The following is a 137,910-nucleotide window of genomic DNA, read 5'->3' as shown; positions in this document are numbered from 1 at the left end:
AACTGCATTCTTAGCCTCTTAAGCATAAAGTCCATGGCAGGGGCCCAGCTGGGCCATGCTGGGTCTTCCTGGCATCCAGTAGGTGCCCTGGGAATGTTTGCTGAATGATTGAGCAAACGAATGACTGAGCAGATATCCAAGAGGCCCATGCCCTGCTGGCCAAGTGCTTGAGGCCATCATTGCTGGTCGGGCCTTTCTGGGTTATGGGACGGTTTCATGTCTGGATTGCCACACAGGTGTGCCAGCTGAACCTGCTAAGTGGCCTTGACCTTCCTTCTTCAAGGCACTGAACAGAGCTCAGTTTCTCCCATCAGCACATTGGCACGCGGGGACCTTGCTGTATGGAACAGGCGAGGTGAGGGTGGGGTGGGCAGAGCTGGACTGGCAGCCTCTGAGCCAGTCCTTCCCCTACCTCAGGGCCCCTCCCTTGAGCGGGAAGGGAAATAACAGGGAACATCAGGTGAGTCCCTATTACATGTGGACCCTCCCAGGAGTCTCTCTTCTCACTTGACCTTGCTGAGCCTCGGTTTCCCCAACTATAAAAAGGAAGATATGCCACCAACTCAAAGAGTTACTGTGAGGCTCATGCGAGTTCACAGGTGCAAATGTGCTTGGGAACCTGGGACGAGATCAAAGATTGGAAGGCGTTGCTGTATTTTGAAGGAAGGGTCTGGGCAGCTCTGCACTGCAAAGGATGAACTATGCAGGGCGCCACTTCTGGCACAGGTAGAAGAGACATTCTGGCAGGAGATGGGTGTGTGTGTGAGTGTGCGGGGTGGGGGCAGTGGTTAATCGTGAAATCCACTCATCCTTGAGCTGCCCTGGACACCTCATGACCCTAAGCTGTCCCACTCGGCACAGCCAAGACTCCTGCAGAGAAGCCCCCACCCCCAGCTCCTTCTCGCCCTCCGCTTGGTTCACTCTGTGAGGGGACTGCAGGGGGTGGGTATGCCTCACATTTGTATAGAAACCTCTCCACCCCAGCCGGAGATGTTTGGAGATCTTAGGAAGAGCCAGTCTCCTAACATGAGGCCTATGTGGCTTCCTCGCTTGGGGCCTCAGTTTTCCCATGCGTAATGGGTCTCTTCCACCTGTTTGCCCACATTGTAATGGGTAGGAAGGGAGCATGGTGCTGGTGCTCCCCTGGGCTGGTGCTGGGGTTCCCAGGTAGTAAGATACGACCCTACCCGTGAAGTGCTCCCAGGCAGCACCCCCCGAAATGCATAAGAAAGTAGCTTACATTACACAGAAGAGATTCTCTTGGATCACGGAGACCGTGCTAAAACCATGTACTTGACCTCTAGAGCCAGAGCAGGTGTATCCAAGGCAGCCCTGCCCGATAGGAGTATAGTGGATGCCACCTACGAAATCCAATTTTTTTCTGGTAGCTACATTAAAAAAGTAGAAAGGAATGAGTGGAATTAAATGTAGTAATATATTTGTTGAGCGACTGTTGCCTGGCACGTAATATTAATTTATTAATCAATTCATTGATTCAACACCTCTGCATTGAGCCCGCCCGTGGTGTGGTGCCAAGTGCCGGGAATGAGATGATGGGCCACACGGGTGCCGGCCTGGTCTCAGAGCTCGTCTAACGGGGAAGCGGATCATTAAACAGGCAATGACAGAACCCCCGTCCACATAAGGGAATATCTCGGAAACTGCAAGCACCAAAACTTGAAATAAAATTTACAATTTAAACTATATTTTTTTACAGTCCTCTTGAAGCAGAAAATGCCAAATGTAATTTAGCTTAGTGGCTCGTAGTCATCACTGGGAAAAAAGAATCATTGAATCTTGATGTGGAAAAGGACCTGGAGATGAGTCAGTTCCAGCCACTGCTTGGGGGACAATATGAGACAGAGGTGCCCTGAGGACTGTAGAAGTGGGTGGACCTATTCACCCTTGTTGACTAGAGGACTTTGGGCTTCTCTGCCTTAACAGTATTCCTGTCTCTCCCCTTGTGCTCAGGCCGCCAGCTACTTCCTCTCTACTGCACAGCTCCCTCCGCTGACAATTCCCAACTTCCTCCTAAGGTGCTGCTTCTAATCTATTGAGGACTAGAAAAAAATGAATGCTTATCAGAGTTGTATGTAAAGTAAGAGTCGGTGGGTTCTAAGTGAGAGACATCCCCGGGAGTAAAGAATGTGAGTTTAGTGTCAATGATCGTGGCTGTTCAGAGGTCTCGGGATAGTTGTTCTCAGGTTGGAGGGTAAGTGAGGTGTTGTTAAAAATACATAAGAGGCTCATTAATGGCCGGGCATGCACAGACTAATTGCTTCCTCCTGTTTACATATAATCAATCACTTCCACAGCTCGGAACCATGGCAAGCAGCAGAGTGGAGTGGGCACATGACTGCATGGGATGGGCCTCAGAGGTCCGGCTGCCCCCTCATCCTTCTTGCTCAAGTCTTTCCTGTCCTGAAAAAAACAAACAAACCATCTCTTCATCCCTCACTCTCCTTGCCTACTTCCCTCTCCCCTTCCCCTCCCCTCCCCAGCAAGCTTCTTGAAGGAATCCTCTATTCTTGTGGACTCCATCTCTCTCTCTCAACCTCTCCTCATCCATTATCACCTCCACCATCTCTCAAACACCACCTGCCCCAGACCCCACTCTATGATTCTCTGTCCCACGCCTGGTCCTCGTTCAACACCACCAGCCACTGAGCTAAGTCGGGAACCTGAACTTTGTCTCTGTTCCCCCTTCTCCATCAGCTGTGTATCTGGGACATCCCAAGTCCTTTGATTTTACCACCCAAAAGTATCTTGAATCCATTCACTCCTCACCGCAGCCACCAGTCCAGTCTGAGTCCCCACCACCTCTCACCGGGGCCTCCATGCACACTCTCTGGTCCCCTTCCGTCACACACCACACCTGTAGCCAGAAAGATCATTTAGTGCAAAAGATTGTGGTCAGCCCCTGCCCTGTGCCCTCCCTCCCCCGATATTCAGAGCCTTCTTCTGCTCTCTCTGGATAAAGATCCAAATCCTTGTCATGCCACGAGGCCCTGTCCAGGTGGTCGGGACCCAGTCATCACCTTCTCCATTTCTGCATTCTTGGCTCAGCTGGAAACCCCACCTGCACATGTGTGATTCCTAGACTCACACCTAGATCACACCTTCCTATGAAAGCAGGGACCGCATCTGCTCTTGCTGGGCACCAAATCCTCAACCTCGGCATGTGGGTGGCCCTCCATAAGCACTTCTGCCTTGGCCCTGGCTCCCTCTGAGGTCTGGCGCAGATGGAACCAAGGCTAGATTCTCTTTGCCACAACCTGCCTGTGCGACTCTAGGCAAGTCTCGTCACCTCTCTGAGACACTGCTCAGTGCGCTCAGTGCGGGGAAAGGCCTCCAGGGCTTTCAACATCTAGGATAATATGGCTAAATATCCACTCTTCTTCTTAATCTTAATAACAGCCCTTTGAAGTAAGTTCTATCATTATCCACGCTTTGTAAATGAAGAGAATCAGGTGGGGGCGGGGCGACGTGATTTGTCCAAGATGCCACAGCTACTGAAGTGACTAGCATGGGATTCAAACTCAGACCCGTGGTTCCAGAGCCCACAGGCCTGGTCACGGGGCAGCTGGGATCAGGGAGAGTGCTGAGCGCTCAGATGAGTGGAAGGTCTGGGGGTCTGGGTCGGTCAGCGGTGAGGGAGGAAGCAGGGGTCACGGAGGGCTGTGATTTGTGGGTTAGCGGTGAGTGAGCTGACCCTTCCGTGAGCCCCTCAGACTTCTGGGGGCAAGGAGGTGAAGGAGCTCAAGGTCAAGGAGAGGCTGCAGCTGAGCAACCACAGGGGATGGGGCAGGGAGGTTCCGCCAAGTCTAGGGTCTCCAGGGACTCACCCGGCCCCTGGCTGGATTATTGGGCCAGAGCTGGGGGCGGGGCCGGTTACAGCAGGGCCCTCCCTCTGGAGTGTCAGGGTGACTGGACTTCCAGCGGTTGGGGAAAAGTTGCTAGATTTTGGGGGAGGCAGCAAAGAGCAAAGGCTCTGGAGTCAGATCTGGTTCAAATCCCAGGCCTAACCCTTCCTGTGTGCTGGGTGACTTTAGGAGGTGACTTTATCTCCCTGAGCCTCAGATCCTGATCTATAAAATGGAGACACCTCCACTTGCTCTTTAGGATTGTGACCATTAAAAGGGTGCCTAATACATAGTAGGTCCTCGTGTGTCACAACCCTGTGTCCACCTCTCTCCGCCTAGCCCCGAAACCTTCCTCGGGGAGCAGGAGGGATCAGGCTGTGGCTCGTTATCACAAAGAGAAGCGTTAATATCCCAGATATTAAAAAATAACCTTATCGTCATTCTGCCTTGTCGGGAGGAGATGAGCCCACATCAGCATTCTGACAGATGGGGAGCAGCTCTCTGTGTTTGCAGGAGAGAGACAGACAGACAGAGAAAGAAGAAGGGAGGGCGGGATACACAGAGACACAGAGAGAGAGAGAGAGAGAGAGAGAGAGAGAGAGAGAGAGAGAGAGAGAGAGACTGTGTGTGTGTGTGTGTGTGTGCACGTGCATGTGTATAAGAGAGAGTGTGTCAGGGCGACAGTACTTGCTGGGGGGCTGGGGTTGCCTGGGTGTGAGGGTATGGGTGGGTATGTGGGTGGTGATGGCACCTTTCCAGAGCAGGGGAATACTTTTAGGAGTGTGACTTGGTAATACTCAATATTGGATGTATTGAAATGCTAAGCAGCTCTACAGATCTGTGTCTGATTTTCATTAAAACTGCGGAGGCAGAGGATGTGACGGGAGGGGCAGTGAGTGGCTCCTTCACTGCCTGGAAGGTCTGATTACAGGAGCCAGAGCCAGGGTCATGATCAGCACCACCACCCGAACCACTACTGCCACCGTCCCATCCACCACCACCCTTGCCATTACCACTGTCACCACAGCACGGAGGAAGCTCTGGCCCTACGTTAAGCCATCTTGTTCACTGAGCAGCCTCAGTCACTGCTGCTGCTGCTGAAGATCGAAAGCTGCCACCCTCGTGCTCCACTTGGGCGACCCCCAACGCCCCATCCTGGCTGCTTGGCACATTTTCTCCTCTGTCACATAGGCAAAGAAGAACCCCTGCCCCACCTCCATTCCATGCCGTCCACTCACGTTTTCTGAGGCCCAGCAGTGTTGAAGTGGGGGCAGGAGGCTGTGCTGGATTTGGGGTATGGGGGACACATCGACTGCCCTTCTGTTAGTCTGATGGTCTAGACAGACCTAGAATTGATCGTTTCACGGCAGTGCGGTGGGGACACCCACACACGGCTGAAGGGCCCGAAGGAAGGAGAGCTGAGCAGGGTGGTGATGGTGTGCCTGTGGGGAGGAGGAGGGGAGCAGTCACGGGCCCAGAAAGGGCAGGTGATTTTCCCAAGGTCACACAGCCACCAGCAAATCTGGGCCCAGAACCCAATTTCCTGGCTCCTCATCCAGTGAGGTGGCGCCTACATGAGACCATCTCACCAGGAAGTAGCCAGCACGTGGGGAGGGGGCCGGGCTGAGTTTGTTCCCATGGCATCCTCAGGGAGAGGTTGGGGGTGGGGATAGGGGATTGGTCTGTGTCCTGCTCCTCCACAGGGCAGGGAGAAATGAGCAGCTGGAAGGTGCCCACGATGGGCTGGATGCTTTGCAACCCTCCGCAAGGCTGCAGGGGTTTCATACCACTTACATTAGGCTCCCAAGAGACTCAGAGGGACAAGCTGTCCAAGGTCACCCAGCCACGAAGGAGCCAAACTGAGATGTGAACCCAAGGACTTCTGACTCTCAAACCGAGTGTGTCCCCCTTGGTCAGACAACTCCCTGAGGTGGGTTTCTTGGAAAGGAGATAGAGTGTAACTTGGAAGCTGGCGACCCATCGGTGGTTCAGGGTCACCTAGAAGGAGCTCCCAAGAGTCCAGTTTAATTCGGAATTGTCTCAAATGCAGATTCATTCCCCGGGATTCGTATGGAAGAAGGATTGAGAGCCCAGGGCTGCCAGGCTGGGCTGTTTGAATTCCGGCCAAGCTGTTCCAGGCTGGCCCAAGGTCATTTGTTCGGGGAAGAAAGGCAGCTGCTCAGCCCTGCGTGCCCCGCCCTCCCTGCTCTGAGCTGGGAGCTGGGGAGGCTGAAGGACAGTGTTCCCGGTGAAAGCAGATTACCCGGTAAGGGGGCTGGCTGGGGCGGGATGGCACTGTGGTGACAGGTCCATCAGGCTCTCGCCTCTGCCTCTTGGAGGGGACGTTTCCTGGGGCTGCTGGTGACAGGCCCAGGGCTGTGGAGGGAGTGCTGATGAGGTGGAGACAGGCTGGCCCCAGCCCGAGGTAGCGATGGGCAGGGGCTCAGCCTCTTTGCTGCCTTCTCGTGAGAAGCCTGAGGAATCGCCCAGTCACCAACTCTGTTCCAGCTCGAGACCATTTACTGAATCCGTCCTGTCTTTAATTCCATCGCCTCCCTCTCTCCTGGCCATAGCCTCCTGGTGGGGTGTGTGTGGGGGGGTGCTTTCTGCCTCCAATGCCCCACTTCCAGTCCTGCTGCCACCCACAGCCAGGGTAATTTTTCTAAAGCACGACAGCTGCCCTGCTTATCTCCTGCAGTGACCCACTGTCCCAGGAGGAAGCCCCGACGCCTTGGCCTGAGAAGCAAAGCCCTTTGTGGTCTGGTTTCTGCTCCTCTCTGTGGCTACGTCTTGTGCTCTTCTCTCCCTGCTCTGGGCCTTTGCATGTGCTATTCCTTTCTCCTGGCACGGGCCCCTCACCCTGCCCCTTCCCCATGGGCGGGGTGCTCACTTCTACTCCTGCAGGTCTCAGCTTGGACCTTCCCTGAACTAAAGCCCTGCAGTTTGTATTGAGGGCCCCCGGTGCCCCTGGCACTTACCCCTTGATCATCCTCTTCGTGTGATAGACTCTCAAGGTGTGGGGGCTGTGTGCTGAGTGTTGGGCCCACATTGCCTCATTCCATGCAGGTAATGACCAGTGTAGTTAATACTTGTTTGTCCATCTCACCCGGCAAACTGAGAATGCCTTACGATTGTAAAGAGTTTCACTTTGTAAAAAAGGAGTGATGTACTTAAAGGCACCAGCAGGTAAGTGGCTTGGTGTGAGCCAAGAATTCAAGGATCCTGACTACCTACGTCCCACCCCACATTCTATCCTTGATATCTCGGCTTCTGGGGGCTGTTCCAGGTTCCGGATGGATGTCAGCCCTGGTCATTCAGACTTCAGCTGGGGCCAGCCCTCCCAGCAGCCCTGGGCTTCTGGGCTGCTGACAGTTCCGAGCAGCTTCCCTCTCCGAGCACGCAGGGGCTGCCCACAGAGTGTGGCCGTGCATTCACCACCCTCCCCTTTGGCTCTCCTGGCCCCGTTTCTGCAGACCCAGGGCTGACTCCTGGAGTCCCTGACCTCCTCCAGTCATGAGCTCCTGCTTCCGGATCTCACCTCCTGCTTGTTCCCAGATCCCCATCCCCACACTTCAGATTAGCCTCTTGACCCCACTCTGCTTCCAGCTTGCTGGCTCCATGTGGTGGCTGCGGACCCTGGATCCCGCCCGAGGCCCTCTGCCCAAGCCCTCTGTCTGGGCTTGGGCTGCTTCTGTCAGCCTGTCCCCCGACCAGAGCTTTGAACCCCAACGTGGGAGCTCAGCGCTTTGGCCCCACCTCCTCTCCCCACCACCACTGAGGGGCTGGGGGGCTGGGGATGATGAAGTCGTCTCCAAAGAAGGAAGCTAAAGATGTAAACGAGCCCGTGAAATCTCCGATGACAGCCGTGACCACTGCGGCTCCAGCCATTAAACACGGAGCTTTAACGGCCCCCGAAATACACCTGGGGCGCTTGTCAGCAGCTCCTGCTCATCACACGTGCACATGCAGGCCGTGCACACGCCTGCAAATGCATGCACGCACACCCGGGCTCAGCGAGTAGTGCAGAAGGGTAGAATGGGGACCGTGGGAGATGGTTTTCAAAGTCCCTTTGACCTAAGGACAGGAGACTGGGGTCCAGGGTGGGGGCCCAGGCATCCTTCTGGTCTGTATCCTCTGTGGTCTCCCCATTTTTCAGATTGTACTTTATATTTGCAGAGCACTCACTCATCCCTTGCATCCTTCTGAAACAGCTTCAACGTGGGTCAGGTACTATTAAATATCTGCCCCCTCACACAGCCTCAAATATGCAGCTCAGTTCCTGGCACACAGCAGGCACCGGGAGATGGTGCTTCCAGAGTACACTCATTCACACCGAGGAAAATGCCTAAGAACCTCCTGCTTTGTTTGAAAGCCCTGGCTGTGGAGCCTGGGCTCTGAGTCCTGGCCTTGCCACTAACTCCTGTGTGACCTTGGCCTTCCATAGGGCCAAGGACTCCTCTGCTTTGGCGTCAGTTTCCTTATCTGAAAAGGCCCTGTCCGGCCCTGGTCACTGGAGCATCCCATTATGGTTGTCTGAACCTCTCTGGCTCCTGTTTGCCAGTCCCTTGGCCGGCACACTCCTCTTCCCTTTGCCCTATTTCTTTGCCCACTGAGTTCAACTTCAAATTACTCAAACTTCAGGTCTCCCAAAAGCCTTTTCTGCTTCTCCATGTTGTCAATGGGTGTGTCCTCGGGCCGCTCAGCCTCCTGAACTTCTGCCATCACAAAAAACTTAATCACGGTGACACAACCATGCTGGGTGTCTCTCTTCTGCAGGCCCCTGGAGCTTGAGGGGCTGTCACGGTGTCTTCCCCACGGCTGGGCCCGGCACATGGAGAGCACCGACATGGGCTGGCTGCATGAACGAATGCTCCGAGGCAGCTCCGTGTTGGCAGGTCCGGTACGTGTTCCTATGGCTCCCTCCACTGGTTCCTACCTCATGATTTTAGCACCCACCCTGCTCTGCAGGCGCCTGAGGGCCTGCCACATGCGGCCATTTCTGGGTCCACTGGGCTGCCTGTCTAGAAGAGTCCAGGGCCAGATGCTCTCCCGACGTGGGCTCTGCCCATTGTGCCACAGGCATGCTCGGCCGGGAATCACCCTTTTAAAGGGCCAGGCATGAGGCCAGCGTCACGAAGGCCGGCGATTCCCTCCTGGGCATCTTTTGCAAATACAGTGGGCCCGTCTCTCACATTCCCAGGGGCTTCAGAACTTGACCTTCCCATCTCAGTCTTGGTCATTTTTGCCCTTTCCAGGGGCCTTCTGTCATGGACAACAGGATACAGGGTGCCAAGGACTTTTATTTTAAAGTTCCTGAGCAGAAAACTGCCTATGCTTGTCTGGAGATAGCTTGCAACGAGACCAAACCCCAAAGGATTATGTGCAGTGGAAAAGGTCAGAGAGGATGGGTAATGTGGAAAAGCAGGCAGGCCAGGCTGGAGGGCTGGTGACTCCAGGCAGGTAGTGGCCATGGTGACGGGCCCAGTGGCAATGGTGACGGGCCCTCCTCTGGCAAGCCACCTCCATCAGAAGGGACTGACAGGAGGGCGGGCAGAGGGTTGCCAGGGGAAATTTAAGTGCAAGCAGATGGCAAAGGGCAGGCTCAGGACAACTTCCCGACCCTGGGTTTGGGGACACCGTGGAGTGCCGGGAGAGGAGAATGGGGGAGACGGTCAGTGGGGAGGAATCATGAAAAAGCTACTCCACTTCTCTGGCCCTAATTCCTTATCTGTAAGATGCAAGGATAATACTAGCAGCTTCCCGTGGGGCTGCTCTGAGGATGAAATGAATTGAGATGGATACAGCTCTTACAGCAAAGCCTGATGCGTATCAGCTGCACTGATGATGACTGACTATACGGGTTTTGCTGTTGTTATTGTGGTAATGATGGCGATTGTTTATTGAGCAGCGACAGTGTGCTGTGCTGACGCTACTCACGTAATGACTCATTTAATCCTCGCCACACCCTGTGGGTCAGCACCCTTATGCCGGCTGACAGAGGAGACCTAGAGGGGTAAGGTCAGTGCCCCTGGTCCCATGACTGGGGAGCAGCAGAGGGACAGCACCTCAAAGCAGAGTCTGTGGACAGCCCGCAGGCAGCCAGCCCTCTCCGCAGGGCCTCAGGCTCTCTGCCCACCCAGGGCTCCCTCCTCTGCTTCTTAGTCCACGGTTCTCCCCTGGTCCAAGGTTCAGTTATCCCCTGGGAGAGGTGGGGAGCCCGTGGGGGCAGCGACATTAGCCTGGTGAGGCTGGTGCTGACCCAGTGAGCATGCTCTGAGGGAGCCATTGGTGACCATCGGCGGCTGGACATGTGAGGGGGAGGGGAGGGTGGAGGGAGCCCCCACTTCCAGTCTCTGGGATGGTGGTCTATCCCAAACCCTCTGCCCCCCCCATCTCATTTCTAACAGGGACTCGTTTAAGAGCAATGACCAGCTTGCTAGGGAACTTCAAAGACGGTATTTGATGAGTTTTAGCAGCTTCAGCAAAACTCTAATTTGAATTTCAGGCGCTGGTGTGTGATTTCCTCAGTGACAGCTCCGAGGGATGCTTGGGCTCGGCTGTCATCCAGTGGGGCCTCTCGCTGGCTGCCGCAGCCGCCTGCCTTCCAGAGGACGGGAGGCTGAGCGAGGCTCCGCTAAAGCTCGGGGAGGAGAGGCATAAACCAGTGACAGGGAGAGTCGGGTGGGAGACGGAGGGGGCCCGGGAGCAGAGACAGAGGAACAGAGAGAGAGGAGGAGGAGGAGACTGAAGAGACGGAGGGAAAGAGAGCTGGAGGAGGAGGAGGGTGAGGTGAGGGGCCTCGGGAGAGAGACAGAGCCACAGAGAACAACAGGGACAGGAGGGGAAAGATAAGAAGACCCAGACGGCGAAAGGCAACACAGAAAGAGACAGAGACAGAGACTGACAGGCCAAAAATCAGACTGAGGGAGGGAGCAAGAGAGACCAGATGGAGGGACCACCAGGGGCCCAGGACAGAGGTGGAGACAGAGACTCAGGAAGACGGTGGGAGGCAGGAAAAGATGGGGCGGGGGTGGGAGGACAGAGAGACAGACCGAGAGAGATTGGGGAAGGGTGAGGAGCCCCCCAGAAAGATGGTCATTCACCCGACCCACAGTGTCGGGCCTGGTGGGTGTGGGGCCTTGGGGTCCCAGATGAGAACAAGACAGGCAAGTTCCAGCGGGTGTAGAGGGGGCCTGGGCTCGGGGCACAGGGTCGGATGGGAGAAGGGAGCTCTGTCTCCAGCCCCCACCCTGCTCCCGCAGCCCCCTCCCACCTTAGCTGGTATGGCTGTCTCAGAGGTGAGGCGGTGAAGTCCTGTGTCACCTGATCCCGGAGTCCTGCTCTGACCCGTCCACCGCTGCCCCGACCCGCAGCAATGACGGGGCAGTTCGCAAGCAGGAACTCTAATGCTCAACCCCAAGGCTGTGTGTGGGATGGGGGCTCATTTCCCATTGCGCCCTCCACAACACACGCACACGCACACACACGCGCACATGCACACACACACACACGCATGCACATGGCTGGCAAAGAGAGAGGAAAGAGAGAGAGCCAGAGTGAAAGAGGGACCTAGGAACAGGGAAAAGAAAGAGTCACTTCATTTCTCTGAGCTCAGTTTCCTCCTCCGTAAAAAATTAGCGGCAGAAATTCACACATCTCACAGGGCCCTTGGGAGGTTAAAAGAGATGATTCATGTAGAGAGTTTAGCCCAGCGTCTGGCACTCTTGAATCTGAGCTGAAAGGACACACACCCAATCAAATGGACCTGGATCTGAGATCTGTCCCCACCACCACACCACTGTGCCACCCTTCCTGGGAGAAGAGGAAGGCCGTGCCTTCTCTCCTCCATCTCCTCCTCCCTAGCTGGCAGGGAGGAAAACCTTACAAGGCTGTGTGTGCCTTCAAGGCCACGTGGGACTCTACCTGCCTTAGAGTGGACGCTTGGTGTCATGGGCCCTGTCACTGCCATCCAGATTGGCACTTAGCTAGGTGCTCTGGGGCCCGGGGTGGGAGCCACAGACCTCCTTGATGGGTGAGAATAAAAGGCCTGGGCAGGACAAGGTGAGAATTCTAGCCCAGCATTTGAAATGTAGATAGTCTGAATTGAGATGACTTAGTATAAGAAAATACAAAATGTCTTCTTAGTATTTTTATATTGATTACATGTTAAAAATAATTTAGATGTCTTGGATTAAATACAACATATTATTACATTATTCTCACTTGTTTCTTTAAATGTGGCTATTAGAAAATTCAGAGTTATACATGTGGCTCATATTATATTTCTATTGGACCTCACTACCTAGAACATCTGAGTTGGAAGAACCGTTAGACATCCAGGACTCTGAACCTCTGGTGTACATGTGAGGGGACTGAGGCTCAGAAGGGAAGGGACTTGCTCCAGGTCACGTAGTCAGGAAGGAGTCTCTGGGAAATTGGAACTTAGGTGTCAGAGGCAGAGTTGGGAAGACACGCACTGGTCTCTGGCATCGCCTGGGCCTCGAGTTCATTAGTACAGATGAGAAGGCATAATTTCCAAGCTTCTAACACCTGTGAGGTGGATTAGGCGCTTGAAAAAGCTCCTACCAGGGCTGTCGGCGGATCCTGACCTTGGGCTCAAAGCCCTCACCAGGAATGGGGCCACAGAATTAATGACACCCCAGCCACTGAAGTAAAGTGCTCATTTAAAAAGAAAAAAAAAAAAAGCGAAGCTGAACTGTGGACCATAATGAAGGCTGCAGTCTTCGCATGCTTAGCGAGGGGCAGAACAGAATTCTTCAAATATGACCCGCTCGGCACTTAAGGCCCTCAGGGGACCCAGCAGAGGGCTGTGAGAACAAAGCCAGCGTCTTCAGCTGAAGCTGACTGGGTGACCTCGGGCCAGTCCATAGCCTCTCCGGGTGCCAGCTTCCTCATTTGTGGCCCAGTTGTCTAAGAGCGAAGGCTTTGGAATCAGACAAAACTGGCCACCGGCTCGGCCACTTATCAGTGACCCTGAGCCAGTTACTTAACCTCTCTGGGGGCCCACTCCTTCATCTGAAAAATCTGCCTAACTCTTACTTGAAAGATTGTTGGGAGCATTAGTGGATGACAGATACGAAGTGCTTGGCCACTGCCAGGCACCCAGGGAGTATCTGTGCGTTCGGTAAATATTTACCAGCACCTACACTGTCCTAGGCACCGGGAATCCAACAGTGAACCAGACAGGCCGGGTCCCCGCCCTGCAGGAGAGGAGACAGCATGATGAGTAATTTATTTAGAGCGTGACGAGTGCTATTAAAAATATTTAAGGAGAGCGAAAGGATGGAGAGTGACCTGGAACTGTTCGAGGCAGTGTGGACGGAGAAGGCTCCCTGAGGTGACATCTGAGCTCTTAGTAATATTGGCAGAATCTGAGAATCCTGGTGTTGGGAAGGTCTGCGAAGGCCACCCACTGACCTCACAGGGCCCCAGCTTCCCGTCTCTCCACCGAGGGCCCTTCCAGCACGGCTGAGGCTCTGACGTGGGACCTCCAGGCTTCAGCCCCAGTTCCACCTCCTAGCAGCTGTGTGACCCCGGTTAGTTCCTTTACTATTTCAAGATTCCATTTCTTCACTGGTAGAATGGGGTTAATAACATAATGAGGCTGTGCTGGCCTCCCTGCGAGGGCCAGTAAGGCGGTCAGTCCCTCCACAGATGTCGCCTCTGTCCCCCTGGAGGTAGCTGAGCCCAAATTCAACCCCATCCTGGGCTGGCGAGGTGGACATACAGACGGCCGCCGTACCGGGGAGAGGATAAGGTACAACAGAAGCACGAAGGAGGACTTCCTGGAAAAGGTGACGGCTGAGGTGAAGTTCAAAATGTCTTTAAGTATAGGAGGCAGCCTAGGGGACAGCACAATCAGAGGCTCGGGGAGCAGGCAGCACTCTTCCTTCCTGGCCCAGAAGTAGGAGCAGGCGTGTGTGTGTGGGGGGGGGGAGGGCGGGGGCTACAGGCAGTTTGATAACCTGGAGAGTGAAGTATGAGGCAGCAGATTGTGAGTGACAAGGCTGGGGAGGCTGGCAGAGGTCAGATCTTGGAGGGCCCCGTCAGGCCGACTAAGCTTCCAGGACTTCAATGCAGGCGCTGTCAGGGGTTGGAGCCAGGGCAACGACGTGGTTGGATCCATGTCCTAGGCAGATCCCTCTGACAGTTGAAAGGTCTGTGAAGACAGCTCTGGAGCCCCATGGGCCTTCCCTTTTCAGCTTGGGGCCTCCAGAGCCTCCAGCTGCCCCTGAGCTCATCTCCTCAGCACGTGCTCTGCTTGTAAATGGCACCCACAAGAGTGAGAGAGCGTGGAGACTTTCTGGAGTGGGAGATATTTGGGCTGGGCCTTGGAGGACGGGGAGAAGCTGGTAGGAAAGGCTGGCAGGGGCATGGGTGCAGGCTATGTCCTCAGGGAGGAGGATGGCCTGGGCCAAGCCCTGGAGGTAGGTGAGTTTGGCCCCGAGTATGTATGCTTTGCCTGGGGTACAGAGGGCGCCATGCTGGAAACCATGCTGTCACTTCCTCCTGCCCCCTGGAAGCTTGGGTCTGAGCCCCCAGGAAGTATTTTGAAGCTTCGGATCAGAAAATAGGGGGCAGCCTATGGTATCCAGGGGATCCTATGTCCTCAGGCCTCCTGAGTGGTGGGTTTGAGGAAACCCCCCACCCCTCAAGCCTGAAGTTCTGGTCTCGATCGCCCAGGCAGCCGGGCCTATGCTGAAAGGCTTGGGGACAAGGAAGCATCAGGCCTCAGGCCTTGACTCTCCCCATTAGTGCTGAGGCCATGGCCTCAAACAAGGCCAAGGGTAGAGCTCCTACCTGGATCATGTCCGCCTACTGCTCTGTGGGCACCAGAGTCCAGACTACGACGCATAGTCTCCTCCTGCAACAGCTGGCCTTTCCAGAGTCCGGCCCAGGGAAGCTAACAATAAATCACCACTTAGTGAGTCCCTTCTCTGCGTGGCACGACATAAGGACTTTCATGGGTATTACTTTGTAACCCTAAGAGGCAGGTAACTACTATTATCCTCCCCATTTCGTAGATAAGGAACATAGGGCCTGGAGAGGCTGAGTGGTTTGCCCAGAGCCAGAGCACTGGGCCGCAGCAAGACTGACATCGGACCGTGTGACTCTACAGCCCTCTCAGCTCTTTGGCCACTCTGGGCTCTAGGTTATCTGTAGACCAGGGCTCACGAGGATGGCAGAGCCACTGTCCCCAAGCCCCACTCTCCTCCTGGGGTAGGCCTTCCCCACCAGCTCTCTTTCAGGTCTAGATGCTTTTGTCACCTGTTCCTGCTGGCCCCTCCCAGCTATGCCAGTGGCAGGCACGGTGTCCCTGGCCCCAACCTCCACTAAGGTGAGAGGGGAAGCCAGGCTGCACCGGAGGGAAAGGACCACAGAAGGCTCTCGTCGGCGCCACTCTCAGCACCTGTGCCAGCATCTTGGCCCAAAAAAGGACACGTTTCCCCTCCTACTTGAGGACAGGGAGTTCCTCCAACGTCTCTTTCCTGAGAGGGGGTGACGAGGTACTGTGCCTGTCAGGGCTGCACGAGCCTTCACTGCACACTCGTCAAGTGGCAGCCCCGTGCTGGGATCAGTCCTCACAACACTGGGGGAGGCGGGGGGTGGCACCATTACAGATGAGGAAACCGAGGCTCAGAGATGAGTCACACAATGTGAAAGTGGCTGAGTCAGGCCCGGAATCCTGATTTCTCTACCACCCACGCATTTAGAGGAATCATAGAATATTGGAGACGGGCCCTTAGAGGTTATCTGATCCACTTTCTGGGATGCAGCTGAATAGACTTGTCCAAGGTCACACAGCTCACGAGTGATCATGCATTTAGTTTTACCGTGACTTCCATTGTAAATGGAAGATTTGTAGCACACTGCCACAAATCTTGTTAGCTCCAAGATAAACATCACATTTAAGATTATGGTATGCTTTTTAAAACATGTTTAATTGACGCAAGTACCTTCTACTGCGATAGTTGTTAGAAAGCTTCAAACACACAAAGGTGAACCTGTCCCCTGAGAACCCTTGGCCCCTGCTACCCACTCTGTGTGAACAGCAGCTGGTGTAGTGTCTTCTTAAAAATGGTGGAAGGGAGAGGCCTTCCTGGATGCCTCTGTGGCACCTTCTAATTCGTTTAGCTCTGGTCTGGAGCTGGAGAGTAGCAGGAGCAAGAATTAGGCACTTTGTAGTTACACCAGTGTGACTCCTCCAGCAAAAGCTGGGTGACCTGGGGCAAATTTGTCAAGATCTTGGGTCAATTTCTCAGGCCCTTTGAGCTTCAGTGTACTCATCTGTTAAATGGGATAATGACGACATCATTGTAGAGTTAGGATCAGTCGTGATGGAGGTACAGCCCCTGGGACAGCATATGTTATTCACAATGATGAGGATGAAATTGGAGAGCACAGAGCAGTGGTGACTAACTGTATGAGCGTGAAGCAAGGGGTGGCCTTAATGAAACTAAGCATTCTGAACCTGGCAGCGATGTTTACCACTCAAGTGAGCGCATTTCCCTCCTGACACTGGCACCAGTGGAAATGTCCTAGGCTGACAGACCTGGTTTGAATTTGGGCTCTGCTACCTCCTGTGTGACCCTCATCCAATATGATAGATACCCTGTCCATTCGACAGCCAAATGTGACTATTTAAATGTTCAGTCATACTAGCCACATTTCAAATGCTCAAAGCCACTTTTGGCTAGTGGCTCCCACATTGGTGGACAGGGCAGAAGAGATCAGTTCCCTCATCACAAGGAATCCTACTGGACGGTGCTCATCAGGTGACCTGAATGTGGATTCAAGGGCTGCACTGGGGATGCTGACCACGGCCTGGTCCAGGGCAGTGGGGAACACTCGGCAGTGCTCAGCCATCCCTGCAGTGAAGACTGGCTGACCCTCGAGTCCCCTCACTCACCTGGCCTACGTCGTGCTTTTCCTTGCAAAGTGGGTGTAATGCTGGATCCAGCGGCTCTGACTGCGGTTCTGCCACTGACTCACTGTGTGACCAAGTGACGTTGCCTCTCAGAACCTGTTTCTTCATTTGCAAAATGATCATTCGTGCTCTTTCAGCCTCAAGAGCACTGCCGCCAGAGTCAAGCAAGTGAATGACTCAAAGGGCTCTGAAACGTGGGGACCGTAGAGACACAAAGGACAGCACAGTGAGGTGGGAATAGCCTCCATCTGGCGTCAGAAAGCTGGACTGCACTAGCCGATGACCTCTAATTCCACAGAGGGGCCGTGTCTGAATTCCTTCATTCTAAAGGGGTAACAACGAAGATACTACCCTAACCTTTCACATTACTGTGACGATCAGTAATACATATGAACGCGATCTGAAAATGGCAGAGTGCTACTCAAGAGGGAGACATTATGGGACTACCCCTACCAAAATGAGGGCGGCCAGCTTGAGCCAAACATGTGCCACCTCCTCTCTTTCCTATGCTCCCCCTGCCCGAGAGTCCTGCTCCACAGGGGAAGCCTCTCTGCTCCAGAAGACCAGCTCAGGACAGGAACGGGGCACCAAGCGGATCGAGACAGCCTGTTCTGCTGATGATGGGACAAGACACTGACTCCACTGAGGCCACATGGCCACACCCCGGGGCTGTCAGATCCAGGAAGTCCACTGGCATTTGTGATACCCCTTGGGCTGTAGGATCTTCTAGGTGGCTCTGTGGCACAGCAGAGAGCAGCATGAGGAGCAGGGTCCTGGGCACCCACAGACTCCTGGTTCTGCTGCTCACGTAATCATGCAACAGCTGTTCCCTGCATACCAGCCATGCGCCGGACACCAGGGAGATGGCGGATAGAGAGGTGAAGACCAGGCCCTGCCTTCTGGGGACCCTGTCCAGCTTGTGCGTTTTCATCTTCCTCATACCGAAGCCCACCTTACCTGAGCTTTAGAAGCACCCAGAGGGGTCTCTGCACTGGGGCAGGGACCATTTCAGAGCTTTGGGTCCCCTGATAACATGACTGGTATCATTTTTATTGAGCACCTGCTACATGACATTACTTATACCAGTCATATGTGTCACCTTTAACCTCCACAATTACCCTAAGAATTTTTATTATCTCTATTTTATAGACAAAAGAAATCGAGGTAAAGAAAAGTTAACCTGCCTAAAGTTACACATCTAACAGGATAGAGCAGGGGTCTGAACTCAGATCTGTCACTCTAAAGTGGGCTCCGGACCACTGCATTTTGTCTTCGTCTGATCCGATCCTCTCCAGTAATATAATTGCTGTTCTGGAAAATATTTTTCCTTTAGGATTAGGGCAGACATGGGCGTCAGACTGGCCAAGGTGCTTCCCAGAGCTGCCCGAGTTGGGGAACCAGCACACTTGTGCCAGGCACTGTGTGTGGCTCGGCTGCCCCCGTGGAAGCTCAGGCAGGACTAGTGGCTGTCCTTTACTCCAAGGAAGAGCCCCGACTGAGCCACCAAGAGTTGACTGAGGATGGGTGAGGAGGGGCCAGCCCGAGGCCACAAGCAATCTAGCCCCAAAGCAAGGCAGAGGACACGACTCGTTGCTATTGGACTCACTTCCAGTTGATAAAAGCGAAGTTTTGGCCAGCTGCTGTCTCAAGCAGGATGGGGAGAAGGGAAGCAAAAGGAGAGAACAGGCAGCCAGACGTGGTTGGTCCTACGACAATGGTCCAGGTGTGACAGACCAGGCTGCTTGAGGACTGGGCAGTAGGGCTAAATATTAAGCAAGAAAAGCTTGCATATAGCATGGCGTTTAAGAGCCAGCTCTGGATTCAGGTGGCTGGGTTGGTTCAAACCCCGGCTGTGCTGCTCACGAGCTGGGTAACTCGTCATGTGACTTCCCTGGTGCTGGCTTCCTCATCCGCAACGGTGTTGGTGAAATAAGAATCACATACAGGTCTTTGTCCAGTGTTCAACATGTGGTAAGCACTTAATAACAGTGACTATGAACTATGAGAATATTTCTAAAAAATATTAATCCCCACCCTCATGAAAAAGACAAACAAACAAACAAACAAACAAACAAAACCCGGCATTTATAGGTGCTTTAGTCTGGACCGGCATGGCTGTTTCTGGTCCTTGCTTCTCATATATAATCCTTGCCTGGCCAACCAGGTTACCGGTCCCCGAGGAGCAGGAGACACACACCACATTAGCTCGATACGGCCCAAGCTCTGCGGCACCAGCATGGGGGTGAGCACGTAATAGGCCCTCAGAGACTCCAGAATTTCAGGTCAAAAAGACACCTGATGTGCCAGGGTACCCACTTGCAGTGTGTGTGTGTGTGTGTGTGTGTGTGTGTAGCAAGGCATGCGTCGCGTTAACAAAAGGATACTGCAGTTCTTGCCCTTGAAGGGGTCACAGTTTAGCGAGGGAGGATCTGAAGTTATCCGGTGACAATCTAATAATCCCATGCTCCCCAACCCACACTCGCCCTGGCCTCTCTCGCCCCCTGGTCATGCGTGCTCGCACAGCTACCCTTTCCCTCATTTTGCTTCAGTTTCCTGGGCTCACAGGCAGCTCTGGTCTGGGCCTCTCTGGAAACGCTGGCTTTGGGCTGGACCCTGTGTGGAGCACAGGTTCCAACCTTAAACGGAATGAAAAGCTGTTCAGTCCTGAGCCAGCTCCACGGGCCCTCTTTTCCACCCCCTGCCCATTCTTATCAGTCCCTCCTGATGGCAGGTCTATGAAATCTCCCCTGAAGGGGACTGTGGGTCCCTGGACTGACCTTGTCCTGATGTGTTTGATCAGCTGTTTCTGGCCTGCGCTGGGGGAACCAGTGCAAGAAGAGCCGGCAAGAGTGGTGTTTGATCAGAGCCGCTGGGAGCTCCGGCCGGGCTGGCCACTCTTAGCCTCCTGCTAATCTCCCCTTGGAGGACAAGAAAGGAGGATGTTCTGATGGACCAGCCCACAGGTACCTTGGGGAGAAGCCTTGCTGGCAGGGGTGAGATGAAGTTGGGTTCTCCCTGAATGGCCATGAAGGTGAGTGAGGAGCACTGCCTGGTACCGGCCGAGCAGCAGCAGCATCTAAGTGCCCCGACCGCACCGTCTGGTTCTGAGAATGCGGAGATACAAGTGTCTTAGTGGACACTAGACCAATGATCTGGCAGCAATGGGGACAGGGGAGAAGACGGGACAGATACACGAGAAGGAAATGCGCTTGTTTCTATGCCCATGTCCTAGATCCTCTCTTCTCATGAAACCTTGAGTCCTGGGTTATTTCCCAAAGAAAGATGACCACTCTTGGTCTAGAGCAAGTTCTTTTTTTCTCACCAAACACATGCCTGAGCACGAGCTCATGGAGGTAAGATAAACAATGAATATGAAAGCCCAAGAGGCAAGGTGGGATGGCCAGGAATCACCACAGTTTCCATTTCCCATGCTCTCGTTGGATGTGTTCCTACCTGTGGGACCGAGAGTCTCTGCTCCAAATCTCTCTGTTGAATTCATTCTGGTCTACGACAGAGGCTCTGCTTTACTGCGGTGCAGCCCAGAGGTAAATATGCCTTGGTGTTGGGCACCCCTGCAGTCCATCCCAGGCCTTCTATCTTAGAATATGTCAAGCATCCTCCTTTCCTGCCCTCCTCTGTCCTCATCAAGTATTTGAAACATCAACAGAGGGAACACCTACACCTGGCTAGGCATTTTACAAATGTTAATTTTCCTCCTATTGATCACTAAGAACAACTCGCCCAAGGTCATGGTCTAGTGGGAGGTGGGCTGGGAAGCTGCTGAGTCCACGTCCTTTCCACTGTGCTGCTTAGCCTGTTTGGGCCAGGTCCTTAGTTGGGCCTGGTAACTGGATCACCAGGGGATCGCTCAGCCCATTGCCTACCTCTGCTCAATGGCTCCTGACTCACAGCAGCCATTCGCCTCTGTGCACGTTCACCTTCATGGCTGGAGTCCAGCCGTATGCTGCAATCACTCCCAGCTGCCTGGGACACTCAGGGTTACTGCTCTACGACAGTTCCAGCTTCTCTCTCCAAAGACACAGCTTAGGCAGAGGGGCATTCCTTCATAAGGCCCCGTGGGTGCTGGACAAGGGTCTATTCAGGTGACCCTAGGACTGTCCCAGGTGAAGTTCACACATGGCCCCCTCACCCTGCCTTCCCCACCCTCAGTGCTGACCTGAGCTTAGAGGGCTGCAGGATGCCACCCCCGCTTGCCAGTGTAAACGCTGGATTCTGACTGCAGAAATTATGTATAGTCTGCGTCTGCCTCTTGTTTCCTTGTTGGCTGCCAGCAACGTGACATTTTCAGCTGTTCACCGCAAAAGGTTTCTGCTTATTTTATAGTTATCTGCTCAGCACTTTATGCTTTTAGGGCAGTTGAGATTTAAGAGATAAATGAAAACTGGTGGGTGTTATAGGGATCCCTAAGGATTCAGAGAGATTGGAAGAAGAGAGACACGTAAAGGTGCAGGAATGAACATTCCTCAGTGCCAGAAACTGCAGAGAACAGCTGACCTGTATGTGAAGGACTTAACTAAAATTTTCAACAATTCATTAAACCCAGGCTTTTAATTTGTATACTTCTGTGAAGTAAACATAATAATTTCCCCCATTTACAGATGGGTGTTGGAAGAGGGAGCTCGGAGAGGCTAAGTATCCCACCCGAGGTCACACAGTCAGAACGTGGCATAGCTGGGACGTGCCCAGGTCTGACACCAAAGCCTGTCTCTGCAACACTGCACCGCACTTGCTCCCTGGGAAAGAGGGTTCAGGAAACCAGACTCCCACAGGACAGGAGAGCGCCCCTTACCCCCTCCATGCTACACGGCCTGAAGATACACAATAGCTCCTAGGAAACCAGGCCTACGAGGCCTGTTCAACAGCTGCCCAGAGCCAAAAAGAAAACAGGTCTGTATCATCACAGTCCATTTGAAACTCACACAAAATCATTTTTTTTCAAAGTACATATTTTATTTATATAGAATAGTGCAAGGTGGACACAAATAATGTTTTGTAATCCAATTTATACAGCATCGTGTGCTGGCTAGTTGTCCTGACCACGGGCGGTAGCAGGCGAGGCTGGCCCAGGCAAGGGAAACGATAACCATTTCTGTGATTTGGAAGAGATCTAAATTCGGTTAGCCCAGGGGATACTTTTTTCTCAGCAACATAATCCCCAAAGCTCAGACAGCTTCTCTTCGTTACAAGTCGAGTCATAGGTGAGTTTCCTGAGCTTCTGGCCCAAGTCCTACCAGCCCCAGTGTTTTCCATGGCAACAATTACCAATTTGCCTTCACATTCCCTTCAACCCCAAGTCTTCCTCTTACTCCCATTTTCTCTCTCCCTCCTGAGTGTCCCTGGAATACCTGGGAGAAGCTGAGTAGGGCTGGGCCGCTGAATTCTTCCTTTGGGAGGACTGATTAAAACATGCCAGCATTTTTCCTATCACTGCCCAACTTTATAGCCCCAATTTAAAAGAAATATTGCTTGTAAGAACCATTCGACGTAAGGTGAGCAGCTTCTTCCATCCCTTAGTCAATTCATAGACCTTAGGCACGTGAGATTTAAAGGCACATCCCTCCTACCTCATTAATAAGTCATCAGCAACATCACCTGGGGTGAAGGAGAAAGTCTTAGGGCCCACCTCATCTCCTGATTTGGACCATTAGGAGACATTCGCCCCATTCATCCCAGTTGGACTCGATCTCATTTCAGCCTCCAGCCTACCAGAGCTCTTCCCTGGGGGATGAGGGTGATTTGTGTTCTGTGGTCAGTGGGAGGGGCGAGTCAGAGACTGGAATCGCCGGGGGAACCCAGAATCCATACTGCAGACTGCAGTATGCGCTGGGCGAGAAGTTTTCCAAACATAAAGAAGTTTTCTTCTCTCTGAGAGAGAAGAGATGGGCTTTATAAAACAAACGAGACCTTCGTCTCTGGCCCTGTGCTGCCCTGCTGGTCCCAGGTTCTGCTCATGTACTCGGACAGTCCCATCCTCCTATGGCAATGCTTGCTCGTCAATCATCTATTTGCTCTCTTACTTACCTGGGAAGGGCGAGTCCTGTTCCATATGTGACTGCCATCACTCACAAAGAACTAGACTCCAGCGTGGAATCTGCCTGCCATTCCCACCTCACCAGCTGTTTCATGAGCTCTGGGAGCTGAGGTTTGGGGTCTCACTGAACAGAGTTAAGTATTCTGAGAAGCCCAGAGACTCCTCTATATCACCGTAGTGCCCTAGGGTTCAGCCTAGAGGTTACAGGGCTGCCGCCATGGCAACGAAGCTAAGAGAACACCACTGCCATACTGAAGCAAGTGATGCGGACTCAGGAGGCCATGATGACAATGTCTTCTGTGGCAGCAATTCAGAAGGTCTCTTGGGCAGAAGTGGGAGAAAAGAAAAAAATGGCCAAGTAGAGCTAGAAAAAAATCTTCCTACAATAAAATCCACACTTGGGAGTCTCTAGAGAGTAACACTGTAAGATCATCGCCAATGGCAAATTTCAAAGGTCCACTCAGAGGAAAGACTAAATTCAAGATGGACCTTCCCTCATTCCTGACTGGAATGAGCACAGGGTTCACGCCCTATGACGAGTGGGCCATGGGCAAGAGTCTATCCAGCAGCAAGTTCGACTTCCGTTTGCTCTCAGCACAGCAGAGCTGCTAGACTGGTGAGTCTGAAGAAAACGCGTGTCATGTCACAATCTGGGTCCGTCAGAAACCTGAGAGAGGGTTTCTTAGTACTTGAAAGGATCTGAAACTTGGATTTAAAACTTAGAGCTTTCTTTATTCAGAAGACTTTAAAAAGAAAAATCACTTTCCCCTATGGGCCCTCGACAGTTAATTTTTTATTTATTTTGTGTTTTGGCTGTTAGAAGTTTTGATGACACTGCAGTTTCCAGCCACAGCCATGGCTCTTGAGGAGCTACATTCTCATCTGCTGGGCTTGGCCTCAAGGCCCTGTGAGCACAGGCCACTCCACTCTCTTTCGGCAGGTTTCATCTACTGTCGGGGGAGATCCAGCTCCAGTTCACCACTTGCAGATCAAGAGCTCTCCTGGTCTGACAGCTCCCAGGACTGAAAAGCCTTAAGACAGAGAGGCAGCCTTGGCACAAGAAGTGAGGGCTTCGTGTGGAGGCGAAGTCTTAAAGGTTTGAGCACCATCTTCTGGTCAGTTTTTGGCTTCTGAGGCTGACATGCCTTTGAAAACTTCATTTACTTCAGAACAAAGATTCCCTGAGCTGACAAGCTCAAGTGATTTGCATATCAAAATGAGGACACACTGGAAGAAGGAGTGGCCACCTGGGTAAGCTGGCTCAAGCTGGAACTCGCTGATTACACAGAGCTGGAGGGCCAGCCAGCAAGCATACCAGCCAGTACTAAGGACCCACCTTCTGCCCTTGTAGCAGTGTGTGGCAATAAAAGTCCAGACCATGACCAAAATCGACCCCCCAATCCTGCCTGTACCTGGGGACGTACTTGGAGAAAAGGGGTGAGCTAGTCTTCTGCCTGCCTATACAGCGTGAGAACCAGTGATCAAACTGGACACTACCTTCCGCAGGGGGTGAAGCCACGCAATGTGGCAGGAAGCCCTGCCAGCATGTAAACGCTGCACTTACCAGGCTTCAAGGAAAGGAAGATAAATGCTAGTCATTCCCTTCAAACGGCAGGAACCTACATCCATCTAATTGCACTTCATAATGGATTCCACAAACCATTAATTATCAGATTATATGTTAGGAATTGAAGATAAAAAAGCTTTGTGAAATTCAGACTCCAAAGGATCACTGACCTGCAGTAGCGGTGGCAGTCTGCAAGAGCTCAGACAGCAGGCCACGCACTGGCCTGGACGACGGTGGCAGGAGACAGAGCCAGGGGCAGTCAGAGCACTACTCCATCTGGCGCGGGTTCCCCAGCTTTATTATATGCTCCGAGGGAGGGGGCAAGGCCTCCTGGTCAGGTAGAAGTTGTGGGCTTTGATGAGGGGAAGAGGATGAGGATAATATGGGAAGCCTGCAGGAACTGGCCTCAGGTATGGAACACCGTTGAGGAGTATCATGGAAAGGCAGAGAGTGTCTTTTTAGCGAGATGGCCACACTGAACACTCCCAGCAGAAACGTTCCAAAGGCTTCGTTTTCAGAAGGGCTGACTGTACTGACGAGGTGGGACTCGGCACGGAAAGGAGGCCTTCGGGCATTAATGCTGCGCTGCTACCTGTCCTACTGCCACCATGGGGGGTGGAGGGGTTGGATGATCAAAGCTGCTGGGAGGATGACAGAAGTGAGGGGAGGGCCAAGTGCGCTCAGGCTGGAGGTCCTTGGATGGTCCGTTGGTGCTTTTCTCTCATTTTTAAATGGCCAGAAGGCAATGGCAGTGTTGCAGGCCCAGTCCGTGGGGTCACGGTCCCACTTCTGCCACTCGGCACACTGAGAACTGCCGGCACAGCACACAGTTACCCTGGTCCCCAGCTCCCATCTCGCTGCTCTTTCAGACTTTCTGAAGCTCTCTCTACTTGGAGATGGCCAGTGTCACGGAGGCCACAGCAGCAGGCCTCTGGGGAAGTAGGCCTGCCTGCTATGGAGGGCGGTGGTGTCAGCGTTAACGACTTGGACATTGCTGGTTCTGTGAGAACAATGTCGCTTCTTCCGTCTGTTTTCCAAGTGAGACCATTTTGGTTGGTGCAAGACTAAGATGCTCACCACTCAGGGTAGTCTGGGGTGGATGGCAAAGGGTGAGCTGTGGAACGTTCTCTCTGCTGCAAACGCAGGACCCCTCCACTGGATGGGCAGCCACTCACTTGGCCTCACCACAGATCAGGGTCACGGTGCCATCCAGCAGATCCTCCACGGTCACCGCCACGAGCTCAGAGCTGGTCTGAGATGTCTGTGAATCTGGCAAGGTCACGAACACCTGTGAACCAGCGAGCTGTGTCTCCTCCAAAGTGATCACCTGCTCCGTTGAGGCTGCCGGCTCTGGGGTTTGGATCACCTGAAAGGGAAAGACCGTGAGGCTGCTCTGGGCAGTGTCCACACTTAGCTCCCCAGAATTTACATGGTTTTCATCTCATGCTGTAATGATGGTATTTATGTTTTCACCTGAGGAGAGCAATTACATGTGCCTAATGGGAAGAGGCAAATCTAACACACCAGTGATGCAAAAGAGAAGGCAGGCAAACAATTTAAATAACTCTGTGTGCTAAATTGCTGTAATTTAGCTCAGTATGCCGTCTCAGGGTGCCTGGACTCTATGATTACATCAGCGAGCACTGGCGCAGTTTCTCACACTGGGTTTTCCTGTCTCGAGGACGACACTGCAGAGGTAAGTGCCATGTGAAAGGAATGCTACGGAAGGTGGTTATTCTCACGCACGAACCATGGAAACTGGAATGATTTAGCAGAAGCCTCCCCTTGCCAAAGATGGCATCTCTGGACCTTGATCAGGCTAAGAACTTCCCTGGTGGCTACATGGCCACAGAGCTAATGGCTATAGGAGGAAGAACAGGAAGACGAAATGTGGCTTCTGTCAACTCACTCGTTTGGCTCACCAGGGCGGCAAGGCAGGCACCTCCTTCTCTCCTTCACAGGCCATACACACCTGTCATATCTGCATCATCCGTTAAAGATGACCTTCATATCTCAGTGGGTAAATCTACCCAGTTCCTGCCTGAACCTCTAAGTTGATGCTTCTGACCTGTGGATATCAGGGCAGCTTGATGTCCCCGATATTTTCAAACCAGAGAGCCCGCAGAGGGCACAGGCACCCTGGCTCTTGAGAACCGGCCAGGAATAGGGAGAAGAACACTAGATGTGCGCAGGCAGCAGTGGGGAAGCCAAGCTCAGCCACGTCTCCGCGCTGCCGGGAGTAAAGAGACCAACCGTGATGTTCCGTCAAAAATCATCGAGGAGAGTAGTTTCCAAAGCACGTTTTCTTTCTTTTAGCAATGGAATCTTTTTCCCCGCAAAGAACAAGAATCTGAATATATGAAAAAGCTCAAAGCAGAGCCACTTTGCTTGATATGGCAGCAAGAGTATCGCCCAGAGGCCCACCTGCCTGACTTGCCCTCTGCTCCCCAAAAGGCTGGAGAACGTGGTTTATAAAGGACTGCTCCAGGAGGCTGGACAGGGGGACACACAATCAGTCTGGAGTTCCTCTCCAGTCCGCTCACAAATCACTGCCAATCAACAGAAGGGCGCTGCTTTTCCTTCTTCGCCCACCCTCTCTGCAGAGGACAGGAAGAGCAGTAAAGAGGACAAAAGACACAGAGAGACACAAGGCTGGAACAAGCTTAGCCTTGAAGCATCAGGAGAACCGGCTTTCCATCCCAGTAAAGGCAAGAGGCCCGACATGTCTACACGTGTCCTGTGCCCAGCCTGGAGGAGCAATTCAAGTGTTTCAAATGAAAGTGTCCTCAACAAAAGGCCGTCCACCCTTCTCTGAGCTTTCCCGTAACTCTCACAGGAGGTGGGGAAGTGTGTGAACTGGGAGGAGAAGCCAAGGTCATTCAGCTTTTGGAAATTCTTGTTCTAAGCTCCCATTACCCAGGGACCATCTCGCATGTGGCCACCAGGACACTAGTCTTTCCTGTTCTGCGTGGTAAGTGGTCCAGAGAGACTCTTACAGGTCCTCCTGCTGATAAAAGCATTGCTGACAAGCCCTCTGAGAGCTGCAGAGGAAAAGGCTGGGGTAGTGACAGCTGCGTTTAGAAAAGCCTTAGGAAGCCCGTGACAGCCCCCTCGTGTCTGGTGGCCCCTAAGTCACCTGCACCATCTGCGAAGATGCTGCTTGGGTTTCAGTGCCTGTCACCTTTGGGTGTTCGGCTTCCAAGTGGCCCTCCAGCTGGGCCTGGGAGGTGAAGAGCTCCCCACAGAGCTCACAGGGGAAGGTGCTCTCCGACTGCTTGAAGTGCTCCGTGGTGACGTGGTGCTGCAGTGCTCCAGGGAAGCGGAAAGTGGCCGCGCAGTACAGGCACCTGAATGGCTGTGACCCTGGAGGAGAGACAGAAGGGATGGGCTGTGGGGGGACGACAGAGAGAAGCAAGAGCAGGGAGTGGGAACAGGAAGGAGCAACGAAGATTGGGGCCCAAAGGCCTAAAGGCAGATCCAGGTTCTGGGGGACCCAGGCTTCCCTGAAGCCACGGCTTCAGGAGCACTGGATTCAGGCTACATCTGCCTCTGCTGAAGCCTGGTATTCATTCGACTGTAGATAATGATGCTGATGACACTGCATTTTCATCAGTTCTAAGAAGTACATTTTAAAGTCTCTGAAATGGATTCAACGACATCTTACGACTGCTGCGGCCATTTGGGGATAATCGTCAATGACCGTGCACGTGTGAGCACCGACACCTGGTGGAGTCCTGCAGCATCGAGGCCTGCAGAACGTGTCCATGGCGTGGAAGGAAACGCCTAAGACGGGAGCAGTGCACACCATTAATGGACAGAGACCCAAAGGTTTAGGAGAGACGAGACGAGGCGTGGATGTTCGGAACGTTTGGACATTCTCCAAACAGGAATTAAAAGTGGACTAGTTTCATATGGTGCTTGAGACTAAAACCAGTGGCCTCGCTATGTGCTCCATCACCCGTGCTCTTGATGGCAGAGGACAACACCATGTAGGACAACACGCATGTAGACAATCTAAATCGAAAGCTGCTCTGAGAAGCTAGATTCTTACCTTAATATTTATTTCTTCTGTATTCCTTTTAATGTATGTGCACAGGAGTGCATAAAAAGCTGTGTCAAATTAAGTCCAAAGCAGCACTTAGAATAACCTATAAATTCTAAGTGATAAGAAAGCATAGTTTAATTGGCAGTAATTTTTCTTTCTTAATGGTTCATTAAAGGCTGTATTTTATAACTGGCATTTTAGACTTGATGAAATACAGCAGCAGCAGTGATAATCGTGGGTAATGCTTAGGGATGCTTACTGATGCCAGGTGCTAAGTGTTTTCTGTTTACTAGCATATTCAATTCTCAGTTACCCGATGAGGTAGGAACTGCAATTGTCCCCATTTCATAGATGAGGAGACTGAGGCACAAGTTACTTAGCCTGGGTTGTTGCGGGGCTGTGAGTGGTGGAGAGGAGATTCACACTGGGCAGTGCAGCTCAACAGCATCTCTGCGGGCACTGACCTGAATGCTGGCACTTGATGTGAACCTGCAGCAAAGCTGGTGTGGGGAAGAGCTCCTTACACTGGTCACATTCATGGAACTTCATATCTGCAAACCACATGAGGAAAGGACAAAAACATGGCTAAGTCTGGAGAATAACAGGGCTGGGGTGGGAGTGATGGCTAACACTCAGAAAAGCATCTACCGACTGCCAGGAACCTTACCCCATTGATATATTAGTACAACCTAGTGGTAAAGACCCCAGATCTGGATCCAGACTACCTGGATGCAAACAGGGTCGTGGTGAGAATTAAATGACAAACACATGTGGAGTATAGCGTATAGCGCCTTGAAACCGGGAACTGCTTCATAATTGCTGGCTATTGTGATTATCCCCAAGTCTATCTGCAAGGTATGTATTAATAATGACCATTGTGAAGAGAAAACAGACTCAGAAAAGAGAAGTCACTTGCCAAGGTCATGCAGCTGATGAGTGCTGGAATCAGAATTTGCACCCAGGCCTATCTGCTACCAAAACTGCTACCTTTCCCATGACTCACTCAGGGGCTGGTAGGAGCTTACACTGCCCTAGGTCTCTGAGTTTCAGAACCACTGCCACTCAAGCTATTGTTCCGGATGGACCAGCGTGGCATCCTTCAGGTGTGCTGGGGCAGAACAAAAGTAATTGCCGCAGCACACCACACTCCAGCACTGGAAATCAGGATTTGGGGATAGAACCCAGGATGCTGTGTCATCAAGCCACTACCACTCATCAGCTCACCCTCCCTTGTCTACGGCATCCCAACTTCACCTGCGTGCTCCGCTTTGATGTGCTTCTTATGTTCAATGGTATTGGAAAAGGTTTTGTCACAGGAGTTGCATTGGAGTGACGAGAACTTTGAAGATCGATGGTTCTGAGCAGCAAACACATCAGGATGGTGGGTTCGATTGTGGTACCACAAACCAGACAATTGCTGCAAGGAATTTGATAAGTGTTAGGTCATAGAATGTTCCAACAAGCTGATGTGAGGGAGGCTAGTGTCTGTGGGAATAAGATACCTGGTGTCTCCTGAGAGGCTGCTAACAAGCAGGGCTCAGCAGAGAAACTCGCTCCTCACAACAAGCCTGTGAGGAAGGAGTTAGAATCTTCCCAGTGAGATAGAAGCTGAGACATAAAGGTTAGATGACATGCCCAGGGTCACACGATTAGTAAACAGTAGGACCAGGATTCAAATCCTGACCTTCCAACTGACTGGAGCATCTGTTTTTCACCACCGAGCTGTATCAACCTCACTGCTTCCCCGAGGCCCAGGGGTGCGGCAGAGAAACATGAGGAACCGAGGTGCACACTGTCCCTATTCCATAAGCAAGGGTCCCCCTCCCTCCTGGGTTCAGAGAAGCATCGGGATACTCTCCCGACAATTCTATGGTTTCCTAGAGACCAAGCCCAGGTCTCAGTTCTGTAACAGTAATCTTACAACACAAGGTTTGGCACAAAGTTAATTCTCAATTTTTGTTGAACTGAAATTAACTGCTGGCTCCTCCTCTATACCCAAATCTACAGATGCCAGCAAAGACCATTCTTTTCTCCGTGGTCTTAGAGTTTCTCACAGATGTGATTTTTTTTTTTAGTTCTATATGCAGTTTCACTTTAAATACATTTCAAATTCTAAGGTAAAAAAGCAGAGCCCTTCTCTGGGAGTCAAAATAAAAAATAAAAAAAATTGTACTAAACAAGATAATTCCAGGCAGTGTTACACACCCTATTGTTATTCTCATGTCCTTTGACACATGGGGTCAGTAGGTTCTAAGGAAGGTAAGCACCCAAGGGGGCCAGCAGCATCAGTTCAGAGGTGTGAGAACTCTGATCCAATTAAGCTCCCCCACTGCCTGACTGGCCAGGGCACCCGGAGAATCTGAATTATTACAAGCTGCATTCTTCACGAGAACTGGCCAAATCATCATATCCTGGAGACAAGATGTGCTCCGCAAGACACAAAATGGGAATCAAGGAAGACCAAAGGGAGAGTGGGTCAGGGACAGGGAAAGGGCTCCCAGGGGAAGCTGAGGTCACCTGGTAGGCCTTGTTGCAGATCCCGCAGCTGAAGGGCTTGCCTCCAACGTGGGTCACCATGTGCCGCTCCAGCATGGAAGGGGCGCTGAAGATCTTCCCGCACGTGGGGCAGGGGTGGTACTCCTTGGAGTGCACCTCGTGGATGTGCTTGCGGTGATCCTGCAGTGTGGGGAAGCTCATCCGGCATTTCTTGCAGTCATAGGGATCTTCTATGTCTGGTTCCATGAGGGACATCCATGAGAGGAAGGGGTGGAGGGAAAAAAAAAACAGCACAGGCAGCAGTCAGTGAGGTGTGGGCTGTTGTGTGCAGCTCCATATACAAGATTCTATTCAGAGGTCATATAAGGTCACAGACTTCAAAGACCAGAAGTCAGTGCAGCGATCACCTGACTACCCCCTGCCTTCATCCTAGGAGGTGGGACTCCTCCGAGGCTTCTAAATTAATCACCTCGGCAGTGTCAAATAGTTCACCTCAATTCCGCATTTTACATCTACACGTTAAATTCCATTTTACTTTCCAGGGTGTATCGCTCTTGCTCTTCCCTTGCTTGCAGTGGGCATTTTGTTTTCCAATTCTCTATAGAGATTTCCAACACATTCCCCAGAGTACCACTACTTCTTTTGTTGTCAGTCATACTAATGACAGGAGGAATGCCTCCCTGCATCCCACTTTAGATTCAATAATAAAAATACTTTCATAGGTAATGTTTAAAGAGTGCCATACGACAGGCACCTTCTAAGTGCCTCATATTTATTAACCCACTTAGTCCTTCCAATAGTCCTATGAATAGGTTCTACTACCAGTCCTATTTTATAGATGAGGAAAATCAAGGCTGGTGGCGTGCCCAACAGCACAAGCAGGGAATGGCTGAAGTAGGTCACAATCCCAGCTTTCACTCCCAAGGCCATTCTCTGAGCTACATGCTTAATTGGATGAGCCAATTCTTCAGTGGGATCTCAAAAATAAGAACTAGCACTGATGAAGAATATATTTGCCATCCCTATGGCAGGGAACTTCAGTCTTTCTGAAAACAACAGAAAGCAAAATGTTTTAATAATAAAACCCTTTGCCCACAAGAAAGGTACAGCCCATGAGCCAATCTTATATGTGCAGTGATTCAGATTAATTCAGGAATTCTGACATGCAGCAGTACTCGATATCATTAACTAGTTTCCCTGTGGACATGAGCTCTTAAAATCTTGGTTTTTACACTGTCTTTTCAGACACTTTGAAGTAGTTCTCCATAAGCAGTGATGGGCTCCTATGAAACAGGTAAGGAAGTCAGAGAGGGACCTGGATGCTGGGCCTGCTGTCAACGATATACCCTAAGGCAGTGGTTCCCGACCTTTTTGGCACCAGGACTGGTGCTCCTAGGAGAATCTAATGCCTGATGATCTGAGGTGGAGCTGAGGCGGTGATGTTAGCTCTAGGGAGCAGCTGCAAATACAGATGAAGCTCTGCTCCCTCGCAAGCTGTTCACCTCCTGCTGTGTGGCCTGGTTCCTAACAGGCCACGGACCAGTACAGGTCCACGGCCTGGGGAATGGGGACCCCTGCTCTAAGTCATGGCAAAATTTTTCGGGTCCTCTCCATTGTGAAAACTGATGTCTTCCCATTCCTGACTTCTATATAAAGCTACTGGGAAAAGGAGACTAAAGCAGAATGTCATTTAAAAGAGTCGAGAGGATATCAAAATGGTGGCACTGGATCCAAGCCGATCTCACTCATCCGGAAGTCTACTGCAACGGAAGTTTTTTGGACAATCTTGTAAACTCCTTGCAGGGTGGAGAGGGTGGCACTTTATATTCTTTCTGCATTGCCCAGTGTCCAGCCATGTGCTAGGCACACAGGAGCACTGGCAAAGTCCTTTGCCAGCTGGCTGGTGGGAAATTTGAATGCGCTGACATGAAGCGCAGGCACTGCCTTTGCCAAAACGTAGAAACTGGTGTATGGGGAACAGGCGTGGGGAGAGGAGGAAGGAAGAAGGGTGTGCATGGTGCATGGCATGCAAGAAAGACAGGGTTTGATGCTGGAAAATGACACCCGAAGGGGTTGTTCTTGTCACACTTTCTGGCATTTATTGAGCATTTTTTTGTGTGTCAGATATGGAGCTTCATGCTTTACATGTGATAGCTCACTTCATGTTCACAACGATCCAAGGTGCTGGCGTGATTATTTCCTTTAAGTTTACAGAAGAGGCCTAAGAGGCTTAGGGTAGGTAAAGGAATTTGTTTAAGGTCTCAAGGAAGTAAATGGCAAGGTCAAGACGCAAATCCGGGCCTGTGTGATTTCAGAGTCCAAGCTCTTAACCCCCTGCTGTGCTGTGCTGATTACACTCCTGCTGCAGCAACAGCAGCTGCTGAAAATGTGAGGTGGCCAGCCAAGTGTCACATGGCCAGCTCCTGATGATGTACTGGGGAATCACGAAGTTCCTCTTCCTTCCTGTGCATGTGTGTTCAGTAGAAGTGTATTTTTGTCTGTATCAGTTCTAGTAGAAGGGGAGAAAGATGGGGGCAGACCCCATTAACTGAGTGAATACAATGACATTTGTAAGAGAATCTTGGCAGAAGGCTTTTAAGGGAGCGTGACCAGGGACCACTTACGATGGATTAACTCAGAGAGTGTCCAGGTGGCTCCTCTGGGAGAAGGCGGGTATGACCATAAGATAGAGCGGGGAAGGAGGGCACGAGTAGAAAACAGAAGCTCAATAGACTAATGAGAATATTCTGGAGCTCAGCGAGCCTGTCTGTTACAGAGGCTCTTTCCTTCAAACATAATTTGCCTCTGTCAGCCAAACAGGGCCAGGTGAGCTAAAGAGGAAGACAAAATAGTAGTCTGGACAGAGAAACAGGCATCGTACAATGACATGTTGAAATGGGATTTCTCTTGAAATAGAAATGAGGGACTTTAGGTTTAGCAGAACCGTGAGGGGAAGGCGGTGAATGGGGCCCAGCTCTGGTGAAGTGACAATTTGGTTGTGATTGTTACAAGTCTTCTCAGGGCCAGGCCTGGTGCTGAGTGCCCGACATCCAAAACCTCAGTACATACTGTGAAAGGTGTGCAGGTGGATGGAGAGGCCATTGGCTTGTCGGAAGCCCTTGCCACAGTCCCTGCAGACATATGGCTTGTCCCCGGTATGGGTCCTCACATGGCGGGACAGCTCGATGGACTGGGCAAACACAGCATCACAGTACTGGCATGCATACATTTTTCCTGGAAATATACATGAGTTTATTAGAGCCAGCACTAAACATTTATGGCACTCCTAAAGAAAATCACACTCTAAGGCCTGGAAATACAATTTGCAACATAACAGTAAAACATCAGGCAATTTGTAATACACTGAGTGAGAGATGTGAGCCATCCTATCAGACGATACCTCACAAACACAGCTGATTAAACAGACAGGGTGTCAGTGTGGTCTCCCTACCCTGAGCAATAAGGACAGAGTTCTTATCACGCAAGATTACCCATCTGTTAACCAGGACACCACAAGAATGGAAGAGCTCATTCCACTCCCAGGAAACAGAGATACCCTTGTGCCCAGAAACACCCCAGTCTGGAGCCCTGGAAACATATTCATTCAGTGCAGAACTGCAACTGCACATAAAGGCGAGAGACATGGATTAGAGAAAAACGAAAGCCTTCCCCCAGTGACTCTCTACAGTTATTACGAACCACTTGGCTTCTCTATTTTCTCATTCACATGATGAGAATATAATGACCAGACTGACAGAGACTGCTAGAAAATATGGTAAAGGGCAAGTCTGGGAAACTGGCACTTGTAAAAAACGCTACACCAACTGTACCTCCAAGCTCCCTTATGGACCAAAAGAAAAGCAGGGAAATCAGTGAGGCGAGGGCCCAGACCTCCCACGTCCTACGGCCTACTTAAACTACGGCAGTCAACCTCATTTTTGTTTTTACATATTTGGCTTTGAAATAAGATTCTGTTAGAAAAAAAGGGCTTCTTAAGTCAAGAGTTAATGTTATTGAGAAGCCCCAGACTTAGTCCCTGGCCCTCTTCTGAATCTTCGCTTTCTAGATGATCTTATCTCAGAGCCTTGTATCCCATCTGCACACTACAAGTACCCACATTTATGTCTCCAGCTCCCAGCTTTCCCCAGAACTCCAGACTTCTATATCCAACTGCCTATTACTCTCCTTCTCTACCTGGAGGTCCAATAGGCATCTTAAATTTATCATATCCAAAACAGAGCTCCAGATTCTCTACCTATCCTCTTGCTCCAATTTTCCCCACTTCGGGCAGCATCGTTCACCCAGTTGCTCACGCCAAAAACTCCACAGCCATCCTTAATTCTCTCCTCCCTCACATCCCTCATCCAGAACCCATCAGCAGTCCTGTTACTTCCACTTTCAACAATATAGACCCGAACATAACCATTTTTCACACCCCGCCCAGCACAACTCTAGTTGACAGTTCTGTCAACCTCTACACTAGACTACTTGCAATGCCTCCTGTCTCTCTGTTTACACTATAGTCTTGCCTTATTACCTATAATCCATTGTCCGGAGTGGACAGAATTAACTTTAAAAAATGTAAATCAGATCCTATCACTCCTTGGCTCAAATCTTTCCTATAGCTTCCTGTGGTAGCCAGAATAATGGCCCCAAAGATGTCCATATCACATCCCCTGAAACGTGTGAATATTGTTATCTTACGTGGCAAAGGGACTTTGTAGATGAGATTAAGCTAAGGATGCTGAGATGAGAAAGAAGAGTCAAAGGAGGAGGCGTGATGACAGATGCAGAGGCAGGAGTGGAGCCGCTGTGGGCCAAGGAGCACGGGCAACCTCTACGAGTTGGGAAAGGCAAGGGATGAGCCTCCAGAAGGCGCACACACTGCCAAAACTGGTTTTCGCCTCGTAAGACCCATTTTGGACTTTTAACTTCCAAAGCACTAAGATAATATATTGTGTTGTTTTAAGCTACTATTTATGGTAATTTTTTACAGCAGCCATAGAAACTAGCACAGTTCACGTAACAATCGAAGTCCCACTTTGGCTTATAAGACTCTGCAAGATGTGGCCTTTGGTGTCCTCTGTGACTTCATCTCTCAAAACCCTTCCCTCATTTATCCTGCTTTGGCCTCTTTTATTTTTTTCTGGTCTCTCAAACAGCTCAGGTTTATCCTGCACTTAGGGTGCTTTCCTCTTAGAGCTTCCTCTGGTCCCATCTCCCACTTCTTCAGGTTTCTACTCAAATCTCATCTCTCAGAGACCTTCTCTGATATAAAATAGTGCCCCACCCCCAACCCTGTCATTCTCTTGCTGGTTACCCTGCTTTATTTTTCTTTATAGCAAGAGCACAAGCTGAGTTTATATTCCACATTCATTATTTTAGGGTCTATTGTACCCGTTGGGACTAAGCTCCATGAGAGCAGGGCGTGTATAGTTACACTATCCTCAGTGCCTAGGATAGGGCTTGAGAAACTCATTTAATCAGTAAATGTTTACTGAAGGCCTACTATTGCTAAGTACTCTTCTGAGTTCCACAGATGGGAAAAAAAAAAGACAAACAGCTCTACTCTCATGAAGCTTGCATTCCAATGGGGGGCGGGGGACTACCAAATAATAGGTAGATAATATATCATGATAACCACTATGGAGGAAACTGAGGCAGGGGACTGGGACTGGGTGGCTGAGATTTTATACAGGGTGGTCAGGAGAGGACTCGTGCAGGAGAGGGAGTGTGAGCACACTTGAAGAGGTGAGGAAGTGAAGCACGGAGGGGTCTGAAGGGAAAGCATTCCGAGCAGAGGGGAGGGCGAGGACACGGGTCCCGTGGCAGGGAACTGCAAGTCTGAGGCCTCGCCAGGAGGCTGCAGTGGGTAGAGCAGAGCGGCTGAGGGGCGGGAAGTCAGAGATGGTCAGAGACCATCAGGGGACTCGATCACGAGGAACTTGATCACGAGGGTCTGCTAAGGCCTTCAGTTTTACAGGTGACAAGCCTTTGTAGGGTTTTGAGCAGAGAAGCGACAGGATATAGTTTCTTTTTCTTTTTTTGGCGAGACAACCCTTGATTGACCTCACAGGTTGCAAGGACCTTGTCAGCTTACAATCCCTTATTTTTTTACTTTTTTATGCCTATAGCACCTGTTCTTCCTAGGTGGTCTCCCATCCAAGTACTAACCAGGCCCAACCCTGCTTAGCTTCCAAGATCAGACGGGATTGGGCTTGTTCAGGGTGGCATTGCCGTAGACTATAGTTTAGTTTCAAAAGGATCACTTGAGTCTGTGTATTGAGAACACTGTTCAGAGAAAGGGTGAGGGAAGGAAGCCAGTTAGGAGGCAATAAAAACATCCAGGTGAGGTGATGATGGCATTATTACCTACACATAAATGCTCCAAACTATACACAGAATCCTCGGAGCAGTCTTCCCTGACAAGGCTCCTTCCCTCCCCGGACTAGAAACCCCTACTTCATTCTTCCCAACTCCCTGGTCTTATTCCACATTACACCACTGATGATGCCACACTGTCACTGTGTCTACACCAGACACTCGAGACCATCAGCGCTGTGAACACGGGAATTCCAGCTTAGTCTCTCGGCACCTGCCACTGCCCAATCCACAGCAGGTGCTCAACCAAGGTGCTTCTCATGCTTAAACTCCACCTCAAAGTCCAAGGAATTCCTGGCTTTATGTAAATTCTATAACTATAAGGTCGTAACACTATGTTACTCAAGTCTCTCTTCAGAAATTCTCACCATAGCATTTTACATGCCTGTGCACAAGCGTATTGCTAGTCATCTGTGTGCCTAGAGTCCTTATTACGTTCTGTTTTGTTTTTAATCCTCTTGAGATACATATACCATGACTGATTCCAAGTGGGGTTTTAGGCAGCTCACGCGGTTAAAGTCTGCAGGAGAAATGAAGAAATTCCCCATGCCTTACCTTCTGAGTGCTTCTTCTTGGTGTGGTAAGCCAGGGCGGAGGCCTGGGTGAAGGTCATGAGGCAGTGCTTGCACATGAACGGGCGGTCCCCAGTGTGAAGGCGAAGGTGGTTCTTCAGGGTAGAATTGGCTGCAAACTTTGCCCCACACTCTTCACAGGAGAAAGGCTTCTCGTCAAAGTGCTCAGTCAGTTTGTGGTACTGCATGCCTAGGGAAGCCATGCCAGGGACCAGAGAGATACTCGTAATCAGTGTCATGGAGCCAGCATGAGGATACATCACATAGCACTGTCTCAGTCCAGGCCTCAAGAGGAAGCACAGTATGAACCACAGGACGCTGGGCTATGCTCGCTCTGACTTCACATAGCTGCTCATCTCATACCCATGCTGCCCATTTGCCCCAAAAGTCTCCTCGGTTCCACTCATGGTTTAATTAGGTATGAAGTATCTGGGGTTTACCTTTCCCATCCATTCTCTCTCTCTCTTAAATAGGACCCAGTCACCCCAAAAGGGTAAAACAAAACTCAACTTTTATGTTTCGTTAGGTTTATCCAACATCTGGGGCAAGAGAAAATAATTCTGACTCTGCATCCCATGGCCTCCATACTCTTGTTCATTATCAAGAAACAGATAATGATGCATGGAGGCCTAAGAGTCAGTTATTAAGGAGCTGGTTATCGTTATGAATGCTAACGGCCACGATTCACTGAGTACTAACTCTACTGTAGGCACTGTACGAGGTGTTCAGCTCTATTATCTTAAATCTCTATAATCTGAAAAAGTAGATGGTTAACAGATGAGAAATTAAAGTTCAAAGAGCTGATCCCAAAGCTCATGCTCTTCTCCAAACATTACCCTGCCTCTGTAGGAAATGGCTCTAATTTCTAAACCATCCACGGCTCTTACTGCAAAAAACTAGAGGCCAGGCCTGGAATCCAAATTACAATATCCAGAATTATCCTCGACTACTTTGCCTTCTTGAAAGTACCTGAGGCATGAGCAAATTCTCTTCCACAGAGATCACATGTCACTGGAAGCCTCTTTTTCTTCTTCTTGGGGACCTCAGGCTCTCCACCTGCACCATGGGCCTCCAGCTGATGTTTCTCCAGCTCTTTCTTAGAATCCTTGGTCTCGTTACACTCCTTACACTGCACCTGTTTGCTCCTGGCCACCCGGCAGCGCTTCATGTGCACCTTTAGGCGGCAGTAGAAATGGAAGCTTTTGTCACAGGCCTTACAGATGAAGCTCTTCTTGGCAGAGTCTGGGGAGGCAGAAGCATCCTTCTCTTGTTGTTCTGGCAAGGAACTAGTCTCTCCTTGATCTTTCTGTTTTCCGGACTGGCAGTCTTCCTCAGCGGGCTCAGCTGCCTTTTCATCTGCTTTGTTGTTGGCTTCAAGGTGAAATTTATTACTTACCTTCCATCTTTCCTTCTCTCCATTTTCCTGAGTAAGAAAACCTGCAGAGGAGAGAAATCTCATGGCTCTGGGAATTCTCTCTGTGTCTACTTTGCTTTCTAACTTTTCTTCTTAAGAGGAGAATGTAGACTACTTGAGACCCTCATAAAATTCTGAAGCATTATCACTACCATCTTTACTTTCTGATTTACATAAAGAGCATCATTTTATGTCTATGTTTGTGACTATTCTAAGTACTGAAAGCATATAAAATAAATAAGGTAGCAATAAATTAACTCAAATGACCTGCTGCCTCTTCTCTCCAACAAGGAAACCACCTGGGGGCCCGAGAGGCCCCCACCTCATCCCTTTTCTCACCAGCGAATGCTAGCTCTTGCATGACAGGCTGCAGGCCTGGGAAAGATCTGTGGATGCCGCACAGGAGGTGACATATCTCCACAGCCGAGATGGCTTTTTCCTTGGCTCTGCTCAGCATTGCTCTCAGGAGTACTTGAGGGCTGGCTGTTTCACAGGAAATGCTCAAAATCTAAATGAACACCAAGAGAGAAAGGTTTATGGTTAATATCAGATTTTCTATATGGTTCACAATTTTTAAAAAAAGCTAACTTCAGGAAGGCCTTGCTCCATATCCATAACAAGTTTACATTTCTTGTGATAAATGTAGTGGAGAGCCCTCTTTCCCAAAGAACAGGGAAAGTAACAGAATAAAGAAAAAGGAGGCACATGTGAAGATGAATGTGCAAGGAAGCATTAAGCATTTTTTATGAGAAATATCTTCTCAGAAACCAAAGAACTTTTCTACATCTTAATATTAAAAGCTTGGAAAACTGTAGGATTTGGTTGTTGATGTTTTTGTCTTGAAGATCAAAATAATTTTTCATAATATATAATTGTCTCAATGTCTGGAAGTAATTCTGCATGATCACCGGCTTCACATTTTTGATACTTAGATGTACCCTTTAAACACCATTTTCTTTCATAAAGAAACTCAGCTTTTTAAAGAAGGTTCAAATAGGGGCTTTAAAGAGGCCAAGAATATTATTTCAAAGCCGTCCTCTTTTAGAATGTTAAAGCTATCAGCAGAAAGAGTCAGAACACTGAGAAAATAAAGCTAAACCATCCACAGATGGCCAAATGGAATTTTCATTTTGGAAGACATTTTATTTCTGCTCTTTTCAAGTCTATCTAAATAAACCTGATGTCCCTGGAGGCAGGCATGAGACTAATTAATGAGGCTAAAACCGATCAATTGCAGAAGCCCCATCTCTGAAGTATGTGGCATGCTGGAGAGAGTCTAGCAGATGAATCCTTCCTCTGAAGCCCACAGAAATGAGTGCCATCTTCTTCCCATCTGAGAGTCAGACTAAGGTGGGGCTTTCACCTGTGTGAACAGTTAGAAACCAGCCCTCTGCACATCTTCCACACCTCCTTGGATCAAAAGGCACTAAAGGTGAATCTGTAGTTTAATTTTATGTTCCTTTATAATCCCTACTCAAGCTGCACATGCTCCTGGACTGGACATCCATTAATTCTCTCCCAGTCTCCACCTGGTTTTTCTGGGATGCTGGCCACACTGTGAGAAGCCTTACAGAAAATGAGTTGGCACTATTTGCTACCCCATATGGGCAAAAGCTTTGTTCTATGTTTATCTTGGCTCTTTCTAAAAGCCAGAATGGAGCATGTAATAAGACCATTTTTCTTTCCTTCCTCTATAAGTAATTGCTTCTTAAAACATGTTAGAGAACAGTATCATGGCTCCTTTTGAGTTTACCAAGGTTTTAGACAAGTGGAATAAATCTAGGTGTGAGTCGCATGAACTTGCGTTCAAATACTGGCTTCATCTCTGACCAGTTGGAGCATCCTAGACCCTTTGGAGCCTCAGTTCCCTTAGCTGTAAAATGTGGAAGACATCATCTGCCACTTAGCCTTGGGAAGATTAAAAGAGCAAAAGTATTGTGAACTGCAGAGGGCTCAGCACACAGCAGGAGTTGGTTCTTCCCTTAGGACTGAGGCAGTCCCAGGCACCAACTTTGTCAAACTCTCTAAAATAAAGTGTTTTTTTTTTTTTTTATTCCCACCATACCTCTTTCACAGTCTCTGTTAGGTGCTCTTCCTCTGAGGCAAAGCCCTTGACTTCAAGCCTGTGTTGGATGGCCTCTAGGATCAATTTGTGATGCCTCAGCATGGTTTCTAAGGCAGCACTTTCTGGGGCAGTCACTGAAAGAAAGGGAGATTGAAAATTCAGTAGTAAAACGACGAGCACCATTTTTTCCCTTCACCTTTTCTCAACTTGAGTCTTCATAATGAGAATATACTTCACCTATCTCCTACCTGGCGTTGGGATTGAGGAAAATGGCAAAAAGCACTGTATCCAGAGTATAATTACTGGTATAAGCTTAGAATACTTACTACATATTTTATTTAAAAAGGTTTATCCTCTTGGACAAAATTGCCAGTCCTTACTTGCAATGGTAGGGTTGTGGAAGACTACCATCAGAGAGTTCTTTCTGTTTTCTGGGAAGCCTGACAATAATCTCTAGTGGGAGCAAAGCTATGACAGAGGCCGGGTCACCTACCTGCCTGGAAGAAAGCGTCGGCACCAGGCTCCCTTCGTATTTCCTCCAAGAGCAGGTTCAACGGGCAGTTCTTTGTCTCCTGAGCCACCAGCAGCAGTTGCCAAATGGCGGTTGCAGAGAGAGTCTGCTTTTCTAAAACTGCTGACAGCAAAGAACTGAAACCACCCGAACCAGAGTCACGTTTCACAAGCTTCTCCATGACCTTCAAGATGCAGCACAAACACATAAGGGACTTTCTAGCCGCCTGCACAGAGCTGTAAGTCTGAGTACTGGGTTACAGGGAACGTATTTCTGCAGAGGAGTTTTTCAACATCCTACACCTCTCTCAACCTGAGAGATTTCTATATACAACAAAGTTCTATACTCTTTCTTTTGAATGCCTTTCCTTATTAATGCAGAAATTACAACTATCCTACTTGCCATAAAAACTGAATCATCTTCTTTTTTTTCTACTAATCCCTTAGCAGTTCTCAACATGGCTGTATGTATATATTTATATAAAATATATATATTTATATATATACACACATCATTTTTCCTACTACCTCATTTGACCCTCTCCCTCCCTTTTTTTCTCCCTCTTACCTCTCTTTCTCCAGGGGCTAACCTCTTCATATTTGGGATCATTTTCAGTAACATCTGGTTGTCTGTGAAAATCTCAGAGAGGTTTTCGTGATACCGTCTCAATAGCTCAGTCCCATAATTCTCAGGGCTTGCTTGGACTGTAAGGATAATGGCAAAAACAATAATGTTCACTGGAACGAAACCTCCTTAAGGGCTTCTCCTACAGAAGACCAGGGGAGTTACAAGCGAGAGAGGAAGAGAGATCAGCCAAGAGCTCTGTCTCCGCTGGAGAGTACGTTCAGCTCCTGGCTTGGGGCCTCATACACATGAGTATGATCTCTTTCGGTCGACACTTAATCACTCGGTGCTTCAGGGTCACAAAACCACTAAGCCTTTCAAAGTTAGCGTCCGGTGGTAGAAGCTAGCGATTACTCAACGGGAGAGTAATTAGAAGGCTGCACTTGTAAGAGATTCAGATGTACAGATTCAAGGGGTGTTAGTCATCAAGCCTGAGGTAAAGGAACCATGTGGTGGTCCAAAATGCAGGCAGGCATGAGTCATGAGTCAAGACTGTGGCAGTGAAGGTGACCCACTGTTCTTCTGTTTATATGCCCTTTGAGCCAATCTGCAAGGTACTCTCTTTTAAGAGGTCATATTTATTTGAAAGAAAGAAAAAATCAACACCATCAGGCGTTTCCCTTAGCTTTGCAGTTATTTTAAACTGTATTCTCCTTTGGAACAGTAAGTGTACTGCTGGGAATCTAACCTTAAGAAATGATCTGAAGGCAAAAAAAAAAAAAAAAAGGTACGTACCAAGGTATCTGTCACTGTATAACTTGTGGTAATGATGATGATGATGAAGATAATAACAGTATTTACTGAGTGCCTATGATGTGCTAGGCACTATGCATGTATTATGTCATAGTAGCCACAAAAACGAATGTGACATGTACCATTCTTACCTTCATTTCACAGTGGCGAGAATGAGGGTCGGAAAGCTTAGTCACTTGCTTACGGTCATATAGCTACAAAACGAGTCGCAATGCAAAATCAGGTGGTCTTGAGAGTCTTAACCATGATGCTACATGTGCCCCCACACAAGGGCATGAGTCATATGTCATACTCATCCTTATGATGGACAACTACACAGCCTTCTCAAAAAATGGGATTATAAGGAGGTCTTTGTAATGTGGAGAATATTTATGTCATCCTGTTAAACAGGAAAAATTATAAAATTATAAAATATGGTAGAGTATCTTAACATTATAAAAATAATGGGACAGATAAAATGTCAACGTGTGAATATTGATATAATCAAGTGGTAGGATTTTAGGTTGTTTTCTTCCTAATTTTTCAAACTGTTCAAGTTCATATATGTGACTTTTATAAGCTAAAAAAAAAAGTCCTTTCATTACCCAAATATGCTTTTTCCGAAAACCATCTAGTCTCAAATGCTCTGGGATCAGGGAGTACTGGCTAGAGTTGGAGTTTTTCTAAGGAATGGGATATGGACTCATTGCCCCAAAATGAATGGACACGAGAGGTGTTAATTGTGGGACTACTGGAACCAAACAGCACTCAAGTGGGATGAGGAAGTCAAGATTTGAGTTTTTGCTGCTCACATTTGTCAACATAACTTGTCAAAGCCTTGTGAGCCCGTCTGCTCCGTAGGCATTCACAGGTGACACATGAAGCCCTAGGGAAGCCACAGTGTAACACACCCTGCATCACTGAAACATTATGAGGGAGCTTAATGGAGAAGAGTAATTCTCGGATATCAGATCTTAACTCCAGAAATACTGAGAATCATTGATTTGTGACAGCCAGTTTCTGTTTTGCAATAGCATTTCTTAACATTATCTTATCTCCCCAGCATGGAACTAGAAAGGGTGTTTTAATTTTACGCAGGAGTGGTTCCAGTCCAGAGAGTCAACAATTAACTAATACCTGTGGTGCCAGGCAAAGTGGCTTGTTTCTGCAAATTCTCCAGCAGAAGGCCCAAGTTCGGGAATGTCTTCTTCACAGCCTGGAGGAGTTTTACCAAACTCTCAGCAGTCAGGGTCTTCTCTTCAGACATTCTGTGCAACAAGTTTTCTATTGTCTCCTTGGGTGTTCCTCCCTCACAGCAATTCAGAATCACCTGCGGTGGCAAGCAATCAACCAGACACCAGTTACTGGCAATTCTAAGTGTATCTGAGACTCCACTGGAAAACACTGCAAGATGGCATTACAAGATGCCCTATCTCCAGCTTCTCCTCCGCTGGTCTCTAGTGTTACTTTTTTCCTAGTCTCTTCCTTAGTCTGTTTCAATAAAAATCTAAAACATTTTCCAAATAAATAGCTCTATGAAAATCAATCTTTCTCAATTGCAGGTCTGTATATATTTTTTGCCTCCAACAGTTTGCATTTTGTGAAAATACTCTTACACTTCGGCCTGTGTGGGAGAGCAAGTGGCTTCCATCTAACCTGATTCTTTAGATTTAGTTTGTTCAGACACTAAGATTGAGAAATAGACTGACAATTAATTAATACAAGTTAAAGTGTTTTTCGATCTCTGTTCAGTAAAGTACATGAGAGTGGTACAGGCTGCAATTGCAGAGCAATTCTATTATTTTACTTCTTTTTACTTTATTTGCATAGCAACTGGAATACCCAAATAATTTATATGTTAGTCTGTGGCCTCCAAAATAATAGATTTAAAGTATATTTATAGATTATTTTTCTTGTGGATTCTTTATTATCTATCCTTCTCATTCTCAACGGCACATACTTCAGTTCCAGTCATCATCCCACAATTCCATTCTGTTCTTCTTTGGTGGGTTAGAAGATGTTCTAAGGCCAGAGGGCACATGGCTCCAGTAAAAGGTTGAAAAATAAAACACATGACGGCTATTTTACAGATATTTTCCTATTACAATAGAACTATTAATGGATTGTGACTCGATATCCATAACTTGGCTCTTATGGAACTGATTATGCAGGGGATTATTCAATACATGTAATCTACAGATTCACAGAACTGAGTTTTGAGTTTTCCTTCGGGAAAGTATCAGCTCTCAGGAGAAAGAGTAAAGCAGATCAGTCATGGCAGCATGCCGGAGGATGTCATTATCAAATTAACTCCCATTTTAAAATAATGAATTTTGCTACAAAACCAAATTGGTTTTACATATATGAAAGGAATATCTACATTACATTTATGATAGGAATGTACATATTATAAATCAAGTTGTCATATTTCCTGTTAGTACAGAACATAGTCATTCTCTTAGTTAAGGTTTAATATATATTAATTTCTACTAAATGAATCACAATTTAAAATTTAAGAGCTTCTATCTAAAAACCATACTGATTTCAGTGCTATCTCTTAGTTCTTAAGCAATAACCTGATACATAATGAGGCAGCCAGACACTGTTAAAAGTAGAAATAGGTTTTAAAGCCAGACAGGCCTGGCTTGAACACCAGTTCTAAAATTTATTGCCTGTGTGAGCTTGGACAAGTTATTTAATTCTTTGAACTTTATTTTCATCACCTGTAAAAAAAGATAACTATACCACTCCTCTTGCACAGTTCTTATGAGGATTCTGTAAAATGAAGTTACTATTTGTAGAACCCAGTATAACTCCTAGGCTCTGTGTGACCATTAATAAATGATAGTGGTTACTGATATTATTAGGAAGTAGTATGCACAGTGGTTAAGAGAATGTGCTTTGTTTAGAAGTCTGGGTTCCAGTATTCCACAAGCAGCTATATCTTTGGGTGAGCTGCTCAGCCTCCTCCCATGTCTTGTTCCTTCATCTTTAAAAATTAGGGTAATATCCATGGCTTTATAAAGTTACTATGAGGGTAGAATTTATATGCTTACAAGGTCCTCAGCATACTTCTTGGCACACAGTAAGCAATAAATAAATGGAAGCTATAATAATTACTATTTTTGCATGTTTCTCATCCTGAAGACTTTCCTATTTGCCATTTTTTTACAGAACTTGAGATATGTATAGATAAGCACCATGGTGCCTATGGTGAGCATCGTTCCATAACAGAAAACTATTCCAAAAGGTGCAAGTGCCTGTTCCCTGTGATTTCAAAACACTGTGGCTATTCGATCGACATGCTCTTCCACACTTCTGCTTTATTATTTTGCTTCAATTTTCCTAAGAAGGAGTAGCTTAATGAAGCTCTGGTGGAATCCCAATCCGAAGAAGTGTTTTTGTGATTTATAACTAATTTAAGTTCTTCTGCTTCAGCCCTTTCTGTCAAGTAAACTGAAAGTGACAGAAGAAAATGACAGTGTGGTCTGTCTGGCTGCAGAGAATGAGACTGAGTTTGGGCTATACCTATAAACACTGTTTTACCAAGATAATGAAACAGCTCAAAGGACACGTTCGATCCAGCTAATAAGGAAAAGGTTTGAATGAGCAATGGAATAAAATCACTAAGGGAATCAGTTACCTCTGGAACTATAAGCAACTTACTTTAACCGAGTGCCTGAAAGTACACTTAATCTCAAGTCTAAGGAGAAAACAGAGGTTTAATCTTAATATTGTGTAATATCTTTCTCTAAGAAGTTCAGAGGAGTTAAAAAAAAATTTTTTTTTAAATGTCTACTGCACCTGGTCTTCCTAGGTGGTCTCCCATCCAAGTACTAACCAGGTCCGACCCTGCTTAGCTTCTGAGATCAGATGAGATCGGGCACTTTCAGGGTGGCACGGCCGCAGTAAAATTTTTAAAATATAGTTATTTTGCAAAATAAAATTGAGATTAAAGATTATTCCCATTTTACATGAGAAAACAGCAACACAAGATTACTGAGAAAAAGAAAGTCTAGAATCAAGTCTCACTATTAATCCAGTGTTTAGCCATTATGCCAGTGGTTTCTAAACATTTTCTCTCCTGAACATTTAAGCCACTTCCCACAGTTATAAGAATTGGTGCCACAAAAGTTCTCAGTGCCTATTCCTTCCTGCCAGATACAAAAATATTTTTAGCACAAAGTTGAAATCAATAACACCAACAAATACAGTTATCTAGTTGACTTGAAAAGTCATGCCAGCAATTTCATGAGGATTTTAGTAGCTAGCTAGTGAGAGAGTAAATTGGTATAACCTTCTTGAAGGGCAATTTGGCAATATATATCAAGTACTTGAAAAATTTATACTATTCCAAAATCCTACTTCTTAAAAATTATCCTAAGGAAATAATTTTAGAAATATGCAAAGATTTGTGTACGAGAATATTCTCTACAACATATTTATAATAGAGGAATACTGGAACAAATGCCCAACAATAAAGAATTAATGAATTACGGTATGTCCATTAGATAGAATACCATACAGCTACCAAAATACATATTGTTAGTATGGAAATGTATTTGCAGTACAGTAAATAAAAAAGCACGAAAGTGTATGATAACACCATTCCAGGATAATTCAAATGAGAAAAAGTGGAAGCACGTGCTCCAAAATGTTAGCAGTGATTGTCTCTGAATGATGAGATGGTGAGAGATTTGAATTTTTTTCTTTCTGCTTGTTTTCCCAATTTTCTACAGATGAACAGTATATCATTTCTGTAAGGAGGAAAAGTGTCATAATAATTCCAAATGTACCTAGACACTTAACTCTTGGGACAACTAATTTATAATAAAAACTCACTGAGTCAGAGCAGGAACAGCCATTCATCCATGTATCTAATCATTTAATGCACGACTATAACATGCAAGCTGTTGTAAGTTACAGAGGCATGAATCAAGAATCTGAACTTCAAGGTGCTTACTGTATAGTATGTACAAGATACTGCAAGGTAAAAAGTGTTATGTACCACAAAAGAGGTAAAAAAAAAAAAAAAAAAAAAGGCTACATGAATTCAGAAGGGAGGAGGAGGCACTCGACACAGTTACCCTTTTCTCAGTGGCAGTCAGGGATTCCTCCTTGGCTGTTTCCAGGAACTCCGTAATAGGTCTCAGCTGTGTTACACATTGGATCAGGTCCTCTTTGTGTTCTAGTAACAGAACAGACAAGGTCTTTCCCTCCTCTGTGCTCCCTGGGGGAGAAAGCGTTAGAGACGCACAAGAGAAGCAGAGAAGCTAGTCAATTTGAAGAAAATGACAGCATGGTTTGTCAAGAGAGATCTAACAGAATAGTAAAGTGATTCTCAGCCTATTCTGAGGACCCAAATGCAGAATCTCTCCTTTTGGAGAGGAAAATACTTTATTATTCTGTTTAAACTCTATGAAAGGAAAAATGTTTCATTTATCTGTTGAAACACAAAGCTGCAGAGCCAGCCAGAGGTTAACTTCTAGTTGGCAAGGCCACTGCTTTGTACCTAACCCAAATGAGAGAAACTTCAGCCTTGAAAAGTGCTGTCAGTGAACCAGTTCACCCTGAACACTCAAAACACCGATTTGGATGTGTGGCTTTTTGAAGGGCAGAAGAACGGTGGTTTTCTTCAACTTCAAGGTGTCAGACTAGTTTAGTTAACTAGGGGACAGAAATGGAGACTCATATTTAGCTCGTATATACTTAACATGCAGCTTCTGGAATTACATGTAGAGTTTATGTGAAAATCACTTAACTAAGCCACTGAAGAAACGTATCACCGGAGCAAATGGTACAGCATCTGCCCAGAATAAAACTCAGTGACTCAGGTGGATGGGGTTTTCTCCTACCTTTTGGCTGCACTGCTTCCATATCTTCTGGCTTTCTGCTTAACAGTGCTGTCTTTACTGCAGAATTAGAATCTTGGTACAGCCTCAACAGGGACACAACAGCCTGAACGTCCAGGCTCTCTTCTCTTACTTTATCCAGGATTCTCTGGAATGCTGAATGTCCTTCCTTACCCTCAAGACATCCCATTATGGTCTGTGGAACAAAAGTAACAGAAAGAGAGATCAGCCAGACACAAGAACTCCACGCTTCTTGGACTTGGCAAGTAAGACCCTCAATACTTCAACTCCCTCGTACTTCACTTTCCTGTGACATCTGGCATTACCACAGTCTCTGTACAACAATTCTCTAACTTCATCACACTGAAGCATTTTGGATACACACTCGCCTTTCTGACCACTCCTTTACAGCTTTCCTCAATGGTTCTTCTTCCAAATCCATAACCATAAGCAGTAAGACTGGTCTCAACTCTTTTATTTTTTCTCTCTTTGTTCTCTCCTTTTTGGAAAGCTCTCACATGTCACCTTTATGCAGATAACCCTGAAAAATAGCTCTCTGATCCTGAGCTCTGTGTTTAAATGCAGAGCCACACAGTTTCTGCTAGATATGCCTTATTCTCCAGAGGTCTCAGCACCATATGTCTGAAACCAAACTCAACATCTTGGCTCTTCCAAACCTAGAGTACAAAAAATATCAATACTCCAGTGATAAAAGAAACAAAATTAGCATTCCTTTCTTTGGATAGAGCATCTCTCACACAAATGAAAGGAAGGCCAACTGGAATGCAGGATTAATATTTCTATTTTGGCAATATTGAATTTATCTGGAAAAAATCTGGTAACCAAAACTTAATTTCATGTGTATGCTCTTAGTATAGTCTTTGCATTTCTACTTGGCAAAACTATAACTTACCTTTGATGTTTTTCACTGTCAATACTATAGAAGAAAATAGAATTTTTTCAAGAGTTTTTAGAGAGCGAAAAGCTAAGGTTTTCTATATACACAAACACACATACAATGAAAGGATCTCATCAATATCTACACTTTCAAAGTTCAGCTAGACAGTTATAAATTCTAGTAGTAATTATACATTTAAAATTTTTGTTTAGAGAGATTGTCTTTCTCCCCTCCTCCCAAATAAACAGTATTTATAAATGAGTTAGATTTAGTTTGTTTCCTGATCACAGAATGGCTGTATAAAGCTCAATTAAACATTTTTTAAAGGTCCCTATGTATTTTGGTTATCTCTTAAAGTAAAAGATAAGACACAGTAATCCATATTAAGATTTTATTGGAATAAGTAACTATCATGAACTTATCTTGTCTCTATTTTAAAAATAAGGAGATAAAGGCATCAACTGATTGCTTAGTTCTCTTTAGTCACGTTTATTCATCCCATCATGCTTTGGTCAGCTGGCCTAAATCTCTTCAGAATGCCTTTTCCCTGACAGCAGTAAGGACCCGAGGAAGACAGTCTGCCTCTAAAATGGTTCTCAATATCCCTGCTTCCAGGCACTTAGGCCCTTTGGGCTGAACCTAATGACTAAGGAAGATTATGTGACAAAAGTAAGAGGATGCCACTTCTGAGGTTAGGTTACTAGACTTCCATCTTGCCTGTGTGTGCACTCTCACTCTCTCTGCCTTTGCTCTGGGTGTGTGCGAGCTGCCTTGTTGTGAGCTGCCTAAAGAGAGGCCCAAGTCACAGGCAACTCATGTCTTTAGACAACACAGTCATGTGAGTGTGAGCTCAGAAAAAGCACGCCCCCAGGTGAGCCTTGAGATGTCTACAGCCCTGGCTGACACCTGACTGCAGCCCTGTGAGCAACCGCGGGCCAGGGACTCAGCTAAGCTATGTCTGGATTCCTGACCCACGGAGAGGGAGGTAATAAATGTTTGTTCTTTAAGCTGCTACGCGTTCCAATAATTTGTTACACAGCAACAGATAACCAATAAAGACTCATTTGTTGCTAATGCCCTTAGTAAACATGTTTCTTCCTCTTTATTTTCCTTTGCTTTCCTTCCTTTCTTTAGTGCATCATAATTGATATAGCATATAGATATCTCATTCTATACTTGGCCAGTTTTGTTCACCCGAAGCTCTCCAAATATCCCAAATCCACCTTTCTTAGCGTCCGATTTGTCTGGCATTATCATGCGAGCCACTGGAGAAGAGAAGCTTTCATCAATGGTAGCATCTGATATGCTTCTCATTATCCTCTCTGCTTTCTTCTCTTGTGCAGAACTACTCAGCAGTGAAATTAAAACATTTGTTAACTTCACTGCTCAGCAGCGATGCTAGGGTGACCATCTGGGGAGAGAAACAGGGGTGGGCTGATGAAAGGGCCAGGAGGGAGCAGTCTATTGCCTGGACGGCCCTGCTCTTCCTTCCAGAACCTACTGGGGACCTGTATCAGAGCCAAGGTTCATAACTGTTACTCCTTCAGCCGCCCATGCTGCCTGGGGCTCCAAAGCAGAGTGAGCCCTTTTCTGACACAGTGTATCTGCCTCAACAGAAGGGTATCACATATTGCTACAGGCTGGAGCTCACTGATGGCTACCATGTTACAGAACTCTAAGAGATGAACCAAAATGGAGTTTTATTCTTCAACCATACATTTGGAACTCCACTGATTCTTAGAGTTAAAGATATGTCAGTAAATTCCTATCAATTCATAGTCACATGTGTAATCAAAGCATTTTTGTCTATAAAATATAGGTCGATATATTTAAAGTTGGGACAGTTTCCTTTCTCTCTGTTATATGTGAAAAACCATTTAACCTTTCCCTTACACTTAGGTCTTTTAACTGAATTTACTTATTTTCCCGACTGTTTGCCTACTGCTTTCAGATGTGCTTGGGTGACACTGCATTCTTGCTCACTCATGCTTCCCCTAAACGCCAAGGGCCACAGACTCCAAGAGCTCAACACCATCTCAGACACTGTGCATATGTGCCATCTACTTTGCCCCTCTCATCAATCCTAGGAGGCATTACTATGACTAGTTAAATGAGAGTCGGAGAGGGGAAGTAACCTGCCCAAGGTCACATGGCGAGTAAGCAGAGAAGTCTAGATGAAACACTGAACTCATTCAATTGACCTAGCACCCCTTTCTCTCAGTTCTGTCTCCCAGATTTTGAGTGTCACCAAATCCATTTACACTGGATTCTACTGGGCTTACTGGAATCTATATCACTTTGAACACTGTAGCAGTAGCCAGACAATCTGTAACATTCCTCTTGGTCTCAATTAGTATAGACTGGTACATAGCAGATGGTTAATAAATGCTACCCTAATGTAATTTCCTTGCCATAAAAGCACTAGCCTTCTATCTGTGGCAGCACATCTTAGCCTTAATAATTAGGACAGAGGAGCTGTGGAAAAACAACAGCTTATTTTCATCTCTCCTAGACCTGCAAAATGAATCCTGTTAACTACTTCTCAAGAGGGTCAGCCTACCCTGTCGGCAAACATAGTCTACAAAACACGAACCTGAACTTGACAAACCTCCAAAGCAGCGACATGGCTGAAAACATTAGATTCACATAGGAGATAGGACTTAAGTGCCTTTGAAACAAAGTTGAAGGAGAAAAAAATGCTACTACATCTTCAGCGTTGGGAGTCTTTCTAGAACGTTAGGTGAAAAGTGGATCAAACAGCAAGGAAATCAATAGCAGAAACAGTTAACTCCTTATTGTAGTGAAAGACTCACTTTGTTATATGCACAATTAATTAAAAGCAGGGACACGGCTAAGAATAAAGAAGACAAAAGTTCTAGTGGAGAAGCTGAAAAAAAGCCCGAGTCTGCCTTTTAAATAAAGATGTTACTCAGCTCAGAGAGAAAGCCTCTTAGGTCAGTATCTGCTTTTTCTAATGGGTAGGGGATAGTATACTGAGATAGAGACAGGCAGAAGACACGTCCTCATCCCAGCACCCAGGAGACTTCTCCTTAATCAGTTTTAGCTTTGGTTTCACACAATTCGAGGAGCCCAGCCTCTTCTCATGTTGCTGCAATCATTGCTCAGGGAATGGCTTTGCCACCTTTCATCATTTATCTCAGGAAATAAAATAATCAAGACACTGGTTCACGATGTCTTCCCTAATCTCAATCCAGGCCCGCTGCACGCCCTATATTCATTTTTCAGAAAACGAAGAAGCTGGTCCATCTCAACCAGAACATCACTCAAAAGCCTTACAACAAGTCTCAAAATCACACATAAGGGTGGACTATTTTCAATATTAAGCTACCTCAAGTTATGTTATGACTGATTAACCAAATAACTTCCAACAACAAAAAACATTCAAAAAGATCATTGGGAGCTAAAAATGTATAAACAGAAAAACAACAACAAACGAAACCCTCCAAACAATCTTTACAATTGTAGCTGAAAATGTAGAATGACGTTCCAAGTGAACTGTTCTTAAATACACCGAACATCTACGTCTTTGGTGATTCCTGGAGTTGGGTGACTTCTGCATATACTTCCCCCCACATTACACAGGTAGCAGAATTTCTTTGCTGTCAAGACATAATCTTTAAGGACAGGGATCCAGTCCTATTTACATTTGTTTTCCTAGTAATGAGCTCAATGCCAGGCACATGCCAGTTGCTCAGTAAATATTTGCTGAATCAAGGGGTAAGCAAAGAGTAATACTTGGGGAAAATGGGTATTTAGCAACCTCTCAAGACTTTGAGAGATGTTAGCATAGACACTGTGGCACCTGCCATCATGCACTAAGAATTCTGTAAGCCATTAGTTTTCCAGCAGTGCTTCTCAAAATGTGGTTTAGAGATACCAAAACCACAGCTCATGAGGAACTTGCTAAAGATGGAGATTTCCAAGTTCTACCACAACCTGAGAGAGAGAGAGAGAGAGAGAGAGAGAGAGAGGGAGGGAGGAGCAGGGCCTCAGTACAAAGCAGTACTGTCCTAACTCTGTATTTTATTTAATTTAATCTTATGTTCTTAAAGTATCTTCCTCCTTTTTCTTCCTGCAGCAAAAAGATTTATTATGGAATATAACAGAATCAGTTTTAAATACAGCCACCAAATGATTTGTGGAGCCCTTCCTCTGACCTCCAAAACTGAGGAAGAAATAACATAAGCCTATAATGATCACCAACAGTGATTCAGTGTTCTTTCAAAGTACTATTAATGTTATTGCCATCAAAAGATTAGGACAAGAATTGGAGGGGAAAAAAATGTTAAATGAACCCATGTACGGTAAATATTTTTGAGCACCTGTTACGTGCCAGACACTTTTAGGTACCAGTGTTAGGAAAAAAATGTATAAGACACAGCTGAAATAAATACAGAAGTGTCACTAATAATTTCAGTATTGCTGATCTAAGGAATGATGTTGCTCCTTTGTATCCGAAGTCAAGTGGAGAGGAAGTCTTAAGAGAGAAAATAAAGAGGTGTGCCTATAGCTATCAAGGTAACGAACTACTGACAAAAATGATGGATTGAACAGTTAAGAGGACATCTAAGTGCAAAAATATAAAACCATAATGTCCTTCAGCATAATTGGTATAGAGTACCAAGGATTTACAACCTGAAACCTCCCTAACAGAGTCATCAGCTTTAGCCCAATCTTGTAAATAGCTTATCTCTCAAGAAAACAACTTACAGCCAACTGTCAATTAACCATTGTTAAAATAAATACTTGACCTTGATTTTTTTTTTTTAAAGCAACTTGCTATGCATCAGGGATATATTTAAATAATAGAAAGCATTTATTTCTTGGATTAATAGTAACTAACAAAACCTAAATTGCCTATGGCAATGTGGAAACCTCCAAATACTAGCCCACCAATCAGATGAGCAACCCTACGGGAGCAGAGCACTCTCTGCCAGCACCTCTCAGAACAGAGGCACGGCTGGGAAAAGGAGGAGGCAAGGGGGTTCTAAAGTGGCCGTGGAGTCACTCCTGCAAGGTCATGAGGAATAAGGTGGCAAGGGAGCCCACTGATGGGCATGTGCCTCACTGAAATATTGAAGGAAAAAAAACTGTCAGCTAAGAAACAGAGCATGATAAACATTTGGCAGTTTCTGTCAGTCAGTAAAGCATTTATACATACATGGCATATACACATAATTTTTACCCTAGTGGGGGGCAATATTAACTTAATGTGTAAGAGAACAGCTCAAAGTTAGAATGCTTAGGTTTGAATTCTTGTTCAGAGTCTTATAATCTCTGTGACCTTGGCCAAGATAATATCACCTCTTTGAGACAGTTTTCTCATCTATAAAACAAGGCTGAAAAATAGTAAAATAGTATCCACCTCAATGATTTCTGTGAGGATTAAACAACATATGTACCAAACATAGCACAATAAATGTTCAACAAATGTTCACCATTATTGTTTTGATGTCTGAAAATAGCCATTGTGTTCCTAAAATTGGATGCAATTTACTATGTAAGTTTATACATCCTTTTTGTAGCATGTTTTCAGTGTTATCGTTTTGTTTAATCCTTGATTAATCAGAGAAAATGGTGTAATCAGTTAAGTATTCTGGATCAGAAGTGGCTATAAGTTGGGATTTACTTGGTAATCAAACTACAATTTTGTTTTGAAAGTATCCTGCCTAGTACTTTTGCAAAGCTGTCTTTTAGGGAATAAATGTCAAAAAAGTTAAACTTTGAAAAAATTGAGAATCTAGGGTATTTTGCATTTTCCTAATTCTGCCTCATATGGAAAGCGGAGCTGGTACCCTTAGAACACTAAACCAGCAAACAAAACTCATGGTACCTACCTTCTTCTGTGCATCTTTAATTTCTGAACATTCTTCTAGTTTATTTAAAACATCCTGGGTAACCGAGAGTGCATCTGAGAAGATATCTGCATTATCTAGAAGAAAATTCAACTGGTAGTGTTTCCTCTCGTACTCTGAATATAAAACAAAACAAAATAAAAAATCAATGATTCACTACTTAAAAGGATTTTGAAAAGTTTAAGTTATCCGAGAACCTTTAGGTCATAGACTGCATTTATAATTGATGCCTAGTGCATCAGTTATGAGTAATAGAAAACAGTGTCTCTAATAGCTTTCCCCGTTGTGCCATCCTCCCCCTAGTTAAAGTAATGGGTAAATACAAAAAATGGCACATTGTTATTTCAATACTGCTTTTTTGCTCTGTAGTTCAGCTTCAGACTTCTAACACTCAAAAACACAGACACTTTTAAAAGAAGAATCTAACAGTGGTCTTTGGTAAATTTATCAATGAAACAAAAAAATTGTAAAGATCATTGAATCTAGTAATTGACGGTAGATTACAAAACAACTATTACACGAATGTTACCTGGTTCTGTGCTCGCCTCCTTTGCCTTACTAAAGGCTTGTACAACAGGGGAAGGAGAACAAACTTGAGAGGTATGAGGAGCCTCCAATGGGACATCCGCATCCTCCTGAATCTCCTGGGCAGTGGAAGGATCCACACTTATCTCTTGTGCAACTGTGTGGACTGCTTCCTGGGTCTCAGCCTTCACAGGGCCCCCTCCAGGGGTAGAATCCTCCGGGGAAGGATGCTCTCCAGAACCCTCTGAAGAGAGGATTTCTGCTTCAGGCTTCTCTGAGTCCTTTCTGAATGAATCTGATGATAGCATGGAGACATCCCTCACCACTTGACCCTGAACAGAGCAGTTGACAAGGCTGGTCAGAAGATTTTTACAGCTAACAGCCACATCGAACATCTGTAGGCTGTCAGCTAAAGAGATGATTTTGGAGAAGTTGTGCTTGCCCACAGGTAGTTTGCCAGTGTACATCATTTCTAACAAGAGAGCAAACTCCTCAGGGCTCACTACAGATGCATCGATGGAGATGGTGTCTGTGTTGTCCAGCAGGGTTTTGAACAGGAGGCTGGCAGCAGCCAGGACAAGTTTGTGGGCCCTGAAATAAATGGTACCAATGGAAATGGTGCAGTCACAGAACTGCTGCTCCTTGCACAGCATGTAGAGCTGCTGCAGCAGCTGCCGGCTATAGTTGGGGAGCTCCATCACGTCAGCTCTGCGCCGAGGAGTTCTCTTCCTCCCTTCTTCCAGGACCCACTTTATGAGGATCAGCACCAGATCCTAGAGAAACCCCAAAAATGCCTTGTTAATACTCCACGACACACAGGGAAATGCCTTGAATGAAATATTAAAACAAACGAATCAACAAAAAGGCAATTCACTTGATCATTCGACAAATGTTGCTCAAATAGTGTGAAGCGCTGTGCCAGGTATACGAAATTAATCATCATCATCATCATGTGTTTAACTATATGAATGGGACTATACTTAGTGCTTCATCTGGATGATCTTATTTGATCCTCACAAGAACTCAATGAAAAAGATACTATAACCTCCCCATTTTACAAATGAGACTGAAATGCAAAGGGACCGGGAGAACCAGCCTAAGGGAAAACAGCCATTAAATGGCATGCCAATATCACTGATTTCAAAGCTGTAGGTAACTACAGTGCTGTATGCATTCCTGCTCTCAATGATTTCTCGACAACTAAAGGAGACAAGTACATAAACAAGGACTTATAACACAATACGCTTATCGTTACCCGCCTGCAACGCTGGACACAGGTCATCATTCCCTCTGTTTTAAAATGCATTTTCATTTGCTCTTGCTCTCTTTGGTTCTCCTACCGCCTCACTAGCCTTCTCAGTTTCCTTTGCTCAAACGTCCTCTGTATCGCTTTGGCCTCTAAAGCTTGGAGTGCTCCAAGACTCAGTCATCTCACCTCTTAGCCTCTCTCTCATCTGATACCACACCTTTGAAATCTCTAAATGCTGACAGCTTTCAGATTTATATCTCGAGCTCAGACCTCTCCTCTGAACTCCATATGCACACCTCCAACTATGCACTCAACATCTCCAACTGGAGGCCTGACAGAGTTCTTCAATTTATATCCAAAATTCTTCTACCAGCTTCCCCGTTTCACAGAAATTCTGTCCTTCTAGTTGTTGAGACTAAAAACCTAGAAGTCATCCTTATCCCCTGTTTTTTCTTATACCCTTATCTAACCCTTTATAAATCTTGATGGTGCTACCTTCAAACTATATCCAAATCCAACCACTTATCACCACCTCTACTGGCTCTACTCTAGTCAGTCCAAGCCACCATCACCTTCTTTCTGGATTATTCTAGCAATCTCCTAACTGGTCTCCATGCTTCTGCCTCTTCTTAGCACTATCCCTACCCTATCCTATCTTCAACCCAGTAGTCAGAATGATCTTTGTAGCACATAGCCCGATCTTGTCATTTCTTTGCAAAAAGCCTCCATAGTTTTGGGCCCCACAGTAAAAACTAAAATCCCAAGTTCTTATAATAGCCCACAATCCCTTCATGATCTGGCTGTCCAATCCCTCTGTAGGCTATTATACAATCCCTCTGCGGCGTCTACCACTCTCCCCCTCACCATTCTGCTCTGAGCACACTGTCTTTCTTGCTGATCCTAACACAAACTGAGCATGATGCTCAAGGTTTCTTCACACAGGTGCATGGCTCACTCTCACCTCCACTAGGTCTCTGCTCAAAGGCCACATGTTCAGTGTGGCCTCTCCTGACCATGTTCTTTAAATAGCAACATCCTGTCCAATCTCAGAATATTCCATCCCTCTTACTCTATTTTTCATCACAGTATTTATTACCTACTGACATATTTTTACTTGTTTATTATGGATCTCCCTTTGCTAGAATGTAAGTTCCATTAGGGAAGGAACTTTTTTTTTTTTTAAATCATTTGCTATATCCCAGTACTTAAAATTCTGCCTAACACAAATATTGTTGGTTAGTTGAGGGAATGAATAAATGAATGGGAAGGAAACATAATAATAGTTACATCTAGAAACCCAGTTTGGGGAAGAGGGGAGTCCAGGGGTTAGAGTAAGGTTTTGAGTAGGAGCTAACTGCTGACCTGTTAATAAATGAATAGGCACTGCTAAGGTGGTAAGAGTGTGGGAAAAAAGGCTTTCCAAGCCGGGAAGCCTGCATGAGGCACATAAGTCAGAAAACAAAACAGAGTAGCAGGGAGGAGGATTAGGAGGTGGGATTATAGGGAGTTCAGTGATAGTGGAACATAAAGCAGGGGATGGGGAATGTCAGGAGATAAATCTGGAGAGGCAGGCAGGGGTTCTGGCCACAAAGAAATATATAGGCCATGCTTAGGAGCTTGGATTTATCCTAAAGGCAATTAGGAGCCAGTGAGGGGTTTGAAGCAGCGAAATCACATGGTCAGATATGTATTTTAAATATATCATCTAAATGAAGATGTATACAGAATTTAAGGGGGATAATACTAGAGACAGGTTCTATTACTGCAGGAGTTCAGGGAAAAAGCAATGCAGGCTTTGACCAGGAAAAGTGCTAAGAGAAGAAATAAGAGATAGCCAAAAACATTTAGACAGTGTAACTGTCATGATTTGGGGTCTGAATGGACGTGAGGGATGAGAGAGACGACTCCCCGGGTTTCTGGTTTGGTGAGTGGGGGTAGATGGTGAGACGATCCAGATAATACAAGAAAAAGATAGTTTAAGGAAGGGGACATCTATATTTCAGTTTTAGGTTTGAGGATCTTATGCTAATAGCAAAATTATATAATCTCACTTGTATAAAGAAAAAATACAGTAAGAAAAGGGTCTAAAGACATGTCAAAATAACACCGGTTGCCTTTATTAGCAAGATTATGCATGATGCCCTTTCTATTCCAATATTATTTCCTTATTTTCCACTTTTGAAACCAACAGATAAAAATAGAAATAAAATATTTCCAAGTTCCAGTTTCTGGTCCGGCATTTAAGGAGCTTAGCAGTCATCATTTTGTCCTGTCAAGTAAAAAGCTGAACAAACACAAAAATCAACGACTCTTCTTAGATTCAACAGAGACGTGAAGTCAAAGGGCAAAACTGCTGCCCTCAAAATTGGAGAGGCAGACAGGCAGATCCAGAGAATCACAACTTCTCAGAGCAGAAACCCAATAACAGAAACCTCCACGGCAACCAGTGCCAGACTAGGAAAACTAAACTGAAACTCATGCATTGCTGCAGGCTTGGTGTGGACAAGTCTGAGTGTTAAAAACTCCAGGGGGAACGAGTCATAATTTTGTGAGTTTTATCTCCAAGAGCACTACCAGGTTCTCATAGTGAATATTGGATAAAAATTCCCTCCTGCTTCTGGGAGGGGGAGCAAGCAATTTTTAAGTATACCAGAGCATTCTATTCTTCTTAACAAGGCATACCCTCTGGAGAAACTATTTTACCAGTCTAACCTAACTGGAGGATGGGAAATATCCAACTTCTACCCATTTCAGCCATCCCATACCACCTAAGGAGTGGGGGACTTGAGAAGCACTGGTGAGGTTCATAGTCCAGGGGCACATGCTCACCAAAAGACTGAGACCTAATCATAGGTCTATAAACATTTTCTCCTCCCACACCCTACCAACCCCATCACTAAAGGCCTATTTCCCACAGTTCTTTTTACTTAGTACTTTATGTCTACCTTTCATGGAAAAATTACAAGGCATACTAAAAAGTAAAAAACACAATTTGAAGAGACTGAGCAAACATTAGAACCACAGTCAGATATGTCAGGAATTACTAGGCAAAGAATTTTTAAAAACCATGATTAATATGCTAGAGGCTTTAACTGAAAACGTAGATGACATGCAAGAACTTCAAGGTCATGAAGTCTCAGTATTGTCAAGATTTGTTCTTCCTAACCCGATCTATAGATTCAACACAATCCTAATCAAAATCCCAGCAAGTTATTTTGTGGATATTGATAAACAGATTCTAAAGTTTATATGGAGAGGCAAAATACCCAGAATAGCCAACACTATATTGAAGAACAAAGTTGGAGGACTGACACCACTCAACTTCCAGACCTACTACGTCTATAGTAACTGAGACAGTGTGGATTGGTGAAAGAACAGATAAACTGACCCACAAAAATAAAGACAACTAATCTTTGACAAAAGGAGCCATGACAACACGATGGAGCAAAGATGGTATTTTCAATAAATGGTGATTGAACTGGACATCTCCATGTTTAAAAAAATGAATTTAGACACAGACCTCACAGCCCTCATAAATTTAACTCAAAATGAATCATAGTCCTGAATATAAAAGGCAAAACTCTAAAACTCCTTGAACAAAGGAAAAAACCTAGGTGAACTTGGTATGGTAACTGATTTTTAAATGCAACTGATTTTTAGATTCAACTGATTTTTAGGCATGATCCCCGAAAGAAATAACTGATGAGCTGGACTTAATTATAATTTAGAAACTTCTGATCTACAAAAGACACTGTCAAGAGAATGAGAAGACAAGCCACAGACTGGGAGAAACATTTGCAAAAGACAGATCTAATAAAGGACTATTCTCCAAAATATACAAAGAACTCTTGAAACTCAACAATAAAAAAAAAAACTGCCTGATTAAAAAATGTACCAAAGACCTTAACAGACATCTCACCAAAGAAGATATACAGACTGACTGCAAGTAAGTATGTAAAAAGAAGTTCAACATTATATTTCATTAGGGAATTGCAAATTAAAGCAACGATGTGATACCACTGCACACCTATTAGACTGGCCAAATCTAAAGCACTGACGACACCAAATGCATGAAGATGTGCAGCAATGGAAACTCCTATTCGTTGCTGGTGAAAATGCAAAATGGTACAGCCATTCTGGAAGACCGATGAGCAGTTTCTTATAAAACTCATCATATCCTTACCATATTATCCAGCAACAGTGCTCCTTGTATTTACCCAAATGAACTGAAAACATATCAATGCAAAAACTTGCACACAAAAGTTTTTGTACAAGACACAGATAGCAGCTCTTGGAAGCAACCAAGACTTGGAAGCAACCAAGATGCTCTTCCATAGGTGAATGGATAAATAAACTGTGGTACATTCAGGAATGGAATATTACTCAGTACTGAAAAAAAAATGAGCTATCAAGCCATGGAAAGACATGGAGGAAACTTATATGCATGTTACTTAGTATAAGAAGCTAATCCAAAGGCTACATACTATACAAATCCAAAAAAATGACATTCTGGAAAAGGCAAAACTATGGAGACAGTCATGAGATCAGTAGTTACCAGTGGTTGGGGTGAGGGAGAGATGATTAGGTGAAGCACAGATTTTCAGTGAAGCTATTCTGTGTCCTTTTACAATGGTGGATTCATGTATTATGCTTTTGTCATGATCTATGAAATGTACAATACCAAAAGTATACCCCAATGAAAACTATGGACTGTGGGTGATAATGATACACCAGTGTAGGTTCACTGACTATAACAAATGTGTCACTGTGGTATGGAACTTTACGGAAGGTTGTACATATGTGAGAAATCTCTACTTTCCTCTCATTTTTGCTGAAAACCTAAAACTGCTCTAAAAATAAAGTTCATTTATTTAAAAAATTTCCTAAAATGAAAGTAAAATTTTCAGCTCTAATCACCCTGTAAACTCTGTCTAATAATACCATGGTATCTAACATCATAGGGCATTCATGAATTCATAAAATATTTTTACTTTACTCAAAGAGTATCTTTGAAGACATCCAGTCCTACTGTTTGAGAAGTTGGTCTTAATATTTGCATTATAAAAATGCATGCTTTTTAAAAACAGATCAAGAAACTGTGGCGTAGGAGCTAACTGACTTGCTGTAATAGTAGCAGTAGTAGAAGCAGGACTGGAATCTGTATTTCTTGGTACTTGTGGAAAACAGAAAAAAATTCTATAAGACTTAGAGCAGGCAAGAGTAGGAGCTATCTTTACAAGAAAGCAGATGGTTTTGAAAAACTGTAAATTAACTTATTTTAATATCTGAGAAAAATAAGAATAATTCAATTTGCAAATAACACAAAATATAAACCACTAAACAGGCACCAATGTGGTTTTTCTAAAGAAAAAATTATAGCAGCATAATGTGTTTTTTTTTTCCCCCAAAAAGAAGACATAAGCCTTACAAATTACAGTAAATCAAAACTTATCTGGACATACATTAGATCTTTTTAAACATTCTTATTAATAAGAAACGAGTGGTTGAAATTATATTTTCAGAACAAACTAAAACTTACTCAAAATGTTGTAGTTTGGTCATTTTTCTGGGGAAAGTATTCAAACTTTTCATGAGATTAAGAAATAAGAAGATATATCAAGGACCCAGAGGGAGGTATTTTGAGCATTAACTCTAGGACCTTGTGGTCAGAGATAGTTAATATTTTTGTTAACAACTAAATTAGATGAGAAAATAACAGAAGAACTTTAGCAGAATAAGCAACTGAGCAAGGTTTAAAAAACTGAACAGAATTATGTGGCTTACCAACACATAGATAACAAAAACATGTTTATAAATTTGACCAATAAAAAGAGAATGGAGACAGTTAAGGTAGAAAACATTCAAGGGTGATCAAAGGATACTTAATGAGTGTAAGCTGGCAATGTTGAAAGTTGAAATATTACTGAGTTTAATAGGAATACTAATTAAAGAACAGACTTTTGGGAAAATGGCACACTGAGCTGATGAAAATGGATCTTTTTTCCTACTACACACACACAGAAATGCTGGATAAAACAAAACAAAAATGCTTTATATATATCAACTCATTTTATCCAAACTTTAAAAAAAAAGATGGGGCGGGGAGAGGAGGCAGAATCCCCAGGCGCCTGAAATGAAAGAGACATCAAAATCAAAGCCAGAATAGTAGACCATGGTGGTGCATAGGAGTTTCAAACTCCAATACAGGCCCTATTCTTGAAGGAAGAAAGCATTAAAGCTTGCATGAAGACTGGAAATATAGCTTTAGGCGGGTGGAAGGTGGGGGAGTTGAAACTGAGGCTCTTGCATAAAATAGCCTCAAATACCTATCCCTCCTTGATATGCAGTCTGAAAGATTTCTGCCCACTGGCTCAGAGAACAGCAATAAAAGTTGCTAATTATCTAGGCCTTGAGTAGGGGAAAAGGCACTCTCAAGAAAGTGAAAATGTAGGCCTATGCCACAGAGGTGTAGGATCCAAATTTATACCCTGTATCATACAGAAATTCTGAGTTGAGAAATTAACATAAAAACGGGTCTTTGACATGTCGCAGCAAAAAGAAAACGGAATACTTTCATAACGCAAGGCCCAGAGACTCACACTGGGAAAAAGAAAAACAGAAAAAAGCTCACTATTACAAACCATATGAGGAAGACACAAATGTGAAAGGTCAATCTATAAAGGCAAACAGCAGAAAATGTCAGAGGGTATTCCTGAGGGGTAGGGAAACTTCTTAAACAACACTCCCACCACCAAAAAAAAAGGGCAAAAGATGAATTTGACTACATTGATATTAAAGGTTTCTGTCAAAGAACTCTGTAGATGTGATTAACAGACAAATGGACAAATGGTAGAACTAGGAGATAGTATCTGCAAAGTTAAAAGGCAACAAGGATTTAATGTCTAGACTATATAAGATATTCCTACAAATCTTAAGGAAAAAAATGAAATCCAAGGAGGATAGGCAAATGCTATAACTAGGCAGTTCAGAGGCACTTACTTAATTAGTAACAACTATAGTAACAGTGATAGTTATGATAGCAGCTAACATTTATTTTGATATCTATTATATTCAGGAAGTGCTCTATATGCTTTATATATATTAACTCATGTTATCCTTTTAACAACCTAATGAGGTAGATGCTGTTATTTTCCCATTTTACTGATGGGGAGACTGAGGCCCAGAGAGGTTGAGTAATTTCTCCAGTCTTGCAGTAACATGTGTAGAACATGTATATGCATCTAAGATACCACTGATGGGCATATAAATTGATATAGCTGTTCTGAAAAACATTCTGGCAATATTTAGTGAAATCTTCTGTGCTTATATGCCTTATAACCCAGGAATCATACTCCTGGGTATATATCCTAGAAAAATTCTCACATAGATCCATAAGGAAACATGGCCAGAAAGATCACTGGGGCATTGTTTGTAGCAGGGAGATTAGATGCAATTGAGATGTCCATCGCTAAAAGCATGTGACTAAGTATGCAGGATGTATACTATGGAATATAATGCATTAGAAAGAAGCAATAACTAGCTATTCAGACAGAAACATGACTAGATCTTTTTATTATTATTATTATTATTATATTATTATATTATTATTATTATTATTATTATTATTATTATTATTATTAGTTTCAAGTATATAGTACATTGGTTAGACATTCATATAGTTTATAAAATGATCCCCCTAATTGCTCCTTCTCTCCTCTGGTTTTCCACCTAGTCAATATATTAATGCTAACTGCATTCCCTATGCCGTGCTCCCCATCCTCATACCCATCTACTAACTACTAATTTGTACTTCTTTAATCCTTCACCCCATTCTCCCAGGCCCCCAACTTCCCCTCTGTCACCAAAGTATCCTCTATATTTGTGAGTCAGTTTTTGATTAGTAGTTCTTTTTGTTCCTTAGATGACTAGATCTTAAATACCCAGTGCTGAATAAAAAAAAATAAGAACTGGAATGAGATCTAGAGCATAATACGATTTATATAAGTTAAAAAAAAAACACAATCGAAACAGTACTACATAATACTTATAGCTACATATGTATCCAAAGACATTCTAGGAATAAAATATTAAGTCACTGAAATGCATCGCTGATGAATTAAATAGATTAGATACAGCTAAAGAGAAAATTAGTGATTAGGAAGAGAAGTCTGAGGAAAATTACTCAGAAGGTAGCAGAGAGTTAAAAAAGAAAAAGAAATATGAAAGAGAAGTTAAAGGATATGGAAGACAGAATGAGAAGGTTGCACATGCATCTAACAGGTATTCCAGATGGAGATGATGGAGAACATATGGAAAAAGCAATTTGAAGATATAATTACTGAGAATTTTCTAGAATTAAAGACATATATGAAGCTTCAGAATGAAAAATTCAAACACAGAAAAAAATTGTAAGCGACCCAAAAGATATTACTTACAAGAGAATGACAATTGCACTGATACAGACTTCTCATTAATAACAACAGGTGTGAAAAAAATGGAGTAAGTTTTCAAATATTAAGGAATATAAGAATCAACCAAGTATCTATATCCAGATTAAAATAAAATCTTTAAACGAGAGACTCATAGACTGTCACTGAAAGAATTACTATAAGAAAGAACTGAACCAGAGATAGGATGTAAGAAAAGAAAAAGCTGGTAGCAAGCAAAGGGAATGCTAAACATAACCACTAGGAAAGTTAAAATTAGGAAGACTGATAACACCAAAATGCTGGTAAGGATGTGGAGTGACTAGAATTCTCATACATTGCTGGTAGAAGTGTAACATGGTACATCTACTTAGGAGAACTGTGTAGTGATTTCTTATAGTAAAGAATGAACCACTGACACAGACAATAACATGGATAAATCTTAAAAATATTATGTTAAGTCAAAGCCAAGCACAAAAGAGTACATATTATATGACTCAATTTATAGGAATTAGAAATATCTGATAAAAATCAGACAGTGGTTGTAGAGGTTATTGGGGTGGTACAGTGAAGGGAATTGAATGGAAAGACACAAGGGAACTTTCTGGGAGAATGAAAATGTTCTACATCTTATTTTGGGTAGTTCTTAAAGTGTTGATATTTGTCAAAATTCTTAAAATAGTAAACATAAGCTCATTGTACTATATGTACTATATCTCAATAAAAAGAAATTAAGAAATATGTTGATATACCTAAAATGCACCTAAAATGCACTGACTGTTTCAAAATGGACATGGGAAGGGGAGATTAAAAAACAAGGCAGAATAATGACAACCACAGTAGCTGCCACTTATTAAATGCTTACTATGTGCCAGGCACTGTTCTCAATACTTTCATATATTAACTCACTTAATCCTTTCAACAACTCTATGAAGTAGGTACTCTTATCATCCCCATTTTACAGACAAGAAAACTGTGGCACAGAGTGGTTACACAATTTACCCAGGGTTATACAACTAGTGTGTGGTAGAGCTAGGGTCCAAACTCAGGTAGTCTGGCTCTGAGGTCTGTATTTTAAAAAATCCGCTGCCTCTCTGAAATTAAAATCTCAACAACATGGAAGATGAGAGAAGGAAGACTAGAGTTAGGGTGTTCTAAGAGCCAAAAGGATGACAAAAATAATGATTAACTTTAGCTTCTGCTAAGTGAAGTATGTTATGTTAACAGGTAAGGATCTAAGGGAATAAAAGCTAAATAAATATTTGCAAACAAGAGTTATAAAAGGGAATAAAGAAAATGTGATTGATCTAATAGCATGTGGGAAAAGGGAAGGCGAAGAAAGTGTAGAAAACAGAAAACAACTAAAGACGGTAGAAATAAACCTAAATGTATTAGTAATCATGACAAAGAAGCAGATTTAACTTTCTTGTTAAAGGGCAGATTCTCTGACTGGATTTTTGAAAACCCAGCTATAAGTTGTTTGTAAGAGAATTACATGTGGGTGAGTTTACACTTAAACAATGCTTAACATGTAGTAAATACTACATGTGTTAGCTGTTATTATTACCAAGAGAAGGTGTGAATCATTCTCATGAAATAGTTCTGAAACAAGCCATCTGATATAACAGCTGAAGTATCTATCTGTAAATAAACAAACTAACCACTTTCAGGTACAAAATACTATCGTTAAATAAATCTATATAATCATGAGGGATACACTAGTGATTTGGGGCTGCTGAATTATACTATAGAGGCTAAACTATACTTTGCTGATATCACAACTGAAATGTAAAAGCCTCTAACATATATTTTACTGAGTTTACCCCTAACTCCCATTGCAAGGAAGTTAAATGGAGGAGAGAGAATATAGCACTAGATATAATATCACTTAAGTGTGCTTTTCAGAGTTAAGAAACTAGAGTGGAAACACTGCATGTTGGACTAAGTGAATCCTATAGATTATCGCACAGAAGCAACCTAAATTATGTTATTAAGCACTTATTAAAATTGCTAAGCTTAGGAAAATTGTCAAAGGTCCCAGGGGAAGAATATTTAAGCAACAAAAGAGCACTAGACAGATGAATGTTCCTCAAAGGAACAATATTAAAGCCTCAAGAAAAAACTATACTGATACAGAATAAAGATACTCAGAAAGAAAAACTTAATTGGTTGAACCAAGTACTGCAAAATGACTCAAAACACAAATGGGAATTCAACACAAAGTGAAAACTAGGCCAGCTTTCTAAAGGGAGCACAAAGAATATTTATTTATTTACTTACTTACTTATTTAAATTTTTATTCTGTCTACTGCCAAAAAGGAATCAAAAGTTTGAGGATTCTTTAAGTTACAAAGATATCACAGTCAGACACAAGACAAAAACCAGAAAATGTCAAAGTGAAAACTAAGTAATAGTTGGTAGAAAATATGGAATGCCTTTAACGAACAAAGAGGAATATAAAGACTTACGGTTTCAATATGCATTGCTTAATTAAATAAAATAGATGTTCTGAAATCCACAACTGCTGGTAATGCCCTCAGCATAGTACTTAAAGGACTTTGCTGCCACTACTGGAGAGTAAGAGGCTCTTTTCTGTGCCTCGGGAACTCGACCTGCGATTCTCCAATTTACTATACTTATTTCCCATAAGTCTTCAGCCAGCAATACACACGTCAACCAATAACTATTTATGAGTTAACTGCCTACTATTTACTCAGCACATTGCTAGGTGTTAGGCGGGAGTCAAGTGAAATATAAAACAAGATCCTTGTCCACAGGGAGTTTGTAATAAAGTTGACCCAATACTGGAATGATCAAAAGCAGAACTCTTTTTTTAAAAAAAGCCTTAATCCACAAGAGACAAGAAGAGGGACAGGAAGAGAAAGGGGAAAAAAACAAAACAAAACAGATTGATCCTGGTGAGTAGCAAGGAAAGGGAAGGGGCTGGAGCGGGTAAAGCAAGTTAGGTACAATTTCGACAGGCAAGGGTGAAGAGATAAAGACCTGTAGACAGAGAGAACCATGAACCCAGTTCCAGAAGAGGTATGCTTGGTACGCAGGCTGGAAATAGTGCGTGTGTTTGGGCAACTGGCACTGCACCTGGCATTGGAAAGTCATCCAATAAGTAGCTGCCATCATTATTATGGACACTGGGCTGGATATGGTGGGCCTCTAAAAACACTCATGTAAGAGGAAATGTGGAGCACAAGGCTGCCTAGGTTAGGAAGGCCAGAAAACAAGCAGAGGGACTTATACTTGTTTTGAGGGAGGACTTCTAAATGAGAAAACAGCACAATTAAAGCAGAGCTTTACCAGTGACGGGTGGGATGGACTAATAAGGAAAAAGTGACTAGTAATGGGAAGAAAGAATAGGCATCCTATACATACTGTCTAACACTACACAATTGATGGAGTTCCATGGAGCAGAAGCTGGACCCACCTCTGCCTGGATTTCCGTATCAAGAGAGAACAACCATTCTAATACTTGGTTCTGGTTCCCCAAACGATTCTGCACTCTCCTTGGGGTACATGTATTTCATGGTGTGAGACATGGTCTGGTTCTTATGGTCTGGCGTGATGCAACCTTACTCCTTAAAGTATTTTTTTTTTTACTGTTGCGATTGATAACCCCTACCTCCTGAATAAAACTTTTACTTCTATCTTGATGCCTGGGCTGTTGGAACCAGAAAGCTGGACAGGACCTTGCTGAGCTCTATTCATTGCTTTCAGCAAACAGAAATTCATTACTTTATCTATCACGTACTCTTGTCACATGACCAAATGACCTTAGTCCAATCTCTTCCCTTTTTAAGAGAGGAAACTGAGGTCCTGGGAGGCTGAGTTACTCTTTGATCTGAGTCAGCTTTAACCCTGTGGCTATTTAGTATCTCACAAACAACCAGAATCAGGTGAAATAACAGGCACTCTCAACATAATTAGAGCAAAGATCACACATTCAGAGACAAGAAATGGGGGCATTTTCTACACACAAAAAGATGATTTAAAATGTAAGGTATCTAAGGAATCGGCTAAGTTAAAAGAGAACCACTAGCAATTATTTCTGAGAACGCAAGGAGGATTGGTGAGGTTAGAAAAGGGTGACTGTAGCTTTCATCGGGCCCAGATTTCTCAAGTTCAAAGGCAGCTGTCATTTGGTCTCTTCTCTTATACTGAGGGCCTGAAAGGCAGCAATGTATAGTGTAAGGGATGGAGGTTTTTGCATTCGACACTTCTGGGTTTACGGTACTATCTTTTCATATATATTCATTGTTATTCCTACTGTTATCATCACTACCATCATCATTCCATCCCAAATGCTAGTCTACTACTGTTCCAATCCCTGAGATTTGTAGCAATATCTGAATGGCCCGTGTGCTTTCCTGAAGTACATTTTGATCATTGGTAAATCCAGGTAGCCAGAACACCTCGGAAGAACTCCAGTACTGAAGTCTCTAAACTGGGTGAATCAGGCATAAAATCTACCTTTGGGGATTTGGAAGGCTGTCCAGTGAGCTCTCTGGTGGACATCAAGTAGGGATGATGCTGAGATAATAATACCTTGCTTATATACTGGGATTTGCGCCTCATCATCCCCTGTACCCTCATTTTAAAGATAAACTCTAAGGCTCATAGATACCAAATGCCTTAAGGGCCACAGAGCTAAGAAAGGGCAGAACTAGCCCAGGTAACATCCTAATATAACTCTCAAGCCATGGTTCTTTCCTTTATAATGTGAAGGCCACACTGGATGCCAAGCCTATATACCACTTCTGCGGATAATTCTCCCTTCCAAGAGCTCAGCATCCATTAAGATGCTCAGCATCCAGTCAAGTCCTGGTTACTTAACAAGTACACTTCAGTCTCACCCTGAGCCAACCACATCCACTGCTCAGGAGACCATATTTTTCTCAATTATCAATTCATGTCTCACAATAGAGTTAGTCTTAATGATGTCCTGCTCTCTCTTTTCATATTCTACTGAATTATATTAGGATATTATTCATCAAATAACCATGAATAAGAGCTACTAATAATTAAGTATTCTACTGTTTCTTTTTACGTTAACTCCTTTAATAGTAACAACCCAGCAAGACAGTTAAACTCAATTTACAAATAAGTCTGATAGGGAAGAGGTTAAGGAACAGGCCCAAGGTCACATAACAAATCAGAGAGGAACTGAGATTTTAATCCAGTTGGTCTGATCCTGAAGCTCATGCCCTTCTACCCACTAGAACAGTTTCTCAAACTTTAATATGCTTAAGAATTACCTGGGGGTCTTGTCAAAGAAAAGATTCTAATCCAGAAGTTTTGGAGTGGGGTCTGAATTCTGTATTTCTAATAAGCTACAGGTAATATGAATGCTGATGGTCCAAAGAACCCTCACTGAGATACAAAAGACTATACAACACTACTTGTTCTCAAATGACATTTTTTCACATCTAATTATTATATATATTATATGTTATATATTTAAGCAACACTTCACCTCTTAAAAGTCACAAGTCATCCTTAAATCTTTTCCTTTTGCACATGTCCTTGGCTCAAGCCAGAAAAACAAACTCCAAATAGCTCTGAGAATAAAACTACAAAATACAGAGGATTCCAATAACCAGGCTTTAGGTGAATAGCTATATGGCCTGGCACCAACCCAAACTCCTTTAAGATGCATTCCAGCAACCTGGTCTTCCAGGACTAGTCAGCTTCCCTGGCTGCTGCCAAAATAACTAGAGGTCAAACTGCTCCTGATCTAGAGTGAACCTAGCTAAGCCTTTAAAGGCCTAGGATGGTATAGCCAATCAATAAATGTATGCTGAACTGAATACAGTGAAGAGATCTTGGCTCATGACACTACATATGACTTACAGTGACACCTTTTCTAGCCACTGTGCCTTCAGTCTTCCCCCCCAGAGTTAGACAATTCTAATTCCCCCTACCCAGATCCCCTGAAAACTTAAACAGCATTTCAAGGCCTGTATTCTCTTTCCTAGTATAAAGTCTAAAATTAAGGCTCAACATATGTGCCACCTCGACATCTGGTAAAATCAGGAAAGTCTCAAAGGGCTTAACCACAAATTCCACTACCCATTCTGCTCCACAGACAAGGTCCCCTAGCCGAACAATTTTCCTTATTGAAGGGACCAGGTACAATTTCTGCTTGTCCCTGAGTAGTGGAATTCAGTCCCCTCCCAGCCCCCCAATTATTCAAATAAGCCAATCACATCCTCTGGCAGAAACCAGGGGGCAGCCGATCCTCTTAATACTGTAAAGCCTGCTTCCCACCATCCCTGGTTCCTCTGCTCCTGAGTGCATGTGGTCTGGCATGGCAGGCTGTGTCCTCTTCTGGAGCTAGGTGTATTTGCAACTAACAAACTGCTGTCAATCTCATCTGTCCAGTGTCCTGTGTTATGTGTTCATAACATATGTCTAGGGTGAGAATCCCTCCCTTATCAGCTGAGGTGAAGAGGAGGTGATTAAAACATCTTATTTGCTCAATTCGCTGGTCTCTGGTCTTTTTCATATCCTTGAATCTCTTGAATGCCTTTGGCAAGGTCAACAACTGCTCTGTGATGGTAATAATGTCCAGCATTGTGCGAAGCACTGTCTACACACTTCCTGTTTAATTCTCCTACTACCCCTATGAGGTAGATATCATTAGCCCTAATTTACAGATGAGGAAACTAATGTCCAACAAGGTTATGCAACTCACCCAAGTATCATCAGAAAGCCTTTTAGGAATCACAGAGGAGACTACATGCTACGTTCACTGGAAGTTTGGTGCATGTCTTTGCCATTGAAGTAAATGCCTGGCCCCCAGACTTGGCAGGCAGAGTCCAAGGGTCAATGTACACTGCACTAGCAGCACCAGCTGTCACTTGTCTTGTTACCTCCATCACTGAGTTCCTGAACTCTTCTTTGGCTCCACTCTCACTTTTAATATAGTTGGACTCAGCTCTGCCCTTGAGGTAACCTTGTGCAGGTACCTAATAGCACTGACCATGTGCTAATTTTTCAGTCACTCTGAGAATGTTAGGAATGCCCTCCTGTTGCTCCCACCCACAGGTTCTTCTGATGGTGCTCCAAATATCTATCTATAGCAGATCAGAACTACTCCTCCTTCCAGCAGCCTAAGCCCAATGAAGCTTTCAACTCACTTCAAACTTATCCGCCTTCTCACTCCCATCTAGGTCATCTACCTTACAATGGTTACACCAGAATTCAGTCCTCACCCGCTTTCCCTCTGTGCCTTCACCCACTCCTTCCTCCTATGTCCTTCTTTCGCCTGTCGGCAGGCCACTCTGCCACACATCACTGATTAAAACTTAAAAAATTACTTACCAATACCAAACGTACATGAAATGATTCCAGATCAGAAGGATAATAAAAATCAGAGAAGTCTGCAACTACGATTATCCTTAAAGGCTATGTAATTCAGCCCTATCATTTTACAGATGAAGAAATTGATAGAAATTAAGTAACCTGCCAAGTCATACATTTAGGTAATGGCAGGGCCAAACCCAGGACCCAAGTTTCTGGGCTTTTTAAGCCAGTACTTGAACGAAAATACCAAACTCCTAAGCATAAAAAATATGCCCTCGAAAGGGAGGGCTTTCTATGTATCTCACAGACTGGCAGCCGCCAGCACTAGGTGTATGCATACAGCATATTTACTGTTTTTTTCTTTGAATGTTGATTAAATATCAACCATTAATAGCTCTTTCAGTAAGAAATAATTATCCTTAAGCCTCAAAACTGCCCAAAAGTACCTGAGGGAATACATGATTGCAAATTTCCCAAACCACTGTCATTAGTAGGACAGTATGTAGATTTGTAACTTAACAAAAACAAAACGAATTTTTTGAGTGACTAAGATATTTAAAAGATAACATAGTAATAACTATTTCACCAAGGTCGAGATGAAGGAGGCCTTTCTATGCATAAAGGAAACAGAAGAAATTCACAAATGACCAGTAGGTTTAGCTACAAAAAAATGCAAACTTCCCCAAAAAACCATCAGATGAAGTGAAAAATAATAGTTAATATTAGAATAGAAAGATCATAGAAATCAATAAAGAAACCCTTAATATTAAAAAAAAATTTTAATGGACAAAGAAAAACAGATAATTCACAAAATAAAAAGTCAATAAACTGATTAAAAAGTTCACTCTCATGCATAATTAAAGAATGTAAATTAAAACATTAATACTATTTGGGGGCAATCAGGCTGGAAAAATCTGCAATGATAACATTTAATTGGGAAGCAGTGGTTTTAGACCATGGGCTCTGATTTGGCAGTCTTCAGTTTGAAGTCTAACTTGAACCCTTAGTGATCTTGGGCAAGCCACTTTAATCACTGTGAGCCTTACTGTCTTCAGAGTTTTGGTGTGACAATGAAATAATACATCTGAATTGTTTTAGCAAAGGGCCTATCAACAGTAAATATTCATAAGTGTTAGCTGATATTACTATAAAAATATAACTTGCATTAATAATAACACATGGAAGGAAGCAATGAGTCAGGTACACCACACAGTACTGATGTAAGTATAAACTGGTATAAATCCTTCAAGGAAGTAATCTGTTCACCTAGAGCTATAAAAAATGTCCTTGGAGAAAGAAGTGAGAATTTAGGGGGTTTGGGAAGGATATACTTTATGTGCACTATTTGAATGTTTTACCAGAATATGTTTACATTATCAGTTGCATAATTAAAGATAAATTTAAAAAATTAGAAGCCCATGATAGAAGAAAAAATGTTTTAAACATGGATGCTTTTGGTCCCACTTGAATTAGGGATATAATGAAATACTGAATTAGAAATATAATGAAATATTTATGTATACTGTATTCAGAGCAATAGCATTCATGGAATAAAAACTAGAAACTTAGATGTATAATATGAGGTTTTAAAGTAAATATGGAACACAGTCAAATTATGGAATATTAGGCTCTCTACATGATACCTATTGTACAAGTAACCAAAGAAAAAAATAAATTGGGATTTAATCAAATTTAAAACTTTTATGTATCAAAAGACGTTATTATGAAAGTAAAAAGACAACTTTCAGAATGAGAATATTCTCAAATCATATATCTGATAAGGGTCTAGTATCCGGAATATATAAATGCAGTATTTCAGATTAGTATCTAGAACACTCACAACTAAATAATAAAAGGACAAATAAGCCAATTTAAAAATGGGCGAAGAATATGAATAGATATCTCTCCAAAGAAAATATACAAAATGGCCAAAAGGCTCATGAAAAGATGCTTAAAAATCAGTAGTCATTAGAGAACTACAGATCAAAACCACAATGAGATACCATTCCACACCCAGCAGGATGCTATAAGAAAACAAACACAGAAAATACAAGTGTTGCTGAGGATGTGGAGAAATTGGAACCCTCATACATTGCTGGTGGGAATGTAAAACGGGGTGGCTGCTGTGGAAAAGTTTTGTTTGGCAGTTCCTCAAAAAGTTAAACACAGAGGTAATATATGACCCAGCAATATCACTCCTAGGTATACACCCAAGAGAACTGGAAACAGATGTCTACACAAAAACTTGCACACTAATGTTGATTTGGCTGTTACTTAGCCAAAAAGTAGAAACAACCCAAGTGTCCATCAATTGATAAATGGATGAAATGTTATATATCCATACAATGGAATACTATTCAGCAATAAAAATGAATGAAATCTTGATGTGCTACAACACTTGAAAACATTAAGTGAAATGAAAGAAATCAGATACAAAAGACCACATGGTGTATGATTCCATTTATATGAAATATCCAGAATAGGCAAATCCACAGAAATGGAAAGTGGATTACTGGTTGCCAGATGCTGGGAGGGGGGATTTAGGAGTGAATGCTATGGGTATGGGGTGTTTTTCTGGAGCAATAAAAATGTTATAGATTTAGAAAGTGGAGATGGTTACACAGACTTTCAAATTGTACACACTTTAAAACATTAAATTGTATGGTATATTAATTATATCTAAATAAATTTTTTAACTAGGCTCTTGAAGATTTTTAATAACATGGGGAGATGTATTCAATATACTAAAAAGAAAAAAAGAGCACATAACTGTATATATAATTTCAATTTGGTTTAAAAATATATGTACATGCATATACACATTTGCATTTAAAAATAAAATATTTCAAAATGCTAACGGTGGTTATTCCTAGGTACTGTCATTATGGGGAACCTATTTTCTTCTTCATACATTTCAAAACTTTCTGCAGTAAACATGCATTATTTTTATAACCAGGAAATTTAAAAATAGAAACCTAGGTAGGTCTGTCTGGCTATAAGGCTAATGTCATTTCCAACATACCATTCACTCATTAACATTTATTTTGCTTCTACTAGGTACCAAGCAAAGTTAATAAGATATAATCTCTGCCAGAAAAGAATTTACATAAGTCCATGGACTAGGAAGGGGAAGAAGAATCCATATACTCTTGAAATCACATGTGATGTTGTCCAACTGCACACTTTCTCGGGGAGGGGGACTGCAGCTGTCATGAGCAGCAGTGTTGCTTAGTAGTTAAAGGCCGGAGCTGGCATCAGACTACCTGGATGTGAAGCTTGAATATCCAGTTACAAACTGTGTGATCCTGAGAAAATTACTTAACCTTCGTGGGGCACAGTTTCCTCATCTACAAAATAGGAGTATTAATAGTACCTCTCTCACTGGGTTGTTAAATGAGTTAACACACTTAAAAGCACCAGCACTATATGCTAGGGACATACTAAGTGCTCGATGAATTATTTAGCTGCTGGCTACCCTTTCTCCCCCTCGTCCTCCCCTCCCCCTCATCATCATCATCACCATCACTACCACCACCTCACCACCAGACTGTCAAGGAGGTAGAGATTAAGGATCACTAGCAAGGTTGTTTTCTACATCTCAAAACTGGCAGCTGGCAGCTGATTCTTGATAAACCTTAATAACCATTACATTCAACTAATTTCTTTTTCCAGATTCTTTCAATTTCTAATGGAACTCTTCTTTTGAGGCATCCTATAAAATACAATGAGGCAAAACATCAAACTGTTTCCTCTTATCTTTTGACTAATTCATAGAAACAAGTGATTTTTCAAGGCTATTAAAATGGAAGGAGGCTTTGAGAGACTTATCTGCCTTTCCTCTGCCTCTCTGGGCCATGCTACTCTGATCTGGTAGTTCATCCAAGAAAACTCTTAACAGGACAGACTGCAAAATCTCCTAAGCAACACTGTCATCTAATGAGTGACTGGGGATAACAACTGCACTACGCCTATTGTGACTCTTGCATCTGCAGTCAAGAGTCTCAACAAGCAATCATTGCTTCAGTGCTTTCACACTCAACCTCTTAGGTGTGAAAAAAGCTCCTTGGCTTTGTCACTAGTACTGACAGCCATTTTGATCAGACCTGAAAATGTGAATGAATTCTGAGTTTTCACCAACTTTATTATAAAAATACACTTTTCTTCAGCAGGGAATAAATCTGGACGACGACAGTTAATATAGCACCAAATTCCAAATTCAAAGTACTGCTTTAATGTAGAAATCAAAGAGTTCAGGCAACTGAAGAATACCAAACCAGGCTTTGGGACTCCAGGGGCTGTATGCTTGCAGTAAAGGTTTGGAGCACAGGCTCTGGAGACAGACAGCCCAAGGGATGAATCACAGCTCTGCTCTTCTTTCTAGCTGTATGACTTTAGGCAAGTTGCATAACTCTTTGGGCCTCAGTTTCCTCATATGTAAAATGGGGGTAATATTAGTCCTTATCTCATGGGGTAGTTATAAGCAATAATAAGTTACTACATTGAAGTGAGTCAATATATGTAAAAGACATTTCCTGTAACATTTTAAACGTTCATTAAATGTTAAAAGGAAGCATAAAAATACACCTGCCAATATATTTGTTTTCATAGTTCTTGGGTTGGGTGATCAATTCACAGATATACAAAAATCACTCCGTCTCATCATTTTATGTTATATATATATGTATCTTCTATATATGTCAAACATTACATGATTTTTTTTTTTAAAGAAAAGAATTTCTAGACAACCACATTACTAGTTTCATACAGATGGTCTGAGCTAGGAGTCAGCTAGGAAAGGGGGAGAATGGGGAGGATTGAGCCTCTCAGAACATAGATCACTGGGCTGTAATCAGAGATTTCATACAAAGCCTTAAACTCACTAAAAATCAGGAGATACAAAGAACTTCTAAAATCATCTGGTCCAATTCCCACATTTTATAGACGAGAAAACAGAAGTGTTGAGAAGTAAAATGTTTTTAAGATCTTTCAGTTCACTAATGACAGAAATGAGACTCTTCCTGTTACCTATGTCTGAGCTACATATTCTAAGTGGAAAGCAATGAGGAAGACATTTGGGAAAGGGGAAAAAGACACAGTCTGGAAGAGTTAAGGTAGCAACCTTAACAGTATGTAGCTAACATTTACTAAGATTTATTCTATCCCAGGCACTGTGCCAAGCACTTTGCATGGGTGGCCCTATATAATTTTTGCAAAACCTGTGAGGTAGTTACTATTATTAACTCCACTTTCAACTGAGAAAGTGGAGGCCTAGAGAGATTAAATGACTTCCCCCAAATCACAAGGCCAGTGAGTGGCGGAGTCGGTAAATGAACCCACGCTGACTCCCGTGCTGGAACGTTTACCACACTGTACATTGCCCAAGCTTGAGAATTTAAACAGCAGTGAAGCTCTTGATCCTAGAGTCTTCTCCTACTTTGTTGATAACTTCTCTGCTCAGAGGCACTGTAAAGATACAGTTTATAAAAGTGATTTTTTTTTTAAGTAAGAGCACATGATTTAGGACCTACTTATTCTGTGCTACATGAGGCACCATATACACACACCTCAAGCCCTCTGACTTGTCCAAGGCCACACAGCTGGTAATAGTGTGGCTAGGGTCTGCAGAGGCCTTGCAGGCCCAGCATGACTCCAAAGCCCCATTTCCCAGCCTCATCCATGGATAGTGTGTCCAGCAGATCTTTAGGGAGCTCAGCCAAAAGCCCGTAACTGAGGCTTGACACTGCACAGAGAAGAAATTCAGCATAATCCCTGCTCTTGAAGAGCTTATGGCACAGCTGGAAATAAGAGACCACTTTCAGCCTAAAATCCTTCTTTTCTTATACCTTTGTAGTTAAGCAGCAGAATCACTGAAGAGACTATGAACCCCAGCTTCCTGCAATCCTGTCCTATTACACTACTCAGATCACCCAACCTTCAGTACCCCTCTGTGTACATTTTAAAGATGAACCGCATTCTCTTCTCCTCCTAGTGCTGTAAGCTTTTTCTTTTGTCTTTGAATTATTTTCATCTTTCTTTCTCTTGTCCATCACCAGGGAGTGTGAAAAGAGGGTTAACTTAAGGAGCTAACAAAAAAAAAAAATTGCAAAAGGGCCTAACTTCTCTGTTGTCTTTAACTTTGGGGAAGAGCCTATGGGATTCTATAGAGTTTGCTCAAAAATGTTCAAAGGAAGACATGGAAAATTTCATCCTCAACATTTTGCTTGCCCGGGGAAAAAAAAAATCCAGAACTCTGGGGGCCAATTAGTCTGCTGTCTTAGACTCTGACCTTAGAAAGTCTCCCTCTGGTTTGAATCTGACTGGAGCTGAGGGCAGTTGACAGCAAAGTGCCAGCTATATGAGCAGCTGGTGTCTAGGGTGGCCAAATTTAATGACTACCAGAGCTTCAGCACAACATTCAGAAGTTATAGTACCACACCAATCTATGGGCTAAATGAATGAGTGGCAAGTTTCACTGTTATTTAAATTTATAAGTTCCTACTACATTCCTGACATCGTGCAAGGTAGGAGTACTCAAACCAGTGGTAGGCCTTTAAAAATCAACTAATATCAATTGTACTAGTAAAACTAGACAAAAAGGCAAAGCGTGAGCAGAGCACATAAGAATAATGAAAAGAGGGCTTATTGTTTGCAAATGGCAGCAGTGATGGCAGTATCTACGATATGAATTAGAAGGGAAGACTAATAAAATACTACTCGTTTAAGTTTAAAAGAGTGGCTCTTGACTGTTTCCCTTGCTTTTGCTTTTCCCTTACCCAGATGGAGTTTAAAATTTGAAAAAAAAAAAAAAAAATCTTAAGGAGCTAAAAAAGAGTTAGGTTCTAAAGCTGACTTTAGCTTTGTAACCTTGAGTTACTTAACCTTTCAACACCTGTTTTCTCAAGTGTAGAATGGAGATAACATGTATATGGGAGTTCATTATGCTATTCTCACTCCGGTATCTTTGCAATTTCCATAATAATTTTTTAAATGGGGATAAAAGTATCTATTGCTTAGCTGCTGTAAGGATTACAAGAAATAATCATGTAAAACACCTAGTACAGTGCCTGGCACTTTACAGGTGCTTAATAAATGTTTAACTATTATTATCAACATGATGTTTTTTTAAAGTTCTAGGATGGAGTTAAGGAGGAGAACAAAATACTATCTACCAGTGAATTAATGGCTGCAGAGTGTAGACTTATTGGTCTTATACGCTTCTCACTTCCATCCACTTTCATTTTCTCGTTACTGCTTTATTTATCCATTCGACAGCTATGTACTAATTGCCTACTGTATGTAAGATACAAAGCTAGGTCGTGAGTGGGAAAGAGAGGCAGAGAGACAACAGAACAGACTCTCAGAGAGACTTTGGAATATGTGGGTGTATACGACTTCTGAGAAGTTCTGTAGGGATTCTCAAAGAAAAAAAAAATTTAAGTTAAGAATGAAAGTCTAACAAACTTAACAAGAAGTATACAAATTTCATATAAGGAAAAACATAAAGCATTCCTGAAATATCATAAAAGTAGCCTTGAGCTAATGGAAAGATAGACCATGATGTTGGGTAGGGAGACAATATCATAAAGATGTCACTTCTCCCTAAGCTAACTTATAAATTTAACATGATCTCAAAAAAAAATCATCAAATTGTTTCCTCCTGAAATTAGATGAACTGATTACAAAATTTACATGGGAGAATGAGCAAGCAAATGCAGCCAAAAAAACCCTGAAAAACAACAATATGAAAAACTGGCTCTTTAGATAGTAAAACAAATTACAAGGCCTCTAAAATTATGATGCTTTTATGATGGCATATTAACTGACAAACCAATGGAACAAACTAGAAAATCCACTAATAAATCCAAATGCATACAAGAGTTTGGTATCCAAGAAAGACGACACCTAAAATCAGTGGAGAAAAGGTAAGAACTTTAAGTAGTGTTAGGACCTGGCTAGCCAATGAGAAAAAGATAAAATTGGGTCTTTTTTCAAACTAAATGCCAAGAAAAATTCCAAATGGATCAGAGTCTTAGATATTAAAAAAAAAAAAAAAAAAGTAATGGCATATCAACTGACAAACCAATGGAACAAATAGAAAAATCCACTAAAAAAAAAAATGGATCAGAGTCTTAGATATTAAAAAAAAAAAGTGAAACCATGTATGTACTAGAAGAAAGTATTAATGAATTCCTGATTGAGAGTGGGGCAAACTTCCTACTCTGACTCAAAATCTAAAGCAATACATAAATGATAAACATGACTGTATAAAGATACAAAACTTTTGTACAGCAATAAAACATATGCAAAGTCAGGCATATGACAAATTGGAAAAAATCTTGCTGCAACTTACACCAGACATTGGGCAGACAAATTTAAACTAATATTAATATATACTAATACTATATATTATTTCTTACCTAGCAGATTGGCAAAAGCCCAAAACTCTGACAACAAGACTCAAGGAAAAAAAAGACGGGTCAGGCATGAAATAAAAACTCTTGTGAATGTACCTTGTTATATAGTTCTGATTTTGGAACCGTGTAAATGGTTTACATAGTTAAAAAACAAAATTAGACTTTTAAAGGCAATTCTTAAATTTTAAAACAAATGAACCTGTTTATCAACTTTATCGAGTTGGTGGCATAACCACACAGAGAAAATAATTACAAGTGACCTTAGCACAGTATTTGACTATGTATTATCAGTAGCATGGTGTAAGGACAAAGGAACTGCACAGAAACTAAAACAACATTCAGTAATCTAATGATTAGTGTAAGATAACAGCATCACTACTGGCCTGGTTAATAACATGGCCAGTGAAATCCAGCAGCCTCAAAGCCCCAGAGTGTGGTCTACTTGTCCCAGCAAGGATGAAGTTCTTAGGCCCATTGAATGTTTACTAGTGCTCATGGGGAAGGGTGAGAAGGGAGTGGAGAGAGTGCTGAGATGAGGCTTGAGACTGGCATAGCCAGAGAGCTTGAAGGCAGCACATGCCAAGCCAAGGAAATGCACTAGCCTGAGGGCAGGCAATCATCATGGAGTTTTAAGCATGGGAGTGACATGTTCATATCTATGCTTTATAAAGATCACTGGCAACAGTGTACAAAACAGACTGAAGAGGAAAAAAACTGGAGCCAACTGACCAGCTAGAAGATTGTTGCAATAATCCAGAACAAGAGATTACAGCAGCTTTAACCAAGAGAAAGAGAGTCAGTGGCCTGTTAGGAACCGGGCCACACAGCAGGAGGTAAGCAGAGCGGCAAGCTCATTTGTATTTGCAGCTGGTCCCCAGCCCTAGCATCAGGGGTATCACCACCTCAGCTCCACCTCAGATCATCAGGCATTAGATTCTTATAGAAGCACAGGTCCCTAGTGCCAAAAAGGTTGGGGACCGCTGCTCTACGTGACTGGGGGGGAAAAAAAAAAGGGACACTCTCATCTCTGAATTTAAATGCCCTTAATATTTATTTTTTTTTCTACGTGGTTATAGCCTGCTTTCTCCACATCATCAAGACGATGACTTTAGAAGGCTGGCTACTGGAGATCCAGAAAACCATATATCGCAATTCGATGCCCTTGTAAAAATCAAAGAGCCCACTCTCTTGAAGAGTTGAAAGAGGCTGAGGGGTCACTGCCTTCCCCCAGGGTGCTGGTACAGGCAGAACACCAGAAGGGTAATGTAAATACTCAGTATGAGGCAACAGGGCAGACCAATTTGTTTTTCAATCTATTTTATTTCACTTCAAAGCATCTTTGTAGACAGATAGTCTGAAAAAATAAGCCACACTTTGGTTATACTCAGTCTTCCCCAATCTCCAAAAGCAGTTGGGTATTGCCAAAGTGTGGCTCTCTTTCCTGTGCTGCCTGTCTGCAATGAGGCTTTGAACTGAAATAAAATAGATTGAAAAAACAAATTGGTATGCCCTGGCTCTTCCTGCAGTTTTGTATTATCCTTCAAAGCTAGTGTTACCACCTACTCTTTACTGGAACCCAACAGACCCAAATCACAGAGCAAAACTGCAATACTTTAAATGTGAAGGTCCCACCCAAACCTAAAATAGCAATTTAATTCAGGGCTTGTTGTTTAACATTGCATTTACATGCCACTCTCTGTCTAGTTCCTTGCATTTGCTGTGCTGGATTACATCTTCTGATGACATGTGCCATCTGGGTACAGTTTAAAGCAAAACTTGACATTGCTGATCTTAAATAGTCTGCTCGATTTATTACTGCCTCTGTAATTTTTCATGTTCATGAGCCCAAACATCATATTATTTTTACCTATTCAAAAAGCCTGCTATTTGCTTTAAAGTATTCAATGCTCTGCTTAAAGTATGCAACATTATTTTAAAAACTTTTAGAGGTAACCCAAAATCATTTGCAAATAAATTCTGAAATGATCACCACTAGAAGCCTATAGTTTTTCTAGAATGCCTTAAGAATGTGCACATGCACGAGATGGAGGAACACAAATGGTTTTGAGCTCAAAACACTAAAATGATGAAAAATGTTCTGAATAAACAGCTGTATAATTTGGTTGAAAAAAAAAATTATATACCAGTTGGAAAAGGTCATCTCTGAACAGAACCATTAAGAAAAAATAAGATCTGTTCCCCTCTCCCCAAAAGACAGAAACAGTTTTGTCTGTAACACACCTCTGGATTTTTGTTTTTAGCATTTTAGGTAAGTTTCCATTTGGGGCCAAACTTGGGTAGTTTTCGCTGATCAGAATTCAGCAACATGTGTAACAACAACAACAAGAAAACTCAGAACCTATTATTACATTTTCTCTTATTTAATCCACACAATAACCCTTTGAGGAGGCACCATGATCCACATTTGACAGATTAGACAACTAATCCATAACTGGCCAAAAGCATGCAGCTCTATCAGCAACAAAGCTGGGTTCAGGGCCAGGGACTGAGAGCACAGGACTGTAAACAACAGCACAATCACTCACTCCTTTCAGTCCTCCAGCACCCCCAGTTCTTGCCACCTCACAGTCTCTGAACCTGCTGAAAAGTTCTGTCTCCCCACTTCTCTCCCTTTTCCCTTCTTGCTGGACTGGATCCTTGTCACTGAACAAGTTTCGGCTTAAACTAACTTTTTCAAGAGAGGCCTTCCAGGACCATCCTGGTATAAGAGGTCTCTTAGGTTAGTACTGTTTTGTTTCCATTTTGGCAGTTGCCACAATTTGGAATAATTTTATTTACTGTCTTAGACGCCAGGTTTTAGGTTCAACTTGTTCACCCTGGCCTAGCACAGCGGTGCCTGGTACATAGTAGCAGGATCTCAAATATTTGCCCAACCAATGGCCTGGATTTGTGACTGGTTGTGGGCACTGGCTAGCCCCAAATACAAAAACAGGTAAGGTGTGGTCCTTGCCCTTGAGGACCTCCTAAACTGGTAGAAAAGATAAACAGATGGAATAATACAGAGTGGTGAGTGTGACCAGTTTAGGTTCAGATCCCAGCTCCGTTATGCATTCATTAGCTATGTAACCTTGGACATCTTTTCTGAGTCTTAGTGTCCTCATCTTTAAAATGAGAATATTAATATTACCTATGTCATAGTGCCAGTGTGAGGATTAAATGATAATCCATGTAAATCGAGTACACAGAAATCACTCAATAAATATTAACTACTAATTTTATGCTCATGCTGCTATGACAGCTGTATTTGAAGTTGTCTTTGTTTACTTGTGTACCATCTGTCCAAGCCCCTACAGAATTTAAATTCCATGGAAGGGCAAAGATCATGTTGATTTTGTTCACCACCCTATTTCTAGGGGTTTGAATCATCCTTAATACAAAGTAGGTGCTCAACGAATACTGAATGGTTCATCAACGCATGCTTGCAAGCATGGGGTGTTCTAAGATCATTTGACAAGCTGGTGATGAAGAGCTAGGTTTGGGAACTACTGCCATTTAAGAAAGGTATCTAAATTAGAAAGTGGGGTGTGGCAGTTTTATGATTTAGCCAAGTAGAGAGAAATTTCACTTTGGAGTTGTAATTAAATCTTCATAAACCACACAAAGATTTGGATATAATTCCAAAGAAGAACCAATAGCCCCTCGTTGAGAGACTTGAAAAAAGAAACTCTGAGCAGTATATCCTGGGTCACCTGGCAGGGGGCTTCTGGGAATGAGCTCACTTTGCCATACCTATACCCTAGTACTCCCTTAAATATCTTAACCATCCAGAATCTAAGCTTCCTCCTCTTAAATGAAATAAAGTGTTTATAAAGTGTTGTCAGCACAAAAACGCTGGGTATGAATATAAATAAAGCACCTGGCTTATTGTGGAGCTGAGTGGATGGTATTATTACTTAAACAGGGGAAACAATTCCTACTTTAACTAATAAATCAGCAAGACCAGAGAGGTAATGGGAAGCCAGAGTGTTTGGTCAGAGCTCTAGGTGCACGGGACACTCCGTGAGAAGTGGCCAGAGGAATCGCTGGACAACACAGACGCGTCTAGGGCAGGGGTCGGCACTCTTTTTCTATGCAGGACCAGATAAATATTTTCGGTTTTGTGGGCCAAGCGATCAAAGCCACGCAACATCTGTCTCAACTACCCAACTTTGCTCTTCTAGCAGGAAAGCAGCCACAAACAAAACATAAACGAGGAACACGGCTGTGTTCCAAAAAAACTCCATTTATGGGCTCCGAAATTTGATTTCATGTAACTGTCACAATTCACATGAAATATTCTCCCTTCTCCTCCACCCCACCCCCCGCAACCATTAAAAAATGTAAAAACCAGTCTTAGTTCCTGGCAGACAAAAAATGGGAGGGGGGATGGGCGGGCGGATCTGGCCAAAGGCCAGTTTGTCTGCGCCAGGCGAAGGGACTTGGCGGGAGTGGGGACTGAGACTCGCAGCAGCGAGAGGCCTGCGATCGCGCCGAGTAGCAGGCGGTGCGACGCGAGGACAGGCCCCAGGCGGAGAGAAGGCCGGAACCCCTCAGCCGTTCCCCGCCGGAGACTAGAGCCGAGCCTGCGCTCGTTGTGTGGGCCGCCTCTGGGGGCCCACGTCGCAGGGCCGGGGGCGGCTAGGACTGGGCTGAGGCCCGCGCAGTTGGACACGCGGAAGGGTCTCTGTGCGCCCCTTATTTGGGGTGCCTCTCGGGCCTCAGTTACAAAGGGGGTCTCCACGCTGAGTCCCAGCCCCGTTTCTATGGTTACCTGTTCAGCACCGATTCAAACTGCCGTTCTTTATTGACAGCGCCATAGAGGACACGAACACTCCTGCCCGAAGGGAACAATAAAGATTTCTCCATTCAACAGCGCCAAAGACGCCAGAAGGCGGCCATCTTGAGGCCGGCGCGGAAGGGATATAGCGGTGCGGGGGAGGCCGGCCCTGCTCCGCGCGCCAGTCACGTGCGGGGGCGGGCCTCGCACGGGCGTGGCCGGCGTCACGCGCGCGCCTCCACCAATGCTACGACAGTGGGACTAGCTGGTTTCTGGCCTTGTCTCTGACCTCTGACCCGTGGCCATCCCCCTCCTCCCCGCACTCCCTAACGAAAGTTCGACTCAGGTTCCCCACCCCTCGCTGGGGTAGCACTAGGGTTAAGATCGTATTTCAAAAATGGAAAGATAATAGATTAAAAAAAAAGATATTTCATTTTTCCAAAACAACGTTTTCACGTGCAAGGCGGGGACGTGACCTGAGCCTCGTTCCCAGACGTATTCTCATTGGTGGAGAGGTGTGGCGCTGCTCTGACATGATAGGTTAACAGACCCGAATCAGCCAATCGTGGTGTCTTGAAGGCATTTTGATCCCGCCTCTCCCTCCTCCAACTTTAGGAGTTTGGGGGAAAAGTGTTCACAGCTGTTCTTTTGCTCATTTTCCCTCTCACGCAGTTTGTCGCACACCATGCGCTCTACGTGGAAGCTCCTCTTGCCACCCTCACACAGCCAAACAAATGAAGTAAGATCCAGTGTCAGACCAAGTCACATCAGCGCTGGCCCATGGAACCTCACACTGTCACTCACTCTGTCACTGACACGCAGCCAATTTTTCTGCCATTGCCAGCCACGCCGCCCAAATCCAGATGTCTCAGTACAATACCGAGTTCCCTGTGTGGTTACAGCTGTTACAGCCACAGTGTCAATATTCAGTCATTCTGAGAGCTGTCATTGTCAGACTGACTCCTACTCCATTATCGTTTTTAATCACACTCAATTTACAGTGCAGAATTGTCACATTGTTGCTGTCAGCTGGTCCATCATTTTTTTTTACTATCACTGTTTGATATGCGAACACTGTCAATGACCACAAACTTCAAACAATATAGCACTTGGACTGTGTGCCCAGTTGTCACCCTTTCAGTTGTCTTCAATGTCATTGTCACTTATCCACTTTCACTGCCACATAGTCAAGCCAATATTTAGCAGGCTCCTACCAGGTACACAGCAGCTGTCCTTGTTACTGCCCAATTAGTCACTTTAACTATGATATTCACACATCACTGTCACATTCAGGGTCAGATTTACCGTAGCTGACATTCAGTCACTTTTATAGTCACTAGAGTCAGAACACAGCTGTTGTGCCTCCTAATCACTTATTTCCACTATTTCTACATTATCCTATAGTGAGTGTCCCCAATACAGCATTGTGGATTTAGCAAATGAACACCTAGAATGGTGGGCAGCACATAGTAGGTGCTCAAGAAATATTCGTCAAATCGATGGATTAAACAACAGTATTATTCCACTGTGCTGTATGTAAATGTGGCTCCAGCTAAACTATCAACTGTTTCTGGAGTGACTACAACTTGCCAAGAACACTGGGGTGAATAGAACATAGTCCCTTCCTAGTAAAAAAATAACGCAGCCGCCACCATGTCTACAGCTAATAACAGCAGTCCATTGATCTCACTCTTACTCTCCGCCAGGTACCATGCCAAGTTCTTTACCTAGATTATCTTATTTAATTATCTTAACCAACCTATGATGTAGGTAACATTATTACTCCCCTGGATTCAGTAGAAAACAGACCCAGAAAAGGTAAATAATTTGCTCTCGGTCACATAGCTACTAAGGAGTAGAGTTGGGCTATAAATCTAGGAAGTCTCACTCTAGAGCCTTCAGTTTCCATCTCCTCCATCCCCCCGAATAATGACTTATGATTTTTACAAAATATGTGTTTATTATAAACAATTTAAGGATTATAGAAAAATACAAATAAGAGTTCACTATAAGTCTTACCACTTGTCAGTAACATATTATTATAGGTGAGTATTTCTCCATCTCTGGGCACATATAGATGTAGGTAGGTAGATGAAGAAATAATAATGATAATAATGATGGTGTCTCTTGGTAAGCACTTTGTGCTGGACACTATTCTGAGTGCTTTCCATGAATGAACACACTTAATTTACTCAGATAAAGATGGATAGACATAATTTTATTAAAATGAGCTCATTTAACATAGTCAGGGTTCATATCATCGGCCAACCACCTGGTGATGTTTTTTTTCCCCCAAATCTGGTTCTTTTCCCAGTCTTTGCTGTCTTCCCTCCACCTTCCAATCAAATCGTAAGCCCAGAGTCATTGGGCTGCAAAAGCTGGATTTTTAAATAGCACCCTCTGCACAGCTGCCGCCCCAGGTCAAATGTCTCTGCTGTTCCCCAAGGCGATGGTGTTATTTGTAGAAATGAATTTTGCTAGAGGCTCAACATATGCTTTTTATTTCTTAGAGTAGGTATGTGAGCCTTGGCATTCTTTTTCTGTCTTTCTAAGTGTTAGAATTTCACTACCATTTTCTCCAATCCAGTTGAAACTTGGTTTTCAGATCTTGCCCGGTGGAGACCAGAGAGTCTCAGATGAAGATACTGTTGGAATTTGCAGAGTGACTCAGAAAGGTCAGCCGCCCGCACATCCATCTGGATAACAAAAGAGGAGGAGGAGGAGGGAGATTGCTTGGCACCAGTGGGAGTCTGGAGCACTTCTGCTTTACCAATATCTTATATTGTGAATGAATCCCTTGCCTCAGTTTCCCTGAGACAAAAGGCACTCTTGCATTTAAAATGATGAAATCAATAATTCCATGAAGATGGAGAATCCACCAAAGCTGTGATTTTTCCAAGTAAATCTGCCTCTCCTCTCCGGCTCCCTACCTCAGAAAAGACAGCCCACCCACCATTCTCTGCCCGATTGCTCAGGTCAGACACCTGGAAGTTGTCCTTGACATTTCTGTCACTCAGCCTCATCCAGTCACTGAGTCTTATTGATTTTACCCCTAAATATACTCTCTCCATGTCCACGGGCAAAGTCCAAATGACCTTTACCTGCCACCTACTGTAACATCCTCCTCATGCAGCCTCTTTTGATATCTTTTGCTTTGTTCTGCACACCAGCATAGGCTTTCATTTAGATTAGAATCAACTTTGTTAAGGTATAATAAAGTTACATACAAGAAAATGTACTCATTTCAAGTGGAGTTTTGGCAACATATATACCAGTGTAACCAATACTATGTCAAAACATAGAAAGTTTTTATTTTTTAGAGGAGTTTTAGGTTCATAGCAAAATTGAGAGGAAGGTACAAAGGTTTCCCATCACCCCTGCCCCTACACATGCAAAGCCTCCCTACCATCACATCTCCACCAGAATGGTGCATTTGTTACAATTGCTCTACCTACATTCACAGACTGTTGTCACTCAAAGTCCATAGTTTACGTTAGGGCTTACTCTTTGTGTTTTACATTCTATAGGTTTGGTCAAAGTATAATGACATGTATCCACTATTATAGTATCATACAGAATAGTTTCACCGTCCTAAAATCCTCTGTGCTCTGCCTAGTCATTCCTTCCTCCCTGTAACCACTGGCAACCACTGGCAACCACTGGCAACCACTGGCAACCACAGACCTTTTAACAGCCTCCATAGTTTTGCCTTTTCCAGGTATCATATAGTTGGAATCATAGAGCATGTAGCCTTTTCATATGGGCTCCTTATACTTAGTAATATGCATTTAAGTTTCATCCATGTCTTTTCATGGCTTGATAGCTCATATCTTTTTAGTACTAAAAAATATTCCATTGTCTGGATGTACCACAGTTTATCCATGTACCTACAGAAATATATTTTGTTTGCTTCCAAGTTTTGGCAATTATGTCTAGAGTTGCTATAAAAAAATCTGTGCGCAGGTTTTTGCGTGGACATAAGTTTTCAGTTCATTTGGGTAAATACCAAGGAGCACAATTGTTGGATCTCATGGTAAGATATGTTTAGTTTCATAAGAAACTGCTCATCTGTCTTCCAAAGTGGTTGTACCATTTTGCATTTTGACCAGCAATGAACAGAAGTTCCCATTGCTGCACCTCCTCATTTGCATTTGGTGTTGTCAGTGTTTTGGATTTGGGCCATTCTAATAGGTATGGCCCATTGTGGTATCTCGTAATTTTAATTTGCTTTTCCCTGATGACATATTATGTGGAGCATCTTTCACATGCTTAGTCGTCATCTGTCAATCTTCTTTGGTAGGTTGTTTGTTAAGGTCTTTGGCCCATTTTTTAATCAGGTTATTTGCTTTCTTATTGTTGAATTTTAAGAGTTCTTTGTGTATTTTGGATACTAGTCCTTTATCAGATTTGTCTTGCAAATATTTTCTCCCAGTCTGTGGCTGATCTTGTCACTCTCTTGATAGTGTCTTTCGCAGAGCAGAAAACTTTAATTTTAACAATTCCAGCTTATCAATTCTTTCTTTCATAGATCGTGCCTTTGGTATGGTATCTAAAAAGTCATCGCCACACCCAAGGTCGTCTAGATTTTCTTCTATATTAGTTTCTAGGAGCTATATGATTTTGCATTTTACATTTTGGTCTGTGATCCATTTTGAGCTAATTTTCTGAAGGCTGTAAGGTCTGTGTCTAAATTAGTTTTTTTTTTTTGCATGGGGCTGTCCAGTTACTCCAGGACCATTTGTTGGAAAGCTATCTTTGCTCCACTGTATTGCCTTTACTCCTTTTGTCAAAAACCAATTGACTTTATATGGGTCTATTTTGGGGCTCTCTATTCTGTTCTACTGATCTATTATTCTTTTGCCAAAACCACAGTCTTGATTACCATAGCTTTATAGTAAGTCTTGAAATTGAGTAATGGCAGTCCCCCAACTTTGCTCTCTTTCAATATTGTGTTGGCTATTCTGAGTCTTTTGCCTCTCCCTAGAAACTTTAGAATCGATTTGTCAAAGTCCATAAAATAACTTGCTGGGATTTTCATTGGCATTGCATTGAATCTATAGATCAAGTCGGAAAGAAGTGACGTCTTGACAATATTGATTCTTCCTGTCCATGAATGTGGCATATCCCTCCATTTACTTAGTTCTATAATTTCTTTCATCAGTCTTGTACATATTCTATTAGATTTATATGTCAATATTTTATTTTGGGGGTTGCTAATATAAATGGTATTGTGTTTTTAATTTCAAATTCCACTTGTCATTGATGGTGTATAGAAAGTGATTGACTTTTGCATATTAACCTTATATTCTGTAACCTTACTATAATCACTTACTAGTTCTAGGAGTTTTTTGTTGTTATTGTTGATTCTTTCAGAATTTCTAAATAGACAATCATGTCATCTGTGAACAAAAGCGGTTTAATTTCTTTCTTCTCAATCAGTATACATTTTATTTCTTCTTCTTACCTTATCGCATTAGCTAGAAATTCCATTATGATGTTGAAAAGCACTGGTGAGAGGGGATATCCTTGCCCTGTTCCTGATCTTAATGGAAAAGCTTTGAGTTGCTCATCATTAAGGATAATGTTAGTCATAGGTTTATTGTATATGTTGTTTATCAATTTGAGGAGGCTCCCCTATGTTCCTAGTTTGCTGAGTGTTTTTATCATAAATGGGTGTTACATTTTGTCAAATGCTTTTTTCATCTATGTATATGATTATGTAATTTCTCTTCTTTAGCTTGTTGATGTGATAGATTACCTTTATCGGTTTTGAATATTGACCAAGCCCTGCATACATCATGACGTATAATTATTTTCATGCATCGTTGAATTTGATTTGCTAATATTTTGTTAGAGGTTTTTGCATCTACATTCATGAGAGATATTGATCTGTAGTTTTCTTTTCTTCTAATATCTTGGTGTTTGGTAGTGTAATGCTGGCTTCAAAGAACAGTTAGGAAGTATTTCTTCTTCTATCTTCTGGACAAGATTATAGATACTTGGTATAATTTCTTCCTTAAATATGGTAGAATTCATCAGTGAAACTATCTGGGCTTGGTGCTTTCTGTTTTAGAAGGTTACTATTTATTGATTTAATTTCTTTACTAGATATAGGCCTATTCAGGTTGTCTATTTCTTTTTGTTTGAGTTTTGGCAGATCGTGTCTTTCAAGGAATTGGTTCATTTCATCTAAGTTATCAAATTTGTAGGCATAAAGTTGTTCATAGTATTCCTTTACTATCCTTGGGATGTATAGTGATGTCCCTCTTTTATTTCCTATGTTAGTAAATTGTGTCCTCGCTATTTTCGTCGTAGTCTGGCAAGAGGCTTATTGATTTTATTAATTTTTTAAAAGAACCAGCTTTTGGTTTCATTGATTTTCTCTATTGATTTACTCTTTTCAATTTCAGTGATTTCTGAAATTGAAATTTTTAGAAAGTTGAAAGAAATAATTTTTATTATTTCTTTTATTGTACTTATTTTGGAATTAATTTTCTCTTCTTTTTCTCATTTCCTAGGTAGATGTTCGGATTATTGATTTTAGATCTTTCTTCTTTTCTCATATCTTCCTTCTTTTCTATAATAACATTATAATATTCTACAGTAGACCTTTGAACAATGTGGGGATTTGAGGCACCAATCCCCTGCACAGTCAAAAATTTGTGTGTAACTTTTGACTCCCCCTAAACTTAACTACGGTTGGCCCTTCACATGTGGATTGAAAACTATTTTTGATCTGCAGCTGGGGTTGAGAAAATACTAATTTTCCTCCACAGTTGGTTGAATCCGTGGATTCAAAACTCATGGATACAAAGGATCGACTGTATTTATTGAAAAAAATCTGCATAGAAGTGGACCCACACTGTTCAAACCTATGCTGTTCAAGGGTCAGCTATAATTTATATTATAAATTTACCTCTAAGGACTGCTTTTGTTTCATCCCACATATTTTAATAAGGAGTGTTTTTATTTCATTAGTTCAAAATATTAATAAATTTCTCTTGAGATTTCTTTCTTGGCCCATGTATTATTTATTAGTGTGTTGTTTAATCTCCAAGTATTTTGAGATTTCCCAGCTATCTTTCTGATACTGATTTCTAGTTTAATTTCATTTTGGTCTCAGAGCAGCGATTGTATTGTGTCCATTCTTTTCAATGTGTTGAGTTTTGTTTTATGGCCCAGAATGTGGTCTATCTGGGTGAATATTCCATGTGAGCTTGAGAAGAATGTGTAACCCACTGTCATTGGATGAAGTAGTCCAAAGATGTCCATTATATCTAGTTGATTGATGGTGCTCTTGACTTCAGCTATATCCTTACTGACTTTCTGCCTGCTAGACCTGTTCATTTCTGATAGTTTCCAACTAGAAGAGTGGATCCATTTATTCCTCTTTGTAGATCTTTTAGTTTGCCTTACATATTTTGATGCTCTATTCTTGGGCACATGCATAGTAAGAATTATTATGTCTTCTTAGAGTATTGACCTCTTTTTCATTATGTAATGACCCTATACATCCCTAATAACTTTCCTTGCTTTGAAGTCTGCTCTGCCTGAAATTAATAAAGCTACTTCTGTTTCTTTTTGGTTAGCATAGTATGTATTTCTTTATCCTTTACTTTTAATTTATACATGTCTCTATATTTAAAGTGGGAGTTTTAAATATAGTTGGGTCTTGTCTTTTGATTCACTCTGAGAATGAAAAAGAAAACTTTACTGAGTATTGAGTTAAGATATACAACTTGATGATTTTGGAGAGACGTATACATCTGTGAAACCATCAACACAATCAATGCCATACACACATTCTTCCAAAAGTTTTCCTATTATTATTATTATTATTATTATTATTATTGTCATAAGAACACTTAAGATCTATACTGTTAGCAAATTTTTAAGTATATAATACATTATTGTTAGCTGATGATGTACAGTAGACCTCCAGGATTTATTAATCTTGCATAACTGAAATTTTGTACCTTTGGCCAATATCTCCTTGATTACCTTCTCCCCAGGTCCTTGGCAAGCACTGCTCTACTCTCTGCTTCTATGAGTCTGACTACTTAGATGCCTCATATAAGCAGGATCATGTAGTCTTTGTCTTTCTGCGTCTGCCAGGCATTTCACTTAGCCTCATATCCTCTAGGGTCAACCATGTTTTTACAAATGGCAAGATTTCCTTTTTAAAAACAGAGTAATATTCCATTGTATGTATCTACCACCTCTTGTTTATCATTCATCTGTTGATGAACATTTAGATGTTTCCGTGCACTGTGAACAATGATGCCGTGAACTTGGGAGTGCAGAGATCTCTTCAAGACCCTGATTTCAATTCTTTTGAATATATACCCAGCAGTGGGATTGCTAGATTATAGTTTTATTTAAAAAATTTTTAAGAACCACCATACTGTTTTCCATAGCATGGTGGCACCAATTTACATTTGCCCCAAGAGTGTGTGAGGGTTCCCTTTTCTCCACATCCTCACCAACACTACTTGCTGTTGTTGTTATTGTTGTTAGGTAATAGCCATCTTAACAGGTATGAGTGGATATCTAACTGTGGTTTCAATGTGCATTTCCCTGATAATTAGTGATGTGGAGCGCCTTTTCATATATCTGTTCACCATGTTTATATCTTCTTTGGAAAAGTATGTATTGAGTTCCTTTGCCTATGTTTAAATCAGGTTATTTATTTTTACTATTGAGTTGTAGGAGTTCCTCATATATTTTAGGCATTAACACCTTACCGGATATAGAGTTTGCAAATATTTTCTTCCATTCCATAGGCTGCCTTTTCATTTTACTGTTTCTTTTGCTGTGCAGAAGCTTTTTAGTTTGATGCAACCCCACTTGTCTATGTTTGCTGTTGTTGTCTGTGCTGTTGGTATCATAGCCAGAAAATCATTGCCAAGGCCAATATCAATAAACTTTTTTCCTATTTTTTTCCTAAGATTTTTATGGTTTCACATCTTACATTTAAGTCTTTAATTCATTTTGAGTTGATTTTTGTATATAATGTAAGATGAGGGTTCGGTTGTATTCTTTTGCATGTGGATATCCAGTTTCTCTAATACCATTCATTAAAGAGACTATCATTTCTCCATTTTGAATTCTTGGCATCTTTATCAAGGAGCAGTTGACTGTATATGTGTGTTTATTTCTGGGCTCTCTTCATTGGTCTGTCTGTTTTATGCCAGTATCATACTGTTTGATTACTGTAGCTTTGTAATATATTTTGAAATCAAGAAGTGTGATGCCTCTGGTTGTTCTTTGGTAACTTTTGCCATGTGAGTTTTAGGATTGTTTTCTATTTCCGTAAAAAAAATGCCAGCGGGATTTTGATAGAGATTGCATTGACTCTGTAGATTACTGAGTATAGTATAGAACTTTTAACATTGATTTTTCCAATCCATGAACACAAAATGTCTTCCCATTTACTTGTATATGCTTTAATTTCTCTTATCAGTGTTTTATAGTTTTCACTGTGTAAGTCTTTCACTTCTTTGGTTAAATTTATGCCTAAGTAGTTTATTCTTTTTGATGCTCTTGTAAATGGGGTTGCTGTCTTAATTTCCTTTTCAAATAGTTTGTTTTTAGCATATAGAAACACAGCCAATTTTTGTTTGTTGTGATGCTCTCTTTTAATTAGTACATTTAGATCATTGATATTCAAAGTAATTATTGATAAGTTTGGATATATCTTTCCAGATATAAATATCTTTATCTTTATTACTATTTTCTATTTGTTGTACTGAACAAGTCCACTTTCAAATAACAATACACCATTTCACAGGTAGAGCAAGTACCTAATAATAACAAAGTAATCCTAATTCTTTCATATCGTCTCTTGTATTATTGCTGTCACTTATTTCATTTATACATAAACATACATAAGAATATGTATATGCTTATATATTCATATATAACCAATATGTTGTTACTATTAGTATTTTGAACAGACTATTATCTGTTAGATCAACTAAAGATAAGAAAAGAAAAGTTTTTATTTTACCTTCACTTATTCTTTCTTCAGTATTCTTCCTTTCTTTATGTGTATCAATTTTCTGACCTATATAATTTTTCTTTACTCTAAAAAACTTCTTTGAACATTTCTTGTAAGGCAGATCTACTGGTAACCAATTTCTTAAATTTTTACTTGTCTGAGAAGGTCTTTACTTTTCTTTCACTTTCAAAGAATAACACTGTAGGGTACATAATTCAAGCTTGATTTTTTTTTTTCTGTCAACACTAAATATTTTGCTTCACTCTTTTCTTGCTGGCATATTTTCTGAGGAGAAGTCGAATATAATTCTTATCTTTGCTTCTCTATAAGAAACCATTTTTTTTCCTCCTCTTACTTTCAAGATATTTTCTTCACCTTTGATTTCTGAAGTTTAAATATGATATGCCTTGGTGTAGCTCTGTTTTGGTTTTGTTTTTGTTTTTCCCTTTACTTCTCTTTGCTTTTCAATTTTGGAGGTTTCCACTGAGATATTCTCAGCTCAGAAATTCTTATTGTCAGTCATATCCAGTCTACTAATACGCCCATCAGATGCAGTTTTCATTTCTGTTACAGTGTTTTTGATCTCCAGCATTTTTTTTTCTGGTTCTTTCTTATAATTTCTCTCTCTGCTTACATTGCCCATTGTCATTGAATGCTGCCTACTTTATCCACTGGCATATTAGTCATAATTGTTTTAGATTCCCTGTCTGATGATTCCAACATCCCTGCCATACTGAATCTGGTTCTGATGCTTGCTTGTCTCTTTAAACTGTGTTTTCTGCCTTTTAGTATGTCATGTAATTGTTTTCGTCGAAAGGAGTACAAAATGTACTGGGTCAAAGGAACTGTTGCAAATATGCCTTTAGTGATAGGCAGTGAGGCGTTAGGAGAGGAAAAGTTTTTATAGTCCTTTGATTAGTTAACAGTTTTTTGGTGAGCCTGTGTCTCTGGACTGTGAACTTCACAAGTGCCTCTCATCCCCTCACCCACTTAAGTGAAATGGGATGGCTAGAGCGGGCTGGAGTTGGGTATTTTCCATCCCCCAGGTCAGTTAGGCTCTGATCAAACTAACTCTACCAGGTTAGACTCTGGTTTAATAGTTTCTTATGAGGACAAACTTTATTCTTAAGAAGAACAGAATGCTCTGGTTTATTTCAAAATAGTTTCTTTGCCCCTCCCTCTGCCAGAAGCACTCTGATATTCACTGTGAGAACTCCAAGAGGTAAAACTCACAAAAGAGTGCTCCCCCTCCACCAATGACCCCGTCCCTCTGGAGTTTTTAACTCTCAGACTCGTCCACACTGAGCCTCCAGCAACTCGTCAATTACAGTTCAGGTTTCTCTGTCCCTGGGCTGGTTCCTGCCAAGCTTCTGCTCCTGGGTTTCTGCCCAGGTAAGTTGTGATTCTCTGTATCCACCTGTCTGTCTTCAATTTGGGGCAAGGGGAGGAGCAGTTTGCTCTGTGAACTCACTTCTCTGAGAGATACAAGAAGAGGCGTTGGTTTTTCAGTTTGTTTAGCTTTTTACTTGTGAGGATGAAGTGTGACTTATAATCTTGTTACATGCTTGACTGGAAACCAGAATTCCTATCCTAGAACATTTTCATCACCTGAAAAAGCTTTTTCACACTCTTTGCCTGTTCAACTCCCCCCACACCCAGTCCCCCATCAACCACTGATCTACTTCTTGTCAGTACAGACAACTTTTGTGTGTTCTAGAATTTCATAAATTAAAATTATATAATATGTTATATTTTGTAGCTATAGCAGAAATAGAATTTTTGATTTTTTTTTTAAGCTATTAAAATAAAACTAAAAAGCTACTCAAAAACTCTATATAAGAGTTTTGGTGTATCAGGATGCTTTGGGCTGCAAAGAATAAAAAAGAAATCTGTCTAAATCAAGTTTAAGAATAATAAATTTATTATTTTATATGACAAGGAGCCCAAAAGAAAGATAATTCAGGACCTGGTTAACTGCACCCTCCATTAAGTCACGTTTCTTTATATCTTTCCACTTTTCCATCCTCAGGGCATCAGACTTAAACACAGACTAGCTTCCTTGGATTCAAGACAGGTGTAGCAGCCCCAGGCTTCACATTGTCACAACTACCTTCACAAGCAGAATGTTTCTTTCTGTATATCCGATTTTGTCATCATCTACTATATACTCATCTGCTTCATTGCATCATATATTCAGATGTAGGCTAATCACTGACAAGGCAAAGGGGCCCACTATGTTTGGCATAGGCCAAATCTGGGTCACTCTCCAACTCACTCTGTAAGGCTGGGGATAGGCTCTCCTGAGGTGTGTGACCAAGTACAGAAAAACGGAGGAATAGGGAAGCAATTTACAGAAGAGGAAACCAGAAAATAGAATGACTAACAAACCTATAAAGAGATGTTTAACCTTATTTAAAATCAGAGAAATGCAAAATAAAGTAAGAAAGAGATACTACTTTACATCCAAAGATAAAATATAAGATAATATCAAACTGCCACAGATGTGGGGAAACCATAAATCTTATGCGCCGACAAGGGAAGTGAAAATTCATGCAGTCATTTGGAGAGCAATTTGAAGGTATTTAGTGGTAGATAATATGTATATCACTTTATACTGCAAATCCTGTGCATAAACCTCAGAGAAATTCTTTGAGTACACAAAGGGAGATGTTCATTGCAGCCTTGTTTATAAGAACAGAGCTGGACATAAATGTTCTTCAATAAGAAATTACTGAATAAAATATCGTATTGTATAAATCATGAAATGTAATGCAACAGTCAAAAGAAGAGAATTAGACCTACATTAATCAATATGAATAGACCTCAAAGAAGCAGAATGAGATATGCAACAATGTACCACTTATGTACATTAAATATACACACATAATAATACCATATGTTATTTACATAAATGCCTATAGATGCATTTAAAATGTAAAATATTTACATTTACATTTATTTATAAATATAAATAAAGTGGACAGAGAACCTGGGAATGGGACTGGGCATAGAAGAGAAACAGGAAAAATTAAATTAAAACAGAAAATAGTAACAAGTAAAATAAAAATAAATAAAAAACGTGTGCCAACTTGAGGGCAAGATTGAAGCTCTGTAAGTATAGATTTGGGCTGGATTCACCTTTCACACCACAAAACACCCAGTTTTACAAATAATTGGGTGTTCCATACTATTCCTCGACTGAATGGCTTATGATTCCCAAACAGAAGATCGCCGAGTCTGGTGTACTGCAACGTGGAATCTGTGTAGAGATGCATACTCAAATCTTCTCCTTTGGGGTTTGCATCATTTGCTTCCAACTGTTTAATCTCATCAAGCAGTGCACTCGCAATTTCAAGTTATTTCTTGTGAGGCCATTATCATGGCTGAGGTTTTTTGCTGTTGTTGTTTCTCATTTGGCGTTGTCTCTCTAAAGCATCTCTTTCCCCGCAGGTTTTGAGCCATCCTGCGATGAAGGAGGTACTTAAGATTTCAATAACAACAAAAACAGATTAACTAAAGGTTTGCCTTTCATGTTGAGTATATTTCTGTTTAACTCTCAGGCTCTGCACTACAAAGAGTCTTTATTTAGTTTCAGCCGATTGAAAAAGAGGCCAAGGTACTGGATGAAAAGTGTTTGTTCTCTTTTCAGCTAATTTCCGAGTGTGGAAGTCTCTCTCCCCTCCCACAGCCACATGGCTTCACTCATGCGTCTGCTCAAATGTCATTTTCTGGAGAGGCTGTCACTATTTATAACGGCATCTCTATTATTTCCTACCTCCTTTATTCTGCTTTATTTTTCTTCCTGGCACTTACTATTATATCATATTCTATGTTTATTTGTTTATTATCTGTCTCCCCACACTGTACTGTGAGCTCCACGAGAACAAGACCTGGTCCCCTTTGTTCACCCCCTTAACCCCACACTGGGAATAGTGCCTGGAACAGAGAAGGTGCTCACTAAAGGTGCACTGACTGCACGAATGAGGGATTTTCTGATGAATTTTATAAAAACCTCCCCGTTATACTTCTATTCAGTTTAGTATATTTCTTATAATTAACTCTAGAAGCATTTATCCCTTTTGCTGTTAATCTTTCCACTCGGTCTATACATTTCTTCATCCAATGAAGAAATTGCTCTCCAACTGTGTGCCAGGCACTGTGCTAGGTGCTGGGGGATGTCCATGGCAAATGAGACAGACCTTGCCTCATAAATTTTGTTTTTGTTTTCATCAATGACAGTACCCCAAGTTTCTAAAATTGGCATACACTTATTAAAAGTTTACTCTGTGCCCAGCAAAGAGTAAATCTCGTTTTATCCATTATCTTTTTCAAACCTCACAACAATCCTATGGAGTTGATAATATCAGGGTGTCTCAAAAGTTCTTTTCCAGAAGCATACAGTTTGTGAGCAATAAAGAAAACAACACCATTATTTTGTCAAAGCCAGACAGAGGTTTCAGAGAGCGGCACACAGGGCACAGCTACCTGGAACAGGTGCAGAGCTCCTGCAAAGACCCCTCCACTCCCCCCAGCTGTCCCCCAGGGGCTCCTGATGCTCTTTTCCCATTAGGCACACCTTTGCCTTCAACTTCGTAGATTTGTTTAGCGATGATCTTATCCCTCAAGGCTTTTATCCAGAAGAAATGCAGATTTACACAGACATGGGGCTTTAAGACATAGTTGAACATGATGCCAAACACGTTTATATACAATCATCTTTTCTATCTATATCCAGCACTGCCCCTTTGTGCGAACAGACTTTTGAGACAACTTAATATGTTTTATATCATCTCAGAGACAAGGAAATTGACAGAGAGGTTAGGAAACTTAACTCAATGTCAGTAAGTAGATGATTCAGGTTTCCTATCCAGGTCTGTCTCCCAAACCCATGTTTTCATCCACTAAGCTATGCCCACTCCAATGGACCATTTTTACCCACTGTGGCCTCTGTCAACCTCTTTTTCGTATTTCTTTCTGAGGGCAGGGTCACTAACCTGGGAGACAGGATATCCGGATTTCAGTCGTGACTCTGCCCCAAGTTTACCGTGTGACCTTGGGCTGTGTCTTCCCCTCTGTGACCTTCAGTTTCCTCACCTGCAAAATGAGAGGGGGAAAGATGAGCATTTTTCACATCTTTAAAAAATATCTCCTTTCTTCAAATGACCTCACATAGACGTAAAAGAGGTGGACATGGAGCTTCTCTAGACGAATCTGGAGTTGGGGGTTCCGAGCTCTGCCTGTGTGGTCCTCCCTCATCACAGGAGAGAGTCATGGATGGGCTTCTGGGAACTTCCAAAATTGGGTGCTGAATTGTGTTTGTGTGCACGCATGTGCATGGTCATATTTGCCGTTGGTCTCAAAGGGTCCATAAGCCCCTCTAAAACGTAATGATGATGATGATGATTATGACACCAGTCATAGCTGACGTGCACTGGGGACCACGCTAAACACGTCATATGCATTAACCCATTTCATCCTTACAGCAACCTGATGAGTAGGCAGTAATGACAGAATCTCCATTTCATAGATGACAAAACAGGGGAAAGAGAGGGTAAGTCAGTTGCAGAAGGTTGTACAGCTAACACATGTTTTTCTAAACATCTCCTAGATTTTTATAAGGACAACCAACCTACTCTCTTTGGTTACATTTTATACACTCAGGAAACTTGACACTGTCTCCTACGGGCTATCGTTTTTCATTAACAACAATGTTTTGCACTCCAGTCATTTTACTTTTTACCTAGACCTTGACTGGGACACATCTTATACAGCTCTGATTTCCTCTTCCCTGTCTATCTTGACCTCTGCCCTTCTCTGGGCACTAGGACAGTATTTTGCAAAAGCTGGACTGGGGACCTCACATTGGGATCACCTTGGGATCACCTCTGATCTGAATCAGGGTCCCTGTGTGTGCATTTTTCACAAATTTGGGTGTATGGAGATCAGAAGTTTCTGATTTTGAAATCCCACCACTTGACTTCCCCAAGGAATCCCTTGTAGAGAGGGTGTGGGTCTGAAAGGAAGAGTAACAGGAAGGGAGGGAGCTAATGTTATCCAGCTCTGCACTGAGCTTTGTGCTGAACACCGTATTTGCTATCCGAGGGCAGGGATTTGGTCTTGATGTATTCCTACTGATATAATAAATCATCTTTGGCACATGATAGGCCAAATATTATTTATCGAAGAAGTGACTGACTGACTCAATGAATGAATGAATGGCTGGTAGGGTTTTAAGCAGGGAGATCATAATCTAATTTTAGAGTGACCACTCTAGTCATAGAATTGCACAATGAGATAAGATTGCAGGCTGCTGAGCAGGCTGCTGGGAGGCTACCATGGTGCCCAGTCTTGATGTGATGGTGGCTTTGGCCAGGGTGGTAGTGAGGGGTGGGGGAGGAAGTGGGGAAAGAGAGAGGCTTGTGGGGGCAATAGCAGGACTTGATGATCAAGGTGGCTGAGGGACAGGCAGGAATGAAAGATGGCCTTCATAGTTTTGACTTGGCCAACTGGTTGGTTGTCATGCCATTTAGAGCTCATGGCTGTCACTGGCTTATAGCCAGAGGTGAAACCTCAAGCCCATGAGCGTGACTACAGAAGACATTGAATAGAGACCCACGTTTCCTTCAAATCCACCTCTATTTTCCCCTAGGGAGAAGAGCAGGGGGATGACTCCCAGTGGGAGGGGGAGAGCACCTGCAGTGAGGGGCTGCTGGGCATAGGTTATGTCAGCAATTTCAGCAATGCAGGCATTTCAGACTTCCTGGCATTTACACAAGTGAAGCTCCCTCAGGACCCTGGAAGAAATATCATCCAATAACCAGCAAATACTGCTGGTCTCCCAGAGATGCAGTGCTGCCAATGACCTTGGTGGTAATGACCTTCAGAGGAAGATCCAAGTGGGCACAAAGCCAGTCGGAGGAAACTCTCCCACGCAGGGGCTGTGGCCACATGGGCTTCAAAGCACATGGCTGTCCGCCCCGCCTCTCTGGCTTGGTAGCAATTAGAATTCGTCTCTGGTATTGAGCACATCAAGATGAAACAAGCAGAGATTTGCCGAAGATCTGCCTTTAGCCGGCACCCCAGCCTTCATTCTGGTGACCCTCAGGACACAATATATACCCGGCCTCTATTCAGTTACCCAATGGCAAATTAAATTTACGTTCACAACAGCACAAAAGCCCAACCTGAGCCAGTCTCCAAGGCAGAGTCTCTCCTTAGGTGCCATTGATTCGGGTCCTGCTTGGCAGTGAAGGCAAGCAGTGAGTTCCTTATGACATGAGAGCCTCTTTGGGTTGGCTGCTTCTTAATCATGGGGGTAGCCATCCCACTGGAGGGGACTTGCTACCCTGCACAGGTCCAGGGCAATGTGGGGAGCATTTGGTCCACCCAGCTATCACCCCGGTCTCCTTGTCGTGGGCCCTGCGGCGGGGGGGTGGGGGTGGTGGTGGCATGATTTTTGTCTGCACTAGGCTTTGGCACACGGTGTTCCTTCAGCCTGGAAGGCCTTTCCTGTCCCTTCTTTACCTGGCCATCTGCCTTTGTCCTGAAGGGCTCAGATCAACTCTCACTTCCAACAGCAGTACCTTTCTGTCACTCCTACCTGCTCGCCAGGTGTTCCTCCTCTGGCTCCCACAGGCCCTCGCTCCCCACTGCTGGTGCTAATCAAACTGGGGTCTCTTGGTATCTGCTTGCTTTTCTATCCTGTGTGCCTAAGAAGTATCCAGCATGTAGCAAAACCCTGGGAAATATTTGTGGAGGGAATCAGATAAATTTACAATATCGTACTGGCAAACAAGAACCAGAAGATTTAAATTCCGTACCTGACCTCTGAAGCAGTAGGATTCCTTTGTACCAACTGCCACGGGAGAAATCAGGATTGGAGATCAAGAACTGGGCACTTGTCTGCCACCTGATACTGATTTCTCTCTCTTCTTTTGACACTAGAATCACCAACTTTAGTTCGACGATCTGGGATTGAGACTGCGCAGTGGCTCATCTTCTGTGTGGCCCTGAGCAAGGCAGCTCCCCTTCGGGGCTTCGGTGTTCTCCTTCATGAAGGTTAAGTGCTTTTAGGTATTTACAAGTGCCAGGCACCGTTCTAAGTGCTGTACATGTATTATCTCATTTAACCCTTATGACAACCCTACAACATGGGAAGTAGTTTCCTATATTCTTAATGGGGAAACCGAAGCACAGAAAGGTTAAATAACTTGCCCCAAGCATCACAGCCAGTAACAGATGGAGCTGGCGCTTTCACCCAACAATCTGTCCCCGGGGCCCACCTCTTAACCCTAAAAGCTGAACTGTCTTCATTGGATGATGTATAAGACCCGTTCCTGCTTTATGATTGAAACTCTATTATTCTCTTATTGAGGATATTTATAGTCGGTGCTTTCACGGCACATTTTTAACTTTTAACTGGCTGCTTCTTGGAAAGAACTGAGGAATTCAGCCTTTTTTTTTTTTTTTTACAGAGGACACTGATGAGGGCAAAGATTCAGGAGTTGGGCAAACCTGAGTTGGAACTGAGGCCCCACTGCTCACCTGCTGCACAAAATCGGCAGTTCCTTCATCTCTTGGTGCCTGTGAAAGTGGAGATGGTTCCAGAATCTTCTTCCTTGGTGCCTGTAAGGACGAAATAATACAGATGGGGTTGCCAGATTGAGTAAATAGAAATACAGGTTGCTCAGTTAAATTCGAATTCCAGATAAGCAAGGAAAAGTTTTTTTTAGCGTAAGTCGCATGCAATATTTGGGACATATGCTAAGAAATTATTTCTTGTTGCTCTGGAATTTAAATTTAACTGGGTGTCATATTTTATCTGACAACCTTCCATGCAGAGGAAGCACTTAGCACAGCGCCTAACCCATCGTAAGTGCTTAATAAACTTTAGAAAGATCTCTGCTGAAACCTACTACTTTGCATTTCCTGGGGACTGTGGTTAAAATCTGCATTCACCTGTGTTGGAATGCACCTGACTGGTACTAACTGTTAACTCCTAATCAACCATGTGGCTCCATTGTCTGGATTTGAGAGGACTCACCCAGAATTTCAGTAGGGGCGGCTTGAAAGGGCCTTTCTGAAACGCAGGCTGATGTGAATAAGGAGCCGCCCCACCTCTCACCAGAAGGGCCGAATCTGCAGGTCTCATGTCAGCAATCCCGAGTCCGTCCCGGCTGGCCAGGCTCACTCCCGTTGGTTCCTTATCCAAGAGCGCCACCTTGTGGCAGCATCTGGGTTGCCAGCCTGACATACGGCTCTGGGGAGAGCCTGGGACACGAGGGAAAGGGGAGCGGGGCTGGGTTGCCTCGTCCCGTTTCCTGCTTCAACAGAGCTTCCTTCGATAGTTCTCCAGTTGTCCTGCTCTCCTTTTCTCCGGCCACCTCTGCCATCTTTATCTCTCCGTCGACACTCACATTAACCTACTGAGCAACATCTGTAATACACTGTAAGTTCTGAGAGGTTGCAAGTGCGTGAAACAGCACAGACCAGGAACCAGAAAAACGTAGGTCCGGACCCAGGGAAACCACCTACTAGCTGTACGACCGCGAGGGGATTCACGAAACTTCTCTGGAGCTATTTGCTTTGTAAGATTCTCAGAATAAGGCCTGCGCTGCATATATTGAAGGACTTGGGTAAGGAAATATCGGTTGTGCCTGCAAAAGTGCCTTGAAAACTGTAAAAAGCCATGACAATGTGGGTAATTTTACAGTATATTATTAAGGAGCATCTATACTAATGAACTACGTTATCAAAACAGTCATGGCAGCGACATTTCCTGGGCACCCTAAAACCCCAGCTATACCTGCTTGCCTCTGTTTGCCTCCGACTTTCAGACCCAGGATGCACCCTTTCGGGTTCACCCTTCTGTGCTGCGTTGGGTACCACCAGCATCTGGGCAGCAGAATGACTCATGTGACAGTAAAGAGGCCTGCACCTGCCAGCTGTTACCTAGACTCCCTGTAACTCAGTTTCCTCACCTATATACTAGTGGCAGGGCCAGGGTTGATAGATAGCAGCCTCCCTTTTTACGACGCTTGAATGAAATCATGAGCGCAAAGCCCCTGACAATTTTAGCAAACTCTAAATAAATGCTAGTATTTCCTTTACGTGCGGGCTGTCCACGTAAAGGACTGTCCCCTTTTTAGGAAGCAGTGTGGAGAAATGGAAATTGCATCAGGTTTGTAGCCAGAGAGAAGTGACTTTGAATATTGGCTCTGTCACCATCACCATCACTATGCGACTCTGGCAAGTGTCTTTACCTGTTTGAGCCAGTTTTTCCCTCCCATGAAGAAGAGGTAGAAGCAGAATCAATCTCCATGGTTGTGGTGAGGATTACGTGACATCACTTTTTAAAGTGTTCCGCATGTTTCTGTCACTGCCAGATAAATGGCAGCTCTTATGTATGTCTTTCCCTTCTTTCAGCCATGTCTATTCATCTATCCATTAAAAAACAAAAACAAAAAACAAAAACAAAAAAACAAAAACAAAACAAAACATCATTAAACTTCCTTATGGGCCCAACCCCATGCTAGTTGCTGAGGATACAAAGATGAATAAGACATGATTCTCTCCCTCCAGGAATATGCACTCTGGTGATAAAAAAAAAAAAAAAAGAGCCACGTCCATTTATTGAGCACCTACTATGCAGCAGACATCGGTTAGGGCTTTGCACCCAGCCTCTCAGTAAATCCTCATGAAGACTCAGGACTTAAGCCCAAGCCTGATGACACGACCCCGGAGGCCTTGGTCTCAACCAGCTTTCTCTCCCTTCTTCCAGAACTGGCTGGTCAGGTAAGTGTGCCGAACGCAGGACGGATGGGCCATCATGGAGGTCTGAGAGAGGCCGGTGGGGCGCAGAGGAGGGATTGAGCACTCAAGTCCACGAGGGGAGAGTTGGGGAGGTGGGGGCAGTCAGAGGGCTGGCAGAGGAGGGTTTAGAGAAGATGCTCTGGGTTGTCGTGACAGTGGGCAGAGTCTTGGAGGCACAAAGTAGCAGAGAATCGTCAGGGAATCTGAGTGCTTTGGGATGGTGGGAGCAAGGGAAAGTGGGGTGGGGAAGAGAATGTTGGCAAGGTGGGTGGAGAAGGTGCTAGGATGATGGAGGGCTTTGGGTATCTGGCTCTGCCGAGGACTCCACGTCGTAGCAGAGTGTGTGGGTTCAGAGTGACGTATGCAAATGGAGAGGGGGTGCTATGACCAGCACAGCAGCAGGGCAAAGGGTGGAAGGAGGAAACCAGCAAGGAGGAATTTGTTGTAAACTTAGTTCCAGAGCAAGAGCAGTGGCCGAAGCAGAGAGGGTCAGCCAGGTAAGGAAGGTGTGACGGGGCTGACCTTCTCACTCACGGGGCTGACACAGGTAGGAGAGCATGGGCCACTCCTCACTGGGTGGCCAAGCAGATGCTGCCACCTCCCAGGACAAGAAATCCAAGAGAAAGAGACGCATTTAAGGGGAAAAGATGATGAATTGATTTTGAGCTGCCGTGCAATAAGCATGTCAAAGCGTCACGTTCCAGACACTGCGCCGTGCACTTTATCCCCAGTCTGACAGCTCTGAAGGATCCTGTCATCGTTCCCACTTCGCAGATGAGGAAACTGAGGTTCAGAGATATCGAGTCTCTTCCTGAAATCACACAGTTTGTGAGTGTCAGGGTCAGGAGTTGAACCCACGTCTTCTTGGCTCTAAGTCTCGTGGGAAGGAAAAACCGAGGGATTTTTAGGGCTCCCATAATGGGACTTGAGCCTAGTGGTGTCCAGTTGTTTGAGCTGGCAGAAGCTCAGGAAGGTATTGGGTATATTCCTCAACCTGTGTCCTGGCCCCAGAGAAACTCTCTGGGGTTTTAGCCCTTCTCTGAGACTTGGCCTTGGCCGTGCTCACCCTGGGCCAGAGCGTCCTGCTGACCTGCAAGGGGGCAGTGCCCATGGCGCCCACTCCCCAGTCCCTGACCAGGCCACCTCCTCACTCAGCGCCTCACGTGGGAGGCACGTGAGATACAGGTGCTGGGTATTCATTTGCCACTTTGGGGTTTGATGAGAAGAAATGGAATGAAAAAATGAGAGGAGGCGAGATGTATGCCCCCAAAAGGGAGCCAGGGAAATAGAAGCATCAAACAAGTAATCATTGAAAACGCAGCAGGCATTACCATGCTGCGGGGCTGGTTATTACCTACCAGGTGTTGCACCACCAGCCCCTCCTACTTCATACCTTATGTGGCCCTCACAGCAACCCTGTGACGTAGGTTCAGTTATTTTCCTCATTGAACAGAGGAGGAAACTGGGGCGCAGAGAAGTTAAGTAACCTGTATGAGGTCACACAGTCATCGAGAATTCGTGTGCCCATTACTGGCACTCGCCCGCTGCATCTGGCAGCCCTGGGGGCAGAGGGGGAAACCGGAGGCAGAGCAGGAACAGGGGCAGGGTCCGCGGATCCAACCTCTCTGAACTTCCTGCTGGGGCTGAAGGGCGAACTGGGCTCTGGTCTCCACTCCTTGCCGACTCCCTGTGTGACCTTGGATGTGCTGTCTTCACTCTGAGTTTAATAATTTTCTCTGTGCAAAGGGAGTGTTTGGTTAGGTGGTGTTCGAGTTTCTTCCCAAATTAAAATGATGTAATTATAAGAGGCTTGGGACAGGTGGAATGTTGGGGTATCAAGCAGCAGGTGACCCTGGCACTCAGCTGGGCGGGTGAGGGCATGAGCGGGACCCCGCCCCCTCACCTCTGGGCTGCTGCCCTTGTGAATTTGAAGTTTCCCTCCTTCTGCTCCCTCACTACTGCACAGCAGCCACTGGAGGGCGCTGTGTCCTCACGGTTCTGGCTGAGCTTGCCTCCTATCGCTTCTCCTTCAGCTGAAGAGAACTTGCAAGGCCAGGGACTGAGACCTGGGAGGCCTCTGGACGCAGCCAAGCCCACTCAGGCCGTATGGGGCCAGTAAGACCTGACCCTGTGAAAGGATGTACGAGAGCACTGACCGGGAGTCCGGGCTGCTGCTGACTCGTGGTGAGCTCCGGGCCAAATGCCTCGCTTCCCCGAGCCTCGGTCACAGCAGTTATACAATGGAGACAATGACGTCTGCCTTCTGGGCCTGTGTAGGAGAGCACGTGTGAGTGCTTCCAAGAACTTGGATGTTTCTGATACCGGGGTAAGAGTCTACTGTCATCACCCTCAAAGAATCACTCGCTAACCCTTTCCACTTGGGAGGAGCGGGTCGTTTGGTGAGGGCCATCTGGAGACGTAGACCTGCCTTGGGCGCTCTCCCTAGGCTACCGCCCGCCTTTCCATTCTCACTAAGGCCCCACGAGGTGTGGATTCTTATCAGCTCCATATCACGATTGGCACAGCCCAGGCCCAGAGAGGTGACATGGCTTGCCCGGGGTCATCCAGTCACTGGTGGCCTTGGTGGAATCCAAACCCGGGTCTGTCTGGCTCCACAGACTTGCCTCCAACCACAGAATGGCCCCACGCTGCCTGCGTCTCCTGCCGAGGCTGGAGGAGCTTGGAACATCTCATGAATGTGTCTCAGGCTGAGATTTCAGACGGATGTCCTTTATTTAGTCCTTTGGAGATGTAGGCACCCCTATGTCCTCAACATGGAAGCACATTTCACTGAGGTCGGAGACTCCCTGATTTTGCAGCTTCCTCCTCCTTTGGACTTGAGCTTGATTCTTCCTCCTCCCTGGGAGGCAGAGCTGGCCCTGGGAGGCAGGTGTTTCATCTGTACCTTCACCAAGCTCTCTGTACGATGAAGCGGCAGATGGGTGGGAGAAACTCGACTTACAGTCCACGCCCAGGCTCCCTGAGGTGTTTGGGGTGCAGGGCATTTGCTGGGGTGGGGGAACACGCCTCCATGCATGGTCTAATTGAAGGGCTTGTAGATTTTCTCAGTTTTTTTTAATTTTCTAGCTTGATGAGAGAAAGATCGTGCTGTTTCTAGATAGAGCGTGGCTTAGTTTTCAGTTTCTAGTTATAGATAGAGCGTGGCTTAGTTTTCAGTTTCTAGTCTCTTTCTCCTTGTCCTTTCCTCAGCTCGAGAATGGTGGAGGGAACAGCCAGATGAATTCTGGAACCTGCCAACCTGGGGGGTTCTTGGAGTCCCAAAGTCCCAGAATCACGGGGCTGGGAGGATCCCTCGAGACCAGGTAAGCCATACCTCGTAGGGCAGAGATGAGGCAACTGAGGCCCAGGGAGAGACCCGGACCTGCCCAAGGTCAGTGACAAGCGGAGACCAGAGTCTGCCTGGTTTCTTGGTCTCATGCCAACACACTTTGCTAAGTCACTTGCAGCCCAGAGTGTGGTTGGTTTAGCAAACTCAGACAAGGAGAGAAGGGATGGGCCAGGGAGGTGCTGACCTTGCTGTTTGAAAGCTCCAGTCTGCAATCTGACGTCAGCCTCTGGGCAAATAATGGCCATTGAAAGCAAATATTATGAAAGTAAATGTGTAAACACGAAGCTGGTGAGTTCCAGTGGCAGAAATAGGCTGAAGACTCTGGATTCTACCAGCCCAGCCCCCTGACACTGCCTCTTACCCTCTTACCAAATGCTGTGGAAGCAGGACCTGTCTGTAAAGATGGGGGGTGGGTCCCCCTGAGAAGCTGCAAGAACTGGGAGGCAGGTTGCCCAGAGACGAAAGGAAAAGGTCCAGTGACGCGGGAAGGAAAGAACGTGGTCTGTCGCTGAGTGCCAGGCCCGACGGAGCACTTTACAGAGGTTTTCATTTACTCTTCCCAGTAGCCCTGAGGGACAGGCATTGTTGTCCCCATTTTGCAGATGAGGACACTGAGGCTCAGAGCGATAAGTGACTTGCTCACAGTCACACAGATAGGAAGTGGTCGAGCGGGGATTTGGCCCTAGGTCTATCCATCCTGTTTCAAAATCTGGACGAGGGACCTCCCTTTATCAGAAAAACCAGAAACGCTTGTCAGAAAGGAGATCCCCAGGCTTCACCCCGGACCTACCAAATTGGAACCTGGGGGTGGGCGTGCCCACAGTGTTTTAATAAGCTCCCAGTGCCACTAAGACCTGGGAGTAATTGCTCAAATGCAGGAGTTAGCCACCTTTTTCTGTCAATGGATAGATAATAAACATTTTAGACTTGCATTCCTTCGCTCTCTGTCACAACTATTCGACTCTGATACTGTAGTGTGAAAGAAGCCACAGACGATGCACACACGAATGAGCATAGCTGTGTTCCAATAAAACTTTATTTACAAAAACCATGTCGACCAGACGTGGCCCATGGTGGTTTGCTGCCCCTTGCTTAGTCTACAGTGTGCGAAGTAAACCCCATAGTCTGTCTCTCTTGTTGTATCTCCAGCAGCCCCGTGACACGGGTGTGATTGTCTCCATTCGGCAGATGAGAAGGCTGAAGCCCAAGGAGGTTAGACATCAGGGTCCCAGAAGGAGCACCTGGTTGAGCTGGGATTAGAATCAGAGCTCCCGATATCCAATCCAATGGCACCGAGAATTACGAAGCGTGCCAAGAATTCCTGGGCAACGGGGATTGTCATTATTTAATGAAGGCAGCCACCATGTGCCAGGAAGAGTCATTACCTCATTTATATGCTACCCAGATGTTGAATGTCATTGTCTCTGTCACACGGGGCCATCACAATCTCCCTGGGAGGTAGGAAGGCATCTGCAGTGTGTCAAAACCAGCTTATCTTGAGTGCCCCATACACCTGATATGCTACAGCTGGACACGAGAAGATGGAAGCTGCTGACAACACATATTTGCCTTTCCATTCTTGAGTATGCACCCCCCGCGACTCTCAAACAAACATCGAGCAGATGTGTGGTCAGTTCGGTGACCTCCTTGTCATAGGTAGGAGAATACAAAATTCAAGAGCTACAAATGACTCGTCTGGTTGACATGAGATGTCCCCAATGAGATCAGGAACCGGGAAGCTGCCTGGTATGAAGAAAAGAATGTTGGACTTCCAGTTGGCCCAGATTCCACACCGCACTTTGCCCCTGGTCTGCTGGGTGACCTTAGGTGTCACTTTCCTCATTTCTAAATGAGTGTCACTTTCCTTATTTGTAAAAAGGGTAGGAAATAGGTGTTCTCAGTTGTTTCAACTGTTCCTTCATTCATCCAGTCACTCACAATATGATAGGTACCTACTATGTGCCAAGCACAGCTAGATCATTTTGACTTGAAATCTCAGAGACTTGAGATTCAATTCTTCTTACTACTGATACGTGCTTTGGTTCAAGAATGCCTTGGGCTACGCTTTCTCTCTAGGTAAAAAGTTTCTCTCTCCCCCGTATAAAGGAGGTCTTGGCAAGAATGTAGAGCCAGCTCTACCCACCAATCAATTCCTTCATCCATCCATCTTTCTTCTATTCACCTGCCCCTGTGTCCCTTCCTCCAATCATCCATATATCTCTACCCATTGACTTATTCATCCAAGTATTTGTTGAGCACTTACCATGTGCCTGGTCTGGCATCGTGTCCAATACCTCCCCACCTCTAGGAAGTCCCTACTGGTGCCCACAAGAACGTAGGCAGAGGTGAGAGAAAGCCTGGAGTCTAGATAGCAATCATTCTCCATTCTCAGAATCCAGGGAATTTCTGGAATGCCTTCAGGCACTTTTAGGACAGACAGGGCCAGAGACTGATCTGCTCAGTTTGCAAAATCCTCACCATCCAGACGTGACCTCTCCTCCTGATTCTGCTCTGGCCTCCCTCCCTCCGAGAACACCTGAGGTCCCAGCCCGGAGCCCGTGTTAACTAAAAATAACCTTACGTGAATGTGTAAACAAAGGTGGTAAATCCATTCAGTGGAATATTATTCGGCTATGAAATGAATGAGGTACTGACACGTGCTACAACATAGATGAACCCCGAAAACACCATGCTAAATGAAAGAAGCAAGGCACGAAAGACCACATATGATGTGACTCCATTTACATGGAATACACAGAAAGGCAAATCCATAGAGACAGAAAGTGTATCGGTAGCTGCCAGGGGCTGAGGAAAGGGTGGCATGAGGAATGATTGCTAATGAGCATGGGGTTTTGGGGGGGACGATGGAAAGTTCTGGAATTAGATCGTAGTGATGGTTGCACAACTTTGTGAATATATTACAAACCATTGGACTGTTTACTTGAACGGTGTGAATTTTATGGGCTCTGGGTCAGTTTAAAAGGTTTTAAAAGTTATTAGAAAATATTAAAAAATTTTAAAACACAATTCCCATGTGTTATCACATAAGGCTCCTCCTAACTTCTGGTGACACAGGCAGGGCAGGTAGCTTGGATGCTATTTTTCAGCTCAGAAAGTGGGAACTCAGAGAGCGTGAAGGACCCGCATTGCTGATGAGTGGCAGAGTTGGACTCCTGGTCAAGTGCTCTTTCCTTCAGGTCAGGCTGCCTGACGAGCAGATGGTGCCTCACGAGCCAATCCTCCAGCAATATCTATTTGCCACTTAGTTCAGGGGTCTCTGCAGGCAGGAACTATGCTAGAAGAGGCTACCACAGTAGCTACTGGCTGCCATTCAAGAGTGTTACTCGGTGCCAGGCACAGAGGGTCGATGTGTGTCGTCTTATCTTTTCAGAGACCCCGTCACTGACCTTTATTGTTAGCTCCAAGCACCCTGAGAGTTCCTGAAGAATCCCCAGTGAACGTGGACTGGTGGGAGGTCACGCTGCTGCCACTTATGGAAACCAAAGAAATGGGCCGGGGACAGGCCTATAACTCAGGCTGGGCCATGAACATTGAGCAAGTGGCCTGACGGCTCAGGGACCACTGGAGTCCTGATCGTCACCCACGGCAGCAGCCTGTACCTGGGCTCCTCTCGCTCACTCTGGTCTCTGCCACCCTGCCCTCCACCCTTCCTTGTTTTCTCCTTGCTTTCTAGGCCTGGTCTTCCAGCTTCCTGCAGATTCCGTGGGCTCCCAATATCCTCCCAATAAATTCCCTTTTGCACTCAAGGAATACGATCTGGTTCTGTTCCTTAGAGCTCTTCGCTCTGACCAATGCATCTCGGTAAGATAACTATCTCACTTGCCCATTTTACAGAGGAAGAAACCGAGGCTCAGAAAGGTGAAGTAACGTGCTCAGACCCCACCCCATCCACCCCCAGATAACGAGTGGCGAAGCCAAGGTTTAAACCCAGGTCTGTCTGAGTCCAGAGCTCAGTCTCTCAACCTCTGCAAAAAAGGAGGGACAGCAAATCCTTCCTATAAGCCAGACACTGAGTAGGTGTATCCTCTCGACAGCTCTACGAAGGACAAATTATCTGTATTTTAGAGATACGAAAACTGAGGCTTAGAGAGAGGAGGTAATTGATTTACAGGTCTCAGAGCTGATCCAAATCCCGTGCTACGTGCAGAGGTGGGAACCGAGACTCCCAGGGTGGGTGTCCCCTCTTCCCAGTCGGCAGGCAGACTCCTGATTGGGGTCTTGACTCCATCCGCACACCCCTGCCAAGGCCCGAGGGGGTAGAAGCAGACTTAAGCCATTAGCACAGGAGCTCAGGTGTCGGTCTACACAGCCTAGGTCCCTTGTAAATCAGGGGCTCAGGAATCCACAACGAATATTTGCTGTTGCCTCAGAAAAGTCTCGCTTGGTATATTTTATTTGTGAAAAGGCGGTAGAAGGCAGGGCCCGTCACTTCTGGTGATTCAGCAGAGCTGTAACGGAGCTCTGTCCCAGTTGGCACCCTTGAGACGCTTCCATGTCTCTGCGTCGCAGGCTGCGGGACCAAGTCAGGACATGGCAGTTTGCTTGGGCTCCAGGGGGCCACGGGCAGGACTCTGGGGAGGGCCCGCTGGGCAGTCTTGGTGGAGAGAGGCATGAGGTCAGGGTGATGGAAGGAAGGGGCCCCTGGGCCTTGTTTCTCCAGTAGCTTTAGCCCAAATCCCAAGGCCATTCCCAAATCAGCTTCAGTTCAAGCTGGACATCAGTACCCACCTCAAACCCCTCTTCGGCCCTCATCCCAGCCAGACTTCGGCCCCAGCCCCAAGTTTAAACACCACCTGCAACTGCCCTAGCTCCATCCCCATCCACAATTCAACCAGACATCAGCTCCATCCCAAGTTCAACTCAAGCTCAGGCAACCCCAGGCCTAACCTCAGACACTGCAGCTACGGCCTAGTTGGAAAATTCAACCTTAACCCAGGCCAGAATCCTGCTCTCAGCTCCACTGCACCCTGGCGAGCCCCCAGGCCAGCCAGTGCTCTAGTCAAGGGCAGAGGGGTCACCAGATGGACTTCCTCTGCCTCAGGGTCTGATAACAAATTACTTTTAAATGCTTCCTATGTGCCAGGCCTTCTTCTAGGTGCTGGGGACATATCTATGAACACAAACATTGCCTTAGGCAGAGGGGAAAACCTCTTTCTTTCCCTCCAGCCTCCCTCTTCCCCTCACCTGTACTCCCAGGAGGCTCCAGTTATGCTCTGAAACAGCCACCAGCTCCCTTTGCGATGTGGGCAGGTCATCTCCTTCTGGGCCTCGAATAAACTGCAGAACAGACAGTAAGAAAGGAAGAGTTGGACGACTTGGCCTTTGAGGTCGCACCAGCTTGTGATCTTCCAGGAATCACCCATCTATACACAAAGATCCATATCTGAGTCATAAACAGAGGCTAGGATTTCCGGACTGGACTTCAGTGGTTGAGCGGAGGTGCTGGCATCAGGAACCAAACAGATGGTCTTCTCTTGGCGGCGAGGGGGTGGAGGGGGCAGTTCTGGAGAGCACGAACTCTCTCCTCAGCCCAAACCCAGAGCCATGCAGTTGAAGGAACCATGCAGCCCGGCCCTGTGGCCACCCGCCCTTGACTCTTCCCCATCACCGTGGAGTCCCACGGTCCAGGCCCCGGTCAGGCTCCAACCCTTGCCCCCCGCCCCTGGCTTCCCCTGGTTCCTGCCTGTCCTGGTTTAGCTTCAGCCTCCCTTGTCCTCACCACTGATCTCCCGATTCTCACTTTCTCTCCTGGTATCTTTTGCTCTTTTGTGCATTATTTTTCAATCCTTCTAATTGTCTTAGGCCCACCTCCCTCCCATCTTATCATTTTCTCTGCAGCATCTTTCTTATCTCTATTCGCTTATCTCTGTCTCTCTTCCTTTGAGTTCTCATCGTCTGTCACTTACAACCAGAAGAAAGCAAAGGAACTTGAGCTTCAGCTCCATGGCAGTGGAGGAAATGATTTGTCCCTTCGAAGTAGATACCCTTCTTGTCTGTGTTTAGCGCAACTTGAGAGATGGCTGGGTGCCCTTCGGCACGCTGTTCCCTGAGGTTTATAATAAGTTGCACAATCTCCCCTGGTCCTCCCAGCTATCCTGCGAAGAACACGGGGTACGCGTTAACCTCCCCATTTTCCGGACGAGGAAACTGATGCTCAGAGCGAACTCTTACTCGGGTCAGGAGCTGATCCCAAGTCCAGTGCTCCCCTTTGTCCCCTTTGTTATACTGCAGACTGCAGAACCCACCTCATATACTAAAGGGAATATTTCTAGTGATTTGGGGGTGCATGGGGCCTCCAGAGCTGGGCAGTAGGTGATGTTTCGCACCCAGCTCCACGATCTATGGGTCACTGCAGCCTCTGCGGGAACACAGGGTGGTTCTGTGGAGAATTTGGAGGAGAGGCTGCTGCTCTTGGAAGCCTGGAGAAAGGGAACTTCCTGTGGAGAGAAGACCCACGGGGGAGAGGGCGGCAGGTAAGGGAGATAAGACCCCGCCAACTCTTCCTCAAGCCATCGGCATTCGGCTCAGAAAAAGGGGCCCAGGGAGAGAGCACAGCTGGCCCAGGGAGCAGGCTTTGGGTTCGAGTGCTGGCCGCCAGGTGATCACTCCAAGCCTCCATCTTCTTAATGCAAAGTGAAGCTGCCCACCTCAGAGGGTGACAGATATGATGGCCCTTTGTTAAATATAGCGGGCAGATGCTCGTTGTTTATAAGGCGGACCTTTTATATGACATGTGGAGGACCCAGCATCTAGCAGATGTCTCTCTGTTTACCTAAGAACTCCACAACGCTCTTAAGGGGTTTGTGATTCTCACCCAGAAAAAGCAGTGGACTTTAAATGTGATTTATTCCACCATCTTGGAAAATGAAACCCAGCAGCTGGTAAACTATTTATTCCAACAGTGTTGTATGTCCCTGAGTTCAGACTGGATGCCAGGGTGGAGTTTGCGAGGAACCTGGCTGTACCAAATAAGCACTAATAATTGTCAACATTTTTATTTTATCGAGCACTTAGCATCTACCGAGAACTGGTAGGCCCTCTCCATACATACTTCCTCCTAACAGCATAGTGGGGTTAATGTCTCCATTTCAGAGACAAGGAAACTGAGGATCAAAAAGGTGAGATAACTTGCTGACGCTTGTGTGGTGGATGCAGGACGTAAACCCGATGGGTCTGGCTCCAGAGCTCTTAACAACCGCGCTCTATTATTATGCGCTGAGAACGTTGCCTACGTGACCTCATTTCATCTCGTGACAATTCTGCTAGATCAGAATCATGATCCTTATTTTAGCTAGCATGTGGGGAGCCTTTGCTATGTGGCAGACCCTGTGCAAAGCACAGTCCCTGCATCATGTCGCTTCATCCTAACAGCTCTGCGTGACATTCTAGTTTTAAAAACGAGAAAGTGGAAACTCGAAAACAAAGTTCGGACCAACCTCCAAGCTCCTTGGTCCAGCATGTGAAGTTGAGGGATTTCCTCATGGCCCGGGCCCTGCCTCGTCCCTCCCCTCCACACTCAACTTTCCAGCCCCGTTTGCAGTTCTCTGAGAGCACCCTGGAGTTTTATGTCTTCGAGCCTTTGCAAACCTGTTCCTTCTATCTGGGATACCCAGTCCCTGGACATTGCCTAACGCCTACTTGTACTTCAAGCCTTAACTGTGATGTCGTCTCCTACAGAAAACCTTCTCCGATTGCTTCTGGCCAGCTGGGTGCCTTCGTTACGTTCTCCCACAGACCTCTGTCCCCTCATCCCCAGCACACTGTGCTGTAATCACCTCTTTGCTGGTTTGCCTTCCCTGCTGGACTGGGAGCACCAGGAAGACAGGAACCTGTCTGTCACAATAATGATTGTCTCCCCAGTTCCCAGCCCAGCCCTGACTCTAGGAAATGCTCAATTAATATCTGAGGAAACAAATAAATAAAATGCACCAAAGTCGACAAACCAGCTAGGTTCATTGCCTGCTTACCCAGTGCCAAGTGTTTCACATGTATTTTCTCATTTAATTTCGACAGCAACATTATACGGTAGAGACTATGATCGTCTCCATTTTTAAGGTGGGAAACTGAGGCACAGCAAGGTTAAGTCTTTGCCCAAGATCACACGGCCAGTACTGGTGATGCTGGGATTCATACCTGGGTCTCCCTACACTGTCCTGCTTCTGAGATACCTAAGAGGAAGTCAAAATACATGGAAAGAAGTAAACTCACAGTATTATAACCATCAAAATGTGATTTTAGTTGATTATTCAAATGAGCACATGCTCATTTTTCCTAAGCGAGTGCTTAGAAAAGATGAGCTAAAATGAAAATTCTTCAAATGCTCAAAAGTAGGCAAAATAGAGGAAGAGCTCTCTAAAAGTATAGCAGGGTTTGCATCCCCCAACGGGAAATGCTGGTTGAAACGGGGGAGCGGGGTGGAGCTGCGGCTACGCTGGCCTGGGTTATGCGCTGGGTCAGCCTCTGCCGAGGAGGCATCAGGACGGCTCCCCGGACAAGGTGGGTGTCTTCTCGGCCCATTTCCTGCTCTCCCACCTCTGGTCTCCACCCTGGCCGCATGTGGCGGGGCTGCTGCACGGATGGGCAGCGTGGTGGGGAGACTCGCACCCCCGGCCTCGCTGCGAGGGCACATTCTCTGCGTTGGGACAGGGGTGTTCCAGGGCTGTTATCTGTCTGGTTTGAATTAGATGTTGGGCTCTGCAGAACCTCGGGCTCATTAGTGGTTTCATCGCCCAGCCTGGCGCCTGCAAGATGGTAACATTTTATTGTTTCCTTGCTTTTTTCTTTCTTTTTTGTTTCTGTCTCTTTACTCCCTTTCTTTAATGTTTCAAATTTCCACCTCATGCCACAAGAATGTAAAGGCTGCCACAGTCCCGCTGGGACACACTCAAGTCAGCGGCATGTCTGGGGCCCGCGCCCCTCACCACTCTCCAGAGTGCCACAAGCTAGGGACCCACAGGTCCCTCTCTCATGGGAGGACACACATGGCAGCGGGGCTGTGTGTTTCCTTGTCCCCCCCACCCACCCAACACACAACCCACCCCCACACTGGCATATCTCTGGAATTCAGGGTGGCACAATAGTTACAGGCATTTCTGAGGTCTTTTTGCCTCCATTTTTTTGGTTTTGGGGGGTTTTGTTTTGTTTTGTTTGTTTTTGCCCTGAACTGGTTTTGAATTCTGATCCACAATTTGTTCTTTTATTTAACAACTCAACTTTTTTTCTCACCTGCAAAATGGATGTCATAAGAGTATCATTGATATTAGGCGCAAAGGAGATAGTGAGCAGAGGTGTTTATCCCAAACCGGGTACATAGCAAGTGCTTAATAAATAGTAGGTATCGCTACTGTCCTGCTGATTTCAGGGACAGGCACTACCGTTTGGAGAGCAAATACCTCCATGGCCGCAGGGAAGAAAAGATGAAAAGTCTCATCCGGTCAGACAAGGAGAAACACTTGATAAGGGGTATGCATGAGTGTTCATCATCATCATCACCTCATCGTCATCATCATGATCACCATCATCATGATCACTATCATCACCACATTACCATCATCATCATCATCATTGTCGCTTGTCATCATAATCATCATCATCATCACCACAACACCTACTATCATCATCACCACATCATCATCATCATCATCATCACCAACACCATCACATCGGGCATTCTACCACCATCACCATCATCACCACCACCATCATTATCATTATTATTACATTATTATTGACATTATTATTACACATTATTATTACGACACATTACATATTATTATTATTATTGTTATGGTTATTATATCATTATTATTACTAATACTATTGCTATTATTATACACGCATTAATATTACTAACATATTATTACTATTATTAATAATATTACTTATTATTAGCTATTAATAGCATTTATTACTATTGGCTTAATAATATTACATTATCATTATTTACCATTATAATTATTATTATTATTATTATTATTGCTAAGTTATTAATTATTATTGCTTTACTACATTATTGTTATTATTATTATCACATCTGTCACCATCACCATCACCATATCATCACCATCACCATCAAGGAATCATATCACCATCATCATCATCAATATCATCGTCATCATCATTATCATCATTGTTGTCGTCGTCGTCATCATCACTTCTGACTCTACTTCTGTTGTTCTTTCTCTGCTTTCTTCTCAGCAGAGGGTGGGAGAGAATGAGATGAGGAGAAGGGGAGGAGGACTGATCTGACTTGGAAGACCTGTGAGTTTCAGGACCAAAGAGACTCCTGAAAACAGAGATGGGCTAAGTTAAGTGGGTCAGGGGGATGGTCCAGGAGAAGCGAGAAGGAAGGGGAAGGTAGTTGGAGGGAGGAGTTAATTTCTGATGACTGTGATCAGAGCTTACATCACAGAACATACATTATGTTACCTTTGAGTTGACAAGGATCCTCTCAGGTTCTTTAACCCTCACAGCAATCTTTGGAGCATGGTGTGATTCCTTCTATGTGCAGTGCCGTTATCTCAGGCATCGGAATTAGGTGAGTGTGGATGGGACAGATATTGCCTTGCAGGGCCTCTGGGAATTTGCACCATGTATGTGTCAGCTCATTCTGGGCAGGATGGTCTGAGCTTGGTGGGATCTGTGCCAAGACTTCAGCTGACATTTTCTTGGGACCTTTGCCAGACACCTGTGTGAGCAGAGCAGAGATCATCAGTCTGCCAATGGGTATGTGGCTAGAAATGGGAATTGGGAATTTTGTGTCTCAGAATGCCAGAGAGAAGATGCCTGATGTACATGGTGACCAGCTGCCAAAGCGGGCGGTCTCAGCCCTCACCTTCTTCACCCTCTCAGCAGCTTTTGTCAAAGCTGAGTCCTCCCTCCTGCCATAAGCCTTGGCTTCCAGGACACCACACTCTCTTGGTTTTCCTCCTTCTGCCCTGGTCACTCCTTCCTGGGCTCCTTTCTGGGATTCGTCTCTCTTCTAAATCCATGAATATTGGAGCACCCAGGACCCTTCTCTTCCCACCACCCAGGTGGTCTTATCCAGTCTGAGGTTGTGGATAAAATCTCTATACCCTGACATCTCCCACATTTCTCTCTCCAGGCCAGACCTTTCCCTTGATCTCGACTCTTACATCCAACTTCTCATCTCGAGAAGCCCCTACCACATCTCAAACCAGATAGAGTTCCTAAAGCCCTCTTTTCCTTCAGCTTTCTGCTTCTAGGTAAACGGCAGCCCTGGTTGCTCACGCCTAACCCGCTGGAACCATCCTGCCTCCTCTCTTTCCCTCACATCCTGCCTCCAATCCACCCACAGATCTGGTCAGTGCTAACTTAATAATGAATCTTGACTCCCACAGGCTCCCCACTGCCACCCTGGTTTTGTCCCATTAGCTTGTGTGCCCATTGCTGAACTAGCCTCATACTGTCTCCTTGCTGCTCTCCAGTCCAGTGACCCTTCAAAAGTGGACATCAGATCTGGTCACTTCCCGGCTTAAAATTCTCAAACGCTTCTTGGCCGAGGTATAAAAAAGTCCTACCTGACAGCCAAGTCCCTGTGTGTGTTATTGACCCCTGACTACCCCTCAGCCTGCATCTCCTACAATTCTTCCCACTCACTTTGGTCCAGACACTAGCCTCCTTCGTGCTCTTGGCCTTCCCAAGCTTGTTCATGTCTCAGAGCCTCCGCACTTGACATTCTTCATGCCTGGATCGCACTGTCCGACGTGTTCCCAAGACTTGCTCCCTCTCTTTGCTTAGATCACCTTTCCAAAGCTACCTTATCAGAAAGGCCTTCTCTGATGGCCTTTTCTAAATGACCTACACTGGCTCCTTTGCTCAGACTCCGTCTGTTCCAGCCCTCCTCCTGCTTTAGTCTTCTTTGTAGGACTAACTTCCACACTTTATTAGATTATTTACTTATTTGCTTGTTTAATGTTTCTATTTTCCACTCAATTGTAAGCTGAACTGTGAGGACTTTGTCTTCTTCACCACTGTCCACTACGCCTGGCACGTAGTTGGTGATTAATAAAATTTTGTCCGATGACCGAGTAAAGGAAGATTCACCTTGGCTGGGCTGACGCAATATATTCACGGAACTCCTTGCACAGTGAATGTTTGTGAAATGAATCAGTGTGAGATCGCTGTATCTGCCTTTTCGACTGTCAGCTCCTTAAGGGCGGACCCATAACTTGCTCCATGTGGTATTTCTCGTGATGCTTTACACAAGCTGTGTGACCTTGCTCAAGTCATATAACCTCTCTGGGCTTCAGTTTCTTTATCTATAAATGAGAGTAATAATGGGACCCACATCAGGGGATTGTTGGGAGAATTAAACAAGTTAATACATGGGTAGCTCTTCGAACAGTGCCTGGCATAAAGTACGTGCTCATTCAACATCAGCTGTTATGACCATCCTAATTTCACACATAGCAGGTGATTCCAAAGACATAAGAAAGGGGATCGAACAGACGCTGAGTTACCTTGAGCTGAGCCCAAAGAAGCCTGTTCATTTTGCTCTCTGCTTTTCCCATACTAGAAGCTGGAGAATTGTCTGATAACGTGAACTGAACTGAAATTAGAAACCACATTATGCCGTCAGCTCATGCTGCGTTTGTGGTCAGCTAAACCCCAAAGCCTTTCTTCATAGCCTTATTGCTCAGCCAGTGATCCCTCATCCTGTATTTGTGGGTTTCACTTTATTTTTTTGTGGTCTTTTGCTTTTTTTATGTTCCGGATTATAAAAGTAATATATGCCCACTGTGGAAAGTTTACAATGAGCATAAAATTACAAAGGGCAGGAAAAGAGCAGGTTACAAATCAGCATGAATGTTTTGAATCCACTTGCATATAATGTTCTTATATATTTATAAAGAGAGGCAGAGATCGACAGGAAGAGAGAGAGAGAGAGAAAGAGAGAGAGAGAGAGAGAGAGATTCAGAGAGAGGGAAAGATGCTTGAGGATGTTCACTGAAATGTTTGTAGTGGCTGAGCTCATGATTTTTATATTCTTCCGTATATTTTTCCCTTTATGCTGTTTGAATTTTTATAAGAATAAACCTGTATTATCTTTTCAAAACTAAGGGTTTTTTTTTATAATGACCCTTTCAAAATCAAAATCAGATAATTTAGGCTCCCCCCGCTTAAAGTCTTTTAAGAGTTCTTCATTCATTCAAGAAATATTCATTGAGCGTGTACCAAGTGCCAGGCTGGTTCTCTCTCCTCCCCCCGCGTTATGGTTCTCACAGCTCTCATCAATATTTCAGAGTATTATTCTTTATAGGTTCTGGGTTTAATGTCTATCCTCCCATAGAACTTGACCTGTGTGAAGGCAGAGTTCTGTAGAATGCCTGCGTCTTTCTCGTGCACAGCCTACTCTCAGCATCCCAAACAATGCCTGGCGTATGATATGTATTGAGTGAATGAATGAATGAATGAATGAATGTTGAGGAGCAGAAGGGGATAAGTAGAAGAAAATCTTTCATAATTCTACTGCCCAGAGATTATTGTCATCAACTTGGTATGTTTCCTTCCAAAATTGTTTCTATTTTACGGACAAGTATAGTTAAAAACACATTTTGCATCTTTTTCTCTTTAACTCAGCGTAATAGCATAAGCATTTCCCATGATATTAAGAAATATTTTTTTTTAAATGTACAACAGTGGTTCTCAGCTGAGGGTGATTTGCCTCCTAGGGAGCATTTGGCAATATCTGGAGACATTTTTGGTTGTCACAGCTGATGGAAATGGGGCCATTGCTGCTGGCTGCTAAGTATCCTATAATGCACAGGACAGGCCCCATGACAAAGAATTATCTGGCCCCAAATGCCAATCATACCGAGGCTGAGAACCCGGCTGCCTAGTGGTCTGTCATGTGATTCTACAAGACTTGACTTATCCTCCCCCTCTTGTTGGAAATAGAGTTGTTACTGGTTTTTCACTGATACAGATAAGGTCATAAGAAAGATTTTCAGACATAAATCTCTACTCACATTCTACATTTCCTTAGGATAAGTTGCAATGCTTGATTTTCAGGAACTTAAGTAAAGGACAATGTTGACCTTGCTTGAACTGCATTTTGTCAATTTGAACTGGGTAGTCCAGCTGCTCTGGGTATTCTGTCCTCTGCCACATTTGTGGTCTCTCCTAGCTGTGAGTCATGTCAAAGAAAATATCCAGATTTTCATGGCCAGGATACTTATTGTGATGAGGGAAACCCCAGCAGTACCTCACCTGTCTTAGCCGTTCAGGCTGCTATGATAAATTGCCATAGACTGGATGGCTTAAATGATAAACATTTATATCTCATAGTTCTGGAGGCTGGAAGTCTAAGATTAAGATGCAGACAGATGTGGTGTACGATGGGGGCCCTCTTCCTGGTGTGCAGATGGCTGCCTTCTTATTGTATCCTCTATATGGGGTGGAGAGAGGGTTCTAATTGCTTTCTCTCCTTGTAAAGGCACTAATCCCATCATGGGGCTCCACCCTGATGACCTCTTCAAACCCTTATCACCTCCCAAAGGCCCATCTTCTAATACCATCTCATTGGGGGCGAGGGTTTCAACATTTAAAACATAGGGGAGCGATGCTCAAACATGCAGTCCCTAACATCACCTGTCCAAGATGTCCCACCCTCCCTCGGGAAGAGCCTGGTTAACCATGACCTGTAAATAATGTCTGTTCCTGGAGGAGAAGAGCAGAACTGAAGCAAAGATGCCATTACTCGTCGTCCCTGACTCACGCCAACAAATCACCATCGTTCAAGGCAGTCTGGACACCCCTTTGGGAATTGCTTTGTGGATATACAATGCCCTCCCTCAATAAGAACATCATCTAGGTGGAAAGTGTTGTTATGTGTATAAATGCAAACTATGGGAAACAGAATGTTCATTCATTCAATAAATTTTACTGAACCCCTGCTATGTGCCAGGCACTGCTCTAGGCACTAAGGACGCAGAGATGAAACAAGACAGAGAGCAAGCCTCTGCCTTCATAGAAATTACTTTCTAGTAGGGACACCGACACATTAACAAATTATATAAAATTCGGTGTCCGGAAGTGACTGGGGCTTGGAAGAAAAATATAGCAAGGACAGAGACAGAGAGTGGCAGGGCAAGGAGTGTAATTTTAGATGAGATAGTGAGAGGTGGGCTCTCTGAGGAGGGCATATTTTAAAGTGATCTGATTTGGAAGAACGAGTGAGCCCTGGGAATATCCGTGGGAATCGCAAGTGCAAAGGCCCTGAGGCAGGCACGTGTTGGGCGAGCATGAGGAGCAGCAAAGAGGCCAGTGCGGCTGATGTGAAATGAGCAGTGCGGAGAGCCATAGATGAAGTTAGAGTAACAGGCAGTGGCCAGGTCAAGTAGGGCCTTATAGGCCACGATGAAGACTTGGAGCTGCACTCCATTGGAGGATTCAAGCAGGATAGGAAAGAGATCAGATCGGATAGTTTTAAATAATCTCTCTGGCTGTCGTATGGAATATGGACCATAAGGAGACAAGTGGGGAGTCCGGGAAGAGGCTGTTGTGACGATGCAGTTGGGGAATGAGGGAGACCTGGATCAGGGAGATAATATACTGATAGCGAGAAGCGGCCAGATCCCGGATGTGGTTCAAAGGCAGACCTGGTAGGTTTGCTGATGGACTGCATGTTGGGAGGAGTGAAAGAGGAACCGAAAATGACTAACAATCGAGAGCTGAGAGCTGTGAGAGTTCTCTGCTGGGATCTGCGTTTCGTGACATGCCCCCATGTGATGGATCCCCAAGACAGACAGCCAACCCCTGGACAGCTGGATGCTGATCAGCTGGCAGGGCCAGGCGTGCTCTACATTTTTTTTTCCCAGACCATGAACTTTTTTCACTCTTAATTTGGTGCCTTGAGACAGAGCCCCCAGACCAGCCCCATGGAGAAGTCTTGCCTTTCAGCCAGAGGACTGTCAGGACAGGGCCTGCTGGCTGTGCCCAGCCAAGAGAGTGGTTTGAGCTGTTTCTCTCCTGTCCCCTTAGCTGGACAGAGCACGGCACTCCTGATGAAAGCTAGAACATCTCTGTCGCCCAGCTCTCAGGCAAGCTGCTGCCCACCTGGCCTTCCATGCTCATCTTGGCTTTATTGTCTCAGCCAAGCTGGTCTGCATGATAAAGAAGAAATTAGCACTCCCTTAAGGAAAGAAAAAGAGTTTGCTTTTATTGTTTGGTGATGAAATGAAGTATGGGGAAGTGTTTGTTTTGGTTGCAGGGCTGGGAGGAGAAGGGTGTGGGGGCTGGGCATTCAGGGACATGATCCGTAAGTAGGAGAGGACAGGAGGAGCAGCTGTCGGGAGCTGCCCTCCACCTGGCCTGGGGAAGAGGTCCTAGGGGTGGTATCTGCCCTGGAGGTCGCTGAAGGTCTCCCAGTGCTTCGGGAGACTTGACTTTAGGAAGTGGCCACTGCACTGGGGTTGGGTGGAGCTGGATTCTAGCCCCAGGTAAATGTGGCTGTAAGACTTAGAGAAGGTTGGGGAGTATTTAACTATGTCAAAGCCAGCCTGCTGGGAACTCCTGGAGAGTGAGGAGAGTAGGGGGAATGGGCAGCCGGCATGGGGGAGGCTTGGATAATCTCAGAGAGGTAAGAAAATGGACAGAGAGAGAGAGACATATATATATATATATATATGAGAGAGAGAGAGAGAGAGAGATATAGAACGTGGTGCATGTGCTGGGCAACCCCACCGACTGTCAGCCAGATTTAAAGTTCCGATCCAGCATGTAAATTTGTGCCAGATTTTAGTGTCAGACATAATGACTGAACCATGGATCAGTGTGGACAGCCTTCACCAATGCCAAGGTCCGGACCCAGGGCAAGGAGGGGCAGCCAGGAGGTGAGCATTAGACTCCTCCTCCCGCGGGTGGTAGCGATGGCGCTGGGGTTCTGTGCTCGGGCTCCAGACTCGGAAGCAGCAGCTGGCCACAACACCTGCTGAGCTAACCTGGGCAACTGCCTTCGCTTCTCTGTGCCTCGTTTCTTCCTCTACACAAGGAGAAAAGAATAGTCCCACCTCACAGAGCCGGGGTGAGGATTCAGTAAGACGAGGTGCCATGTGTCGGGGTACCTGGACATAACTCACTATCGAGGGGTGTTGTTTTCAGGAGGATGGGAGACCCAGCCAGCAGTCTCACCCCTGGGCTTAGCCAAGTGAATTTGGGGAGATCCTACCCCTGCCATTTGACACTGTGCCTTGGACAGGGGACAAAGCTCTAGAGGCGGAACTCTGGCAGTGCCTCAGGTGATACAGATTCTCACCCCAATCCCATGAGCCTCCTCCTCAGGCTTCAGCCAGCTCAGAGAAGACACAACAGTCCCCATCCAGGAGTAAGACTGGGGCTCCTGGCAGCCTCCCCCTTGGATGGCTCGGAGGACCAGGCCTTCGCTCTGCTGCCACAAATCCTGCCTTGTCCCCGAGGTCATATCTGTCTGCAGTGAGGGTGTGCACTTCTGCCTCCCCATCAGGTTCCAATATGACCAGCCAGTGACTCACAGCCCTAAGCAGAGTACTTGGCACCTCCTAGCAGACAATGTCTGTCCCATTCCCAAGCGCTTAGAGGAGGCAATCAACGACAGGGTGTACTTGGGGGCCACCCACCCACCAAATTATCTCCTTTGTGGATGCCTGAAATTCCACCATTAATACTTCATTCTTTTGGAGGATACTGTTGCCTTATCTCAGTTCCATTCTTTCAATATAAGCCCCTTGGGATATATAACATACCTGAATATGGATGAGCATGTCAAAACATTTTCTTTCCCAGAGGGAGGGATCTACATTCTCAGGCTCCAAGTTCAACACTTTTGGCACTTTTAGTCACCCGACAAGCATGATCGAGCCCCTCCTATGTGCTGTGCCCTATGCCCAGTTCAGAGGTGAGTGAGACATGGTCCTGTCCTTAAGGCACACAGTAGGTCTTCCCTAAATGTTTGTGAAGGCATTATTCCCTGTACCCTTAGCATCTCACTCAATGCCTGGTGCATAGTAGGAGCTCACTAAATAATTATAGATGAATGAATGAAGCTCCACGGCTACAGAAATAAGGCAGCACAGCGTCAGGAGTGTGAGCACAGATCTGGAGCCCGCTGTTTGAGTTCGTCTTCTGGCTCTGCCACTTATCAGCTAGGACCACCTCGCAAGTATCTGCACCTTTCTCTGCCTTGGTCTCCTCATTGGGAAAATGAGAATGATAATGGCTGTTATGAGGATTAACTGAGTTAATCTTGGTAAAGTACTTAGAACATTTTCTGGCACACAGTACGCACTATGTAAGTGTTTGTTAAATAACTAAAACTCAGCAAACATTATTGAATACACATGGAAGGTATTCGGTAATGTTTGTTGGCTGGTCTGAGGGCTACGCATGGCAGGAATGATGTTTTACTATTCTCCGTAGCCTCAGAGGCTGGCACGGTATAGACATCAGTAAATATTGGTTTATTGGACCGATCCTGTCCTCCTGGACCCATCCTTGCTTTTCCGACCGGGAGCTGTGTGTCTGGGAGTGCTGGGAACCACAGCAGGGCTGGTGCATTTTGGCAGCCTGTGTTCTTAGAGATGCAGTCGTAAATCCAGTTGTCGACGGGTCCCTCCGGCAGGGCTGTTTTTTCTGCCTGTTTGGGTGCCGACAGGAACTGTCAATACAGAATCGATCTTTACAAGGCGGAGACTGATGTGTGGGGCTGCGAAATGTGGTGTGGAGACAAGCAGGAACACTCCGTGCTTCTCACGACTTCCCCACGGCTCTGGGCGTGTGATTGGCACTTGGTAAATTCTCATGAACTGGCAGCTGAGCCTGGTTTGGGGCAGCCGGTCTGTGATACGTCCACTCCAAGCCTTTGTTTGAGCTGGTCTCCCAGAGCAGAGCATCTTTTCACATCACCTTCTCTTTTCTGAATTCCTTCTGCCCTTCAGGGTCCCGCTTTGTTCACGTGGCTTTTCCCTAGATCTCGGCTCAGTTTTTGTTCAGTATCTCGCCTTTCGTGTAAACAACACCCCAGCTCCACCGACCTACATTGCTCTTTTGTTCATTCATTCACCAGACATTCACTGAGAATAGTCACTCAGCAAACATTCATTGAGGCTCTCCTCTGTGCTAGACACTGTGCTGGGATCTGCGGATACAAAACTTATCGTTGCATGTGAAAAGTGAAAAGTAAACAATAGAATAATCGTGGCATGAAAAGGAGAGGCAGAGTTTGCTGTGGGACTACTATGCATGGAGATCTAACCCAATCTGGGGGGATGAGGAAGGGTCTGTGCTAGGGGGTAGGGTTTAAGCTGAGTGTCCAAGAATAAATTTGAGTTAGCAGTTGAAGGAAGGGAGAGAGCAGTCCAGATTTTAAACTTGACACCAAAGGCAGTGGGGAGTTTGAAATGGAGAATCAGATGATTGTTTGTTCACTTTCCAGTTTTTAATTTTAGATACGACATGGAGTTGATATTTGAAAATATTAAGTTGATGTTTTTAAAGGTTTTATTTTTAATCAGCTCTATTAAAGTGTAATTCACATGTGATAAAATTCACCAATTTTAAGTGTATATAAGTCAGTCATTTTTTGACAAGGGTATAAAGTTATATAATTACCATCATAATTAGAACATGGGACATTTCACACCCCCCCCAAGTTCCTTCATGTCCTTTTGCAGTCAGTCCCCGCCCGTCCAAACTCCCCCACCCAACCCCAGCCTCAGGCCACCACTGATCTGCTTTCAAATCTGTAGATTCGCCTTGTCTAGACTTTCTTAGAAATTAAATCATAAAGTAGCCTCTGTCCTTGGCTTCTTTTACCTACCACCATGCTTTTGAGATTCTCCATGTTGTCTATAAGGGGATTTTTTTTTTTTTAACTGCAAAGTAATATTCCCTCGCATGGCTGTGCCACAATGTGGTTTTCATTTCACCAGCTGGTGGACATTTAGGTTGGGAGAAGGCCGCTTTTGATCCTCCACCCTAAAGCATGTTGCCTTCCAGCCTGTCCACCCTGAAGGAAAGCCCAGGGGGCTCATTGTCCCCCGGAGAAGAGGACAAGTATTCTTTAGAATGATGAGGCCAGACTGCCTTTCTTAAGTTTGCAGTAGGATAATTGTCTTGAAAACCAGCCTCAGTGAAGAGAGAAACATTTTCTTTAAAATGCACAAAGCTCCCTCTGTATTCGCAAGCCAGGCCTGACCATCTTGGACTAGTGGACTTTACTGAGACCTTTCGATGAAGAGAATGTGCATAGGATGCAAGAGAAGCACACAGCCGAGGGAGAGTGGAACTGGGTGGGAGTCCTTACTGCTTGGAGGGTGGAGGGAGGAGGAGGGGCCAGCCTGGAGTGGACAGTCCCCTGGTTATTTGGGGGAGGGGAGAAGACAGAAGGTCTCTTGACACCTCAGGGAAGTAAAAGAGGGAATTGACAACCTTGGGGTTGTGCCCTGCCCCCCGATGGCCCTGCTGGCTCAGGCCGCCACCAAGGGACGTGTCCAGAACAGCAAGTCTGAGAGAGCCCTGCTGCTTCTCCACGGTCTATGGGGTGATGGACACAAGTCTCAGAAGTCTACGTGTGCCTCCCAAAGTGGCGCTCAGAGGACCTGAGAGGATCAGGGCAAGGAGGCCACAGAGGCAGTGGCAGCAGGGTATGTGGGCACACACCTGCAGGCCAGAGGAACCAAAGACAGCACCTGTCGATTCAGCAAAGAGAGAGTCTGAGGCTCAGAGATAAAGGGGTCAGGACACAATAAGGGGGTGAAGCCTACGAGGTAGGCCAGAGGACACATGTGGACAAGCAGCGACTCCCCCTGCCACTCTTAGGAAAGATGGAGTAGGACGTTAAAAGAACCCTCGAAAAATGGAACATATTCCCCAAAGAGACTAAAGTGACCTAAAAGAGATAGAATTACCTTTAACTGGTAAAATCAAGTTAGTTGTTAGTTAGTTTATTTTCCTCTGTCAGCAGGACGAGTAGACTTATGAGGACATTGAGGTCAGAGAAAATAAGTTTCGTCTCTATACAGGTTTGGTAGATCTCAATTATAGTAGATGTGATTTTTTTTCCTGTTGTAAAAGATCACTTTAGCTGGAGCTTTGGGGATGGACTGGGGAGGGGGCGCTGTTCTAGAGGCTAGGCTGGGACTGTCCTAGTTGTTCTTGGAGGAGGCTTGAACCAGGGTAGGGGCAGTGGAAGGGCTGAGAGGGACAGCGATGGGTCCCAACCCCAGCTGCACACTAAAAGTGCAACATCTTGATGCTCAGGCCACACCCTGGACCAATTCAGTCAGAATCTCTGGAGGTGGGACCCCAGGCATCAGTATTTTTTAAAGACCCTCAGATGATGTCGGTGTGCAGCCAAGGTTGAGAAAATTAGAAGTTGAAGAGTGGGGCTTCTCAAACTTTAATACTCATCTGAATCATCTGGAAATGTTGTTAAAATGCAGATTTTATTCTGTAGGTCTAGAGTGGGGCTGAGAGTCTGGCACATATCCAGAGATAATATCGAGGAGTTAGCATCCACAGGGCTTGGTGATGCCTGGGTGTGGAGGAGGGCAAGGGATACCAGGAAGATTTCTAGGTCTCCAGCATGAGTAACTGAGAGGCTGTAGGGCCTTTAACTGAGCTTTGGACCCAGATGCTGAGTGGATGTGAGGATTGGGGGTGGGTGGAGACTAGGCCAGTCTAGGGCCTGTTGAACACAGCTGTCTGTTGGGCTGGAGGTCAGTAGACAGATAGATTCGGGAGTTATCAGTACAGCACTAACATCAGCTCGCATTTACTGAGCACTGTGTGTTGGACTCTAGAGTAAGCATTTTGCATATAACAACTCACTTAAAGGCCACAAGGATCCTGTGAAGTTAGTAGTATTATTTATCCTATTTCTCAGATGAGGAAACTAAGGCTTAAGAGAGATGAAGGAACTCGGCCATGGTTGCATGTCTAGTCACTGAACTTGGATTTGAACCCAGGTGTCTGGTCTCAGAGCGCACACGCTATGCCCTGTGCTCTGGGAATGGAGATCCTCACCCAAGGAGTCAGTGCTGAGAGAAGGATGTGCTAGGCGTTCTGAGGAATTCTAACCCCTAAATTTTACTTTGCAACAGACTCTTACAAGGTCCTGAGGATGTAATGCATCCTTAGGACTTGTTTTGGTCACAGGTGATAGAAACCCACCTCAAACTCGCTTACACAGAAAATGGAGTTTATTGGCTCCTGTAACTGAAAACTCAAAGGACAGCTCTAAATTACAGGCATGCTTGGATCCAGGTGCTCAAAACGTCAAGAACTTGCTCCATCTCTTGCTGCTGCTTCTCAGCATCAGAGACATTCTCAGGCAGCCTCTCCCCAGGTATGACAATGATGGCCCAACAGCTCCAGGCTCCTGTCTTACCAGTTTAGAAATCCCGATAGAGAGAGGGACTGTTTCCTAATTGCTCAAGCAAAAGTCTTGGCATTGCTGCTCACTGGCTCTGATTGGCCCAGCACGGGTCATGTGCCAACTCTTGAGCCAATCGCTGTGGCCAGGAAGATTGGCACTCTCATTGGCCAGGCAAAGATCAAATGCTTACTCCAGGTGTGGCCTGAAAGTGAAGGGCGGGAATGGATTCTGAGCAGGCCAAAGCATGGATGCCACTTGCAATGGCAACAGAAGCCAGAGCTTGCCTCATGGTTGCAGACACACAAACAGTATGCCATGATTTCACGACTCACGGTAGAACCTCTGCATCTTCACCCTGCTGCTTCCTCCGCCAAAACTGCCTCCCCAGCTCACTGCCACAACCACTCTTCTGCTTACTCATTCTCCAAGGCCTGACTCCCTTACATCTGCCCCTTCTGAAGCTTTCCCCAGCAACCCGGGTTTTTGTCAGACACCTTTTACCCACCACTTCAGATCCTCTAGTCCTCACAGTCTTAAGGAGTGTCTCCTTCCAGCTCTTTGTGGGCCTGACAGGCTTCTTTCAGAGGCAGCTTCCTGCCCACCTTGAGGCTTCCCTTCAGTTTGTCTTGGGGTGCCCCTGTGCCATGCCCAGGTGTGCACAACCCAAAAGTATAGGAGAGTCCTTGCTCTGTGCGCGAAACTTGGACCACTGAGAGATACAAACCAGTAGGTAAATTTTCTCCTTTTCTTCCCACCAGTCAACCGCAGGGGATATTCCAAGACACGTAGTTCATGTGGTTTCTTGGGGCACAGTTCACAGACCCAGCAGCCAGCGACTCTTGCCTGTAGCTGGCCTGATCACACATCTTTCTATCGCTCTCTCCCTCTTCTTTTCATTCCTCTTGTCGTCCACTTCTGCTCCTTGGGTATATTAATATTAGTCAGGGTTCTCCGGAGAAACAGAACCAATAGGAGATAGATCTATGTCGATATTGACATGGATATACATATATATCTAGAATGAGATTTATTATAAGGAACTGGCTCACACAGTTATGGAGGCTGAGAAGTCCCATGATCTGCCACCTGTGAGCTAGAGCCCCCAAAAGTTGGTGCTGTAATTTCAGCCTGAGTCCGAGGCTGGAGAACCAGGAGTGCTGATGGTGTAAGTTCCAGTCCAGGGGCAGAAGGAGACCAACGTCTCAGCTCCCAGCGGTCAGGTAAAGAGAGAGAAAATTCAACTTTCACCATCTTTTAGTTCTATTCAGGCCATCCGTGGGTCGGAGGGTGGCCACCCACACTGGGGAGAGCCATCTGCTTTACTCGGGCTACCAATTCAAACGCTGGTCTCTTCCAGAAATACCCTCACAGACACGCCCAGAAATTATGTTTAACCAGATATCTGGGCATCCCGTCACCCAGTCAAGCGGGCGCACAAACTTAGCCGTCACACAGGGATTCCATTCCTAGTAACGTGACAAACATGAGCCCTCAGCCTCCGGCTCTGCTTTCAGAGGAGCCTGAGCAAGGAGGGAACTAGTCCCTCCTCAGCATTCCTATTGCTCTTCGGCTTCACTTCGTTACTTCACATTAAATTCACAGCAGCGTTAGAGCTCATGCTTTGTGTCTGCTTCCTCCAGCTTACCAGGCGGGAGGGCGGTGCGGGCCATGAACCGGGCACGGCACAGTACAGGTTACACCTTGTTTGATTGCACTTTGTCTCGCTGCACTTCACAGGTGTTGCATTTTTTTTTACAAATCGAAGGCACGACCTTCCACCAGCAAAAAGATTACGACTCGCTGTCTTGCGATACCCACTTCATCGCCGTGGTCTGGAACCAAACCTGCGGTCTCTCCGAGCTGTGCCTGCACTTCGAGTGCTTCCTACACTGTGAGGCCTGGAAGGTGCAAGGGGGGACTTGGGGTGCAGTGTGAGTAGGCACACCATGTCAGTGTAAGAAGAAAGTTAACCGTTTTTCTCCCCTATTGTATCGAATTATATTTGAAGTCCAATAAACAGCACACATTTCCAGTGTACAGTTTTGGTCATTTTTGACATACGCACACAATCATGGAACCATTGCCATCACTGGGATAAGACACACTTCGCTCAATCTCTAAACCACCGATCCGTATCCATCACAACAAATTGTTTGCGTTTCCTAGAGTTTTACATAGAGTCACATAGCATGTTTTTCTGGGGGGGGCGGGGCCTGGCTTCTTTCAATCAACTTCATTATTTTGATTCATTCATGTTATTGCACATGCCAATAGTTTATTCCTTTTAATTTTGAGTCATAGCCTCTTGTATGAATATACAACAATTGGTTTATCCATTTATCTGTTGACGAACATTTTGGATTGGTCCCACGTTTTAGCTGTTGCAAATAAAGCTGCCACAAACATTCTCATATGTGAACACACATATTGCCTTTTCTCTTGGATAAGTCCCTAGGAATGAAATGGCTGGGTCACATAGTAGGTATAAATTTAACTCATTGAAAACTGCCAAATTATGTTCCAAAGTGGTTACATTACTTTTTTATTTCCACCAGAAGCGTATGAGAGTTTTGTTCTCATCCATATTTAATCTGAATGGTCAGTCTTTTTAATTTTAGCCATTCTAATAGGTGTGATTGGTATCTCATCGTGGCTTCAATTATCCGTTCTCTGGTGATTAATTATTTTGAACATCTTTAATGTGCTTATTTACCGTCCATATACCTTCTCTGGTGAAGTGTCTGTTCAAATCTTTTGCTCATTTTTGTTGTTGTTGTTGGGCTGTTTGCTTTCTTATTATTTTTGGAAGTTCTTTATGTATTCCAGATGCAAGTCCCTTAGCAGATATGTGACTTGTAAATGCCTTCTGTCTGTGCCTTATCTTTTCGTTTTCTTAATAGAATCTTTCCAAGAGCATATGTTCTTAATTCTGACATAGTCTAATTTATCTATTTCTTCTCTTGTGAATAGCGTGTTTGGTGCTGAATCCAAGAAATCTTTGCCTACCCCAAGATCACAAAGGTTTCCTCCTATGTTTTCTTCGAGAAATTTTATATTTTTATGTTTTATATTTACTTTTATGATCTATTTCTATTTCATTTTTAAGTATGAAAATACAAGATGCAAGATATAGCTCATAGGACAAAAGATTCAAGCTTTCACCATAAAGAATGCTATTTGCTCTAGATTTTTCTTAGAGGTTCAACTCCTGGTCCAGTTCTCTGAGCCTTTGCTATGTTGGTTTGGATCTGTCCAGTGTTCACAAAGTTCTGGGTTAGGCTGAGACTTGTCTGCGTCATTCAGATCTCTAATCCCTATCCTGATTTGAGCTGCATAACAACCTTTTGAGATGCACGAGGCAGAAATTAACCTCCTCATCTAGCAGATGAAGCATTTGGGGCCCACAGCCAGATAGGTGCCCAGGAGCAAAAGCCACAGGTAGCGCGGTCCTTCCCTGCCAGCTGGGAGGCCTGAGGGAGGCCTAGGTCCATGTCGCTGGAGATGGGAGGCTGTTCCAGCATCTTTGCACCATACAGTGGAAGACATGAGGCCAAGGGCTGACCTCCCCAGCCACACTCTGGCTCAGGGTGAAGTCTCCCAGCTCTAGGCCCACCCCCCACGTCCCCCACCCAGATGACAAGCACTCTGACTCAGATTGTCCTCATCCTTCCATCCCATGGCCCAAGAGCATGTGGCGGGGGTGGAGGAAGGGAAGGAGAAGTGCAAGGAAGGGGCGATCCCATTTCTCTGGGCGTCTCTGGGCATCATGAAATCAGCAGAGTCCCAGCTGCTTCTGATGTCAAGGAATAATAGTAATAAAAACCATGCTTATTGAGCGCCTGCTGTGTGCTAAGCACTGTACAAAGCACAGGTATGTACATACATGCGCTCCTGGACTCCTGGTAACAACCCCATGAGACAAGGGCTGAGATGACACCCATTTAACAGATGAGGAATCTGAGGACCCAACTCTCTTGCCCAAGGTCACACAGCTGGTAAACGGTAGGGCCCCTGGAGGGAGACCTCACACCTGGGCTTCTCCAGCATTTGAACCAGCTCCCCTAATTCCTTGCTGCGTTCCCTGAAAATTTCCTACCCTCTTAATACCACTGCCAGTGCCAGAGCCCTTTCTTGAGATGCCCAGAGGAATGAGCGAACCCCAGCCCCCAACCCAAAAGAGAAGGGGAAGATTCCCAGGGGCCCTCTGGCTGAGCAGACCCCTGTCTCCAACCGGAAATTAACTCAAAGGGTGAAGGGCGCCGTCTCTGGATGCAGAGATGGGGCTGATTGTTTCCTGTTCTTCATTAAGTAACAAAGGAGAAAACCAACTGGGCATAGTGTATGAGCTTCCCCACCAGCACCACCCCAGACTCCTGGAACATCTTTATCCACTTACCCGTGGATTCAGGAAATTCTCCTCCAAGCCAGTTTTATTGGAGATTTTGGAAGCAAAGCTCACAGCCTCCCAATCAATAACAGATGAACAATGTTCACATTGCATTTTTTTGGGAGGACATTTGGCCCAGGCTTGTCCCAAGGCCTAGCCTTGGACATTCCCATTCGTTCGGACATTGCTAGGAAATGAGGTTCAGGACAGTTCTAGAAACCAGAGTCATTGGCATGTGGGTGCAGCGGGAAGGGGTGTCCTGGTCTGGGGCAGGCCTGGGGAAGCCCTGTGTTTTGCAAGGGTTGGGGTCTGGCCCACGCAGCTTCCCCTTGCCTCTCCTCTCCCCCACCTCCTCTCTGGC

At 44.7% G+C, this 137,910-nt stretch overlaps 1 protein-coding gene, 1 non-coding gene and 1 pseudogene across 4 annotated transcripts; all 3 read right to left on the bottom strand.

Annotated features, from left to right (window-relative positions):
* Positions 1–21,761: 21,761 nt before the first annotated feature.
* Positions 21,762–86,771, bottom strand: ZBTB40 (zinc finger and BTB domain containing 40). Of its 3 annotated transcripts, none has more exons than XM_039854806.1 (18): positions 86,600–86,771; positions 56,427–57,195; positions 55,880–56,013; positions 49,127–49,319; positions 48,359–48,501; positions 44,409–44,601; positions 42,483–42,619; positions 41,898–42,099; positions 41,405–41,538; positions 39,679–39,847; positions 38,895–39,362; positions 37,909–38,115; positions 34,042–34,206; positions 30,994–31,208; positions 29,731–29,893; positions 28,941–29,027; positions 27,568–27,794; positions 21,762–25,797 (listed from the first exon to the last, which is right to left on the bottom strand). In XM_039854806.1, exons 2-18 carry the CDS (start codon positions 57,118–57,120, stop codon positions 25,603–25,605), a joined length of 3,726 nt encoding a protein of 1,241 aa, XP_039710740.1. In that variant the 5' UTR covers positions 57,121–57,195; positions 86,600–86,771; the 3' UTR covers positions 21,762–25,602. The 3 variants fall into 3 exon arrangements, with proteins under 3 accessions (XP_039710740.1, XP_039710742.1, XP_039710741.1); XM_039854808.1 differs by having other exon boundaries at positions 27,613–27,794; XM_039854807.1 differs by having other exon boundaries at positions 48,359–48,459.
* Positions 37,098–37,216, bottom strand: LOC120596458 (5S ribosomal RNA). Its single transcript, XR_005651154.1, has one exon. It is a non-coding gene; the product is annotated as a 5S ribosomal RNA (ribosomal RNA).
* LOC120596345 (uncharacterized) lies at positions 47,064–47,182 on the bottom strand (annotated as a pseudogene).
* Positions 86,772–137,910: the final 51,139 nt, after the last annotated feature.

This window comes from Pteropus medius, unplaced genomic scaffold (genome assembly GCF_902729225.1).
Source record: "Pteropus medius unplaced genomic scaffold, Ma_sr-lr_union100, whole genome shotgun sequence".
Taxonomy (NCBI): domain Eukaryota; kingdom Metazoa; phylum Chordata; class Mammalia; order Chiroptera; family Pteropodidae; genus Pteropus; species Pteropus medius.
The sequence above is the reverse complement of the archived record's forward strand: the minus strand, read 5'-3'. Positions and strand labels throughout refer to the sequence as shown.

Excerpts from the sequence above, each read along its gene's own strand:
- ZBTB40 (XM_039854806.1), bottom strand. The coding sequence starts at position 57,120 with ATGGAGCTCCCCAACTATAGCCGGCAGCTGCTGCAGCAGCTCTACATG. Across the intron at positions 48,502-49,126 it reads GGAAGCAGTGCAGCCAAAAG|GGAGCACAGAGGAGGGAAAG; the intron begins GTAGGAGAAAAC and ends TTTCTCCCCCAG. Across the intron at positions 29,894-30,993 it reads TCTGCAACAAGGCCTACCAG|CAATTGTCTGGTTTGTGGTA; the intron begins GTGACCTCAGCT and ends AATTCCTTGCAG.